This window comes from Magnolia sinica, chromosome 15, assembly GCF_029962835.1.
Source record: "Magnolia sinica isolate HGM2019 chromosome 15, MsV1, whole genome shotgun sequence".
Classification (NCBI taxonomy): Eukaryota; Viridiplantae; Streptophyta; class Magnoliopsida; order Magnoliales; family Magnoliaceae; genus Magnolia; species Magnolia sinica.
This window is the reverse complement of record NC_080587.1, coordinates 5,961,125-6,105,303: the sequence shown is the minus strand read 5'-3', so window position 1 is coordinate 6,105,303 and position 144,179 is coordinate 5,961,125. Positions and strand designations below refer to the sequence as shown.

At 39.2% G+C, this 144,179-nt stretch overlaps 6 protein-coding genes and 1 long non-coding RNA gene across 7 annotated transcripts; 6 read left to right on the top strand and 1 right to left on the bottom strand.

The window, feature by feature from the left end:
• Positions 1-7,659: 7,659 nt before the first annotated feature.
• LOC131227121 (putative disease resistance protein RGA4) lies at positions 7,660-14,907 on the top strand. The gene is made up of 2 exons (XM_058222838.1): positions 7,660-8,028; positions 13,237-14,907. Exons 1-2 carry the CDS (start codon positions 8,026-8,028, stop codon positions 14,440-14,442), a joined length of 1,209 nt encoding a protein of 402 aa, XP_058078821.1. The 5' UTR covers positions 7,660-8,025; the 3' UTR covers positions 14,443-14,907.
• A 16,347-nt stretch (positions 14,908-31,254) lies between these two features.
• On the top strand, positions 31,255-31,712 carry LOC131228117 (putative disease resistance protein RGA4). Its single transcript, XM_058223948.1, has 2 exons — positions 31,255-31,557; positions 31,617-31,712. Exons 1-2 carry the CDS (start codon positions 31,255-31,257, stop codon positions 31,710-31,712), a joined length of 399 nt encoding a protein of 132 aa, XP_058079931.1.
• Positions 31,713-31,815: 103 nt separating this feature from the next.
• Positions 31,816-32,548, top strand: LOC131227962 (putative disease resistance protein RGA3). Its single transcript, XM_058223775.1, has one exon. The coding sequence runs from the start codon at positions 31,846-31,848 to the stop codon at positions 32,266-32,268; it is 423 nt and encodes a 140-aa protein (XP_058079758.1). The 5' UTR covers positions 31,816-31,845; the 3' UTR covers positions 32,269-32,548.
• Positions 32,549-32,600: 52 nt separating this feature from the next.
• LOC131228116 (putative disease resistance protein RGA1) lies at positions 32,601-33,995 on the top strand. Its single transcript, XM_058223947.1, has 3 exons — positions 32,601-32,829; positions 32,920-33,015; positions 33,139-33,995. The coding sequence occupies exons 1-3, from the start codon at positions 32,601-32,603 to the stop codon at positions 33,993-33,995; spliced, it is 1,182 nt and encodes a 393-aa protein (XP_058079930.1).
• A 50,549-nt stretch (positions 33,996-84,544) lies between these two features.
• LOC131228114 (disease resistance protein RGA2-like) lies at positions 84,545-88,636 on the top strand. The gene has a single exon (XM_058223946.1). It carries the CDS (start codon positions 84,863-84,865, stop codon positions 88,634-88,636), a length of 3,774 nt encoding a protein of 1,257 aa, XP_058079929.1. The 5' UTR covers positions 84,545-84,862.
• Positions 88,637-96,811: 8,175 nt separating this feature from the next.
• Positions 96,812-135,686, bottom strand: LOC131227687 (uncharacterized). The gene is made up of 3 exons (XR_009162443.1): positions 135,610-135,686; positions 97,300-97,336; positions 96,812-97,135 (listed from the first exon to the last, which is right to left on the bottom strand). It is a non-coding gene; the product is annotated as an uncharacterized LOC131227687 (long non-coding RNA).
• Positions 115,949-118,305, top strand: LOC131227685 (putative disease resistance protein RGA4). Its single transcript, XM_058223477.1, has 2 exons — positions 115,949-116,271; positions 116,684-118,305. The coding sequence occupies exons 1-2, from the start codon at positions 116,245-116,247 to the stop codon at positions 117,098-117,100; spliced, it is 444 nt and encodes a 147-aa protein (XP_058079460.1). The 5' UTR covers positions 115,949-116,244; the 3' UTR covers positions 117,101-118,305.
• Positions 135,687-144,179: the final 8,493 nt, after the last annotated feature.

Below are 144,179 nucleotides of genomic sequence, written 5' to 3'. Positions count from 1 at the left end.
TTTTGATGACAAGGACCGTTGATTAGATGGTCAAATGGTGGATAGACCATAAAAACATAATTTCTCGAATTGGAAGGCTAATATTTTACGATCGTTGGCCATTTCTCATTGGTTGTGGATCGTTGTAATAGTCTCGACACTGCTCAAAGGGCAAATGATTGTCTTGTCAAGGAGAGTTTTGATGGGCCTGTAGGATGTCAGCTCAATGGTTAGGATCGTCAAACCATGGACCATGGCCCTGCTATAGGAACTAAGAACCGGGTGACTCGAATCCACTCTATCCTTCGTTCAAGGCTCTTGTAGTACCTTATGTGACATGGGACAGGTGCATGGTAAATGGGTGAAAGCACGGTCGATCCGGCTTCTCCGTAGGCATTGGATATAAATGGGCGTAACATTCTAAGGCCTAATTTGAGTCATACATGCAGTACAAAGAAGAGATCCAATCTACCCCTACCACTGTGGAATTGTTACAAGATGTCTTAAATTTGTATATGAAATAGGCATTCGATTGATCGATGATTGAACCCAGGGGTTAACAATCCAAGTACAAGGCTACAATGTAGTAATAACTCAATAACACCGATATCAAATTTATAGGTAATGAAAAATACAATTTTAAACTAATCTAAATATAACGATTTATTTAGATTTTTAATCTAGCGATTAAGAAAAAAATGTTTTAAAACAATAAAATAAAAGACTAAGGATCCATCGTAGCAATCACATATCAAATTTACTGATTCAATATATAATTTAATTGGAATTGAAGTTATATCCTATCAAATTAACACCTGTTAAACCAATCATGAACACTGATGGGAATATAATTTCAGTTGAATGATTTTCTCATGAAGTACTTGGACATCAATCACAGGGAATTAAGAATATTCAATATACCCAGAGGCGACATAAGATTAATTAATTATATAGATTGATTACTTTTCTAATTAAGTATTGTAATTACACTTCCAAACATCCAATATGCTCGAAGTCAACAATAGATAAAAGATGAAACAACACAAAAGCTTTAAAGTAAAATACAAATTTATTTTAATATACTATCATTATCAAACCCATTATTATTGAATCAAATAAATTAAATTACAAGTTTTATCCATTGCCTTAACTAAGATATTAACCTAACATGGCTAACGTCTTAGAATAAAATCAAAAGATTAACTAAAAAGATAAACTAGAATCGAGGGAAATAAGAAGAATGACAGCTTCGTGCAAGCTCCGCTACCTTTAGGTCTTTCTCTCAAGCCTTAATTTGTACTTAGGAAAGTTTAGAATCACCCATTTATATAAGAAAAATCCGCATCAACTTGAAACTGACTTCGAATTTACACACTTTTGTTACACATTGGTCGCACTGATTGTAGTCTTTTATTGCATCGAACATTACTTCGATTGTATCGAATTAGTCTTTCGGTTGCAGTCAAATTTATTCAATGTTCATTGGAAGTCTTTGTCTCTTTTAGGTCGCACTGAACCTCCCTTCAGTGGCTTCGAATATGACTTTGGTCGTACCTAGGTGTTGAGCCAAATTATCTCTAAAAATCACAGTTTCGTACTATACTGTTTTGTGCACATTTGGTCAGACCGAACTAACCTCAAGTGGGACTGAATAGTCTGTTATTTTTGTTATTGCACTTTGTGATTTAGTTAATCTTTTCTCTCTCACTTTGTTCTTGATTTCTTTAGAACTTTGGTATGTGAATTCTTCATTAATAACTTCCAAATATATAATTTTTATAAATTTTTAATCTCTAAATTTATCATTTTGAGCATGTATTCATCTTTAGATTCAAAATCATCTCACATGACGAAAACATATATAATTATATCCAATTAATACTTAACTATAAGGAAAGTTAATATAATTGAGATAATAAATATGTAATATTTAAACGTTATTACACTCCCTAATTAGCATTTTGATAATACCAATTAAAATATGCAAAAAATATTTTGAAACCAAATGAATAAATTTCTTATAAACTCAAATAATTCTTGAAATTTAGTTATGTAACTCTCTATTTCCTTGAAATTTATATATAACAAATGGCTGAGGTAGGAGTCTAACTTTGGTGGGCCGTGACCAAAGTTAAGGTTTTGAGAATTTAGGGGATCCCACAAAATCAGGATCAATGATTAAGCCTTAATCCCAATTCTGGCAGGCTCTATATCCTCCATGTCACATTTGTACAGGTGAAGCGGCATTTTCCTGGCTTAGTCATAGCCATAGATCATTTTATGATTATTTGCTTTCTCGGAAACTTCATGTAAATGTAATTAAGGGGTTAAAACACTGCTTTCTTGTGAGAAATGTGACATGGAGATATGGGGCCCACTGAATTGCCATCAGGGCATGATCTGTTTGTGCTAGAATGATCCCCTACCAAACAGGCCATTTGTTTCATTTATATATCTGTGTTTAAAAACTTCTGAAGATTTATGCCATGCACCTATCTGAAATGTTGTTACTTTCAAGGTTCCTGCTCTTACTCCACGTGCACGTTTTGGTCCAGTCCTTTAATCTAATGGATGAAACCAATCAGCAAAAACTGTGCAGCAGTTGCGGAAACATGATGTCGGAAACTTTATGAGTAAGAGGAGCGGTGCCATCCAGCTAGCATGACATTTTCATCTCTAATTGCAGTAGGCCCCACATGGTTGATGACTATCTGGATTGCTTTTTAAATTGTTGCAAATAGGCCATTGTTTATGTAACTGAACAAGGAGATTTTTGGAGTATTTGGATCATTCATCCTTTCATGTGAAGATCAGCTGATCAAGTCAACAACACACCATTACTGACCGTGCTCAAAAGAAAATCACCAGCAACTTCCCCTAGGAAAAAGATGCACATTATAATAATTTTGTAAATTTCACCAAGTCGCTACTTCAGAAAATCACCAGCGGCTTCCCTAAGTAAAAATAATAATAAAATAATGAATAAAGAAAAACATATCAAGCAATTAGGATCCAATTAGGATCTCTATATAGTGGCCCATTAGACCAACAATCCAATCACTGTAGATGTGCCACGTATAAGACAATTACTCATTCCTGCTGAAAAGAGGCTGCAGATCAAATAATAGGGATTTTTTACTTTTTATTTTTTTAATATCACCGAGGATTTTGGGCCGTGACCTCCGCCCTGAGATGAAGCATGCGTGTGTACCTCGAATTGTGTCCCCTTACCAAAACCAAGGCACGAAAACCAAACCAGGTGGCCCCTATCAAGTGATTTCGAAGAGCTTCACGGAAAGCAGATGGGCTAGTATACCTCACACCAGCTGTATAGCTGTTGTATTGATGACAGTAAATTCTGTGGGTCTGATAATGAGGTATGTGTTATATGTAAACCGTCCAACCATTTTACGAGCTCGTCTTAAGGCTTGAGACGAAAAATAAGACATATATAACTATCAAGTGGACCACACTGCAAAAACCAGTGGGGGATTGAACGTCTACCATTGAAACCCTTTTTGGGGTCACAAAAGTTTTGGATCAATATGAAAATTTTTTCCCCTCTTCGTTCAGGTATTTCTGACCTTATGAATAGATTGGATGTAAAATAAACGTTATGGTGGGCCTTAAAAAAAATTTAACGGTGAATATCAATATCTCCGCTGATATTTATGGTGTGGTCCAAATGATCTTTCGATATGATTCACTTTTTTCAAAATGATCTAAAATGATCTTTAAAAATAGATAAACAGTGTGGATATAATAAATACATCACTTCGGAGCCCATGTAACTTTGATCTCCTTTGAACTGTTGGTACAACTCGGAGCTCGAGGAGCGCCGGTGCTTGTCTTTGCACGACACATAACTACAGCAGCTATATAGTTGGTGTTAGGTACACCAGCCAATCCACTTCAAACTTCATGCAGATTAGATACTGTCAAGGTCAGTAGCCAAATCACTATGAAGTGACGTCACCAAGCTGTGTACCCAACATGATGCATGTATTGTATTCGTGCCATCTAACCATTTGTAGAGATCTTTTTATGGCATTGGAAAAAGAATATATAGATTTAAAGTTCAAGTGGACCCAATCACATCCACAAGTGAAACGTTTATAGGGCCCACCATGGTGTATTTTGAGATCCAATCCATTCATAAGTTAAAATAGAGATAGATGAAGTGAAAACAAAAATATTAGCTTTAACGGAAGCCCCTTAAGAAGTTTTGAGCTCCCACAGTTTTCCATAGTGGGTCCACTTGAACTTTAGATCTATCTCATTCTTTTTCTCATGCCATAAAAAGATCTCTACAAATGGTTAGACGGTATAGATACAACACATGCATCATAGTGGGATCCACAGAGCTTGGTGACTTCACTAGCGATTTGGCTACTGATCTCGACAGGATTGTCCTTATTTAAAAAACAGACGCTTGAGTAGCGAGACTCTTTGCTACTAAAGTGATGTCACCAAGTTCTATGGGACTCACCATGATATATGTGTTGTATCCACACTGTCCATCCATTTAGAGAGATTATTTTAGTACCTGAAACAAAGAGTGAGTCAGATCCAAATCTGTAGTATACCCCACCACAAAAAATAGTAAACAGCGGGAAGAGTAACTCCCACCTGTGAAACCTTCCTAAGGTCCATTATAATGTTTATCTGAGATCCAACGTGTTCATAAGTAAAGACAGACATGAAAGAAGGGAAAAAACAAACTTCAGCTTGATTGAAAACTTTTGTGGGCCTTAGAAAATTTTAATGGTAGGTGTCACTCTCTCCACTGTTTTTTGTGGTGGAATCCACTCAAGCTTTGGATTTGACTTATTCTTAGCTTATGCCCTAAATTGATATCTCCAAATGAATGGACGGTGAGGATACAACAAATACATTAAGGTGGGTCCTACAGAACTTGGTAACATCACTTCATTAGCGAGTCTGGCTGCTCAACTTGTCGTGTGATATAGCAATCCCATGGATCTTAAACCAATCCATTAACACCACCATCAATACCTTAAAATCCATCTCATCCCTACGGGATCCGTCTTGCCAAACAGGCTCTAAAAGAATCATGCATTATTACGGAAGGAATCGGATTGGCTGGTGTACCACACACCAGCTATATACCGTGTCGTGGGAAGACGAGATATCTGAGTTGTATGAACGGTTTAAAGGAGATTAGAGTTACATGGCCCCACAGTGATGTACTTATTATATCTACACCGTTAATCTATTTTTAGATATCATTTTAGAGCATTATCTAAAAAATAAATCATATCCAAAGATCATCTAGACCACACTACAAATAGCAGCAGAGATGATGATTTTAAATTTCATATTGATCCAAAACTTTTGTGACCCAAAAAGGGTTTCAATGGTAGACATTCAAACCCCCACTTCTTTTTGTAGTGTGGTCCACTTGATAGTTAGATCTGCCTTATTTTTCATCTCAAGCCTTAAGATGAGCTTGCCAAATGGACGGACAATTTGGATATAACACATACATTATGATAAAACACACAGAAATTGCTGATCATCAACTCGGTCTGATAATCGACCCAATCTCGATACAGATCTATCAGCGGGGTGCCCCAAACTCCAGTCGCACCACCCCACTTCGAACGGGTTTACAACACGTATGATGAACCGAGCCACGGACTTGACTCCCTGCTCGCTGAGCGAAGAGGAACTCTGAGGAAGACGTGGAGGGAAGAAACAACCCCTGCTTCACTCCGTTATTTGAATCCGTCGCCTGGTCGACTTAGAGACGTTTTGGAGCTAACGGACTGACTCAACAAGTTGACTCAGGTGAGCTACTAAACCCATTGACTCAACTTCCCTACCCTCTCGTCTTATCTCACCCCCACTAAAACTATCCCTGTACCAGATTTCCGACTCAGCTGTATTTGAAAATGAGTCCTGAATCAGCCTCCTATGAGTGACTCAGTAGAGCACCAAGTCACAACCCTTGGACTCAACCTGAACCGATCAGAACCTGACCTTCGTTGTTCCGTTAAGTAGGAAAAGGGTCGCGGATTAGCTGCTGACCAGTTGAGTAGCGAGACTCACTATTGAAGTGACATCAACAAGTTATGTGGGTCTCACCATGATGTATGTTTTATATCCAAACTGTCCATCCATTTGGAGAGACTATTTTAAGGCATGAGTCAAAGAATGAGTTAGATCCAAAGCTTGAGTGAATTCCGCCACAGAAAACAGTGGAGAGAGTGATGCCCACCATTAAAAACTTATAAAGGCCACAAAAGTTTTAGATCAAGTTGATATTTGTGTTTTCCCTTATCTAAGGTGCATGTTAACCTATGAACAAGTTGGATCTCAAATAAACATGACGGTGGACCCAGGGAAGGTTTCATCGGTGGGTGGGTGCCACTCTCTCCACTGTTTTATGTGGTGGGGTTCACTAAAGCTTGGGATTTGCCTCATTCTCTGGTTCATGCCACTATAGTTTCAGCAGCGAGTCCTGTAGCTAATCCGTGTGAGAACGGGTTGTTTACTCCCCACTACCAGCCGTTGGCCGGTGATCGGTGCTATGTGAGCCTCACCATGATGTACATATTTTATCCATTCCTCTCATTCATTTTTACAGATCATTTTAGGAGTTTATTCCGAAATGAGAGAAATATAAATCTCAGGTGAACCAAACCACAGGAAAACAGTAGTGGTTGGATATCAACCATTAAAATCCTCCTAAAGTCCACTGTACTGTTTATTTGACATCCAATCTATTGATTAGGTCATATAGACCCAGATGAAGGAAGAAAACAAAGATCAGCTTGATCCAAAACTTTTATGGCCCCCAATAAGTTTTTAATGGTTGACATTTATTCAATACTGTTTCATACAATGTCGTCCACTTGAGATTGGGACATACCTCATTTTTGGTCTCATACCATAAAATGATCTAGAAAAATAGATGGACATCATGGATGAATCACATACATTATAATGAGGCCCACATAGCATCGACCACCAGCCATTGGCTGGTAACAGGGGAGTAGCCAATCCGTTTCCAATCCGTGTCCAGGAAAAAGGAAATCGGATTGTATAACGAGTTACTTAGTACGCTATTAAACTCAATTGGGCGCGATATAAATTTATATGGTTTATCGACACTTTTCATCCATTTTTCCATCTAATTTTAGGAGTAAAGCCAAAACTTGAAGCTTATGCAAATCTCAGGTGGACGATACCATAGGGATGAGGCGTGGAAATAATGATTTCCACTATTGAAACCTTTCTAGGTCTAATAGTGATGTTTATTTTTCATTCAAACTGTTCATACCATCAAACAAACATAGATGAAGGGAGAAACGAATATAATCTTGATCCAAAACTTCCGTAGCCCTCAAGAAATTTTCAACGGCATAAATTTAATTCACACTGTTTCCTGTAGTGTGGTCCATTTTAGCCTTTATATATGCTTCGGTTTTGAGCTAAAGCCTAAAATTATCTTGTAAAATGGAGAGACCAACTGGATAAAATATAAAAATCACGGTAGACCCCACAGAGTTTACTCAGTACGCAATCCGCTTCGCACTGGCAGCTTCTCTATGCTTTCCATGTGCTTTCTCTGTCAAGGAAGGTGGTCCACCGTATTGCTGTCTTCCATTAAAGAAAAAGCATTAGCAGCTGCTTCTTGATGCTTTCCAGTTTCCATGTGCTTTCTTTGTCCTTACCTGACTCCTTCCCGCGTCAGGGAAAATGGCATATAAGTCACTTTTTCATCATTTTTCATCTCATTCATATTATCACTATTTTCACTTCTTGGGTATTTCCATCTGTGTGGAGAGAAGAGTATAAGAGTGAGAAGTCCTCCACTTTCATCTTCTTCTCCATCATCACAGATTTGGTGTGGTCCACCTGTTTGGCTGGCTTGCGTTGTCTTCCATTCCTACCAGAAGATTTGACTGTATTCTCTCTGCTCCCTCCACCTGCAATAGATCGGGAAGGGACCTCTTGGTTTAGAGGATCGACATCAGATTCTTCATCTTAGAAATCTATCCACATAATCGTGATCACGCAATGGTAAGATGTTAATTAACTATCCATGTCTAGATCATTATTAGAAACCCACCAAGAAAATGCGATGCCCTAAAAATTATGCCAATCCAATCATCAATTTATGTTGGGGCCTACTTAATGATTAGATTAACCTAATCATTTTGGTGTCTGATTTTTATGGTGGAGCATGCTTTCAGATGGTTTAGATGCCATACATGCACTGTGATGGTCCAATTCTTGTCTAGTGTCCTTGTACCTGATAGAGGACATTAGGGTCATTTGGTACATATTATTCTAATCCCTCTAATGAAGAGCAACAGGTCAGAAAATTATTGTGATTATTCACTTACTCTCTATTCAATCTTAAATTATTTCAATTGATACCGATTGTACATCCGAACATGGCCTATGCTAATATAAGTACTGATCTTGATGGGTACCTCTATGCTATGGCTTGGTTCTTTTAAAAGAGCTTTGCCATGCCACATATACATATAAGATAGTTCAGATGATCAAGACTACCCACCAGCTTGCCCTAAAAAAATAGTGATGGGAGAATCCTAAATACCTGATATTCTCTGTTGAATGTGCACATAAGGGCAATTTTTATTATTAACTGTTCATTTGAAGGCTGTTACTTGGAAGGATAGGATCATCCAATCGATGTGATAGGGTTCATGAGATTGATGGATCGGATGATCCACCTACGACCACGAGCCACACAGGGCTAGTCGGGCTAGTCAAACAATAGATACTCCAGCACAAGGGGAGGCTCCGAGTAGAAAATGAGCTAACAAGCCTCTTAAAATTTATTTCAAGGGTGACCAATCTTGTCTTTGGAAATAGGATTTCTTTGAATCAAACATGGAGGTCCTTCATTGCTTCCAAGGTCATCAGCTGCTGGGCATTTATAGATTTCAAGATACGGAGCCCACCCGAATTGCTCCTGATTGTGTCCCTACCCAAATAGACCATTTGTTCCATTTATAGATGTGTAGGATTTATGCAATTGATGCATCTATTCGAAATGTTATAACTTGAAAGGTCCCTGTTCTGGCACTCGACATGCATGTAGTGATCATGTTCATCTATCTGGTGGACCGCACCAACAAAAAAAAAAAAACGTGCAGCAGTCATCACAGTGATGTTGGAAATTTTAGGAGTCAGATATGTGGTGCCATCTAGCTAGCAAGATATTTTCATCTCCCAACTACTTAGGAGCCCTTATGGTTGATGGTTGTTTGGATCACTTTTTAAATTGTTGCAAGTTTTTGTGGACCATTATTTATGTATCTGATAATTTGACATTTCTAACCCTTTGATCGATTGTCAAAGGGTTCTACATTAGAAAAAAATAATAATAATATGACTCACTTATGTTAAAGAGAGGCTGAAGATTGGATTGGAAAGGAAGAGCACGTACACTTTTCTATGGGAAAAGATGATGGAAACTTTTAAATCGCCGACCTACTCTAGGAAATATGGATTGTAAGATGTTGGGTCATGAATAAAGACGTGAGCTAGAAGGGAGAACACTAGCACTCTTTCATGGGAAAAGATGACTGAGCTCTTCCATCTAAAACCTACCCTTGGACCCTCCTCGAGGGGGTTTTATGGTATAGGCTAGGGGATTGTATCGTAGCTTGAGGTGTTGGGATCGTTGATTTGGATGTGTGGGATGAATACAAAGACGTAAGATGGATGACTAGGATGGATGGGTTGGAGGGCTAGGATGGATGGTTTGGTTGGATGGATGGCTAGTATGGCTAGGATGTTTAGGATAGATGCGTTGGATTGGCTAGATGCCTAGGATGAATGATTGGGTTGGATGGATGGAATGGATGGTTGAGTTGGATGGATGGGGTGGATTAGATGGATGGTTAGGATGGCTAGGATGGATGATTAGGCTAATTTAGAAAGGGTTAATTCCATCTACCTTGTCTCAGTTATATGAGGATTTTGGATACCTCTATATTTTTAATTTTTTGTGGATACTTTCCCTGTTTCATAGATACATTGCAGATTCTCCAAGACAAGAATCTACCTTCTATTAGCACCATTTACCTTTGAGAAAATGATAATTTTACCCCTGTATTATGGGCAACTAGTTGTACATGAGTGTGGGACCACCAGCTCATCCCGCCATGGAAATGCAATGCCCCAAAAATCATGCCAAGTCAACCATCAAGTGAGGTTCGAGTACCCATTGTGGTGTGTGGATGTAAGGGTGTGTGCGTAACCAAAAAAAAAAGAAAAGAAAAGAAGAGAAGTTGGCCAGCAATCAGCATGCGAATTTGGAGGCTTATGTTGTGACCCCTTTAATGAAGAGATTAGCCTGAATTTTTAGGTGCCTGAATTTTATGGTGGAACGTGCTCCTGGATGGCTTAGATGCCAAACATGCCTCGTGATGGTCCGATTTTTATCTAGTGTTCCGATTTTTATCTAGTGTCATTGTACCCAATGGAGGGCATCAGGGTCATTTGGTACATATTCCTATAATTCCTCCAAATGGATCACATCTTGGAAAATGACTATGATCATTCATGTATTCTTTATTCAATCTTAAGTTGTTTCAATTGATATCAATTCTACATCTAAACACAATTTTAAGACCTATTTTTAAATTTATTGTTTGGCAAAAAAAAAATTCAATAAAATTTCTTGATAGTCATTGGCATGTGCCAGATTAGCACATGTGGCACATGGGGAATGGTTGATGATGGATAAGAAACTTGTGGCATACGTAGCGTATGTGAGTGCTTGAAGTTGAACGGTGGCATACATGGCACGTGTGAAGTTCTTGAAGCTGTACGGTAGTAGATATGGCGCAAAACACGCATTGGCACATTTGACACAGGTGGGTACTCAAGCTAGATGGCAGAACTTGTGCATTTTGGCATATGAGGCACATTTGGAGCAATTGAAAATGGACGATGACTCATGTGGCACATTGGTTCATGTGAGTGCTTTACATGTGTGACACTAGAGAAGATGAATGGTGGTACATATGGCACATTAGCACATGTGGGGCACAAGAGAAGATGGATGGTAGCACATGGGGTACATTAGCACACGTGGGACACTTTGTGCATGTAGGGTGCAAGAGAAGATGGAATGGTGGTACATGTGGTACATTAGGATATGTGTGACGCTTTGTGCATGTGGGGCATAAGAGAAGATGGAATAGTGGCACATGTGGCATGGTGGCATGTGTAGGGCACAATGAAAGATGGACGATGGCTCATTTGTCATTTCGGTACATGCGAAGCCAAAACAAGGTTCCTTTCCTACAGTTTTTTCTGAAGTAAGATTTCTCGGGAAATATTATTTCCTTTCCCATACTTTTCTGGTGAGTTTCTTTATTGCTTGGGATAACCTTTGTTGACTTGACTTGTGACCTTCACATGAAAGGACGAATGGTAAAAATATCCCGTCTCCCATCCTGTCTAGGTATATAAACAATGGTCTGCAGAAACTAGCAATAATTTAAAGTGATTCAGACAGCCATCAACCATGTGGAGCCCACTACAATTGAGAGATGAAAAAATATATTGCTAGTTATATGACACCACACCTCTTTACTCTTAGAATTTCCAACATCGAGTGACGATTGCTGCACATTTTTTTTGCTATTCGGTGCAGTCCATCGAATGAACGGACTAGATCACCAATGCATGTTGAGTACCAGAACAAGGACGTTGCACATTACAACATTTTGTATTGATAAATGACATAAATGGAACAAATAGTTTGTTTGGGCCAAATAAACAGGTAATGATAAAAACAAGCCTGAAGTCCACATTCAACAAAGAATATCGGGTAGCTAGGATTCTCTCGTCAGCATGTTTTTCAGGGCAAGCAGATGGGTGGTCTTGATCATCTGACCCTGCAACCATGTGGGCTCCATCCATGAATGGAGTGAGCAATAGGTGACACCCCATTAATTACTGTGAAGATAGCCTCTACTTCAGTTTACATCTCCATTTCCCTCTTCTGATGGATGGATTAGATTTCATGCCTATGTGCCAAGCTGACACATGGGGTGGTGCATAAATGAGATGTCTTATTCGTGCATGTGGCATAGCAAAGCTCTTGAAAAAAATGGTCATAGTGTAGAGGTACCCATCAAGATCAATACATGTTAAGTGCTAAACAAAACTGAAAGTTAGTTTCATGGAAAAACAATGCTTTCTTTCCTTTCCATCAATCCAAAAGGCCCTCAAGAACAAAAAGTATGTGGAACCAGATCTCGTAAGGTCATCGAGTCAGGTCAGTACTTAGAAAATCCCCAGCAGCTTGTTCAAATAAAAAATTGCACATATCAGACAATTAGGACCATCTACATAGTGGTCCACCAAACCAACAGTCCTAATCGAAGTAGATGTGCCACATGTAAGCTCAAGACAGCCAATCAATTATGTCAACTCACAGTGAAAAATCTAAGATAGATGGAACATATGCATGCAATAATAGAGCGGGATAAGATAAATGGAAGATGATATTGGCAATAATGGAGGAGGATAATCTTGTATGTGAACTTGAGATCTGTCTCTTTCGCTTAGCAGTCGTTTAGATGCCTATATATGATTTAAGTGGTAAATGATTTACGCCGAGGGAAGCGAATTTTGTGGTGAATAGCTTAGCTAAATGGGGGAGCGAATCCCAAAATCTCTGGATTCTTCAAGAGATGAGAGATTTGCCCTGTCTTATCAGGGGCACCTCTTACTGGAGCTGGGTTCCCTTCGTTTGGGCTGACTCCTATAATTAGCATATGATAGGAGTGGCCTTTTAGCCTTTTCTGTTGTCAGAGGGTCCCTCCCAAATTTTGGTATGTTTATATATATTAATAAAATACTTTTCAAATTAAAAAAATGATTTACAGCCTGTCCTATATGACTGTAAGCTGTGAATGATTTACAGGTAAATGATTGTCTATGTTTGGATAGCCTGTGAATTGTTCAAGTTCTGTAATGGAGAGGCAATCTTTCCATTTATAGTGCTGTAAATGAAGAGCCTGTAAATGAAATCACAGCTTATTTACTGTAAATCAAATGGGCTGAAAGCTGTAAATGATTTATAGCCTTTAAATCATTTACAGGCATCTTTCAGCATCCAAACACAAACTGTAAACTGTTTTCGTGTAAATCATTTACAGTTAGCCTCATTAACAGGCATCCAAATGACATCTTACTTTGAACATCTCTAAATTTTTCTTGTGATTTCCCTGCTAGGAACAAGGAATGGCAGTAGTTGTATCCACCCTTCTTCAAATGGTTATTGAAAAACTAGCCTCCCCAATCCTAGAACGTTGTGGATTGTTGTGGGATATTGATGAGGAGATGGAAAATCTAAGGAGTAAGTTATCAACGATACAAGCTGTGCTTGAAGATGTGGAGGAGCAGCAAGTAAAGGACAAGGCGCTGCAGATTTGGCTGGGAAAGCTTAAAGACTTGGCTTCTGATGCAGATAACATATTGAATGAATTCCCGACGGAAGCAAAACGCAGAAAGGTAGAGATTTCAGGGCGCATTATGAAGGTATGCAACTTCTTTTCGCCTTCCAAAATAAATTTGGGGAATAAGATAAAGGAAATCGGACAGAGATTTGATGCGATTGATGGGGAGAGGTCCAAATTCCCTTTTAGAGAGGAAGGACGGGCATTAGAGATTAGAGGACAAGAACAAACTGACTCGTTTGTAATCGAATCGGAAGTTTATGGAAGGGAGGAAGATAAGAAAAAGGTAATGGAATTACTGATCAGTGAGGATAGCCGAGAGGATGTTACAGTCATCCCCATAGTCGGTTCGAGGGGTCTTGGGAAGACCACACTTGCTCAATTGGCTTACAATGACGAGATGGTAGCAAAGCATTTCGAGCTAAGATTGTGGGTTTGTGTATCGGATGATTTTAATGTGCGGAGGCTAACAAATACAATTTTAGAATCTATTACCAATAGTAATTGGGATCTTGCAAATTTGGATTTACTACAATGTCACCTCCGAAAAAAGCTGAGTGGGAAGAAGTTTTTAATTGTGTTGGATAATGTACGGAATGAAAATCCAGAGAAGTGGGGTCAGTTGAAACAATTTCTCAGAGGAGGTGATAGGGGTAGTAAGATCATAGTAACTACCTGTAGTGAAAAAGTTGCTTCAATCATGGGCACTGTCCCTTCACACCATTTGCTGAGATTATCAGAAGACGATTGTTGGTCTCTGTTCAAGCAGCGAGCGTTTGGGCGAGGACGACAAGAACATCCAAACCTTGTAAATCTTGGAAAAGAAATTGTAAAGAAGTGCAAGGGTGTCCCTTTGGCGGCAAAGATGCTTGGAAGCATGATGCAATTTAAAGCAGAGGAAAGAGAGTGGTTGCTTGTCAAAGAAAGTGAAATTTGGAATAAACTGTTGGAGGGTGATTGTACAAACATTATGCGGATATGACAATCCTAGCTGCCTGATTTTCTTTGTTGAATGTGAACTATTGGCTGATTTTTGTCACCACCTTTTTGCTTGAAGACTGTCACTTGGAAGAATGGGATTATCTAATTGATGTGATATTTATACAGTTGCATGTCAACCATAAGATCGAGCATGGATGTTTTTCATGGCTTGCAAGTTCATCAGCTGCTAGGCTTCCCAAATAGGTTTCAGGAAGCAATGGTCACTTGCTTTTTGTAGCTGTATCCTTCTGTTGAGTTAGAAATGTATAAATAATGTCTACTAGAAGGAGAGGTTGTATTTATTTAAGAAAGCATGTAAAATGGATATGTAGTCTAACTGTTATGCTTGTTACAAGTACTGATATGGAAAAGCATGTAAAATGGATATGTAGTCTAACTGTTATGCTTGTTACAAACACTGATATGGATTTTATGTACTATATTTATGTTAAGGAATTAATCAGCCATTGTATTGATCTCTCTGTTTAACCTTTTCTTCATACTTGTACTTTGAAATTTGCTGATGCCAAACATTTCTAACAAGAATGAAAAGTTTGGCAGTCCAATGCCAGATTATAGGTTTAAAGAATTTAGGGGATCCTACATTAAGCCTAATTCCCAATTTTGGTGGGCCCCGTGCCCTCCATGTCAGATTTATACCATCCCAAATCAAGATCTCTAACACAAGTGTTTTTAACCAGTGTTCCAAGTCAGCGGTATCATCCCTATCATAGGCCTAAAAATTCAAAAAAATAAAAATAAAATTTTTTTAGTATTTTTGGGGATATGGTTGGGGACTAAATTAACCATTTCTCTTTAATTTTCATGAATCCAATCCCTCATTTTTTGAGAAAATCAGGAATGAGTAAAACATGTGAAAATACTGCAAAATTCAGAAGAAAAAAAATTCTAAAAAAACTAGAAACCATATTTTTTAAATAAAATTTCAAGGATCTGAATGAGTGGATTTCGGTCGTAACTCTTCAATTTTTAGGAATCAAATCCCTCATTAGCCTATCAGATTAGAAATTTGATGGTAACCAAACTAGCCCTAAGAGTCTTCAGTAATGTCCAACTGATCCAATCTATTAGAATTGAACCATTATACATACTAGATCCAATGAAAAGTTTTAGCCATTTGATATTTCAATATTTAATACAGGAAAACAGGTATCTGAACCATCAGACATAGGAGCTAATATATTTGGAAATTCTATTATTCTAACTGGATATGAACCCATCATGGGTAGTCAAAATTTGATTTTGGACATCCTGTTGACTGCCTCTTTTATTTTTTGGGGCATCTAAAGACACTATAAACCGAGAAGTTCACAATGAGTGGAAATATGAACTGGAATTGGTGCGCCATGCACCTTTTGTTGAAGGCACATGGCTTGCAAAATGTAATGTTTGTTACTCCAAAGTTCATACATCTTTTCCTTAGAAAGTATTCTGCACTAGGACTTCTTTGTCTGCAAATCTTTATAAGCTAAAATTGTAGGAGTTTAAATTTTCTTCTTTTCTTTCAAAAAAAAAAAAAACAAAACGCTCTAGGCATCATATCACATCTTGGTGGCCTCTCTTTGATCTTGTGCATGATGTTGGCATGCTATATTGGTGCAAAGAGGGATGTGATGAGGTCGATCACCGTCTTCCTTGGGGAATAACTACTCCGAATCCATGAAGCTCTCTGGACTCCTCATGGTGCTTCCTCTAATCCACAAGGGATAAAACCTAGGACAAAATTTTAGACTTAAGATTCCAACTCAAACACCCTAAAAATGTAACTTACTATAAATAGTAAACTTGCTATTTATAGACCGCTTCTATTCCTACTAGACTTCATGGTTTTTGACAAAAAATAATAAGTATCCAATTTGACCTAACCGTGTTATTCTCTCAACTTTTCTAAGCCATTTTCATGTTGGGCATGACTTCTACAACTCAACGGATCAAAAGTTATACTCCAATTAAAACTTACTATTTATAGTAAAAACGAAATAAATAGGACGTTTGATTATCAATCGGATAGAATCTCACAAATCTGGCACGGACAACCCAGCATGGCAGGGTTGGTTGGCTTAAGGAGTTTCTCCTACCCCAAAACCATATGTAATATGTCGAAAAACTCATCCCGGATTGCGAGGTATGACTGATTTAATGTTCTGACAGTCCAAATCATTTCTGCCTCCAATTGGGCCTTCTCTGTTCCATATTTGCCATGAAAGTGTCTGCGACCTGCTCTACATCATATACTAACAATAATTTGATCTTTGATGAAATAAATTTTTATTAGAATTTTAATTTAAGGTGTGTCACATGTATGGAAAAATCTGGCAGTTGCAAAAAAACATGATCAATGATTTACATACATTGTATGCGTGCGGCCCACCTAATGGTGCGGCACACATACATGCTAGATGTTGGATATGAACCATCTGATCAACTTCGATCCTTTTGTGCTGTAGATTCTCATAAGATCAACGGCAATAATGTAAAGAATACATCCATACAAGTGCAGTTGAAGAGGCGGCTGGGGCCATCAATCTGTATCTCGAAGAGCTGATGCTAATTCCAGTAGCAGCAAAGGCCATATTCAGAACAAATGCAGGAGATCTGATGTATGTAAACAACAAAGGCCTTGTTTGGTAGACTCATAAAAATGAGTTTATCTCATTTTAGCTAACAATAATTGTCACGGCCTGAATTTTGGGTATGAGCACATCTTAGACCTGAGATCTGCGTCGTAACTTGTACACTAAGTATACTAAATTCATCCATTATATTTACACAGAGGTATAAGTCGAAGTCTGAGATTGTTAATGTGAAATCTAGATTTCATACAAACACAAGCTCATTATACACAACCCAAACCAACAAGCATTCAATTTCATCTAACTAGGTTCCAGCTAAGGACCCACTCATTTGGGTATTATTTATAGGTCTAAATTACCTTAAATAAATATAGCCATATCTAATATTTAGAAAAATAAAATCAACACCAACATGCAACACGTATCAATCAAACTGGTTATAACAAATGAGATAAAAACTAGATCATTAGGAACAGTCCAAGGTGGTCAATTTCTTCTCTGACAAGTAAGGCCACGTCTCACATGGATCGCTCTTTGGCTTGTCAGCACCTTCCAGTTCTTGGGTCAACTGATTAGCCACCATTACATCAATACGGTTTTTCCATCAATAAAATGTAAATTGGCCAGGCCTAGTGAGAAAACTCAATATGGTTTATACATATCATAATTAAAATAGCATGGAAAACAAAGACTGCACAATGGTATGAACGCATTAGATGGGATGATCGGGTTAGATAATTGTCAACATAGGTAGGCTTTAACCTTTCAGTAGGCATGGGCATGGCCCGCACATAGTAACGATTTTACCAAGATCAACATTCTTCTAGGGAGGTCCATCGGGATTGACTATGCATATACTGTGAAATGGAGGATGATTATACTTCCCCATTCTTTAATGGTTCAGAATATCATTTGTTTTCCAGTGTATATACAAATGATAATCAATGTACAAAATATAATAAGTAAAGCATCTATATAAATGGGCATGAATTAACGAATTAGCATGTGAACATATATCGTTAGATTAACTTTAACTAAATTAATCATTTAACAATATATCCAACAAACTAGACAAATAAAAATCAGTGTACTTTAATTTTAATGGAAAGAAACAAGTTGGAATCACTCACTTGTATTTGGTGAAAATGATCCCATAAAATACCCATATTGGATCAAATTAAAACTCCCTAATAATCATGTAAATGAAATTATTTGCTGAACATCTTAAATAACATGGTGGGCCCACCTTTTATTGATCAATTTTCTATAGTGAGGTCCACAAGAAGGATCACATGCTGTCAAATCGCAATCCTCCAAAACCAACCCTAAACATAGGGTTTAGAAATATCACTGCTAATGTGAGACCCACTTTATCACATCAAATGTATGTTGAATTATATGTATTCTAAGTTTATTAATCCAAATATTAAGGTTAAGAATTAAACAGATCAGTCCAGCGGTCTGTTGATCGGATCAACAACATTGTCGATAAGATCGACTTCAATCGGTGGCTTGTCAATCAAATCGACAACTTATCGATTGAATAGATAAAATTCATCCTTTGTCTCTATACGGTTTTCGACTCTGTGGATCGAATCAACTCAAATCAAAATTCAAATCAAAAGAAGTCATATTCAATCTGTTTTTGACAATCTGAATAAAAAAAATGAATTTTTTTCTTTATTATTGATTTGGGGTCCACTTAAGTCTATTGGATAGATCTAAACCAATCATTGGCCCTCTCGTGACTAATAAAGAGGTAGAGGTCCATCGATTTGTTGATCTAAACCACCCATAGTCCATATTATTTAAAGCTGCATAATCTTGATAACAAACATCATTCGATTGGTGTGGCCTATCAAACAGTCAGATCAATCTGATTGTTTAGGATCTCAGTATAATTTACTCCTAGAAATCAAATAGACCATTTGGATTTAATAGGATTCCATATGTCTGGTGACCTAGCACAACATTCAGTATATGATTCATCATCTAAGAGTTCCTCTTATCAGTGTGAGGCATTTAATTCTCAGATCACAAGGAATCGAAATGATGAACACATGAAATCAGAAAAATCAATGATTAATGTTGAAACAAATAAAGTTGAAACACTTGAAGAAACTAAGTCATAGACAGAGGTACAGGAAAAGGTGATGCCACTGCCTGTTAGGAGAAATCCACCAAGGGATCATAATTTACCATTGAGATACAATGTAATGTCTTGTAAAATTTTCTTACTTGACCTTAGCTTTTACATGAGGATTACTGTCAAAGGACAGTACAAAACCTATTAATTGTGCTGCTTAGCTAAAAAATGTGAGATTTAGGACGATTAGGAATAAATCGCGGATTCCATAGTTTAGGAATATGATGCACCGTGAACTTAGGTAATCCAAACCTTGATCATCATGTATGGGAAATCTCACTACTTAGTTTATACCAGAAATGCCCTGATTAACCAAATAAGCTTTATAGTGGACCATTAAACTTGAAATTAAGGAAAGACGTTCACCTTACTGGGCTTGACATCCCTCGTAGGACATTGAGCTAGGACTGTGTGTCGAGACGCTCTACTTGGAGCTGAAAGGTAGCACAAGCGTTGTGTAAAGTTGGGCTGAAATTAGTAGGAACTTAAGTTAATTATCCACCTTCGGTTTTTGCCGAAGTTGTGGTTATCGAACTATTAGATTGTGACTAAATTAGGGGCACTAACCCAAAATAATATCCTACAACTATCCATAAAGTCGTGGTCCCGATCGACGATCAGTGATCATTGAATTAACTTTTGATTATAACCGTTAATTGAGGCAATTGATGCCTTGCGTAGATCACCACTTGAGTTGAGACAATTATCCTATGACTTAGATCGAGCTGTATACTCCCAAGTGGGCTCCTAAAGCTAAAACCAACCCCTTAAAGGGTTATATAACCAATAACCTAGCCGATAAGGCCAAATGTGCCGTATTTGGCACTATAAATACTTCATTGTTGGGCTCTCATCCATTCCATCCGATTTTAAGTACATCGATTATTATTTGTCTGAGAGAGAGAGAGAGAGAGAGAGAGAGAGAGAGAGAGAGAGAGAGAAATTTATGGGTTTTCTTGGTGCTTGCCCTTGCCTTTTTTGTTCGATCAAACCTTAGCTTCCGCTTATTTCACCGCATCCTTCCCTCACTTGCAATCGAAGGTAAGAAATGCTTCTTACCTTTTGATTAAGTCCTTTAGTGTAAGATTATTTGAATTCTCACGTGAGTTCTCTAATTTATTTTGGGAACCGATGTTTCCCAAAACCCTAACTCTCGGTGTGCGGAGATTGAGAAATCTTTTTCTAAGATACAGACCATTCCTTCTAGGTTTTCTTTTATCAACCCTTGAGTGTCTCAGTTAATTATTTTATATTATAACTAAGACTTTGAATGCTATCATTGATCAAATTTCTTCTCTCAATTACATTAGTTTTCATACATTCAAGTGATAAATTAACTTACTAACATATGTTTCCTACATGCAAGGTACTTTGAAAGTCAAAGATGAAATCATGCTTAGTAAGGGTGAATTACAGCTAAAAGAATGATAAAATGAAGAATTGAATATTTGGAGGATAATATTGAAGAATTTAAATGCCAAAGATATAAGAAAACTAAGTACCAAAGATGAGGAAAAGACTAAACAATCACACTGTTCAATAACAGAAATAACAAATTATTCGGTCCCACCTAAGGTTGGTTCGATCTGACTGAAAGTGCCAAAAATAGTCCAACAAAAAATAATGATTTCCAGACTTAATTTGGCTTGATTGTCAGGTGTGTCCGAAGTGATGTTTCGTGCCCTCGAATGAGACTTCGATGGGACCTAGAGAAGACAGATTTCAGACATATTTTGAGAAAATTCGGCTGCAGTCAAGTGCCCCTTCGATTGGACTCGGTGCGACATAGGTGGGACCAAAGGCTATTGTCGATGCCACCGAAGCACAACAAAAGTGCAGAATTTTAAAGTCGGTCCAAAGTTGGTGTAGATTTTTCCTATTTAAGGAGGTGTTTTATGCTGTCGTAGATATGAATTAGGGCTTGAGGGAGAGACCTAGAGGCGGTGGAGCTTCTTCATAATAATCCTTCTACCTCGATCCTTCGGTTCTACTTTATTTTTCTTACTTTCCTTTTTATTTTTATTTAAGATGTTACTCATGCTTGGCTAATCTCTTAAGTAAGGCTAAGGGATGAACTTTTTAATGGATATTTGATATTTATTTTTTTTCAATGAAAGTTTAAGTTATTTATGTTGAATTGTGGTTGTAAGTTATTGAATTCTTATATTGGGGAAGGAATCAATCTATAAAGTTGATTGATCTATTGTCGCCTCTGAGTACATTAGATACTTTTGATTCCGTGTGATTGATTACCTAAATCTTCATGAGAGATTAACCCTATCATGATTCTAATCTATGTTAGATGTAGTGGTTGATCCTATTATTTTATCTTATGAATATAACGGATTGAAATCAAGTTCTCGTTGAGTTATCACCTCGAGAAGGTGAATTAAATTCAAGTTTCATTGATTGGGGATTCTTAGATCTTTAGTCTTTTTTTATTAATTGTTTTAGAACATTTCTACTCCACTGGATTAAAAACCCAGACAAATTATTAGCTTTAGATTAGTTCTTAGTGTATTCTCACCAATCTCCCTATGGATTGACCTCAGTATCACTGAGTTATTACTACATCGTAGCCCTGAACTTGGGTTGTCAACCCTTGGGTTCGATCAATCATTGCTAGATTTACTTCGATATTGCAAATTTTGTTGTTATTTGCTTTTAGTAGTCAACATCCTTGATGAAATATTTGAGTGAATGAGATAAGTTTATGGTTTGTACATAACATTGACAAGTTACTTAATGATTATGTTGATTACTTAATGATTATGTTGTATAAATTACTAAATATCGCCTTATGATTAGAATTGTTATTGCTGTGAAGTCGATTTTGTAAAACGTGTAAGTTATGGGTAACCCGTATTGAGGCTTGTTCGATCAACCAGCGTTGAATAGAAACAACCAACAATAGTTGGACTGCAGGATTTTTAATGTTAGATAACACTTGATTAAATCTAGAATATCATTGTTCCTACTAAATGAGTTTATTCATAACCATTACTATGTTAAGATCCTACAAAGACTCATGAGTCGAGCATGGTGATATGGGACACCGTGTTTGAGCTGTTGGCGAGCCTCCTCATAGTAACCAGTGAACGGTAATAGAGACTACAAACTTACCATATCATATTAGGAAAGGGTGACGAGCCCTTTTCATATTGATTTAGAGTTGACTAACAAGCCCTTAACTTATTGTGATAGTTTTTGGGTGATGATCCCTAAAAAGAATTAAGGGACACAGGTGAGGAGCTTCTATGGCGCAACGAGCCTTGTGATCCAGTTAGGCTCGTGATATAATGGTGATACTCTAGCTTCACCAGTATGCTGTTTGAATATACTCTAATAAATTTTTGACTAATCATGCATATCATGACAATTGTTGGTAATCTTGGTAACGAGTCAAGTTACCTTAGGATAGACATTTTGTGAATATTAAAGTTGTAATGAGGGAGTATTGGCATTAATGTGAAAGGCGTTGGAGTTGCTTTGATGATGGAAGCATATGATAAACATGTTAGCTGTCGAAGCTTTAGTCTTTTGTTGCTCTTTTTACAACTGAAGGGAATATATGGCAGTGATTGAAACATTCAAGGGAGTTGTTTGATTGAAATGAATGATGAATGAGTTTGGGCTTCATCAAGAAGCCATGCTTGTGCATTATGATATTGAAAGCGTGATCAATTGGCGAATAACTCGGTATACTATTCCCAAACTATAAATATTGATATTCGTCATCATTTTATCCGGAAGATGTTAGATGAAGGCTGTGTTACTTTTGAGAAGATTTACACTAGTGAGAATCTGCGGGACATGCTTATAAAAGTGGTTCCTATAGAGAAGTTTAAGTTTTTTTCAACTTCTCTGTACATGGCAAAGAAGGAATGAAGACAGAGTGTGCACGAAAAGCAACGATAATAATGCTGCTATGAGATAATGATAATAACTTGGAGTAGCGGAGTTAAAGGATTAAAGCCACGATGAAAATTGTTGATAAAGTGCCTTTAATCCGGTGCAGTGTTGTTCGGTTGATCAAGGAATTCTTGGGTCGACCGAAGTATGGTGTGATGTTCTCGGTCGACCGAGGTTTATTTCGGTTAACCGATAGTCTCTATTGATATTTTGGTCGACCGAATGCCAAGTTGGATCGACCGATGGAACGTGTAAGTGCGTGCAAGTTCTGCATAAGTGCGGGTCTTATTTCTAATTTCATACGGAAGTCTGTATAAGCCTTTGTAATATGGCATTAGAGTTAATGTAAAAGAAGAAACGAGTGTTTAATGCGGAGAGAGGGTTTTGAAGGGGGATATAGGGTTTTGAATATGTAAGTTGTTCCATCTCTTGTAACTTTTTAATTAAGTAGATTGTTTTTCACTTGGTGCCATAGTTTTTTTCCGAAATTTTTTTTCTATATAAAATTCATTTGTTCTCTGTGATTGATTGAATTTTTAATTCTTTCCCTATTACATTATTTGATTTTGTCTGAGGTTGCTTTCACGCTAGATAAATTCTATTAGGGCTTGTTGCATCTCCAGCATAACTTGCTCTTGAAAATTAAATCTAAATTAATTGAAAGCATTTTTCACATCTCATCTTCGTGGTGTGGATTTTTACTTGTGTTCATTCCTTCGACACTTTCATCCATTTGAAATGAGGTCAGATCCACTAAAAACCCAAGATAATTTCAACCTTCAAAACATTTTGTGGGGCCACTATGATGTTTTATTGACAATCAATCTGTATATCATGTGTCGCCCCCAGGTACTCCTTGTCTGCCAAAATTCATTCAAATCCAAAACCCAAGTGGGCCACACCAGGGAACAGTTAGCAAGGATCCTTCCAAGAGTTTTCTTGTAAAAAAAAAAAAAAGTTATAAAGTGCTAGGGGACTCTTGAGTAGTTTTTGGGTCCAAGGTTTCTACTCTACCAGCACAGGACCTCAAACCCCTTTACAGCTAGTAAAGGTTAAGCTTAACGTACAATGCAAGCTGTGGGACCTATCTTGTTATGTGCACTCCAATCCTTCCATCATGTGCAACTCATCATTTTATCCTGGAAGCTCAAAAATCAGGTTGATGCTCTGCTCAATGAGCCCCACAATGTAAAATCATGCCAAGGATCATTAAAATCTTGTGATGTAGACCACCAGAGTGTTGAAATGGCCTAGTTTGAGGCTATTCATTCATCCCAGTGGGATGCAACACCCACACACTCATACCACAATGGGTGCTCGAACCCGTAACCTCGTATTAAAACTCTTGGGAGTCTACCAATGAGGCATGAGTAAGGACCCTAGTGGGACACATCTTATGAATGAATAGGATGACATATAAAAAGCATAGTAGGCCCTACCCACAATTTGGAATGATTTCATTGATGGGTATTTCCATCCCCACTCTTTCTTGTGGTGTGGCCCGCGTGAGTTTTGGATCAACCTGGTTATCTGAAACCAAGAAAAATATAAGGAGTTGCACATGATAGATAGATTGGATGACATGTACACATCGTAGTAGCATGACATGGCATTGTAAGTTAAAGCTTGCCAACAAAGCTTTTTAGTGGATCGGGTGTCCTTTTCCACTAACTTATATTTTACCTACTGATGTCACTCAAGGCATACACTAAGAAATTATGCATTTGCCATACATTTACACATGTAGAAGTTATATCCACTTACACACACAAACATAGTTATATCCACTTACAGGTGTGACATAGAGTGGGTCACAGACACTTTCATGGCAACTTACACACACAAACATAGTTATACCCACTTACAGGCAGTGTTCAAGTTGTCGGCGATATTATCGAAATATCGCCGATAATATCGGTATCGCTAGTCTTGCGATACCGAAACCCCCTTATTTCGTTTCTCTTTGGATTATCGGCGAAATATCGCAGATATCGGTGAAAAATCGGAGATATCGGCGAAAATCCTTGATTATCGCCGATAATATCAAGATTTTCGCACTGTAGCTACCAACCACGATCCCTATCACGGGAAAACTGTGGCCAACAACCCATAAATCCGTGAGAAAACCCCTCTTTGAAAAAATCGAAAAAAAAATCAGAAATAAGAAAACCCCTCTTTCGGAAAAAATATCGGAATCGAGAAGATTGCCTACTTGTTGATCGGATCGGAAGTTGGAGCTCGGAAGAACGCATCGATCAACAGCACCCGGAGCCATTCCGTTCGGATTTTCAGGTTTGAAAATCCCCTTTCTGCATCAACCCTCTTTCAAATATCTCATTTCTTCGGCGGAGACGAAATTTTGGGGTTTTTTTTTTCTTTTCGTAAAGAAGAACCCGTAATAGATATCGGGTTTTTTTTTTTTCTTTTCTTTTCTTACCAGCGTAATGAGGCATGCGCACCTATGCACATGCGCACCTTTGTACACGTGTCAGTGGAGTGTAATCCGGACAGTCCATGTGATGCGGAATCACATGAAACCTTGTAGGGGCAAATTTCATACCGATATAAAACTCTGGTAGGCTATAGAAAAGAGAAATGCAAATCAATAGATGAAACATTTTTCTTCTTTCATGGCCCACCAAAGTTTTGGATCAAAGTAAAAGTTGGGCCGTATAGGTTTCATGGGGTTCTGCATCACGTGGACCGTTCAGATTTTATACTACCATCATGTATGATGGCCCACCAAAAAGTTCGCACCAGTTACGTACGAACGCAGTGAGCATATATCAACGCATTACGCGGAAAATAATCCGCGCGTGTATAAAGGCAGCCCGGCCACCGCATGTAAGGCCCACCATGATTTATTTGTTTTATCCACTCCGCCCATATACGTTAAAAGATAATTTCAGGCCTTTATATAAAAAATTTTGAGGCATATCCAATGTTCAAATGGACCACACCATAAGAAATAGTTGAATTGAATGTCTACCGTTGAAAAATATTTGGAGGGCCACGTAAGTTTTGGATCAAACTAATATTCGTGTTTTCCCTTCTTTCATGTCATTTTTAACTTTTGAACGGGTTGGATTTCAAATAACGTTATGGCCAGCCTTAGGATAGTTTCAATTGTAGGAATCACTCTTGAACTGTTTTCTGTGGTGGGGTCCAGTGCAGATTTTTATCTACCTCATCCTTTCGCTCATGGCTTAAAATGATATCTTAAAATGGATGGACGGTGTGGATACAACACATACATCGTAGTGGGGCCTACAGAACATGGTGACGTCACCTCAGTAGCCGACCGCTACTCAACCTGTCAGTATCTAAGCCGCGTCCGTGCGGATTGGTAACGGATTGGCTATTCCCCTGCCACCAGCCATTGCACTGTGGGTCCCACCATGATGTATATGTTTCATCCATGCTGTTCATCTATTTTTATAGATAATTTTACGGTATGAGACCAAAAATGAGGTATATCCCAATCTTAAGTGGACCACATTACAGGAAACAGTGTTGAATGAACATTGACCATTTAAAACTTTTTGGGGCCCATTAAACTTTTTGGGGCCATCCAATGAACATCTCGCCTCTTTTTTTACTATAAACATGTCTTTGATAGTATATCAGATCCATGAAAATGGTGGGACACACCGTGATGATCAAGATGAACCGATTTTTGGGTGGGCCACAACTTCAAAATCAATGGGCAGCCCATGGAATACTTAGTGTACATGTGTGCCAGCCAAAAGAGTGGATTGATCTGATTTTCATTCCAGTTGATCATCATGGTGTGGTCCACCTTTGGCACGTAATCGATTTTGTACAATTGTGACACTTTTGCTAGAAAGAAATCATTGTATCAGAAAATAACATCCAGGCAGGCCCTGATTTAGTTGAATGGGGATAATTTCTTTAAATTTCTACTCAACTTCTATTTTTGGGCAAAAAATAGAAAGCTCCAAAAATGATATTTTGCTGATTGGGTCAGCGCATGCTTTTTAGCCCCCATTAAATGAAAACTTTTAATTTAATGAATTCTTTTTGTAAAGTTTTTATTCCTAAATATGTAAATATATGTGTTTAGGCATGTCCTGAAGTTTCATTGAAAAATTTCACCATTTTCTCCATGTTTCCCCCTTTTTTCCTGCATTTCCAGTTATCGGCGATAACGATATTATATCTTTATCTTCGGCCAGCGAAACTTGTAGCGACACCGACAACTCGAACACTGCTTACAGGTGTGATGTAGAGCAGGTTGCAGACACTTTCATGACAAAGATGGACCGGAGAAGGCCTGATCAGATGCGAAAATGATCTAGACTGTTGGAACCTTAAAATAGTCGTATCTCATGAATTGAGATGAGTTTTTTGACATATTATGTATGATTTTGGGTAGGAAAAGCTACTTAAGCCAATAAACCTCCTATGTTGGGTTGTCCATGTTGGATTTACGAGATTCCATCATATCGACAGTCAAAAGTTTCATTTATTTTCATTTTTAATTCAATCCCATATAATACCACCTAATACATTGAACCAAACAGGCCCTAAGAAAGGAAAATGCCCAAAGTTGGATTAGATGCATTTTAGCAATAACTAGTCTCAAATTGTGATTATGTCCGTTTTAAGTTGGATTGGAAACAAACATAATAATCAAGATAATAAGGGAAACAACTGCAAATCAACCATTGGAAATTGATTGTGATCATTCACTAACTCTTTGTTCGATCTTAAATTATTTCAATTGATATCATTGTACATCCAAACACAATATTATCTAATGCTCGTATAAGTTTCGATCTTGGTGGGTAGAGCTATACACGAGTCGAACCAAGTTGAGCTTGGCCCTACTCAGCTCGACTCGCTTAACATTCAACCCCAACTTGAACTTGGCTCAGCTCGGTCCTTGAGCCTGATTGTCCAACTCAGCTCGGTTTGGTCAGCATCTCGGGCTGACCGGGCTGAGTTTGAGCTAGGTTCGAGTTCAATCTGTTAAGTCGAGTTTATGATTATAAAAATTTAAATTTGTGATGAAGAAAATGCTTAAATTTGAGGATATTTTTGTCTCCAAGAATACACTGTATATATGTCTAGTAAAATAGAAATCCTCAAATGAGTAATTGATTATATTCCTATTTTCACCACACTACTTTATAAAATTATAGGATGTAATATTTACCTAGACGGCTATACTTGTCTAATTGTCTAAATCAGTAACCCATTCAAGATTATATAGATTGTAATGACTTTATTTTCAAATTTAAATATCACGCCAAAATTTCAACAACATCTCTCTTTTTCTCTTCAAGTATATTCATTGGGTACAATCCACTGCAGTTTTAAATCTACCTTAATTTTATGCTCTTGCCCTAACATGATTTGAAAAATATTGGATGGAGGAGATAAAATTCTCACAAACATTACTGTGGACCCACCGAACTTCCCCTCGCGTAAAGACTGCTTAGATTTGAGATAGCTTGGCTGTGACCCCAACACCAGCCAACCAGCTGGTGCCAAAGCTTTATGAGCTCCACCATGATAATGTGTTTTATACACTCATTTTAGGGTATTATTAGAAAAATGAGGCAGATCCATAATTCTAGCAGACCACACCACAGTAAATAAGAAATGGTGGGGATTAAGCACCTACAGTTGAAAACTTCTCTAGGGCCATGGAGGTTTTTCTAATTTTTTATTTTTATTTTTTCTTTTTCACACACGCTCTCACACCGCCGCACACATCCACACACTCACACCATAGTGGTTTTTCACCGCAATGGGTACTCGAACTAATGACTCCATGTTGAAACTCTTGTGAGTCTAATAATGAGGCATGAGTAAGGACTCACCTTTTTAAACTGCAATGGGTATTCGAACCCATTACCCCACGTTGAAACTCTTGTGATCCTTATCACGGGAAGAGTCGCCACCCAACTTGGTACAGTGCCACCTAACTTGGTATAGTGCCATTGGTAGTCAATTACCTTTGGCGGCAACTCCCTATGTGGGGACGTTAAGTGAGGCTCATTGTGATGTTAATGAGAAATCTACTCTTTCTATTCATGTTTTCAAATCATGTTAGAAATTGAACTAAAAATAAGACAGATACAAAACTCAAGTGAGCCACCTGAGAGCATACAAATAGGGATTGAACATTCACTGTTGAAATATTTGTAAGGCCAAAGAAGTTTTAGATTAGGCTAGTATTTTTGTGATTTTAGTTCATCTCAATATATATGACCTTCTAAATGGTAAAAATGTCATATAAACATTACTGTGAAAGTTTAAATGATAATCTTATTTCCCTACCCACTTTTACTGGAAGTGGAATCCTTTTATTTTTGAACCCATGTTCTAATTGATCTAAAAAACCAATGGATAGGTGGATATCTCACAAACATCACAGTGAGCCCTATTGAGTTTCCATCTAAATTACTTTTTAAATTGTTGCATGTTTCTGTGGACCATTATTTATATACCTAATAATAGAACGTTTTTAGGTGTTCGCAGTTTTGTATTAGAAGGAATCCAATTGCCGTTTATATTGAAGAGAGGTTGCAATTGGGATTGTTTGATAATTGAGACGTTTGCTTGACACGCCACATGAGATGAAGCATACATGTCCATGATGGTACCTCGAATTATGTTCCTTCTACAAATCCAGGGGTACAAAAGCCAAATTAGATGGTCCCCACAGTTGCAATCACGATCACTATACTTGTATTTGGTGGAGATGCGCGTGAACACCATTTAAGGTAGGGGTGCACATCGAACCGGTAAAACCATGGAATTGGACTGGAACCGACCAAACCGTACAGTTTGATCTAGTTCTAGAGTGCACCGGTTCCGGTTCCAAAAATCAAAGAACCGTTTAGTTCGGTTCGGTTCTCAGTTTGGGGGTATGTAGAACCGAACCATGGACCAGTCCGTAGAACCGAACTGTGGAACCGAACCTATAAATTTTTTTTTTAAAAAAACCCTAATACCCTTCACCTATTCACACCAACCCTGCTGCGGCTACCCCTAATCCCCCTCCATTCTCTCTCACTCCCTGGTTCTCTCTCTCTCTCGTTGGTTCTCTCTCTTGCTTGTTCTCTCTCACTCTCTTGTTGGTTCTCTATCTCTCCCTCTAGTTCTCTCTCGCTGGTCCTCTCTTTCGCAGGTTCTCTCTCCCGGAATTGTGGAACTGATACAGAACCGAACCGGTTTTAACGATCCGGTTTCGGTTCGATTCTAGGGTGCTAACGGTCTGGTTTCGGTTCCGATTATCCTAGAACAGTTAATAACGGTTCGGTTCCGGTTTCACCCCAGAACCGGACCGAACCGACCCGTGTGCACCCCTAATTTCAGGTATTCCTGTGGAAGAGGTTCCTTTCCTATTGAAATTTGAGTAGTCAAAAAAAGGGTCACACATTGTCTACAAAGGAAGCGGATTGGATTGGCTGGGCTGGTGTGTAAACGTGTCGTGTGAAGACAACACTGAGGCTCTCAGGCTCCAAGCTGCACGAACTGTTCAAAGGAGATTAATTTATTATATCTACACCATTCATCCATTTGGAAGATCATTTTAAAATACAATCCCAAAAATTAGTCATATCGAAAGCTCAAGCGGACCATACCACAAATAGTATTATTTGTAACGTCCACCATAACATTTATTTTCCATCCAATCCGTTCATAAGGTCATATGGGCTTGGATGAAGAAGAAAAATAAATATCACATTGATCCAAACTTCTGTGACCCCATAAGGCTTTCAATGGTAGACGTTCAATCCTCTACTGCTTTTTTCATCATGGTCCACTTGATCTTTAGATCAGTCTTAGTTTTTGGCTCCACCATTGGAACGATCTCACCAAATGGACAGACGATTTGGATATAACAAATACATTGTGGTGGGACCCACAAAACTTGGTGACGTAAACACACTAGCCAGTTGGGTGATGTGTGGCACACCAGCCAATCCGCTTCCGTCAATAAAATCTCATCTCATGAAAGCAACAACTTATCTTTTTGACTCCTTATTTCCCACCTGAAGCAACATAGCATCTTTTTCCCCACTTGAAGGAACATAGCATATACAGTTTCATTGTTTTCCATTCGACATTACACTTCTTTTTTTTTTCTTTTACTTGTTGGGCATTTCCACGATACCAGGAAAAGATGGCAGAAGCAATTCTCTCAGTTTTTGTTAAAACAATGTTGGGGAACTTGAATTCTTTACTTCTCCAAGAGCTTGAATCAGCATGGGGTGTCAAGAAAGAGTTGGGGAAGCTCGAGAGCACGTTGTCAACGATCCATGCCGTGTTTCGAGACGCAGAGGAGCAGCAATTGAAGAACGAGGCGCTGAAGAATTGGCTAAAGAGGTTTAAGGACGCGGCCTATGTTGGAGATGACTTAATAGATGAGTTCGCAATAGAAGCTTTTCGGCGAAATGCAAGGATTTGGTCTGCTGCTATGAATCGGGTATGCAATTTCTTATCTTTTCCTAACTCACTTGTATTTCATCTGAGGATGGGGAGTAGGATAGGGGAGACTGGGGAGAGATTAGATGCCATTGCAGCAGAGAGGTCAAAGTTCCATTTGAGAGAGGGAGTTGTAGATCGGCCGGTGAAGATTGAAGAGAGACTGCGAACCGCCTCTTTTGTGATTGAGTCAGAAGTTTATGGCAGAGATGAAGATAAGGAGAAAATCATACAGTTGTTGATTCATGTTAGTACTCAAGAAGATGTCTCAATTATTCCCATAGTCGGTATGGGGGGTGTTGGGAAGACCACACTTGTTCAATTCGCTTACAATGACGAGAAGGTAGTGAAGCATTTTGAACTAAGAATGTGGGTTTGTGTGTCGGATGAATTCGATGTGAGAAGGGTAACAAAAGCAATCATAGAGTCAGCAACAGATAGCAAATGTGATCTCCTAGACATGGATTTACTGCAATGTCGCCTTCAAGAAAAGCTGAGTGGGAAGAAATTTTTACTTGTGTTGGATGATGTGTGGGATGAAAATCCTGAGAACCGGGATCAATTGAAACGATTTCTCACAGGGGGTGCGAGGGGTAGTAAAATCATAGTCACCACCCGTATTGAAGAAGTTGCTTCAATCATGGGCACTCTCCCTTCACACCATTTGCCAAGATTATCAGAGGATGATTGTTGGTCTTTGTTCAAGCAATGAGCATTTGGGCAAGGACGACAAGAACATCCAAACTTGGTAATGGTTGGAAAGGAAATTGTGAAGAAGTGTGGGGGCATCTGCGAAGGCGCTTGGAAGCTTGATGCGCTTTAAAACAGAGGAAAGAGAATGGTTGTTTGTCAAAGAAAGTGAAATTTGGAACCTACCGGAAGAAGCGAATCACATTTTACCTGCTCTAAGGTTGAGTTATTATCATCTGCCATCACATTTGAAGCAATGCTTTGCATATTGCTCCATATTTCCAAAAGATTATGAAATTGAGAAGGAGAAACTAATCCTACCATGGATGGCAGAAGGTTTCATTCAATCATCACATGGAAGTAAACAAATGGAAGACACTGTTGGAGAGTATTTCAATAATCTTATTATGGCGGTCCTTCTTTCAGGATGCCAAGAAAGATGGCGATGGGAATATAGTATGGTGCAAGATGCATGACCTTGTGCATGATCTTGCATGCTCTGTTGCAGGGAATGAATGCTCGATTATGCAGGTCAACAATGTATTGAGTAACCCTAACATATCTTGCCATTTGTTCTTGGAGTGTGGGTATAGTAGAAGGGTCCTAACAGTCCCAAAGGCCTCAAGGAAAGCAAAACATTTGCGAACATTGCTTCTATAGACTTGGTGTGCAGTGAGCATCCCTCGTAATCTTTTGGTACATTTTATGTGCTTATGCGTGTTGGATTTAAGCTATGCAAATGTCAATATCGGGTTGTTGGTTTCAATTGGCAAGTTGAAACATTTAAGATACCTTTACCTCTTTCATACTCAAATACAAGCCCTTCCTAAATCTATCAGCACCCTTCACCATTTGCAAACCTTGAGACTCTTGGAGTGTTATGATCTTGCAGATTTACCCAAGCACATGAGCAAAATGATTAGCCTATATCTTGAAATCAATAGATATGATGGATTGATCCATATGCCAGCTAATATTGGGGAATTAAAGTTCCTTAAGACCTTGCCAATATTTATTGTTGGTAAGGATATTGGATGTGCTATAAGAGACCTGCAAGGCCTAAACCTTCGAGGAAAATTGACCATTCGAAACCTTGAGAACGTGGTGTGTGCAGCAGATGCCCAAGAAGCAAACTTGAAGGAGAAGCGAAACCTTCGTATGTTACACTTTTCATGGGGTCAGGATATTGATCTTAACTTGGAAGGAAATGTCGAGCAAATGCTTGAAGGTCTCCGACCACATCTGAATCTCAAAAGGTTGGTGGTCAAAGAATATGTGGGTGTCAGATTTCCGCTTTGGATGAGTTCTTCATTGCTTCCGAATTTGGTTAAAATCTCGCTGATCAATTGCAGAAGATGTGAACAGCTACTCCCACTCGGCCAGTTACCATTCCTTAAGGTTCTTATGGTACAAGGAATGGATGCTATAAAATGCATTGACAACCATTTCTATGGCAATGCTATCACACAAGGATTCCCGTCATTGGAAAAACTCACCTTCCGAGATATGCCTAATTTGGGGGAGTGGTCAGGATTCAACAGAAGAGAAATACTTCCTCGCTTTGATCAATTAACTGTCTGTAGATGCCCAAAGTTGACGATGCTTCCATGGCTTCAATCTTTAATAGAATTGAGATTGATAGATAGTAACAAGATGTTGTTCGGTTCAGTGGAAAACCTAACCTCGCTTTCCTCCCTTTGGATTGAAGGTTTTGAGGAGCTAAGGTCGCTGCCGGACGGGTTATTCTGAAACCATACCCGTCTCTTGACCCTAAGTATTAGCAAATGCCCAAAGCTTGAGTCTGTATCTAGGGAGGTTGGAAACCTTGCTGCTCTAGAGTCTCTGTATATTTATGACTGCAATAAGGTGGTATCATTACCAGAGGAGTTACAAAACCTCGCTTCTCTCCGTTTGCTGTGGATTGGTGAGAGCTATGGTCTAATGTCCTTGAGACTACAAGGCTTGATTTCTCTTCAACGTCTTGCCATTTTTAATTGTCAAAGATTAACAAGTTTGATCGGGGGGCCGCAACAACTCACTGCCTTTCAATCCTTGTCGATTAGTACATGTCTGGACCTGGCTTCTTTACCAGAGGGTTTGCAACACTTTGCGTCCCTTCAAAGACTTTTCATCTGGAACTGCCATAAGTTGACATCTTTGCGAGAAGGGCTACGACATGCTACAACACTGCAAGAGCTAGAAATAGCTAATTGCCCAAGTCTAACGGCTCTGCCGGTGTGGATAGGAAACCTGTCCTCACTTCAATATTTAGGGATTATCAGTTGTCATAAATTGGTGTGTTTGCCATCCGAGTTGCAACTCCTGAAGAATCTCGAACGTCTAACAATCGAAAGTTGTCCCCATTTAGAGAAGTGATGTGAGGAGTACGGCAAGGATTGGCACAGGATAGCACACATCCCTGATATTCATATTGGAGTCAAATCTCCAAGAAGAGGTGACAGCCTCTAGCATCTCCCAGAGTTGAAGATGGGATGCATCAACCATCTCCTTCTAGCCTCTTAGACCCATTGTAAGTAGGAATTCGCTCTCAACCCTATCGTTGCTTTATAATTTAGGTATTTTTACTGCCAAGCTTCCTAGTATTATGATTTTACCAATCATTGCCTTAACTATTAGTACTGGGAAGTGTTTTTTGTGGGCTAAAATGGTCCAAGTACTTCGTCATCTTCTTTTGAAGAAAAGAGTGGTGAAGTCAAGTGTTTGTGGGGCCCACATGGTTTGCTTATCACTTCCAACCTGTCCAAGGGTTGCATCCCACCATGTTTATTGCACAACCAAAGACCGGGACAATCCAAACATCCAGTTGGCCTTGCCATGAAGAACAATGCATGCCACCCCCAAAACTTCCAAATTCATGTGTGGCCCACTTGATGATTGTATGGGCATAATTTCTTGTCTATAGATCGTCATGGTGGGATCCACCTATTTTACGTGTTGGATGTCGTGCACACACCTAGTGGACTACGATGCTTGAGTTCACTACTTTTTAGGGAAAAGAAAGAGGGCACTTTAGTCATTTCAGCTTAGTAAATGGCAATCTTGTGTACTTCCCTTAAGTCAAGGCATTGTCCAGTAAAATCAGAACTCTTAAGGAACTCTATAATAAAAATGGCTAACTTATCCTTTATAAACTTAATATCATTTGGATGTTGTATTTCAGGAGTGTGACGTAGATACACACAGGTATCAAACATTATGGACAATTCAAGAGTTCGTGATAATCTAAAGCTAACGATACCTTGAATGCTTGCATGGTTGAAGTTACACTGCTGACAATCCATTCAAATCTAAGGTAATTGACTTCAAGATTATTCATTTAAAATATTATTAGAGTGACATTAAGTCACTAATGCCTAGGCATGATTTTATTTTATTTTATTTATTTATTTATTATTTTTTTAAACTGTGGAAAATTGCAGAGGTCCTATTATTTTGGTTATATTATTTGATCTGACTATCATGTACGCTAATCATGGTTTTGCAGTTAGAAGTTGTATTTTAGGGCCTGTTTTTGGATTGGTAGAATCTAATAAGTAGATTTAGAAATGGAAAATGTCACATCCGAGGAAAAGATGGATAAGAAAATTCGTGGAAAATAATCCTAAAAAGGTTGTTTGTTTTAGTTTCCATGATTTCAAGAGAAAATTGGAATGGTCAGTGGTTAAAAGGTGATATTTATCTCTCAAAAGGTGTGGACATGTGGATTATCAAGGTTTTTGAAGGAAAAGGAAAACACCCTCTTTTGAGAAAAATTGTGGGAAGGAAATTAGTTTCCCACATGGTACTTTTTTTTTTTCACACGCACACAAACCACCACACACTCACGCCGTAATGGGATTTCACCACCTATGGGTACTTGAACCCTTGACCAGGTGTTGAAACTCCTAAGAGTCTACCACCGGAGCAAGAGCAAGGACCCATTTCCCACATGGTACTTTATTGTTGCAACCAGCGAGAAATGTCATATCAGCAGAAAACGTTCTTTTCCACAATTACTTTTGGATTTCACCACTCCAAACAGGGAGGTAGATCTTCCTTTTGTGGACATTGCCTTCGGGTAGTTGGATTGGCCAAAATTTCATGCTCTACAATCATGCATTGAAGTAATTTATTGTCCAATATCACATTGACCACAATCATACATACCAAAGTGAAGTAAATTCCAAAGAACCATGAGTCCAATTTATGCAAACTGAAAACTGGTATGTGCCATACAAATTCTCTGTTGAGAATTGTCAAATACCTCCTTTGGTAGATGCATTGCATGGTTCTTGGATTGCTTCTTATGGTTAACTGATTTTTTTGCAAGAAAAACATTTAAACATCATCATTTCACTGAGGAATGCAAGTGGGACTTCTGTAAATGAGATGGAGAAGGGACTTAGAAGGACACGTGCCAATGTGGTACACTTGTGGGAGACTTGAGCAAGGTGGGTGGTGGTTGAACCAAAAATCAGGCCAATCTACTTATGGGCGAAAGCGTATGTTGAATGTGAACCAATGGTTTTTTTTTTCTTTTTTGTTGCAAACTTCGCATTTTTGTGTTATAAATATGGCACAACAGATGTGTGGACCACATTGAGTTTTGCAAGTTCATGGAATGTTGTCTTTACATAATTTGAGGTTTGCTAACAGGGCTATCTCCTCTTTTGCCCTGATGATTCAGATTGTCCATCCAGAAGTTCCCACTGGAGATGGTCCATAAGTAGAAAGTCTTACTTATATAAAAGCAACTTGAAACAATGGTCCATCTATTATGCAAACTTGAAAATGTCAAATTGGTAAGATTTCTCTCATGGGGGCCATATGTTATGGGACTTCTAGATGTATGCTTTGGATCATTCCATCGTGGGGTGCACGGGCAAGCTGATTGGGCAAGCCTTGCAAGCAATTCACATTTAGTACTAAACTGTCACTAGATTAACAATCAATTTCTCTACTCTTTTACTTTATTTTTTAATTCAAATTTTGCCGATATATTTCTGAGACATGTTCAAATTCTTGCTGCATTCTCTCATAAGAAACTTTGATTTTGATTGTCACATCCGATTGAACAATGCAGGGAGGATGATTCAGAATTGATCACCGACAGGCAACTTGTTGTACTGTAGGCAATTTGTATAAGACAAGGAGAGGAAGAGAAGTGCCATCATCACAAAATAGAGAAGAGTGGAGAAAGGATGGGTAAAGCTTAACAAAGACGGATCTTCCAGAGGGAACCCAGGGGAGGGTGGTGGAGGAATATGCTGGACTGCATCATTGACCCCCAATTGCGCAGCTCTTGGCATTTGTGGTAAATCCTGGACAACATTGGCAGCAAACTCTCTACACTAAATCATAGAATAACTCATATATACATGGAAAGTAATGCAGATGATTTGGCTCATTTGGGAAGCAGGTCCACTGTCGACAGAATATACTTGAGGAGAGTGGACCTCTTGAGAGACCTAAATGGCATATTGAGGATGGAAAAAGTGGGGCTCGGAAACATTTGCTGGAATTAGATGCCTACATTCCCATCCTTGGTTGTGTTTCAGTCATCGTCAAATCTGTCCAAGTAGCTGCCAGATTCACTCTCGGCTATTGAGGCTCCTTTGTCTTGATCTGATTTGCAGCAAAGCTTTCAGGTTGCTGCTGCTTTTATGGTATCTGCGGAATGCTGATTGCAGGGGGGATGCTGCTGCTGCTCAAAGCAGCAATTGATGGCTCTGCCTTATTGTAATGTATGTGCTTTTTTTTTTTTTTTTGGTGGGGGGTAAACTCAATGTGTATGTGTGTAAAATTGTTGCAGAAACTCTAGGTGTGTGTTGTAAGTTTGTGTGTGTGTGTGTAAATCAATGCAGAAGCATTAGGTGTGGAACCGAATTGTGTACTATGGCTTCAACGCTGGCCTTTCCCCTTAAAAAAATCTATTTGGTCTGCTTATTGAGAAGGACAGGAAAAAAGCAGCGTTGCTGGCCTGGGGTCACATTTCCTGGCTGGTTTTGAGGTGATTTGCATTTTCTATGTAAGTGGCTGCCCTCCCTAGTGTTGCTGTTGCAGATGTTGGGTTGTTCTTTTGTTAAAAAAGAAAAGGGAGAGTTCAGATGGTGCAGGTACAGTTGAGGTTCCCTTGCAGGCAGTCTGGTTGCAAATTTATTGCAGCTGGGTTGCATCTTGGTCGAAGGGTTGATTGCAGTAGAATCTGGTTGCAGATTATTGCAGCTGAGTGATTTTGCAGGTCTCACAAATTGGAAGATGCAAGGTGCAGCTTCAATGATGCCTTCTCCAGGCTGCTGCTGAGGTCTGCCATAGTAGAATAGCTAGCTGCATTTGGAGTGTCCATACACGGGCCTGCAACAAAGTCCAGCTCGATCAATGCTTGCATGAATGGAAAGAATCAGGTTTCAATGTGACAGGTTCTGTTGGCAATTTGGCGGCGCATGCGGCACATCAAAAGCTGATGGTGGAAGCTCATCTTCATAAACATTGTTGTGGCCTTGCCATTGGTCTGATGCTATGTTTATATGGATGATTGGTTGGTGTTGGGAGCCGTGGTTTGCATGTCTTGGGTGACGCTTTGATGCTGTTAAAGAGTCCTTTTGAGAGCCGCAGCGGGCTGCTTGCATGTAACAACTCAAGTTATTGATCTGCAAGAATGTTGCCGTCAAAGCCTATCAAATCTGTAGGTTGGGTTCTCTAGATGTTAGCGTTCCATCTTTACTTATTCTTTGCTGAATTCTTGGTCTGGCAGCTTAGATTGCTCCATCTTAGCTAGCAAGAAAATTCTTTGTCCATAGCCCTGATCAATTGTCTGGTACATGTTGCGGGTAGATTGCTATTGTTCATTTCGTGATGATGCTGTGGAGTTGTTGGCTGATGGCGGTCTATCTCTGGTGGTAGCTGAGTGGCTGGATGCAAATGCCATGCTTGGTGCAAGGTGTTGCTGTTTGGGCAGGTCTTCGCTGGCTGGATGGGCAGATGGATGCTCTGTTTTATCATGATGGTTGATAATTCTGATTGTTGCATTAAGGTGTCTGTGCATTATGGCTGGATGGTGGCTGTTTGTACTCTCTGCTGCTTCCATGGTCAGGTCTTATTAGAAATTCCAGTGTGTATTTGCACGTACATTGTTTAGGAATGTTTTCAAAATTTTAAAATTTTGAAATTTGAAATTTGATTTTTTCCATGATCGTTGAAATTTGAAATTCTTGTTTGCTAGCCAGCTCTCACCCAAAGATCTAATTGCACTGTGATATTTTTTCTCCTTCTGTGTTTTTCAGGACCTGTTCTCGAGGAAGTTGCTTTGTGTAGGTGAAGTATAAGATGGACTTTACCATGACTGTCCACCCCTAGTCACTGCCCCATCAACCATGCTCACAACCCAATTTCTAAGCCCTGATCTTTGGCATATGCGTCTGAGTCACTCATCTACATCTCATTTATCTCAGATACTGTCTACCTTAAGTACTACCTTTTTCTTTTTCTTCTTGTGTTATAGGTTATAGGGCTAAACCAACTCGTCGTCTTTTTCCATTAAGTTGCAACCGCAGTGCACTTCCTTTTGATTTGATTCATGTTGACACTTGGGGTGGGTACCCCACACCATCACATACAGGTTCACATTATTTTCTCACAACTGTAAATGACTATTCGCATTGCACTTGAGTTCACTTTATGCATTTTAAGTCTGAAACATGCTTCTCCAAAATTTTTGTGCTATGGTTTTTGGAAATTCCAGCATGTATCTACATGGGGGATGTGAAAAATATCAGATTTTTGGAGAACAAATGGGTGGGAGATATTAAATTGAGTAACATGTTCCCAAGTTTTGTGGGGATAGCGAGGAAGGTTTAAAAGTGGCTTCTTGCTTTTCCACGAGGGGATAGGATGTAGTGTGGGCTGCCCCGTTTAGAAGGAATCTTGACAATGAAGAATTTGAAGATTTAGTTTGTCTTCTTGAGATGCTAGACAAGAAGTCTCCGCTAATAGCAAGTATGGACTTGTTTAGATGGTTAAAAGATAAATCAGGCAATTTCTTGGTGAAGTGTTTCTATTGATTGCTAAGTGGTGGGGGCAAAGATGACAGGTTTTGTCCGACTAAGTTTGTATGGGGATATGGTGTTCCATGGAAGGCGGCAGCTTTTGCTTGGCTAGTGGGGAGAAACAAGGTGCTAACTGTGGACAACCTCTACAAAAGGAATTTCCTTCTTCTGGATGTTTTTCTGCTTTGCTTCCAAAATGCAGAATCTGTGGATCATCTTTTCATCCACTGCTCTTTTGCAAGAGAATTACGAAATGACTTCTTTCGGCTTTTTGGAGTGGTGTAGGTTGAGCATGCTGGCGGGGTTATAGGGTCTATGGCGAGAGAGGAATGATCGATGTTTCAGAAACTGAAAAGGGAAAGTCATAGATGTGTTTCAGTAGGGCTAAATGTCAGGTTATGGAATGGGCTTGCACTGAATCTCTTTAGTCAATTCCCAGCTTCATGGCAATAGCTGTAAATTTGTTGTTTGTATGTATCTTTTGCTGCAGCCTTTTATTAATGATATTGTCAATGTATCTGCATGTATATTGTTCAGGAATGTTTTCAAAATTCAAAATTTTGAAAATTTGAAAACATTCCTAAAAAATGTACATGCAGATACATGCTGGAATTTCTAACAGGTCTCAGTCATTTCAGTTCTTCAGCATCTGGCCTATGCTCAGGTCTCTTGATTCAGTTTAATGGCAGCTCCCAAACTAGATATTTGTTACCTTCAGTGGCTGTGCTTCTGATGTAAATTCAATTTGTCGAGGGCTGTGGTTGCGGCAGCTGCACTTCATTTGCAGGGCTTATATGAGGCGGGTGAGGTGCTCCTCATAGTGGTGAGATAGGAGAGGATATGTATTGACCGAGATCTGTCACCTGGCTTGACATGAGGTCTGAATGATAGGTGTTTCTGTTGGTGTTGCTGCCTGAATGGTAGGTGTGGCCCGAATGGCAGATGATATTGATGCAGGTTTCTGAGGTTGCTACTGTGTATCTTCTGCTGTCTTGCTGCAGGTTGGCAAGGTTTTTGAGGTTCCTGCTGTGGTTTTTTTACTCCCAGCTCGTTTTGGCAGTTGTGATTTTCTGCTGCCTTGCTTCCATTGTGTTATGTGCCAGATGTGGAAGTGAATGTTGTGGCTCTGTTCAGTAGTTGTATTTAACATTTGTGGCTCTGCTTGTTTTTTTTTTTTTTGGCACTGTTTAGCAGTATCATACGATAGGTGAGGCCCGTTTCTTTTTGTTGCACCCACCCAAATGATTGTACAACTATTTGCTATATCAATAAAGTTACAGGTGGTGTGCTCCCCCCAACTAAAAACAAAATGTTGTACCATGACATATTTTCTGGCAACATGCTGCTTGTGTAGGAAATCAGTACTATGGAAACTATAGCCCCCCCTCTTCTCAAAAATCAGGCTGATCATATTGCTAGGTGGACCACACCCATATGTTGAGTCAGACTGTTATCTGTCCATTGATTCCAATGGCATGGCCCACTTGATGGGTGGAACGACATTATTTTATGCCGGGTGATCTTCATGGCAAGGCCTACTGTTTTCATAACACTGATATCATACACGGGGTTATGTACTATGTTGGTAAGAAAAATACAAAACCTAAGTTGTGGTTGCTTGCCAGTAGGTGATCAGTTCTCAGGATGATTTCTTAATACTGAAAGAAATAGTTTTGGTAATACCAGCCCATCTGGGTTTAGAGGCATGCTTAAGGGTGGAAGAGATGACATCAAATTCACTTTTTTTCAGGCTGGTGGGAGAGGGATACTCAAACAGAATGAAGTTGTTGGCTATTAGAATTGGTGTGGAGATTTTGTGAACTGTTGGCTGATGGAGTCTATAATGCCATCACTTGGGCGTCTAGGAAGTGCATTCCCACCTCGGAGCTGAGCTCTACTTTGAATAAATTAAGGTTGGGTTCTTGCTTCTTGGAAATCTCATGTGTAGATTCCCAGTACTTTAATTGTATTGCTGATTCTCTTGCTAAGGAAAACATTGGGGTTTGCTGATTTCATATGGGATGTCTAGCATCCATATGTAAGATAATGGATGTGATTTAAGACAACTACAAGGCCTAAACCTTCAAGGAGAACTGACCATTCGAAACCTCAAGAATGTGATGTGTGCAGCAGATGCCCAGGAAGCAAACTTGAAGGAGATGCCAAACCTTCATATGCTATGCTTTTCATGGGGTAAGGATATTGAGCTTAAGTTGGAAGAAACCTTCGAGCAAACTTTTGGAGGTGTGAGACCACATCCAAATCTCAAAGGATTGACGGTGGAAGAGTATGTGGGTGTTAGATTCCCACACCAGATGAGTTCTTTGTTGCTTCCAAATCTTGTGGAAATCTCACTGATCAATTGCAGAAGATGTGAAAGCTCCCTGCGCTCAGCCAATTACCATTCCTTGAGATTCTTGCAGTCTATTGAACACTTAATGGCAGCATTTTAAATAGTGATAGTGTATAACACAACATTCGCCCCTCTAAAGCATGAGACATAAGCTACATGCTACTTTTAAAATTTTAATTAAGGTTGTGCTTAGTTGCACCAATTTTATGATATTATGCACCAAATTTGGCTAATTAATAATGAATTTTAACAAAATTTCATGATGTTTGGTGCAACCAAATTCAACCTAAAGAAATAGAAAAAAAAAGGAGAAGAAGATTAAGTATAAAGGTAAAGAAAGAGTAATGAAGTTGATTTAATGTTATTACTTAATTATTTTATTATAAGTATTGAAAAAATTAACTAGTTTTTATTGAAAAAAAATAATATAAGAAATTATTGAAACATTAATTGATATTAATGTAGTAGTGAAAAATAACTTGTACTGTGAGCCATGTAGCCTGTAGCATATTGAAATTATCATATAGTATAGGGTACATGCGACTATAAGCTATTTTCATTAAAGACAACATTAAGGCTAAGCTATGCTATACAGCGTAGCTATTTAAAACATTGCTGTGTGGAAGATTATTGAGAATTAATCAGCTACCAGCAATAGTACAAGTACATTGGTGTGTTGCAGATTATTGAGAATTAATCAGCTACCAGCAATAGTACAAGTACATTGGTGTGTTGCAGATTATTGAGAATTAATCAGCTATATGCCACTTGTGTAGGAAATTAGCACAATGAAAAGCTATAGGCTCCCTTCTGAAAAATTACGCTGATCAAATCACTAGTTGGGACACACCTGTAAGTTGAGTCAAATTGTTTCGTCCATTGATTCCAATGATGTGGCTCACATGGTGACGTACTATGTTGGCGGAATACAACACCATAAGTTGTGGTACCCTGCCATTGGTGATTGATTCTCAGAATGATTTTTTTTGTTTGTTTGTTTGTTTGTTGGTTAGATGATGGTTTCTTAATACTAACACAAGTTCTTTTTGTAACCCTTGGCCTTTGGGGATTAGAGGCATGCTTTAGGTTGGAAGTGGTTAGTGAGGGAGGAATCCTCAAAAAGAGTGGAATTCTTGGGTATAGAGCCGGTGTGAAGATTTTTGTGAACTGGTAGCGTACAGAGACTTTATAATGCAATCACTTGGGCCTTTGGAAACTACATTCCTACTTTGAAGCTGAGCTCTATTTTGAATGAGTTAAGGTTGTGATCTTGCTTCTTGGAAATTTCCTGTGTATATTCGCAGTACTTGGTCTAATTGTATTTTTGACTCTCTTGCAAAGGGTCCATAGATCTTCTTTTTGTATTTGGGATTCTTATCCATTGCCTTAATGAATTTTGTTTCTTTCTTGCTTTTCTAGTGTTTAATAAGATTTCATTGCTCACATAAAATTTAAAAAGAAGAAGAAGAAGAAGAAGAAGAAGAAGAAGAAGAAGAAGAAGGAAATAACTATGTAGGAAATAAATTAGATTGATTCATTGGAAATGTATTTTTTTAAAATGATAATGTTTTTGGCTTTTGTGATAAAAAAATCTATTATGTAGTGTGATATATACAGCCATTTCACTCTTAAACTGATTAGGAGAAAAGGTGGGATTGCATGTGAGAATGTTTAATAATCAAAACACGCTTATAGTGTTGATTTTGATAAAATGAGGTTTGATAACCCGCGCATGTTTACAATTGAGCTTGTGCACATGCCTTTGCATATGCAACTATAGCACATGTACAAGATTGAGCTTTTCATGAGATGGGCCAAATTTCCTTGAAAATGTCACATATGGGGGAGGGAAATGATAGATAAGGAAACTCTTGGAAAAGAGTTCTGAAATGGTTGTTTCTTTTAGTTTCCACGATTTTCATGGAAATATGAAATGGCCGATGGTCAAAAAGTGATATTTGTCCCTCAAAATGTGTGATAAATGTGGATTATAAAGGTTTTAGAAGGAAAAAAAAAACACTCTTTCTTTTAGAAAATTTGTGAAAAGGAAAATAATTTCCCACACGTTACGGTAGGAAACATCACATCAGCAAAAAACTCTTTCTTGTCCACGGTTGCCTTTTGGATTCCACTAATGCAAACAGATAGGCAGATCATCCTTCTATGGACATTAGCTTGTTCGAGTATTTGGATCAGTCACAATTCCATGCTCAATAATCACACATTGAAAGATGTTAATATCCAATAATACACATATATAAGGAACTCTAAGTCCCATTTATGCAAATTGAAAATCGAACATATGCCATAGAAATTCTCTGTCACTGCATTGTCAACCCTAGATGCATTGTATAGTTCCTGAATTGCCTTCTGTGGTTAACAATTTTATTTTTTCCTTTTGGCAAACAGAACATTTAAACACCATCGTTTCATTGAGGAATGCAAGTGGGACTTATTCAAATGAGATAGAGAAGGGGCCTAGCAGCTCACGTGCCAACGTGGTGCACTTGTGAGAGACTGGGTAAGGCAGCTAGTGATTTTTGAACCAAAAATCAGGCCAATCTACTTATCAGGTGGGATTGGCCAGCATACGTTGAATGTGAACCAATAGTTATTTTCTTTGCAAACTTTTCATTTTTCTATTAATAGTGTAGTGCAACCGGTATGTTGACCTAACGTGATGAGGTCGATCATTGTATTCCTCGGGGGATAACCACTCCGAATCCACGAAGCTATCTAGACTCCTCACAGAGATTCCTCGAATCCACGAGGGATGAAAATAGAAATAATTTCTAATAAATTCGAAAAACCGATCGATGATAAAAAAAAAAAGAAAAAGAAATTACAATCCTTTAAATAATGAGCTCAAACATAGGACTTCCTGAAAATGTGACTTACGGTCACCATTCCTACTAGATTTCATGGTTTTTGACCAAAAATAGTAAGTGTCCAATTTGGCCTGACCACTTTATTCTCCTAAATTTTCTAAGCCCTTTTCATGTTGGGCATGACCATCGCTTTGATGGCCTTCTTTGGTCCATCTTTTCCATGCAAGTGTCCGCAACCCACTCTACATCAGGACCACAGTGAGTTTTGGAAGTGCATATTTGCAGTGCATGCCATGTTTATATAATTGAGGCTTGCTAACCAGGTTCTCTCCCCTTCTACCCCACTGGAAGTTTTATCTAGAAGTTCGCACTGAAGATGGTCGACAAAGAAAATCTTACTCATCTGAAAGCGACTTAAAAAAATGGTTCATATGTTATAGGACCTTGAGGATTTCATATAAGTGAGATTTCTCTCATATGTGCCATATGTTATGGGAATTCCCCGCTGTATGGTTTGGATCATCATGTCATGGAGTGAACAAGCAAGTTGATTGAGTGATCCTTGCTAGCATATCTCATTTAGAACTAAATTGTCATTAGATTAATAATCTTCCCTATCATTTTTTTTCTATTTTGAACTCGAATTTTTTGATGATATCTTTCTTAGACATGTTCTTATGCTTGTCGCATTCTCTTCTAAGGTTTTGATCATCACATACCATTGAACATTGCGCGACAGATGATTGAGAATTGATCACTACCAGCAATGGTACCACAACTTGTTGTTCCTTAACATATTTCATGCCAACATGCCACTTGTGTAGGAAATCAGTACTATGAAAAACTATAAGCCCTTCTCAAAAATCAGGCGATCAAATCATTAAGTGGGCCACATCTGTATGTTGAGTTGGATCGTCATTTATCCATTGATTTCAACAATGTGGCCAACCTGGTGGTGCATATACTATATTGCCAGGACACAACACCATTAATTGTGGTACCTTGCTCTAGGTGATTGGTTATCGAGATGATTTCTTAATTGTTATATGATGATTTTTTAATACTGACAGAAGTTGTTAGAGGCATACTTGAGGATGGAAGCAGTTAGTGGGGGAGGGGATCCTCAAAGGGAGCAGAATTCTTAGCTATTAGAACCGGTGTGGAGATATTTGTGACAGACAGCGACTATAATGCAATCGCTTTGGCCTCTAAGAAGGGAAAGTGTGTGTAAATCCACAGAAATCGATATATATATATATATATTTATTTATTTTGAAAATTTTTAGGGGATTTGGTTTGGAAGCAAATTTCGGCCACTTTCCAATTTTTTTGAATCAAATTCCTCATTTTGGGAAAATTTTTGAGAAGGGAAAAATGTGCAAAAATATTGTGAAAATAAGAAGAAATTAAAAAATAAATTTTTTTTTTTTGGGGGGGGAATATGGTTGGGGACTGAATTCCAACCATTCCTTTTTAATTTTCGTGAATCCCAATCTCTCATTTTTTTAATGGAGAAAATAGAGAACAAGAAAAACGTGTAAATGCTGCCAAAAAAAAAAAAAAAAGATAAAAAAAAAAAAAAAGAAAAGAAAAGGAAAAAGAAACAAAAAAAAGAAACCTTATTTATAAAAAATATTTTTTAGGATCTGATTGAGGAGTGGATTTCAGTCGCTCCTCTTCAATGTTTAGGAATCAATTCCATCATTAGCCTATCAAAACAGAAATTTGAAGGTAACCAAACTAGCCCTAAGAGTCCGTAGTAATGTGCAATAGATCACATCTATTAGAATTGAACCATTATATATACTAGATCCAATGAAAAGTCTTACCCGTTTGATATTTTGATATTCGGGACAGGGAAACAGGTATCCGAACCATCAGACATGGCTCTCCTACTTGGGAGATAATCTTATTTGGAAACTCTATCATTCAAATTGGATATGAACCCATCAAACTCTATTATTCGGAGCTCTCGTGTCATTTTCATTAGAAATTATTCTCCACTAGGACAACTTCATATGCAAGTCTTTATAAGCTAAAGTTGTAGAACTTTAAGATTTTTTTCAATCTAGGGCATCATATCACTTCTTGGTGGGCTATCTTTCATCTTGTGCATGATGTTGGCATGCAATATTAACAATTACTTTGAACTTTGATGAAATAAAATTCTTTTAGCATTTCAATTAAAAGGTGTGTCACATGTACAGGAAAAGTTGTCAGTTGCAAAAAAGATGACCAACGATTTACATTTATTGTATGTGTGTGACCCACCTTATGAGAACATCTTAGTCATTGGGCTAAAAACATTCATGGTGATGACTGCCTGGGGAGAGCCTGCATAACTTTTGCCACCATTACATTAGGATAACGAGTGTGTGGGACATCTGAGTGGTGAATAAGCTCGAAAACAGGAGATGACGACTAGATGTACCAATCATTCCATTCCACTCATCAGGCGGGGCAAACGTACGAACCATAGGTAAGCTTCCTTACACCACACCACGCATCGTCATATTGACAGCAGGGTGCCATTTTAGGCACCACTCAGATGTCCCACACACTTCTCTACTTGCAAATACCTGATCAACTTTGAACTTTATGTGCCATAGATGCTCATAGGATCAATGGAAACAATGTAAAGAATATGGACATAAAAGTGCAGTGGAAGTGGTGCCAGGGCCCATCAATCTGTATCTCGAAGAGCTGATGCTAATCACAGTAGCAGCAAATGCCAGATTCAGAACAAATGCAAGAGAGCCTATGTAAGTCTTTGTTTGGTAGACGCCTAAAAATGAGTTGATTTCATTGTAGTAAATAGTAATTATGTATTAGAGATCTTCATCTCTAATATATAATCATTAACAATGAATGTTTGTTTTAGTAGAGGAAGAAGCAGAGATTGCATTTATTTCAGAATGCATATTAAGCAGCTACCTTAGTCTGTAGTAGCATTAACTGTTATGCTTCTCACAAATAATCAAATGGGTTGATTTATGTGCTATACTTTTGCTCTAAATTTGCCGATGTCAAACAGCTGGGGCAGGAATACCAACTTTGGTGGGCCATCACCAAAATAGCAGGTTTTGAGAATTTAGGGGATCCAACAAAATCAGTATTGCAGATTAAGCTTTAATCCTAATTTTGACTGGCTACATGCCCTTCGCATCAGATTTGTACATGTGGAGCGGCATTTTCCTGGCTTAATTACAACATAGATCATTTTATTTTTTATTTTTTATTTCCTGAAATTTCATATAATTGTGATTAAGGTATTAAAACACTGCTTTCTTGTGAGGAATCTGACTTGGAGATATGGATTCCACCTGAATTGCCATCAGGGCATGATCCTGACTGTTGCTTGGATGGGCCCCTTCCCAAACAGACCATTTGATCCATTTATACAAATGTTAAAAACGTTAGTATTTATGCCATACATCTATACAAAATGTTGTAACGTTCTGGTAATGTGATGATCCAATACGTCATTCTGGTGGGCCACACCAATCAGGGAAAATGTACAGTGGTCGTCGCATGCTGTTAGAAATTTCAGGAGTCAGAAGCGTGATACCATCCAGCTACAAATATATTTTCATTTCACAACTTTGATGGGCCCTGCAGGGTTGGTGGCTGTCTGTGTCACTATTTAAATTATCGCAAGTGGATATTTGTTTATGTACCAGGACAAGAACAGAGTTTTCAGGGTATTTCAATCGTCCATCCGTTCATGGAAAGGTCAGCAAGTCACATTAAAAAAGGCCCCCTTTCCAGCCATACTAAAACAAAATCACCAGCAACTTCCACTGAGAAAAAGACGCCCATAGAATAAGATTTTGTAAAGGTAATCAAGTCAGGCCGGTACTATAGAAATTCACCAGCAGCTTCCTTAAGAAAAAAATTGCACATATCAAGCAATTAGGACCTTTACAGTGGTCCACTAGATCAACAATCCTAATCACCGTATATGTGCCACATGTAAGAAATTTACTGTTTATGATGAAGAGAGATGCCAGGTCAGATTATTAGGATTATTTGGTTTATTGAGGCTTTTGGGCTGTGGCCCATTTCTTGGTAGGGGACATGAGATGAAGCATACATGTCTATGGTGGTACCTCTAATTGGGTCTCATCACAAAATCCATGGCACAAAAACCTAATCAAATGGGTCCCATCAAGTGACCAGTTGCAATCACCATCACCAAAAATGTGTATGGTGGAGTTTGATGAACACAATTTCAGGTGTCCTCGAGGGAGATCTTCCTTTGAAATATGAGCAATTAAAAGTCAATCAACATCATGCATTATTAAAGAAGGTGGCCCACCAAATTGATGTTATAAAATCACTATCATTGGCTGCTTCTTGATGCTTTCTATGTGCTTTCTTTATTTTTCTATTTTGACTCTTTTTTCTCCCACTTGTGGAAAATATATAGCATAGGCCACAGTTTCATCATTCTATGTTCCACGTTGTCAACATTTTCAGTTCTTTTTTCTCCCACTTCTAATCTTCTTATTCCCTTTTTTTCTTCTAGATCATCACAAGTGTGGTGTGGTACACCGGTGTGGACGGCTTGCATTATCATCTGCCCATATTAGAAGATTTTATTGGGGGACCGCAGAAGCACAAGGAGATGAATCAAGTAGGGTAATCCAATTGCATCAAGAAAGCACAATGCAAACACTGTGAATTTTAACGTGGTAAAAATCCTTTGGGGAAAAAACCACTGTACAAAGCAACAGATATTACTATATATGAAAGCAGAAAATTACAAAAGTAAAGAGATTACCTAATTCGAACAATCTCAAATCAACTCAAGCTACACCCTCGAAACCCTAGAACGAATTAGAAAGCCTTGGAATTTTTTTCTCCCAATCCCAATTACAGCCAAATATATAGCCTTTGGAAGAATGACAATTAGAATAGAAAACAAATCCTGCCTTGTTTTTGAATGATTTAAGACTTTAAAAATAACAATTTCCACTATGTCTTCATCTTCTCTCATTTCTACTTTATATCATAGCTCCACCATTGCTTCTTGTGCACATTCCATTATCTTTTTACACCTTCACCAAGCCAGATAAGTCGCACAAAATTTGAACTTCTTTGTAAGAACCACTTTGGTGAGCATGTCCGCCAGATTCACGCTGGTGTAAATCTTCTCTAAAGTCATGTCTGCTTCTCTCCAAGAACCTGTTAGATAAAATGATGACAAATATTAATGTGTTTAGTATGAGAATGATAAATAGAGTTCTTAGCTAAATCGTTAGCGCTGTCGCTGTCACAATTCACCGGCACAGCCTCCTGTTAAAGCCCCAACTAATTTATCATCCCTCTTAACTAGATACCTTCTTTGAATGCCTCTGTCACTGCCATATACTTAGCTTTAGTCATGGAAAGAGTCACCACGAACTGAAGCTTTGACATCCAGCTGATTGCTCTACCCGATAATACAAATGTGTAACCTGAAGTCGACTTTCTAGAATCTACATTGCCTGCATAATCTGAATCCACATACTTAATTAACTTGGTCCATGTCTTCTTAAAAGTTAAGACATAGTCTTTTGTACTTCAAATGTATCGAAGTAGTCATTTCACCACTTCTCAATGTTACTTGTTGGGATTTGACATGTATCTATTCACAACACTGATTGCCTGTAAAATATCCGGTTTAGTATAATCCATGACATATATCAAGACATATCCTGCTTTTCCTTATCTGTTTTGGGACATTATTTTGAGGAAAGCTTGAAGTGGGCCGCGTGAGGAATGCTGATCGACTTTGTCTTGTCCATCCCATATTATATCAATACTTTCTTAATGTATTTTGCCTGAGATAACCAAACGTTACTCCTCTTTTCTGTCTCTTTGGATATCTATGCGAGAACCCTCTTTGCAGCCTCCAAATCTTTCATCTCGAATGTCCCTAAATGCTGACTCTTCAATACATCAATATCAGACATGTTATGACTGATGATTAACATATCATCAACATACAATACTAGGATGATAAACTTATCATCACTTAGTGCGTAACCCTGGCATGAATATCTTTGTGAAGTCGATTCATTCTCTTTGGGCGTAACTTTTTGCTACTAGCCTCGCTTTATACCATCATGTTTCCTTTTGAATAACCATTTGCATCCGATCGATTTTTGGCCCATTGGAAGCTCCACCAGCTCCCATGTGTTGTTTTTGTACAAAGAATCCATTTCATCATCTATTGCCGCATTCTACTTTTCTGCATCAGGCTCATCAAGAGCCTTCTAAATAGTAGACGGGTCCTCCTCATCTGTAATAAGGGTATATGCGATATTAGAGTTATCCCTGTATCTTGCCGGTAACCTGCGATCTCACGCCGGATTTCTTCTCACAGGTGGCTGCTCTACTTGGTCTCATATATTTGTCTATGCATCTGTCTTTGCCTGAGTATCACCTGTGTCAATCTGGATGTGTACGACCAACCTCTCTAGTTCCTTTTGCTCCTCCTGATCACTCTTGCAGAATAGAGAGCTTTCATTGAACCTAACGTCATGTCTAGTAATGATTTTCCGAGTAACGTTGTCTATAACTTGTAAAATTTCACATCAACAGAACCATAGCCAATAAAAATGTATTTTTTGGCTCTATGATCTAGCTTATCTCTATCAACTGATGGTACGTGAGAGTAAGCCTCATAACCAAATATGCGTAAATATGAGTAGTCAACCCTATGACAACTCCATACTTCCTCTAGAATCTTACATTCAATAGCCGTAGAAGGAGACCGATTCACCAAATAGTAGACCATGTCAACTGACTCAGTTTACAGGTCCTTGCCCAACCCAACATTACTAATCATGCATCGGGCTCTCTCCAAAAGAGTTCGATTCATCTGCTCAGCCACACCGTTTTGCTCGGATGTGTGGTGCACTGTGTTGTGCCTAATGATCCCTTTATCTTTACAAAATTGATTAAACTCACTTGAAGTAAATTCACCGCCATTATCTGTCTTTAATTCCTTTACCTTTCGCCCTGATTGCTTTTCCATCATGGCCTTCCATTGTTTGAAATTGGTAAAAACCTCGGATTTATGTTTCATGAAATAAATCCAAACTTTTCAAGAGTGGGAGTAGTCGTCAATGAATGTGACAAACCATGAATACCCTCTAGCAGAAACCATGAGTGATGGCCCCTATACATCAAAATGCACATAGTCAAGCACACCCTTACATACATGTTTTCTAGATTTAAAGGATAACTTGAATTATTTACCATACATACAATGCCCACATATATTTAAATCAAGACTTTTAAAACTAGGAATTAAACAACGATCGGAAAGTATCTTCATGCGCCGCTCACCTATGTGGCCCAAACATACATGCCACATACGTGCAGACGTGAAATCCGCTGATATGCTGTCAATTAGCCTGTAAAGATTTTTGTGCCTCTGTGCTGTCATGACTACAAGCGCCCCTTTTAAAACTGTAAGGACCCCATTAAAACCAGTGAACTTACACCATATTGCTTTGAGTGCGCCGAGAGAAATCAAATTCTTCTTCATGTCAAGAGCGTGCCTCACCTCAGTCAAGGTACTCTCTATTCCATCAAACATATTGATACAGACAGTACCAATAGCGACAACGTTACAGGCATTGTCATTGCCCATAAATATCTGTCTACCATTACACTCATTGTAACTGGCGAACCAACTCTGATGAGGAGTCATATGATATGAAGCCCTTATGTCAAGAATCCACTTGTCTCTATGATTATCGTATAAGTGTCCGATTATAGACACTGACAACACATCACCTCCGCTTATCTTTTCATCAGACATGACAGTATTGGCCTCTTTGAAAGAAGACTCTGTATTCTCTTTCTTTCTTTTATGATCTGTACTATCCTTCTTCATGTGCCCCGACATCCCACAATTCTAACACTTTAACTTTCTATTGCCCTTTCCCTTGGATTTGGATATTGATCTAGAGGATCCTGTGTCCTGCTCAGAATTTTAACCTCTCGTAAACAAAGCATCGGTAGATGCACCCATGCTACCGTTCTTATTTCTCATTGCCTTTCCTTAAAGGGCTGAGATGACGATATCAACACTAAGGGTCGTGTTACCGGTGCACAAGGTGTCTTTAAAAGACTCATACGAAGTAGGGGGAGAATTCAACAAGATACATGCCTGATCTTCTTCATCGATCGTTACCTCCAGATCAAACAATGTACAGATCATCTTCTTAAAATTGCTAATGTGGGCTTCAACATTTTCTCCCTCTATAATCTTGAAGTTGAACCGCTGCAGCTTCAAGTGTAGGAAATTTTCAAGGGACTTCTTAGCATAAATGTCCTCTATCTTCGCCCACAATCTTGCTATGGTTTTCTTCCTTAAGACGTTATAAAGAACCTCATCCATTAAACACAATTGGACTAAGGATTTCGCTTTCTTATCCAATTTATTCCATTCATCATCATCCATAGATTCGGGTCACTTCTCAAGGACCTCATGCAATCCTTGCTGAATCAACAGGCTAGTCATCTTGACCTGTAACAATTCAAAATTATTTTTCCCGAAGTATTTCTCAACATCAAACATAGGATTGGCAGCCATTAATACTCACTTTCAGATTCAAGCTTGCACGATACCACGTGTTGGGGGACCGCAGAAGCACACAGAGATGAATCAAGTAGGATAATCCAATTGCATCAAGCAAGCACAATGCAAACACTCTAAATTTTAACGTGGTAAAAACCCTTTGGGGAAAAAACTACAGCACAAAGCAACAGATATCACTATGAAAGTAAAAAATTATAAAAGTAGAGAGATTACTTGATTCGAACAACCTCGAACCAACCCAAGCTACACCCTTGAAACCCTAGAACGAATTAGAAAGCCTTGGAAATTTTTTTTCTCCCAATCCCACTTACACCAAAATATATAATCTTTCGAAGAATCACAATCAAAATAGGAAATAAACCCCGCCAAGTTTCTGAATGATTTAAGACTTCAAAAACAATAGATTTGATGGTGCTATCTGAACTTTGTCGGGGAGATACCTCTTAATTTAGAGGATCGACATCAGACTATTCATTGCAGAAATTTGTCTCCACGATTGTGATCACAACCAGGTAAGATCTTAAACATCCATGTTAAATCATTGTTAGAAATCAATTCTTATCTCACATGGAGTGCTCCTAGGAATTGGATCATTAAAAATATTGGGTTTTAGTTGCGTTATATCCAAAGAATCCAACACCAACTCACCCAACCAAGAAAATAAGATACTCCAAAAATCATGCCAATCTAACCAAAGTGGACCACCATGAGAATTTGGAGGCTTATGTTGTGGCCCACATAATGATTAGTTTAGATGTCATACATGAACCACAATTAATGGTCTGATTATTATCTAGCCTTCTTCTACATGATACATGGCATTAGGGTTGTTTAGTACATATTTCTCTAATTTATCTAATGGAGTGCAACATATCTGAAAATAATTGTGACCATTCACTTACTCCTTATTTGGTCTTAAATTATTTTCAGTTGATATCAATTGTACATCCAAACACGGTCTTAGCTAATGCCGACCATCTACCTATTAAAGGCCTCAGCCTGAACTCGTGAGTGTTTTGCCTGAACTTGCGATAATTCTGCGATGTGCTGAATCCTCCTTTGCATATCAACCATCTCGATTGGCATAATTTCAAGAGGTTCAAATCGAGATGTTAATGATCTATCTGGATTTAGCAGAACAGACACTGGACTAGATAGTGGATCTCCTTGCTCAACCACTTGTTAGACTTGCACCTCCTCCTCGTAAGTAGAATGCTTGTTAGGCACAACAACAAGTTGTAACTTTCAAGGTCCTGTTCTGGTACTCAATATGTATGTGGTGATCCAATCTGTCCATCTGGTGGGCCATACCGATCAGGGAAAAATGTACAGTAGTTGTCACACAATGTTAGAAATTTCAGTAGGCTAACAATATATTTTCATTTCCCAACTTTGGTGGGCCCTGCAGGGTTGGTGGCTGTCTGCGTCACTATATATTTAAATTATTGCAAGTGGATATTTGTTTATGTACCAGGATAGGAACGGAGTTTTCAGGGGTATTTTAACCGTTCATCCGTTCATGCAACGGTCATCAATTCACATAAAAAAAAAAAAAAAAAACGCGCCCTTTCCACCCATACTTAAACAAAATCACCGGCAGCTTCTTCTGAGAAAAAGATGGCCATAGAATAAGATTTTGTAAAGGTAATCAAGTCAGGTCGGTACTACAGAAATTCACAAGCAGCTTCCTTAAGCAAAAAAAAAAATTGCACATCATACAATTAAGACCTCTACATAGTGGCCCATTAGGCCTCTCCTAGCTGCTGTGGCCCGGCAAGGTTGATGATTGTCTGGATTACTTTAAGGGGATTTTACAAAATACTACCTACTTAAATATAGAATTTGCATTGCCATACTTTTTCAGAAAGATTTTTAATAAGCTACTCCACTAAGTCACTATCATCATTGGAATTTAGATTTTGTTAGAGGAAAATAGGCGAGCAAAGGGGTGCAGGCTTAGGTGGTCCCCACTATAATGTTTATGTGAAATCCATCCCTGATACCTGGTATATCAGCCCAAGTTAGGCCTAAGGTGCAAACATCATCTCCATGAGAATCTGATTCAGGTGGACCACACTAAAACAGCTTACAGTGTAACACTTACCCTCCTAACTGTTTTCCTTGTTGTCGCTCATATAAATCACAGATAGGACAGATGTTTGACACCATACCTAAATTTGGTTTGGCATCTAATAGTTGAAGTGGATTTTATATAAAATCATAGCGGGCCTTGAAAAAATTTAAGAGGGAATGTCTCTCTTCAAAATATTTCCTTTAGTTTTTAGCCTTGGTACCAGTGTGTGAATACGCATCTAATGATCGGAGTGGATTAACACACCATATTATGGTGGGTCCATATAAAAATGAAGCATTTCCATCATTCATAGATTCTACTATATTAAAAAGAAAAATTTACTAGGCACACCCTAATGTATATGTGTGATCAACTCCAACCATTTGATGTAGAGGGGAAAAAAAAATCAAGCTAACATATCAATCAGAAGGTCCACACCAAAGGAAACAATTGGAAGAGACGTTCACCCTTTATTTTTACAGGTCCCACCATGATGATTATACAAAATTCACTTCAACTATTAGATGCGACACCAAAATTAGGAATGGGCCCAAAACTCAAGCTTATATGTGATTCATGGTATATATTTTCATTCATCCTTCCATGTAATGGATAGCAATCCGTCTTCTCTAAGATAGATAGAACATATATACGCATCAATAGACGCAGGATAATCTTGTATTTAATCTTACTTATATATGATCCCAACACGCAGGATAATGTTGTATCTGATCTTACTTGTATGTGATCCTTGGGATTTTCCTTCGTTTTCTAATGCCCTGTTTCCAAGGACCACAGCCAGTAATCGGACGTTTCTAACCATCTGATCGGTTGCCTGCAGTTCTGCATTACAAAAAAGAAGACAATTTCCGTTTATGTTGAAGAGAGGCTGCAGATCAGATTGTTGGGATTGATTGATCATTGAGGATTTTGGGCCGTGTCCCATCCACATGAGAGGAAGCGTACATGTTATAGTAGAGATTGGATGAACATAATTTGAAATGTCCTTAATGTCAGACAACATCTTGCTTTATCAAGAAAGGTGGCCCACCATGAAAGCATTAGCATTGGCAGCTACTTGGTAATTTTCATTTGCTTTCTTTATCATTCTCTCCACTCCACCCAAAGGCCACAGTTTCATCATTTTTCCATTCCAAATTATCACCATTTTCAGTCCTTACACATTACCACCTGTGTGGAGAGAAAAAAGTAGAAGAGAGAATTCCTTCATTTTCATCTTCTTCTTTTTTCCATCTTCTTCTTCTCCATTATCACAAGTGTGTTATAGTCCACTTGTGTGAACTGCTTGCATGACCCTCTTCTTCTACTAGAGTATTTGACAGTGCTCTCTCGGCTCCCTACACTTGAAATAACTTGAAGAGATCTTGATTCAGAGAATTGGTAGTTGACTCTTCATTTTTGAAATTTGTTCACGCAATTGTTATCGTATCAAGGTAAGATCTTAACCATCTATATTTAGATCAGTGTTAGAAATCTAACCTTATCATACATGGGATATTCTTAGAAATTTAATTCTTAAAAAATTTAAGTTTTCATTACGTTTATACTGAAAGGATCCAACACCAGTTCACCCCATTAAGAAGGTGAGATGTCCTGAAAATCATGCCAATCCAACCATCAAGTAGGCCGCCATACGGATTTGGAGGCTTATATTGTGGCCCACTTAATGTTAGATTAGCCTGATATTTTAGGTGTCCAATTTTTATGGTGGAGCATCCTCCTATACTGTTTAAATGCCATACATGCACTATGAATGTCTGATTCTTGTCTAGTTTCCTTGTACCTGATAGAGGGCATTAGGGTTATTTGGTACATATTCTTCAAATCTCTTCAAATGGAGAGCAACATATGGAAAAATGACTGTCAATCATTCACTTGCTCTTTATTCAATCTTATATTATTTCAATTGATGTCAATTGTACATTCAAATGTGATCTTAGCTAATATAAGTATTGATCATGATGGTTACTTGTATGACTTTGGTTCTTTTAAAAGAGCTTTGTTATGCCATATGCAACTATAAGACCATCCATGTACATACCATCCCATCTGCCAGCATCCAGATAGGCAATATATCTAATCCATCCATCAAAAGAGGAAAAAGGAGATGGAAATTGATGTCGAGGCTATCTTGGTGGCAATTGATGGCCAACCACCTGTTGTTTAATCCATTCATGGACAAAGCCCACTTGGTTGCATGGTCAGATGATCAGGACTACCAGTTAGTGATGTAGAGAGGTTCACAGACATTTTCATGGCAAAGATGGACCAGAGAAGGCCCGATCAGAGGTGGAAATGATCTGAACTGTTAGAACCTTAAAATAGTTGTATGTTGCAAACTGAGTTGAGTTTTTGGACATGCTATATATGATTTTGGGTAGCAGAACCTACTTAAGCCAACCAACCCGGCTATGTGGGGTTGCTCATGCTAGATTTGCGAGATTCGATCAGATCAATGTTCAAAAGTCTTATTTATTTTTATTTTTACTATAAATAGTAAGTTTTAGTTCGAGTATAACTTTTGATCTTGAGTGGAAGAAGGCATGCCCGACTTGAAAATGGCTTTAAAAAGTTAAGAAAATAACATGGTTGTGCCAAATTGGACACTTAACTATTTTTAGCCGAAAACCATGAAATGTAGTGGGAATAAATGTGGTCTGTAAATAGTAAGTTTACAATTTCAAGAAAGTCACGTTTTTAGGGTGTTTGAGTTGGAGTATAAGTCTAAAACTCCAACTTAAGTTTGAGTTCCTTATTTAAAGAGTTTTAATTTTTTTAAATCACCAATTAAGTTATTTTAAAATTATTAGAAATTATTTCTACTTTATCCCTTTTGGATTCGAGGAAGCTCTGTGAGGAGTCCAAAGAGCTTCGTGGATTCGGAGTAGATATCCCCTGAGGAAGAGGGTGATCCACCTCATCATGTCCCTCCTGTGTCAGTTAGCTGGCCCCAAAAACACACTGACAGGAGAATCCAAACTACCTGATGTCGTCTGTTGAATGTGGACTTGAGTCCAATTTTTATCATTATGCATTCGTTTGAAGTCTGTTAATTGGATAGATGGGATCATCAAACCTAGTCATATTTATCCAGTTGCCCAAGATAGATGTATCAGATGATACACCGTGGAGCCATGTGGTCTTCTTAAAACCAGGGATTTTTTTCCCTAATTCACCACTGCCCTTTGTGGCAGTACCAAAAACCTCTTATGACCTGTTTGGGAGCGTGGATTTGGAATCCTGTCGTTGTGTTTGGCACCCTGGATTGAGAATCCGATGTAATCCAAAAGTAGCTATGCATGGTATCTTTACAGGATTTTGAATTTAATTACTAAATCAATTTTAATATCTCTAATTAGTATACATATAAAATATTTGACACAATAGTTGTAATAAGCCTGTTGAAATATTTACTTTGCCTGAAAATGATGAAATTTCAAGTCTCGAATGGGCTACAAGCACAAGATCACATCTGAGTGACTAACCAATGATTTTTAATTATTGATTTACATGGACAATATTTGGACGACTTATATCATCTTATTAAAGTAATTACAGTGATGCAATTGATAATCTAATTGTTTTGGGATATCATCAGTGGGCCATATACCCAATAGATAGCCGCCTAGTAACAAGCATATTACACATGCAACTCTTGGAAGGATTCTATATGTAATCCTTGCTTCCACCTTGCACTTCAAACCCCCTCTTTGAGGGGATTTAAAATTCCTTGGATTTGAAACCCCTTAAATCCCCTCAAATCTCCCTAATCCATGGTGCCAAACGACCCCTTTGATTATTTGCATAATACCATCGACTGTCATGCGGATCAGATTAGTTGAGCCCCATGGCCACGACTCACCCAAGAAGTCACGGTTTTGGTAGATCTCTGACTATGGGTTCCACTATGATGTATTTACCTTACATCCACACCGTCCATCTATTGTGAGAGCTCATTTTATATCATGATCCAAAAATGAAGCGGACCTAAATATTAGCTGGACAATATCACAGAAAACAGTTGTGAGTGAATCCCTATGGGGACCACTAAATGTTTATTTGTCATCCAACCTGTTGATAAGGTCACAAAGACCTGGATGAAGAGACCAAACAAATATCAGCTTGATCCAAAAATTTTATGGCCCACAAGAAGATATTAATGGTTAATTACTACTATTTCATGTGTTATGGTGTAACACCCCGGATTTTAGGGGCCGAGTAGATACTCGACTCCTGATATCTCGGGTGCCACTTATGCCTTGTGGAAGCAGGGTTTTATAATTCATTTTACCTGACATTGAGCAATTCCTGTAATTAAAATAGACTATGCAATGATCACTTAATCCATCTCGTCAGGCTCTTTAGTTCCTGCATCCAAGATGAGGTCTGGTTGGTGTTTTAAAACACCATCTCAGAGTGGGAGTGATCAACTTAGTAGTTCCATTAACATTAAGTTACACAAGCTATCAAATCCACATGCACAATTAATGAAAAGCAAAGTAAGTATACAGTTCCTACACACTTTTGTTAATGTACATGCATGGTATTATGATATGATGCATACCCTCGCTAAACAATACTCCCTCAAGCGACTTTATCTTACGATCGCAAATGACAAACACTCCCTTAATGCGACCTCAACTGCCAAGTTGCCAACCTAACTAATGCAATGCGTGAATATTCATGTTAGCCGAGTATTTAATTAAGTTCGTTCATCCAGCAAGATTGAAAAAGTTGAAACACCTCTATTTAATTAATGGTTTTATCAAGATCACTTGGCCCTGGACGGACATAGCGGCTCTGAGCCTGCGATTCTTGATCTAAATTTAGGTATTATCCATTTATCTTACAAATCAATAATTCTAAAGGTAAGGCATGATACCTAAATGTTTGAGGATTAACTCGGTATATGTCATCACCCAAACACCAAGTATGATCACTCAGTTTTGAGATACGGACTTGTCACATAACCAAATCACCATAAGGGAAAAGGGCTTGTCACCCAATTCCATTCATGTTCGGGTCGTTCGAACAGTACTCTTGTATGGAACCATTGGCCGAATAATTTAATGGGGGCTGTTTGAACAGGGACCTATCACCTCCTATGCTCGCTGGTCACTACGAGGAGGCTCATCACCCCAACATAGGCCTACAACACGGACACAGTGTCTCATTCCACTATATCCGGCTCTGGAGACTTGGTTGCTTACTGGTCACTACGGGGAGGCTCGTCACCTTAGCATAGGCCGACAGCTCGGACACGGTGTCTCATTCCACCATGCCCGTCGTATGAGTCTTAGGGATCATATAATTAACGGTTGATAGTGGCCTCTCAAAGGTATGGGGTGCTTTGGATTTAGACAGGCGTGACCATACATGGTGAACATAGATGGTTGGCCAACTAGTAGACTAATTCGACTGACTCAAGTGAAGTACGACACAACTTGCACTGGGTGTAAGCATCCCGTGTAGTCTAACTACTGGATCGACTGCCCTTGCGAAACTTTTTGGTTTTGCTGGCCAACCCAATTAACTAAATAGCCACAGTAAATCAATAATACTAATAAATCAACTATGCATCTATAGGAATAAATACAAACAACAAATCAGAAAATTCTACTCTATTATGCATTTTATCGAACATGTAGGACATGTTACAACTAACATAGAAATTTATGTGAGATAAGGCATATTGAGTACATAGGAATGTGAGTAATATGAAGCGTGAACAACAATTTTTTTACAATTTCAACTTATTCTAGCATCCAATTGAACTTTTGAGCTACATTATACACGGTTAACAATTTATGTGAGGCGAAGGGCCATACGAACATACACTGGTTAACATGCAATCATCCATTCACTACGCAATCATTAATCATAATATGAGGTTCGATAATTGGCAACCTAAGGGTAATGGTCTGTACTTAGAATGGTTTGACGGCTTGCAAAGTCGCTCTTAAGGTGTCGCTCCCGCGAATTGGAGTGTTGGAGCCCTATGCCAATAAGATTTGCATGTTATGATACATGCAAGGGACTTAATGCACTACAAATTGAAAGGGGGTTGGAAGGATACCTTCCGGCTGCTAGCGGGGTGCTCTCGCGGTAGTGGGGTTGCAAGCTCTGGCATGGGATTGTGGTAGGGGAAAAAATTCCTCAACTTCCAGCCTCCTTGAGCTTCTTCCTCAGCCTCCACTCCCTTTCTACACTCTCCTCTCTCTCCTCACTTGCAGGAAATTTGTACAAAAGTGCGGGAGAGAGGTTTAAGGGCTTATATAGCCTGAAAATTGGTCTATTTGGCCTTGGGGAGACTAGTTCTAATATATATACGCCTAGTGGGTGTATTTCTAGTCCCTGGGGCTGTCCCAGTGCCCCCCTGGCCCATCTGTGTCATGGAGTAGGTGCCTCATGGTCAAATGAAGGGTTGTTCCAAGTTTGGTGGCAAACGGATGAGTTAATTGATTGCAGATGCCTAATTTGCGATCAACGGTCACCGATGTTCGATCAAGGCCTCAGTTATACAGATATGAGAAGGGAGATATCCCTGACACATGGTCCAAATTTGATTGCAATTCAACGGTTGGAAAGTCATAATTTTATCGTTTTAGTGGCGAGACCAACTCACTTAAATTTCAGGTTTCAAGTCCTGGAGAGTCGTGCCTTTCAAGCTCTACCTTCACGATCCAAGTTGTGCGGTTCAGGACATCATTTGGGCCCACCATCCGTAATAGATGTCAAGCCTAGTGAGATGAACATTATTCCATAATTTTGAAACTAGTGGCCCACTAACGAGCGGTCAAGAGCTTGTTCGGATAATCGGGACATTTTTTGAATGAATTGGGTAGAGAGATTTCTTGGGCGCAGTTGTTAGGGTCTGAATTAACTTAGTTCCTAATGTGGCCTATTTGAAATTAGCGAAAATGGTTATTTGGTTATGATCACTCTAGATCATTGGTTCTTAGGCTAAACGAGTGACTGGGTTTATTTAGTCCATTAGTTAAGATCCAGGCCATAACTGGCACGACTTTAGGTAGATCTTTAATTTAGTTATAGTTGTCTTAATTAGTCAGTGATGAGTCGGTTAGATTTGGGCCCTAAATGAACAATTCACGATGTTAGACTTGAAGTTTAAGTGATTAGGCGGATTAGTTGGCTTCATACGATTGGTCAATTGAATTTGTGCGGTTCTTTACTGGTATTTCCTATGTATAGGCTCACCTCGAGTGTCAAGGGTCAGTAAGTGACGACGTGGGCTATATATATATAATTTAAGGATTTTTGACAATCCAAAATAGCAAAATTCAGGATGTTACATATGGTATACATGAGATCTAAATTTGCTGCATTTTTTAGTCCATGATGTAAAATCAGTTTTCAAAACAGATGTATAGTGTGGATATAAGACAAATACATCATGGTGGGCCCAGTGGTTAGGGATCCCACCCAGATTGGTGGATTTGGGATAACCGGAGCGCGTACCCCACCCAAAGTGTGGCACTTACAGTGGGCCCACCTTGATGTATGTATTTTATATCCACGCCATTCACATAATTTTTTAGATCATTTCAGGGCATGAGCCTAAAATGAAGATCCAAATCTCAAGTAAACAGTGCTATAAGAAGCATAAGAAATAGTGTTATTGAACACCCGTCCATTAGAAACTTCCTAGGTCCCATAAAATATCGCCTGTAAAAAAAAAGTTGATGCTGTGGATATAGAATACATGCATCAAGGTGGTCCCCACCATAAGGGCCTCACTGTCTTGGGTGATGCCAGTGCGGCAGCTATCGGATACCAATGTTTTCACCGTTATGTCAAGCAACCCGGTGTGGATTAGGTGTTACCCTTACTGTGGGGCCCACCCTGATGATGTGTTGTATATCCACATCGTTCATCTGTTTCTCCAGCTCATTTTAGGACATGGTCCAAAAAATTAAATAAATCCAAGTCTACGGTGGACCACACCACTGGAATAGTGGTGATTGAATGCCTCTTCATTAAAATTTTCAAAGGAGACATGGTAAGGTTTTCTTAATGTTTAATTTCCATCCATTGATAATGTCAAGAATACCTAGAAGAATGAAAACATAAAGATCAACCAGATACAACTGAATATAGAGTTACAATCAAATTAGGATATAAAATACATACTTTCATAAAATTGCGCAGAACCCTCGAGTAAACATTCAATCTGATCAAGATTGATTGCTAACACTTCCATCAATTGGTGCCACATGTTCAATCAATCTAACATGCCAAAAAAGGTCCAGAGAGTAATCATGTATATTTTCGACTATGCTTGATTGATTAAACATTCAATCTGTTCAAGATTGATTGCTATCACTTCCATCAATTGGTGCCACATGTTCAATCAATCTAACATACCAAAAAAGGTCCAGAGAGTAATCATGTATATTTCGACTATGCTTGATTGATCGAGCACTGATGTTCGTGCAACCAGATACTTAAATGGGAAATTTGGAATTTGCTCAATCAATCAAGCTTGCGATTGATTGATCAAAATCACCTGTTTTAGTACAGATTAAATGCACCAATTTTCAACTCTATATTCAAACCTACCTAGGCCTACCATGATATTTTTAAGAGATCATTGTCAGCTTTATGACTATTTTAAGCCCCCCATGGGGAGTCATTCAATACCATCATTTCAGGCTGTTTGACCTACTTGAGTTTTGCATCTGCCTCACAATTCAGCTCATTTTCTAAAATGTGCTAACAAAATGGTAGGTGGGGTAGATTCTCAAAAACATTAAATGTGCTCACGAAATGTTTCAACTGTGGGCTGGATATGACTCATATTTCCCTAAAATAATCTAATGAAAATGGTGGATATGGTATATTTGTTATTTTTTTTTTTTTTAAAAAAAAAACATCATACTGGGCCACAAGAGTTTTTGGAGCTCCTCTACCCTTATGGTATATTTGTAAATAAAAAAAAACATCATAGTGGACCACACGAGTCTCCTCTACCCTAAAATTATGGTATATTTGTAAAAAACATCAGTGGACCACATGAGTTTTTGGAGCTCCTCTACCCTAACGTTGTGGTCTACTTGAGTTTTGGATTTTCATCACATTTGGCCTACCAACTAAAATGAACTAGAAAAATTGGTGGACGTGATGAATTTCTGAAAAACATATGAGCCACACAACTTTTAATGGTGCACCTGGCATTGTTTCAACAACGGCCATTCAATACCACTGTTTCAAGCCATTGGACCAACTTGAGCATCTGATCTACCTCGTATTTGGGCCCATCTGCGAAAATGAGCTGAGGAAAATGGTGGACATGGTAGATTTCTCAAAAGCATCATGGTGGGCTGCAAATGTTTCAACAGGAGGTATTGTTAGTTTGATAGTGGGAGTTTAATACAATTCTTTCAAGTCGGCTTGAGTGTTAGATCTGCCCATATTTGAGCCCAACACTAAAATTGAACTGACAAAAACATCACTGTGGGCCCCATGCATGAATTTTTGGAGCTCCTCTATTTTAACGGTAGGCGTTCAATAACACTGTTTCAAGCCATGTAACCCACTTGAGCTTTGGATTTTCATCATATTTGGGCCCACAAACTGAAAAATAAGCTGAAAAAATTGGTGGATGGGATGGATTTTTCAAATATATCATGATAGGCCATCCAAGTTTTGATGGTGTGTGGGTGCTAGTTCCATAGTGTTGTTCAATACCAATGTTGCAAGTCTTGTAGCACACTTGAGTGTTAGATGTGCCTCATATTTGGGCCCACCTCCTAAAATGAGTTGACAAATATACTGGATGGGGTGATTTCTCAAAAACATAAAGGTAGGCGACACGACTTTTTCAATGAAAATTGATGTGTTTTAACCGTTAGAGTTCAATACCCGCTATTTGAGTAATGTGGCCCATTGGAGTTTTAGATCTACCTCAGTTTTTGGTCATTCACTAAACCATCTTGTGAAAATTACGAACAGAGTGGATTTTGAAAAAAATATATTACGATGGGTCCTAAAATTGTTTCAACGGAGTGGGCTGGCGTTCTTTCAATTGTGGGCATGCATTCAATAGCCACAGTTTCTTATGGTTTAGTCCACTTGATTTTTGCATCTAACTCATCTTTAGGCTCATGCCCTAAATTGATTTAAGGATGCTGGTGGTCAGGGTGGATAATTTCTCCCAAACATCACGGTGGGGCCTGACTGTGGCAATGGTGGGCGGGCATTGATTCATCCATAGACATGCAACACCCACTGTTTCCTGCCATCTGACCCACTTATCTCTCTCATTTTGGCTCCCCCTTAAAATTATATGGAAAAACTGGTGAACTGCATGGATCCTAACGATTGATTGAAACTGCCTAAATCATCATGGTTTAAGCCTTGAAGCATCTAAATTTTGGAACAGTAAGGCCATATTCCCGAAACAAATTGATAGAACAATCATAGCTTCTTGTTATGAAACATTGCTTCTACATAATGACTTTAGGATATTTTTCATTTCAATAATTCCATAAATGTTAATCAATCATTTCCTTAAAATCTTCCATCTGATACCATGAGCAACACCTATACAAAAGGGTCTAGATAGTAATTAACAACAACACGTGCTCTCTCTGTATGGTGGATCAGATGAGTAAGCTCATCCAATGCTCCGTCCAAGATGGGGCCCACATATGTTGAATCGTGACCAAGGATGGACGGAGTCGATTTCACAGTGCAATGGGCCCAGTGGTGACATTTCCTACATTCAAGAGATAAATAAGATGGCTAAGATGAATGATTGGGTTAGGATGGATGGGATGGTTGTGTTGGATTGGATGGATAGGTAGGATGGATGGGATGGTTGGCTAGGATGGATTGTTGGATTGATTTTAAAAAAGATCAATTACATCTATATCTGCTATGGTGTATGATAATTTGAGATACCTCCTAATTTATTTTTAATTTTTGTGGATGTCTCCTGCATTTGATAGATTTATTGTAGATTCCCTGAGACAAGAATCTTCCTTTTATTAACACCATTTATCTTTGGGAAAATAGCCATTTTATCCCTTTATCATGGGCAACTGGTTGTACATGAGTGTGGGACCGTTGGTGTGGGCTTATGCGTTGCCACCTGTCCAACTGGTTCACCCTACAATGAAAATGAAATGCCCAGAAAATCAAGTGATGTAGAGTAGGTGGCAGACACTTTCATGGCAAAGACCACAGAAGGCGAGGCGGGGATCAGGTGTAAATGATCCAGATTGTCAAGACCTTAAAGCAGTCGTGTCTGGCAAATCACGTACGATGAGATAGGACTATTATTTATGATTTTAGAGTAGGATAATCTACTATATATGATTTTAGAGTAGGAGAATGAGAATCTACTATATATGATTTTAGAGTAGGAGAATGAGAATCTACTGCGTATGATTTTAGAGTAGGAGAATCTACTATAACCAACCAATACCGCTATGCTGGGTTGCCCATGCCAGATTTGCGAGTTCCATCAGATCTACGGTCAAAAGTTCCGTTTAATTTTGTTTTTACTGTAAATAGTAAGTTTTAGTTAGAGTATAACTTTTGATCCTTTTGAGTTGTAGAAGACATGCCCAACATGAAAATGGCTTAGAAAAATTAGAAGAATAACATTGTTAAGCTAAATTGGACACTTACTATTTTTGGCCAAAAACCCTAAAGTTTAGTAAGAATAGAGGTTGTCTATAAATAGTAAGTTTAACTTACTATTTATAGTAAATCACATTTTTAGGGTGTTTGAGTTGGAATATAAGTCTAAAATTCCATCCTAGGTTTGAGTTTCTTATTTAAAGAGTTGTAGTTTTATTTTTTTTATCTTCAATCAAGTTATTTCAAATTTATTAAAAATTATTTTTACTTTTATCCCTCATGGATTTAAGGAAGCTCTGTGAGGAGTCCAGAGAGCTCTGTGGAGGAATATGGTGATCGACCTCATCACATTCTTCCCTACGTCAAGTGGTATTAGAGTGACGACTTCTCTCGAGACGATGGTAACTAATGACGGAATGGACTAAAATCTTATAGATGATGATCCATGGATTCGTTATCTATTAGAAAGAATGAAAGTTTTCTATAGGGAGAATCAGTTATACATTCAAGAGTTGCAAGCAACCCTTGACCATATTACGGATGTACTAATTCAGTCCCGAGCCCAAATCGATGCTTAGCCACTCATGATTGCTATACAGCCACTCATGATTGCTATACAGCACAACCCTGATTTTCATGGAGCCCTTCTGGAGGTACATCGTATAGGGCTATCCTAGATGAGTTGAGCTCTTGCGATAAGGACATCGGTGGCGTCGTTGCCTTATGATCGGTTCATCAAGACAATCGACTAGATCGTGCTGAAAGAAACTATCGAGGTAAGGCTGAACTTTCTAATTTTAATGGTTTATTAGGCATAGAAAACTTCCTCAATCGGTTAGCCAAAGTAGAGTGGTATTTTGATTATATGGACGTGCATGAAGAAAAGAAAGTGAAGTTGGTTGCGTTCAAATTGAAATTCGGTGCTTCTACATGGTGGGAGCAATTACAACTCTCACGTGCTCGGTAGGGGAATCAGACCGTCACAGATTACATCGAAGAATTCCAGCGGTTGACAATATGGAATGATTTGTCGCTGACCGAATCACAGAAGTAGCACAGTTCATAGGCAGTTTACGACCTACAATTCGGGACCGAGTTCAGATGCACCCTGTTGGGATCGTGGATGAAGCGGTTCATTTGGCAGGTAGGGCGAAAACACAGCTTGGAAGAGTCCATACTTGTCCTTATCTTTCAACTCAGCCCCCCATAACGGGTCTCATGCAGGATTTAGCATTGTCCAAAGGAAAGGAACCCATAAGAGACGTCATCAACCTCCTACAACAACAAACCATGACAGGGGAGTGGTCCATCTAGGCTTCAACGTGTAACGCCAACGACAATGGGTCCAAGCAGGATTCTAAATCCTTACGTTCAATTAAGACTGAAATCCTTATGGCCAATCAAGACTGAACAATTGTTACCGTTGTGGCCAATATGGTCACTTATTAAATGCCTACCATTAATACCCCACAGCCCATTTGGCCATTAACGAAGGGGGTACTGAAGGCGAGGCAGCGGAAGGACCTGGATTTGATGAGGATGAATAAGCTGCTGAAGACAGAGTTAGTGATGAAGAATGGTTGGCTAAGGATCATGGTGAATCCTTGGTCATGAGGCGATTATTGTACACTCCAAGGAATGAGGTGCACCCGCAACAGTGCAATATATTTCGAACGAGGTGTATTGTTAATGGCAAGATCTGTGATGTAATCATAAACAGTGGCAGTAATGAGAACATCATTTCGAAGGTGATGGTGGATAAGTTGCGACTACTTACGATAAAGCGTCATTCCCCTTACTCGATTGCTTGGATAAAAAAGGTGAATGAGACCAAGATAATAGAACAATGCATTGTCTTGTTTTTAAGTAGCAAGAATTATAAAGATCAAGTACTTTGTGACATGGTCGACATAGAAGCATGTCATATGTTACTCGGTCGACCATGACAACCGAATCGTGATACAACCCACTGAGGATGAGACAATATTTACATCTTCGTCAAGGATGATTGAAAGATGATCCTTGCCCTTATGGCTCCAGAAAATCATCCCAAAGCTTCTAAAGTGGAGGGGAGCTCCCTCTTGACCATTTGAAATTTTTTAGAGAAATCTTAGCAAACCGACAATGTGTACACCGTGGTGGTAAAGGGCGAGGAATAGAAGCCCATGGACATTCTTCCAAGTTTAAGGTTGTTGCTGAACGAATTCAAAGATATCTGGCCCGAAGAGTAACTCGATGGACTACCCCCACCCCCATGCGAGACATCTAACATGACATACACATTATTCATGAGGTTAGCTTGCCCAACCGCCCTCACTATCGAATGGGTTCGAAAGAGTGTGAGATACTTCAGGGGCAAGTGGATGAATTGATTTGTAAGGCTCTTTTGAGAGAGATCATGAGCTCATGTGTCGTGCCATCTTTATTAATGTCGAAGAAAGATGAGAGTTAGCACATGTGTGTCGAAAATCGAGCAATTAACAAGATTGCCATTAAATATTGATTCCCAATTTCGCGATTAGATGACATGCTTGATATGCTAGAAAGTGCTAAAGCGTTCTCTAAACTAGATCTAAGGAACAGATACTATCATATTCGTATCCGGCACAATGATGAGTAGAAAACTGCATTCAAGACCAATGAAGGATTATATAAGTGGTTGGTCATACCCTTTGGTCTATCGAACGCACCAATCACTTTTATGTATTTGATGAATCAAGTGTTGAAGTCATTCATTTGCCAGTTTGTAGTAGTATATTTTGATGATATTCGTATATATATTTAAGGTGAGACTAAGCACATAGAACATCTTAGGTAGGTGCTATAGGTCCTGGTAATTAATAAGTTATACCTTAATTTGAAGAAGTGCAGTTTTTTAATAGATGACTTATTAGTCTTAGGATTTGTTGTGACATCTACGGGCATCCGTATAGATGATGAAAATATGTGAGCCATCAGGGAATAGTCAATTCCAATGAGCATTCATGAAGTTAGGAGTTTCCATAGGTTAACAATATTCTATCATCGATTCGTGTAAAATTTTAGCACTATAGTCGCATCCATTACAGATTACTTGAAAAAAAAAGGCCTGTTTTAGTGGACCGATGAGATTGATAAGAGTTCTGCTAAAATTAAGCATTGATTGTTTACAACACTGGTCTTGATTCTTTCTAGTTTCGACAAGCCGTTTGAGGTTAAGTGTGATGCCTCATATATCAGAATTAGTGGAGTCTTATCACAGGAAGGCATGTTAATAGCCTTTTACACAAGAAGCTTAGCGAAGCCTGAAAGAAATGGTAAACATATGAGCTTGAACTATACGCAGTGGTTCAAGCGCTGCGACATTGGCAACATTATTTGATTCAGAGAGAGTTTGTTCTCTACACTGATTATCAAGCCTTGAACTTTATTAATAGTCAGGTAAATGTGAACTGTGTGCATGTTAGATGAGTCACATATTTGTAAGAATTCACGTTCGTTTTGAAGCACAAGTCATGGCAACAGAAACAGGTCATTGATGCACTTAGTCGCCATGCATCACTACTTGTTACGATGAGCAATGAGGTGGTTGGCTTCAACTGTCTTGAGGAGTTGTATGCCAAGGATGTGGACTTCAATAATGCCTGGATGAGGTGACAAGAAGTTCATCTCAGTTAATGTAAAACAGTTTTCTCTTTAAAGGGAATCAACTGTACATCCCTCAAAGTTTTCTAAAGGAACAGATTATTTAAGAGCTACATGGAGGTGGCCTTAGTGGTCACCTTAGGCGAGACAAGACGCGAGCTCTTGTTGAGGAATGGTATTACTAGCTGCAATTGGTACGTGACGTGCATAAAGCAATGCAGCGTTGTCATTTTTGTCCAACCTCTAAGGGGTGGTCTCAGAATACGGGCCTATACAACCCATTACCTGTGCCTGATGGCCTTTGTGAGGACTTATCTATGGACTTCGTGCTTGGTATTTCACAAACACTACGTGGCATGGATTCGGTATTCGTAGTGGTAGATCATTTCTCAAAGATGACATACTTTATCCCATGTTAAAAGACCCTCGATGCAACACATGTGGTGAATCAATTCTTCAGAGAGGTTGTGCAGCTACACGGGGTTCCCAAGACCATTGCTTCTGACTATGATATGAAGTTCATTAGAACTTCTTACGGACTTTGTGGAATCATTTTAGTATGCGACTTCAGTTCAGTAGTGCCTACCACTCGCAAACCGATGGGCAGATTGAAGTTGTGAATCACACATTTAGAAACCCCCTCCAATGTATTTCAGGCGACAAACTAAAGCAGTGGAATTTGACTTTATCTTAAGCGAAGTTTGTATTCAACAATATGGTGAATCACTCAATAAGGAAGTCCTCGTTCCAGACTATTTATGGTCAAGTGCCCCGTCACACACTTGACTTAGTCCCTTTGCCTAAGCTCCTGAGCATGAGCATTGTAGTAAAACATATGGCAAACCGAATCATTGGCATTCATGCAGATGTTCAAGCTAAGTTGCAAGATTTGAATGATAAGTACAAGGAGCAAGCCAACAAGCATCGACGTCAAAAGGTATTCGAGTGGACAAACATGTTACGGTGTATCTACGTAAGGAGAGATTTACAACTGAAAACTACAACAAGTTGAAGAACAAGAAGGTTAAAGAATAAGAAGATTGGACTGGTACCGATCCTCTGAAAGATCGATGACAATGCTTATGTTATTGATCTTTCAGATGACATGGGATCTCGCGTACTTTCAATGTTGAGGACCTAATGGAGTATCATGAACTGAAGTTGGATGAGAACTCAAGGTCTAGTTCTTTTGAAGTGGAGGGGACTGATGTAGAGTGGGTTGCTAACACTTTCATGGTAAAGATGGACTAGAGAAGGCCCAATCGGAGGTGGAAATGATACGGACCGGCAAGACCTTAAAACAATCGTATCTCACAAATTGGGATGAGTTTTTTGACATATTATGTATGATTTTGGGTTGGAGAACCTACTTAAGCCAACTAACCCTACTATGCCGGCTCGTCCATGACAGATTTGTGAGATTCCATCATATCGACAATCAAAAGTCTGGTTTAATTTCATTTTTACTCTAAATGGTAAGTTTTAGTTGAGTGTAACTTTTGATCCTTTGAATTGTAGAAGTCATGCCCAACACGAAAAAGGGCTTTTAAAAATTAGGAAAATAACATGGTTAGGCCAAATTGGACACCTATTATTTTTGGCCAAAAAACGTGAAGTCCAATAGGAATAGAGGTCGTCTATAAATAGTAAGTTTACTATTTATAGTAAGCGACATTTTTATGGTGTTGAGTTAAAGTCTAAGTCTAAAACTCCATCCTAAGTTTGGGTTCCTTAGATAAAGAGTTTCACTTTTTTTTATCAATCTAAGTTATTTTGAATTTATTAAAAAGTATTGTTGATGCAGTTTTTCAGTAGACCTTTCTTAGACCCTCGAACACCTACACAAAAGACAAAATAAGGAAGACCCTGGCTAATGTAGGGGACCCTCCAATGTCAAAGTCAGGAATCTGGGTCTTTGTAGAAGATGATCTTAAGGAAAAGAGTCACCAGTCGTATATAAGTTTTGAGATGTGTATTGTGTGTATTGCATACCATTCACTGTTTAGGGCTTCCACTATTTATAATAGGGAGAAGATCACCATTAGAGGATCTTTCCATTTGAAAGTCCTGATATGCAGGAGATCTTCCCAAGATCATAGGCGTCCGAGATTTCTGGGATTCCGATCTTATTTTTCAAGATCTCAGGAGGGGTCTTTAGGCCGTTCACTCCGGATAGATCAAACACTAGTTGGAAACTGATAGATCCGTCCAGTTTTGAGTTTAGATCTTGTGGTAGAGGCAGACGATGCCTTGGAGACATGTAATGCCAAGCTATTAATAGGTCAGTATCATCCTGATGGTAACGCTAATCAAGTAAGCTTGTGATGTCCTTGTGATCGTCGATTCCAATGGCTATGGAGTCTGTCAGAGATCATGCCGACCTATCTAATGGTTGGCTTATAGTCATGCCGACCTCTGGTCATACTGACCTATATTAAGGTCGGCCCGTCCTTGCCAGTAGTTACCTCTCCAGTAGCTTAGCCCATTGGTCTGTGCTGGTTGTTGATTCGACCTCTTTTTTATGAGCCACTCTATTTTTCCCTTAACAGTACGCCGCCACTTTTGAGTCGGTTATATGCTCGAAAAGTAGGTCGGATTGTTTCGCCATAAATGCCGAGTATGGCGGCCAATAAGGGAGTCAAGGTGTGTCAGTAATCATGTACGGTGTAATCGAGGTGGCGTGTCATGGCTCAAGGCCATGTGGCCTGTCAAGTTGTCATTTCAGTGCTAGACCAACAAGAGAACGATGCGTGGCCATTTCTCAATATTAGGGTCGAGCAACGTATCAGGTCATGTCACGTGTTGAGATGGGGTAGTCGAGGGGACATCGTACGAGGTCTGCATTAATGGATGCATTTAGCACTGCCACATAGCTCTCCTATATAAGGAGAACCCTAACCCTTAGTCGAGTTCATTTGTGTTTTCCCCTTTCTTCGTTCTCCAATTTCTGTTCGACATTTCCAGAGGTGATTTACAGCGACTTAGTTTGGTGAAGTGAATGGCAGTAGGGCAGCGTTCTTCTTATGTCGGTGAGCTTTTCTCTTCATCTCGCCCCCTCCCCTTCCTCTTTTCTTCTCTTCTGCCAATTTCTGGCACTTATAAGGCTAACCGCCATGTCCGATTCATTGAGCTCATGGGAGGGGGTCTCTTGCGGTGACAGTGGATCGAGTAGCCTTCGAACGATGTTGAACCCACCGTCACTGTTGGTGATGATGAGCAACATCGATTTTTTAGCGTTGCAATCATCAAGAGTATTGGAGAAGTCCCCGGCAGAGCTGGCGATTAGGGCAAAGCGCAGTCTGTTCAACGAGGGGGATGCAAATGGGTCCTCTGGTATTAAAGAGATGAAGCATCCCATAAGGTCATCCCTCAAGGAGGCCGACCTTGTTCAGATTAGGACAGGATATCATATTCCGGAGTCGATGATCCTCAGGGTTCCTTCACTGGATGAGCTTCCTACTCATCCTCCAGAGGGAGCAGTTATCATTTTCCAAGTCGCCCTTCAGTGCGGCCTGAGGCTCCCTTTGCAGAGCATAGTAAGAAGGTTTCTCTCCTGTCTATATTTGGCACCAAGGCAACCAATCCCCAACGCATGGAGGACACTGATCGGCTGCTCCATCCTTTGGTTCGAGCTTGAGCAGCCCGAACTTACCATCGATGAATTCTTCCACATGTATCAGTTGAAGCCTAACCGTTTTCATGAAGGTTGGTACTATCTCTCTGCTTGGAGGAGGACTGCAGGAAGTGTTATCATAGACGTCCCGACCTTTAACAAGAATTGGAGGGACAAATGGCTCTGGGCCTCTGGTGATTGGGAAGTAGCGGGTTTGACCTTTCACCGTAGTATGGTCCTTACCGCATTTTCTGTTCTAGGTTGGCTTTCTTTGGACTTTTTTTTTTGTCATTTAACAATTAGTCGGCCTCAAGTGTTCTTAACTATTTGTGTATGTCTTTTCTCCTATTGCAGTCATCCCCAAGTACCCCCCTGGACTGGACGCTAGATCTCTTACTCGAATTCAGGGAGTAAGATCGTTAGGAGAGAAAGAGAGGTCTTGGAGAATACTTCTTCAACCAGAGCTTCTGCTTACGTCGGGTCTCGACACCGCCCTCATCGGTAAGAGCTTTGGCAAACCTATAGGACTTAGAGGAATACTGTCGAATTTTGTAACTAGATCTCCTTCTGTTCTGACATAGAAATGACTGAGGCTCATCCTTTGCTAAAGCCTCTCTCCAAACGTAAGACACCTTCTCTCAAGGAGACTGTGGCAATGAAAAAGAAGAAGAAGACAAAGACAACCTCCAAGAGTAAGGGGAAGGTCGGTACTTCATCTCCCACTATCGTGGAGGTTAAGGATGAGGAGGCGGCTACAAAGCCCACCCCTGTTGCTGTTGAAGCGACAGTTGAGAGGACCGCTTGCGAGGAGCCTCCCCCTGCAGAGATCCAGGGAGCCATTGAGCCTTCAGTTAAGGCTCGGCCAGCAGGGTCTGGTGAGACTAGTGGGCCTTCCGAGGCTTGGGAGGAAGGAGAACGTCTCTCCAGGAGCGTTCGTGGAGCCATAGAAGAGCTCCTGCCTTGGGTCGACTGGAACGTACCCAAGAAGGAATTCTTCCATACGCTGAACTCCTCCCCAAACGCGATCCTTGCGTCTGTGATGAAGAGTTTCCTTAGGGTAAGTGAATGTTCTGAGTAGCTGTTGTTTTCCTTTTTGTCTGTTCAGTTTTAACATCCTTTCTTGTTCCTTTGGCAATTCACCCCTTGGATGTTGAAGGTGCACCGCAACATCGTGTAGTTGCGGAAGCAGGCATTGGAGAGCAAGTAGAGGTTTCTGCAGAAGGGAACTGAAGCCGAACAGTCTCGGGCTGCGGCTATTGCGGCCGATTAGGCCCACTTTACTGTCAAAGCTCATGCTTCAGCCCTAGAGGCCGAACTGGAGGCGACGAAGAAGCTTCTTGCCGAGGCTTCTGATAGGTCGGCTCGATGGGAGGCCGATAATGGGGAGTTAAAGGCAAAGCCCAAGGAAATCGAGGCAAAGCTCAAGGGAGCTGAGGCAGAGATTTTGGTGGCTCAAGCGTCTATCTCTTTGGCTTGAGTAGCCGTCATCAAAGAGTACAAATCTTTTGAAGAATATTTGGAAGATAGAGATACCTTGTTCCAGATGGCCTTCTCGAAGTGCATCAAAGAGATTAAGGAGGCCTTTCCAGACTTAGACCTCTCTGGTTTCGAGGAGGCTAGCTCTGACTCTGAAACCTCCACCGAAGACGCACCTTCCGAGTAGCCCCCCGAGGCTTGACGACCAGCTCTCCATGTATTTTTGTGAATTTTTATGTAATTCGCTCCTAGGAGCTTTTATTAATATAATTCATTTTTTGGCATAATGATTTTGTGTGAATTTCTCTAAGTAGATAGATCAAATCAAGTAGATAGACCGGATCTAACAGATAGATCCGATCCAATAGATATATCAGATTAAGCAGATAGGTTGGACTATGGGAAGAGGGTCGTTCAATCGACCATCTTGGTTGTAGAAATCATCGAAGGGTTGCTCTTTCTTTTAGAGTTTGAGTAGCCAATTAGGTTTCTTCTCCCCTTAGGGAGAAACGTTTGTAGTGTGGGATCCAACCTCCCATAGGGTGTTGGTGCATTGGTAAGGGCCATTCTTCCTGGTTAAATTGGGAAGCCCTTAGTAAATTGCTTCCTCGAACACTCCTTTGAAAATATGGGAGTAGGAAACAGGCTATAAAATTTTCATTTATATTAACTTGAACATGGCTAGTACATAGTAAACTATGAATTGGTCCCTCAAGGATGGTAGATCTTGAGATGCTCGACATTCCAAGGATGAGGCAGGAGCTGACTATCCAGATCTTTCAGACAGTATGATCTAGGTTGGCTCGTACTCATCACTATGTAGGGTCTTTCCCAGTTCGGGCCCAAGTTTCCTGAGCTAAGTTCCTTAGTGTTTTTGAAGGTTCTCTGAAGGACCAAGTCCCCAACCCGGAACCTCCTAACATTTACCCTGGCGTTGTAGAAACGTGTTACTTGTTGTTGACAGATTGCAGTCTGAATATAAGCTTGCTCTCTTCTTTCCTTGAGAAGATCGAGTTCCAGAGCCATTAGGTCGGAGTTTTTCTGTTTGTTAAAGGACTTAGTCTGAGCTGTTGGTAGTCTGATTTCTACTAGGGTGACGGCTTCAGCCACATAAGCTAAGGAAAAGGGAGTTTCCACATTAGTTGTCTAGGTTGTAGTTCGGTATACCCAAAGGACATTAAGGAGTTCCTTGGCCCATGCTCCCTTGGCCTTTTCAACCTTGGTCCAGAGATGGTGTTTGATAATCTTGTTGACCGCTTTGACTTGCCCATTGGCCTGCGGATGTCGTGGCGAGGAATAAACATCCCGGATCCCAAGGTTCTCGCACATTCCTCGGAACTACTTGTTGTCGAACTGCTTTCCATTATCAGAGACGATCGTAAGAGAAATACCAAACCTGCATATGATGTTCTTCCAAACAAAGTCTGTTATCTTTTGTTTAGTGATTTTTGCCAAAGGCTCAGTTTCAGCCTACTTTGTGAAGTAGTCGACTATGACCATTGCAAACTTAGTTTGGCCTTTGTTAATCGAGAGAGGGCTGATAATGTCGATGTCCCACTGGGCGAATGGCCATGTCCCAACCATAGGAGTCAGTTCTTTAGGAGGTTGCCGACGTATATTTGCGAAGCACTGGCATTTATCTCATTTTTGGGTATACTATGAGCATCGGCCTGGATGGGCGTCCAATAATATCCCTACCGAATGACCTTAAGGGATAAGGCTCAGCCTCCAAAGTGATTTCCGCAAATACCCTTATGAGTTTCCGGCCCTTAGAATGTACTCCGCTTCATCTGGTCGAAGGCATCTGAGATAAGGGAGATAGAACCCCTTCTCGTAAAGGATGTCATTGACCATGGTGTAACGAGTTGCCCTGGTTCGGAGCTTGCGCACTTCCGTTCGATCTTCAGGTATCCTATCTTCTTGAAGAAATAGATGATTGGATACATCCAAGTTGGTTCCGAGCTTACTGGAAGAGCTATGGCAAGGTCGGTTTCATCAATGCTTGGTTTGGTAAGGAATTCGATCGGAACTGATCTTGAAATATCATCTTCGTCTGCAGTGGCCAACTTTGCTAACATGTCGGCTTTAGAATTTTCTACTCGAGGGATCGGAGAGACATTGCACTTCTGAAATTTACTAATCAATTTTTAGGCTTTTCGTAGATACGCTTTCATACGTTCCTTCTTGGTTTGGTATTCCTCAGTTATTTGATTGACGACCAATTGTAATCGCTGAAAACTTTAAGGTGTTGGGTTCCCATGATGGCTGTCAACCTAAGTCCAACGAGTAGGGATTCGTATTCCACTACATTGTTGGAGGCTTAGAATCCTTAAGGCATATTGCATGCATATACGATCAAGAGTCTCTAGGACTATCCCGACCCCACTGGCTTTAGAGTTGGATGAAACATCCACATATAGCGTCCATTTGGGGAGGTCGGGATTAGTTTGATGACTGAGTGTTCGTTCAAGCGGAATCCTCAGATCTAGCTTGGGTTGAATGTTTAGGTTGGCCCGAATGGTTGAATTGGGATTTTGATCGAATGCTGGAGTAAGTTCGATGATAAAGTCGGCTACTGCTTGACCCTTAATAGTTGTCCGGGGTCGATATTTGATGTCAAATTCACTTAGTTTGATTGCCCACTTGGTCAGCCTTCCCGAAGCTTCAGGCTTTTGGAGCACTTGGTGGAGAGGTTGATTGGGTAAGACGATGATGGTGTGAGCCTGGAAGTACGGCCATAATCGTCGAGAGGAAATGACCAACGCCAGCGCTAACTTTTCTAGATCTTGGTATCTAGTTTAAGATGAGACCAAGGCCTTACTCACGTAGTATACTGGGAGATGCTTCCCCTCATGCTCCCTAATTAAGGCCAAGCTGATTGCTGCATCTGACACAGCCAAATACAACAACAATGATTCTCCTTGTTCGAGTTTGGAGAGTAATGGTGGCGACCCTAGGTATTGTTTGAGCTTTTGACAAGTTGTCTCGCATTCTTCTGTTCAGTCTACGACTTGCTTCCCTTTCAGCTGTTTGAAGAAGGGGAGGCACTTGTCTGTAGCTCGAGACACGAAGTGATTGAGCGTAGCGATTCTTTCAGTAAGGCGTTGGATATCTTTCGTCGTCCTTGGCGAATCCATGCTGAGTAGAGTTTTGATCTTTTCAGGGTTGACCTCATTTCCTTGTTGGCTGACCAAGAACTCGAAGAATTTGCCCTAGCTAACCCTGAAGGCGCATTTGTTCATATTCAACTTCATTTGATATTCACGGAGAACGAGGAACGACATTTCTTTGAGATCAGATGTGTGATTTGTGGCTTTGATGCTCTTAACGAGCATATCGTCCACGTAGACTTCCATTGTTCGCCCAATCTAGTGGGCGAGCATCTTGTTGATAAGTCGTTGATAAGTGACTCTAGCATTTTTCAATCCAAATGGCATAGCCCGATAACAATAAAGGCCTTTGTCAATGACAAAGGTTATTTTTAACTTATAATATGGATGCATTACAATTTGATTATAACCGGAATAAGCGTCCATAAAACTAAGTAGTTCGTGCCCTATAGTGCTATCAACCAGCTGATCAATTCGTGAAAGAGGAAAACTATCTTTGGGACAGGCCTTGTTCGGGTCAGTGTCGTCAACACAGACCTGTCATTTCCCATTGGACTTTTTAACCAATACGATGTTGGTTATCCAGTCTGGATAGTAAGCTTCTTCAATGAATCCAGCCTTAAGGAGCTTGTTGACTTTCTCTCCGATCACTGCATATTACTTGGGACCGAGCGCACGGTGCTTCTGCCAAATTGGTCGGTGATCAGGGTCGATGTTCAGCTGATATACAATGACTTTTGGATCGATGCCGGGCATGTCTTCATGAGACCATGCGAAGACATCTGCATATCGTCGAAGGAGGTTTATGATATTGTCTCGCAGCGGGGATGTCAGGGACAACCCAATCTGGACCGTTCTAGAGGGATCGGAGTTGTCGAGTGGAATGGGAACGAGGTCCTCCATGGGACAACCTCTTTCTATAGAATCTTCTCGAGGGTCCAAAGACGCAATGGTCATCGTCTGGTGCGAAGCCCTTAATGTCATCGTGTAGCACTACCAAGCTTCATGTTGATCTCCCCTGACCAACCCAACACCCTGCTGGGTTGGGAATTTCATTGCTAGGTGGTAGGTCGAGACCACGGCTCGCAGGGCATTAAGAGAAGGTCGGCCGAGAATCACATTGTAGACAGATAGACAGTCTACTACCAAGAAGTCGATCATCGTAGTTACCTAATTCTGTCCGTCTCCAACAGTCAGCAAGAGCTGTATTGACCCTTTGGGTATGACTCTACCACCTGAGAAACCAAGCAGAGGAGTTTTGATGGGTCGAAGTCTAGACCGACCAACTCCCATCTTGTTGAACGCCTATGCGAAGAGGTTGTCATCCGATGATCCAATGTCCATGAGGATTCAGAATACCTTGCGGTTGACTATGGTCAGTGTAACCACAAGTGTGTTGTCGTGCGGATGGTGGATTCCTCGGGCGTCTTCTTCGGTGAAGGACAGGTTGCACATATCTACCTTTTGCTCTTTCGAAGGTTTACTAATAGTAAAGACTTCTTGTTCCAAGTCGGAGTGACCAATGCTCCTTGTGTGGGCTCTCCAAGCTTGGTTTGAGTCTTCTCCACTACCATGACCTCTTAAGATGGTGCGGATCTCTCCAGGAGGTTCATTGTCTATGGGTCGTTCATCTTTTGAAGCAGCCCGATCTCCTCAATGATTGACGTACTCCCCAAGGTGTCCACTGCAAATGAGCACTTCGATATCTTGCTTGAGGTCGAAGCAGTCGCTCGTTGAATGACCGTGATCCCGATGAAAGAGACAACATTTTCTTTTGCTCCTCTTGTTGGGATCGGACTTCAACTTGCTCAGCCACTTGAGAATACGTTTTTCCTGAATCTCCATCAAGACTTGTTTAGGCATCTTGTTAAGAGGAGTGTATGTTTCGAACTTGTTGTCAGGCCATTTGCTCGGACGCTGATTGTCACATGATCGTTCGTCCTTCCTTTTCTTGCTTATATTGGCCGAACTAGGCTCTACCCTTGTTTGTCGTTCTATGGCTGGGATGCCTTTATTCAAGACAACATGTCAGGCTGCTCGGTGGCAGTGTAAGGTCAAGCACAACTAGGGAGACTCGGGTTTTCTTCTTCCCTCTAACTATTTCGGTATCTCTGGTAAAGTGGGAAACGACTTTGATGTCTTTTTCACAGACGGTACCAAATTGTTGATACAGTTTCCTGGTAGACCCTTCTTAGACCCTTGAACACCTACACAAAAGACAAAACAAGGAACACCCTAGCTAATGCAGGAGACCCTCCGATGCCAAAGTAAGGAATCTGGGTCTTTTTAGAAGATGATCTTAAGAAAAAGAGTCACCAGTCATATATAGGTTTTGAGATGTGTATTGTGTGTATTGCGTACCTTTCACCGTTTAGGGCTTCAACTATTTATAATAGGGGGAAGATCACCGTCGGAGGATCTTTCCGTTTGAAAGTCCTAATATGTATGAGATCTTCTCGAGATTGTAGGTGTCTGAGATTTATGGGATCCCAATCTTATCTTCCGAGATCTCAGGAGGGATCTTTGGGCCGTTTGCTTAGGATAAGATCCGTCCGGTTTTGAGGTTAGATCGAGTGGTAGAAGCAGACAATGCCTTGGAGATAGGTAATGTCGAGCTATCAATAGGCCGGTATCATCCTGATGGTAACGCTTATCAAGCAAGCTTGTGATGTCCTTGCGATCGTTAATTCCAATGGCTACGGAGTTTGTCAGATGTCATGCCGACCTGTGGTCGTGCTGACGTATCTAATGGTTGGCTTATAGTTGTGCCAACCTATGGTCATACCAACCTATATTAAGGTCAGCCCTTCCTTGCCAATAGATTAGCCCATTGGTCCACGCTGGTTGTTGATTCGATCTCTTTCTATGAGTCGCTCTATTTTTCCCTTAACAAATATTTCTGTTCTCATCCCTCGTGTGTTCATGGAAGCTCTTCAAGAAGTGCAGAGAGTTCCATATATTTGGAGTAGATATCCCCTGAGGTAAATCGGTGTTGACCTCATCAAATCCCTCCCGCCCATCATGCCAATCCAACCATCGAGTGGGCCATCATGAGAATTTGGAGGCTTGTGTTGTGGCTCACTCAATGATTAGATTATCCTAATCTTTTAGGTATCCAATTTTTATGGCCGAATCCTGGACGGTTTAGGTGCCGTACAAGCAATTTCATGTTGTCAGTCAGATCCAGTGTCGTTGAACACGATAAAAAGGCATTAGGGTCATTTGGTACACATTCCTCTCGTATGTGAAAATGATGTTTTCTTTCCTTCCCACGACGCGGATTGCGTCCTACCCTCGCCCGGACGGTAATCCGTCCGGGCAGGGCTCTGTGGAGCCCATCAGGATGTAGGTGTTTTATCCATGCTGTTCAAAACTTTTTTAAGATAATTTTAATATCCGAACCAAAAACTGAGGCAGGTCCAAAGCTTAAGTGGACCACACCAAAGTAACCTACACTAATAATGACACCCACCGTTGAAACCTTTTTAAGGGCCAACGTGATGGTTTTTTTTTACCATAAAACCTATTCATGAGGTCATTTAGTCGTGGATGAAGTGAAAACACAAATATCAGCTTCATCCGAAACTTCTCCAGCTCCCAAGAAGTTTTTAATGGTGGAAGTTCAATCCCAACTTTGTGATCAACTTAAGCTTTGGACCTGCCTTATTTTTTGTTTTATATATTAAAATTATCTTAAAAAAGTTTTGAACAGCGTGGATAAAACACTTACATCACGGTGGGCTCCACAGAGCCCTGCCCAGACGGATAACCGTCCGGGCGGGGGTAGGACGCAATCTGAGTCCTCTTTCCCAGGAGAGACTTGGTTTAGATACTGAACCCGATAGCAGCGAGTTGGCTACTGAAGTTACGTCACCGTATCTTTTAGGCCTCACTATGATGTATTTGTTGTATCCACACCATCCATCTATTTGGAGACATCATTTTAGTGCGATCCAAAGAGTAAGGCAGATCCAAGGTTCAAGTGGACCCACCATAGAAAATAGTGGGACAATGACTCCCACCATTGAAACATTCTTATGCCCCACCATGATGCCTATTTGAGATCCAATCTGTTTATGAGTTAACACAAACATGGAATGAGGGAAAACACAGATATCAGCTTGATCAAAAACTTCTGTGGCCCAAAGTTTTTAATGGTAGATGTTCAATCCCCACTGTTTATTATGGTGGGGTCCAGTTGAGCTTTGGATCTGCCTGATTCCTTGGATCATGCTCTAAAATGATTTCTCCAAATCTATGGACGGTGTGGATACAACATATACTTCATGGTGGCCTCACAGAACGTGGTGACGTCCTTCGATAGCCAGACTCGCTACCGTCAAGTTCGGTAGCTAATCCGCGTCCATACTAAACGGATTCGGATTGGGTAGGACCCTTCCACGTACCGGTGGGTGCTGAAAAAGCTATGTGGACCCCACAATGATGTTTTTGTTTTATCCATGCCGTCCATTCATTTTCCCATCACATTTTAAGGCATAAGCCTAAAAATGAGGTAGATCCAAATCTTTAATGGACCACACCGCAGGAAACAGTAGAGATCGACTGCCTACCATTAAATAGTTCATAGGGCCCACTGTAATGTTTATTTCCCATCTATTTAATTAGGTGACACAGACCTGAATTAAGGGAAAACACAAATATCAGCTTGATCCAAAACTTTTGTGGCCCAAGAAGTAGTTTTAATGATGGGCGTTCAATCAACAATGTTTCCTGCGGCTTGGTCCATCTGATATTTGGATCTGCCTCACTTTGAGGTAATGCCTAGAAATTTTGAGCTAGCAAAATGGATGAACGGCATGGATGAAACAAATGCGAGTCCAATCCAAACAAGCCCTTAAAAATAAATAAGATGTAGAGTGAGATTTTGAGCGAGATTTTGTCAAGGTCATCAAGTCAAGTCATTACTTTAGAAAATCACCAAGAGCTTCCTTGATTTTAAAAATGCAAACATCGAGCAATTAGGACCATCTGCATAGTAGGCGACCAGACCAACAATCCTAATCAACGTACATTTGCCTCATGGAGAGTGTCAATTATATCAATTCACATCTTGGGCTCTCACTGGCTTATTATATTGCGAAGAATCTAAGATGGATAGAACGTATACAGGCAATAAGAGAGGAGGATAAGATAGATGGAATACAAATAGGCAATAATAGAGGAGGATTATCTTGTACATGATCTTGAGATCCTTCTCTTTCCCTAAAAAAAAAATTTCTTGTGATTTCCCTGTTAGGACCAAGGAATGGCAGAAGCAGTTGTATCAGGCGTTGTTCAAGTGATTATCGAAAAACTAGCCTCCCCAATCCTAAAACAGTGTCAACTGTTGTGGGGTGTTCACGAGGAGATGGGAAATCTAAGAAGCAAGTTATCAACTATACAAGCTGTGCTTGAAGATGCAGAGGAGAAGCAGGTAAATAGCAAGGCGCTGCAGGATTGGCTGGGAAAGCTGAAATGTGTGGTTTATGATGCGGAAGATATATTGGATGACTTCACAACAGAAGTGGAAGCAGAACCAAAAGTGGAAGCTAAACGCAAAAAAGTGGAGATTGGGGATTGCATTACGAAGGTACGCACCTTCTTTTCAGCATCCAACCCACTGGTGTCCCGTTCAAATATGGCAGATAAGATAAAGGAGATAGGGCGGAGATTAGATGGGATTGCTGAAGAGAGGTCTAAATTCCATTTGAAAGAGATAGAACGGGTGTTCGAGATTCGAGGCCGAGAACCAACTGACTCGTTTGTAATCGAGTCAGATGTTTATGGAAGGGAGGAAGATAAAAAAAAGATAATGGAATTACTGATTAGTGAGGATAACAGAGAGGACGTTACAGTCATCCCCATAGTTGGTATGGGGGGCCTTGGGAAGACCACACTCGCTCAATTAGCTTTCAATGACGAGAGGGCAGCGAAGCATTTCGAGCCAAGAATGTGGGTTTGTGTGTCAGATGATTTCAGTGTGAGCAGGGTAACAAAAGATCTCGTAGAGTCAGCAACCAATAGCAAATGTGATCTCCCAAACATGGATCAACTGCAGCGTCGCCTCAGAGAACTGCTGAGTGGGAAGAAGTTTTTACTTGTGTTGGATGATGTGTGGGATGAAAATCCTATGAACTGGGATCGATTGAAACAATTTCTCAGAGGAACTAGCGGTAGTAAAATCATTGTAACTACCCGTAGTGAAAAAGTTGCTTTAATCATGGGCACTATCCCTTCACACCATTTGGCAGTATTATCAGAAGCTGATTGTTGGTCTCTGTTCAAGCAACGAGCGTTTGTGCATGGACGACAAGAACATGCAAACCTCGTAATGCATGGAAAGGAAATTGTAAAGAAGTGTGGTGGTGTCCCATTGGCTGCAAAGACGCTCGGAAGCTTGATGCGGCTTAAAACAGATGAAAGAGAGTGGTTGCTTGTCAGACACAGTGAAATTTGGAATCTTCCTGACGATGAAAATCACATTTTACCAGCTCTAAAGTTGAGTTATTATCATCTTCCATCACATTTGAAGCAATGCTTTGCCTACTGCTCAATATTTCCAAAAGATTATGAAATTGAAAAGAAGAAACTGATCCAACTTTGGATAGCCGAAGGTTTCCTTCAATCATCATCAGATGGAATTAAACAAATGGAAGACATTGGTGGAGAGTATTTTAATAATCTGTTGTGGCGGTCCTTCTTTCAAGATCTTCGGAAAGATAATGATGGGAATATAGAATGGTGCAAGATGCATGACCTCGTGCATGATCTTGCAAGCTCTGTTGCAGGGAATGAATGTTCGATTCTGAAGGACAAGAATGCAATGAGTATCTCTAAAATGAGCCGGGCTCGTCGTTTGTCCTTGGAGTTTGATTTTAGTAATTTCCTCCTAACAGTCCAAAATGACTTGAGGACAGCAAACCATTTGCGAACACTGCTGCTCGGAAGATGGAATGTCAACATGCCTGGAAGAGGGAAGAATGTCAGCGTTCCTTGTGAACTTTTGGTACATTTTATGTGCTTGCGTGTGTTAGATTTAAGCAATACACATGTCGCTATGGAGTCGTTGGTTTCAATTGGTGAGTTGAAACACTTGAGATATCTCGACCTGTCTTATAATGTAATGCAAGCCCTTCCCGAATCTATCAGCACTCTTCACTACTTGCAAACCTTGAGACTCTTGGACTGTGATTATCTTGCAGAGTTACCCATGGACATGAGAAAAATGACTAGCCTAAGACATCTTGAAATCGATCGATTTGGTAAATTGACCCATATGCCAGCTAATATGGGAGAACTGAAGTTCCTTCAGACGTTGCCAATATTCATCATTGGCAAGGATAGTGGATGTGGTATAAGAGAGCTGCAGGGCTTAAACCTTGGAGGAAACTTGATTATTCGAAACCTTGAGAATGTGACGTGTCCAGCAGATGCCCAGGTTGCCAACTTGAAGGAGAAGCCAAACCTTCATACGTTACACTTTTCATGGGGTCAGAATATTGATCTTCAGTTGGAAGGAATTGTTGAGCAAACACTTGAAGGTCTCCAACCGCATCCAAATCTCAAAAGGTTGAAGGTGGAAGGGTATGTGGGCGTCAGATTTCCGCATTGGATGAGTAATTCGTTGCTTTGGAATCTGATTGAAATCTCACTGAATCATTGCAGAAGATGCGAACAGCTCCCATCACTTGGCCACTTACCATTCCTGGAGGTTCTTGCGATACAAGGAATGGATGCTGTGAAATCTATTGGCAACCATTTCTATGGCGACAATGATGTCACAGAGGCATTCCCATCACTGAAACAACTCACCTTCCAATATATGCCTAATTTAGAGGAGTGGTCAGGATTCAATGGAAGAGAAGTATTCCCCCGTCTCAAACAATTACTTTTCGACAGATGCCCGAAGCTCGAGTCTATAACAGGAGAGCTTGGAAACCTTGCTGCTCTCGAGTCTCTGAATATTTGTAATTGTGATGAGCTGGTATCTATACCAGGGGAGCTTGGAAACCTTGCTGCTCTAGAGTTTCTGAAAATTTCTGGGTGCGATAAGCTGGTATCTTTGCCAGAGGAGTTACAGAACCTCACCTCTCTCCGTCGGCTGCAGATTAATGACTGCAATGGTCTAACATCCTTGAGACTACAAGGCTTGAACTCTCTTCTAGTTCTTATCATTCAGCATTGCAAAAGCCTAACGAGTTTGATAAGGGGGCTGCAACACCCCACTGCCTTAAAATACTTGAGGATTAATGAATGTCCAGAGCTGGCTTCTTTACTAGAGGGTATGCAACACCTCACGTCTCTTCAAGCATTAAGCATCAGCGGATTTGAGAAGTTAACATCTTTGCCGGAATGGTTACAGCATGCCATAACACTGAAACAGCTCTACATCAGTAATTGGGAAAGTCTAACGGCTCTGCCAGAGTGGATAGGAAACCTGTCATTGCTTCAAGAATTGAAGATCGACAATTGCGAAAAACTGGAGTGTTTGCCATCGGCGATAGGAAACCTGTCCTCGCTTCTATATTTGCAGATTGGAGATTGTTATAAACTGGAGTGTTTGCCATCCGGGCTGCAACTCCTAACAAACCTCCAACGTCTAAAAATCATGAGTTTGCCAAGTCTAACGGCTCTGCCAGAAAGGATAGGAAACCTGTCCTCGCTTAAAGTTTTGTTGATTAAGGATTGTGATAAATTGGAGTGTTTGCCATCCGGGTTGCAACTCCTAACAAACCTCCGGAATCTAAAAATCTGGAGATTGCCAAGTCTAACGGCTCTGCCGGAGGGGATTGGAAACCTGTCATTGCTTCGACAATTGACAATCGGCAATTGTGATAAATTGGAGTGTTTGCCATCCGAGCTGCAACTCCTAAAAAATCTCCGAGAGCTAACTATATATGGATGTCCCCAATTAGAGAAGCGATGCAAGAAGGAGAAAGGCGAGGATTGGCACTACATAGCACACATCCCAAATATCCACATTGAATCCGAATCCGAATCCGAGTCCGAGTCTGAGTCCGAATCCGAATCCGAATCATAGAGAGGAAGCGAAGGGTGCAGGCGTGTGTTGGGGCTTGAAGAGGAGATAGCATCAACGCTCTCCTTCTTACCTATTCCTCCCTCTGTAACTGTAAGTATCCCACCTCTTACTCAACCCTATCTTTGCTCTAACGCTCTCCTTCCTACATCATCCTCTCACATTGGAAGTGATTGCGTCCGACCATATCTGTGTGGGGCCCACCATCATATATATCTGTTTATCCACACCATCCATCCCTTTTTTAAGATGATGCTAACGTAAAGGGGCCAAACAGATGCATCACGGTAGCCCCCACACAGATCTAGTGGGACACAATCCACTTCCCCTCCCATCATAGCTACTTCATTTTTTAAAAATAAAAAATTGGTCATGTCCAGCAATTTTGGGGCCCACGTGGTATGCATATCTCATCCAAATGCTTGCTGGTAATAACTCAAGACGAATACTACCTCAAATGCTTGCATGGTTGAAGTTACACTGCAGATGATCAATTCAAATCTAAGGTAATTTACTTTAAGATTGTTCCTTTTTAGAGTGAAATTATGTTAATTACTAATGCCCAGGTCTGATAGTAACAAATTTGTGGAAAATCATGCAGGTTATATTATTTGATCTGAACATAATCATAGTTTTATGGGTATCATTTGTATTTTAAGGCTTGTTTAGATTGGTGAAATCCAAAAGGCAAATTTAGAAAGAAAAGAGTTCTAAAAAAGTTGTTCCTTTTAGTTTTTATAACTTTCAAGGAAATGTAGAATGATAAATGATCAAAAAGTGATATTTCTCTCAAAAAGTATAGAAATGTGGATTATTAAGGTTTTTGGTGGAAAAGGAAAATTGTAAAAAGAAAAATAGTTTTTCTCATGTTTCTTTATTATACCAATCAGTGAAAAATGTCATGTTAGCAGAATTTTTATTTTTATTTTTTGGACCGTAGCTTTTGGATTCCACCAATATAAACATTGATGGACCAACCAAATTGTATGCTCAACAATCAAACATTGAAGGATGTTATTATCTAAAAATACACTTAACAGATAAAATATGGGTCCTGTTTATGCAAATTGATTAATTGAACTTGCCATACTTAGTTGTACCAATTTTATGATATTTTATACCAAATAGCTAATTAATAATTAAGTGTAAAGGTAAAGAAAGAGCAACGAAGCTGATTTAATATTTTTACTTAAATTATTTTACTAAAAGTATTGAAATATTAACTAGTTTGTATTGAAAATAAAATAATATAAGAAATCATTGAAACATTAATTGATTTTAATGTAGCAGTGAAAAATAACTTCTAGTGTGTAGCATATTGAAATTATCATATAGCGTAGGGTACACATGACTTACGCTATTTCCATGACGTACACAACCTTATAATTAAGGTGTGCTATATAGTGTAAGTTACACACTCCATAGCGTAGTCATTTAAAACACTAGTGCATGGCAAATGATTGAGAATTGATCACCTACGAGCAATAGTACCACAACTTGTTGTATCGAGACATCTTTATTACCAACATGCCACTTGTGTAGGAAATCAGCACCCTGAAAAGCCAAAGGCCCCTTTCTCAAAAATAGGCTGATCAAATCACTAGGTGGGACACACCTGTATGTCGAGTCAACCATTGATTCCAATGATGTGGCCCACAGGTTGATGTAATATGTTAGCGGAATACAACACTATAAGTTGTGGTTCCTTGCCTGTTGGTGATTGATTCTTGGAATGATTTCTTAAATTGTTATATGATGGTTACTTAATCTGACACAAGTTCTTCTCATAACTTTTGGCCTTTGGGGATTAGAGGCATGCTTAAGGATGGAAGTGGTTAGTGAGAGAGTAATCCTCAAAGAGAGCGGAATTCTTGGGTATCCGAGCTGGTGTGAAGATTTTCGTGAACTGGCAGCAGATAGAGACTTTATAATGCAATCACTTGGGCCTTTGGAAACTACATTCCTGCTTCAAAGCCAAGCTCTGTTTTGAATGAGTTAAGGTTATGATCTTGCTTCTTGGAAATCTCATGTGTAGATTTGCAGTACTTGTTTAATTGTATTGTTGACTCTCTTGCAAAGGGGTCCAAGGATATTCTCTTTATATTTGGGATTCTTATTCAGTGCCTTAATGAATTTTGTTTCTTTCTAGCCTTTCTAGTGATTAATAAGATTTCATTACCCTCATAAAAAATAAAATTAAAATTAAAATTTTTTTAAAAATGAAATAACTATGAGGGAAATGAATTACTTTGATTCATTGGAATTGTACTTTTTAAAATGATAATGTTTTTGGCTTTTGTGATTAAAAAAATCTATTATGTAGTGTGATATATACAACCATTTCATTCTTAAACTGATTAGGAGAAAATGTGGGATTGCATGTGAGAATGTTAAATAATCAAAACACACTTATAGTTTTGATTTTTGTAAAATAAGGTTTCATAACCGGCACATGTTTACAATTGTGCTTGTGTACATGCCTTTGCACATGCAACTATAGCACACATACGAGATCGAGGTTTTCATGAGATGGGCCAAGTTTCCATGAAAATGTCACATGTTGAGGGAGGAAAATGATAGATAAGGAAAGTCATGGAAAAGAATTCTGAAATGGTTGTTTCTTTTAGTTTCCATGAAGTTCATGGAAATATGGAATGGTTGATGGTTAAAAAGTGATATTTGTCCCTCAAAATGTGTGAAAAATGTAGATTATCAAGGTTTTAGAAGGGGAAAAAAAAACTGTCTTTTTGAAAATTTGTGGAAAGAAAAATAGTTTCCCACACAATACTTTATTGTTCCAACCAGTAGGAAACATCACATCAGCAAAAAACTCTTCTTGCCCACGGTTGCCTTTTTGGATTCCACCAATGCAAACAGATAGGCAGATCATCCTTTTATGGACATTAGCTTGTTCAATTATTTTGATCAGTCACAATTCCATGCTCAATAATCAGACATTGAAAGATGTTAGTCTCCAATAATACACTTATACAAGGAACTCTGAGTCCCGTTTATGTAAATTGAAAATCGAAACATATGCCATACAAATTCTCTGTCAGTGCATTGTAAACTTTCTGCTTTTCTGGTAGACGCATTGTATAGTTCCTGAATTGCTTTCTGTGGTTAACTTTTATTTTTTTTTTTCTTTTGGCAAACAGAACATTTAAAGGCCATCATTTCATTGAGGAATGCAAGTGGGACTCGTGCAAATGAGATAGAAAAGGGGCCTAGCAGCGCACGTGCCAACATGGTGCACTTGTGGGGGACTGGGTTAGGCAGCTAGTGATTTTTGAACCAAAAATCAGGCCAATCTGCTTATCAGGTGGGTGACAAGCATACATTGAATGTGAACCAATAGTTATTTTCTTTGCAAACTTTCCATTTTTCTATTAATAGTGTGGTGCAACCGATACATGGACCACAGTGAGTTTTGGAAGTTCATACTTGCAGTGGATGTCATGTTTACATAATTGAGGTTTGCTAATGGGGTTCTCTCTTCTTCCGCCCCACTAGAAGTTCACACCAAAGATGGTCGACAAAGAAAATCTTACTCATCTGAAAGCAACTTGAAACAATAGTTCATATGTTATAGGCCCTTGAAGATGTCATATCAGTGAGATTTCTCTCATGTGGGCCATATGTTATGGGAACTTCCAGATGTATGGTTTGGATCATCATATCATGGAGTGAACAGGCAAGTTGATTGAGTGATCTTTGCTAGCATTTTTCATTAGAAGTAAATTGTCATTAGATTAATAATCAACTTTCCTATTATTTTTTTCTATTTTGAACTCCATGTTTTGATGATATGTTCCTTAGATATGTTCTTATGCTAAGAAACTTTGGTTTTGATCATCACATCCTATTGAACATTGTACAGCAGATGATTGACAATTGATCACAACTAATTGTTCCTTAACATATTTTCTGCAAACATGCCACTTGTGTAGGAAATCATTACTATGAAAAACTATAGGCCCCCCTTCTCATAAATCAGGTTGATCAAATCATTAAGTGAGCCACACCAGTATTTTGAGTTGGATTGTCATATGCCCATTGATTTCAACAATGTGGCCCACCTGGTGGTGTATATATATACTATGTTGGCAAGACACAACACCATTAGTTGTGGTACCATGCTCTTGGTGATCGATAAGGTTATCGGAATGATTTCTTAAATTACTTTATAATGGATTTTTAATACTGACATAAGTTCTTTTTATAACCCTTGGCCTTTCAGGATAGGAGGCATACTTAAGGATGGAAGTAGTTAGTGGGGGAGTGGATCCTCAAAGAGAGTAGAATTCTTGGCTATTAGAACTGGTGTGGAGATTTTCACGGTGGACGAGGTCTTTATAATGTAATCGCTTTGGCCTTTGAGAAGTGTATTCCTGTTTCAAAGTTGAGTGCTATTTTAAATAAGTAAAGGTTGAAATCTTGTATCTTGGAAATCTCACGTGTAGATGTTGATAGATGTCTTAAAATCTGTAAATTCAATAGTTTGTTGATGACATCGAAGTAGGTTTGATGCTATCGAAGTCCCATCAAAGGTCCCACTGAACATATGCGTAGATTTATGCAGAGTTTCGTATATGCGGGAATCTACAATATTTGTTTCTGATTTTGATTGTGATTCTCTTAGAGGTTATATATAGGAGTGAAATCGGAATCTAAGGGTATTCTAAAGCTTTTTAATTCATTCCTAGGATTTCAAAGAACTTGTAAGGGAGATTCGAGACTTGTTCGAATTGGGTATTCTCTCTATCTCTTGTAATTTGTGCTTTTATAGTGATTATTTTCACTTTGTGCCGTGGTTTTTTTTCGAAAGGATTTTTCACGTTAAATTCGGAGTCTTTGTGATTGGGCTTCTTTGTGCATTTGGAATACTCTACTTGATTCATCTTTGAGTGCTTCTGCGGTCCCCCAACAGTAGATTCCAGTAGTTGGTTATAACTGGAATTTTGACTCTCTTGTAAAGGGTACCATAGATCTTCTCTTTGTAATTGGGATTCTAATCAATTTCCTTGAATACTTTGGTTTCTTTCTTGCCTCTAGTGTTTAATAAGATTTCATTACCCACGTAGATATGTGGCAAACAATTTATTTTTGATGCATTGGAAATGTACTTTAGATATCAAAATGATTATATTGTCAGTTTTAGTGATATATATATATATATATATATATATATATATATATATATATATATAGAGAGAGAGAGAGAGAGAGAGAGAGAGAGAGAGAGAGAGAGAGGGGCATGCTCACCTAAGCACTTATGCACGTGCGCACCTTTGTACACGTGTCATGGGTGTTGAATCCGAACGGTCCATAAGATGTGGAATCCCATGAAACCAAAGGGGGTGAATTTTCACCCTGATCTAAGATTCTGGTGGGCCATAGCAAAGAGAAATTCAAATCAAGGGAAGAAACTGTTTGCATTTTCATAGCCCACCAAAGTTTTGGTTCAAAGTAAAAATTGGTACCAGAGGGTTTCATGAGGTTCTGCTTCATGTAGACCGTTCAGATTTTCAAGACTCATCAGATATGATGAGTTCTCAAAAAAGTTGGTAGGTAGTCGGTGCCAACTGATTCGTAGGTGAGCGTTCCGCTATATATATATGTGTGTGTGTGTGTGTGATGGATATATGGCTACTTTCATGTCTTAAATTGATTAGGAAAAAAGGTGAGATTGCAGGCCAGAATATTAAAAACTAAAGTTCTAAATAATCAAAAAACACTGCTGATTTTGGTAAAATGAGGTTTGATAACGCACGCGTGTTTACAACTCTGCTTGTATTCATGCCATTACACATGCAAATATGGCACATGTGTACAAGATCAAGCTTTCCATGAGATGGGCCACATTTTTTATATCAGCTAACGCAAGCAATACAAAACAATGGACGTTTAGGGGAAAATATCATTTAGACCTACTCTTTCACATACTCAGGCCCACCTAAGTGAAAACCCTGCTCTTTCACCCAGATGATTTAAGAAATGTGACCAATCTAATCAAAAGCGGAATTTATGTGGCAACCCACTTGCTAACATGGCAAATGTATTAGAGATCCAATCTATCAATCAGTTGGGTCCCACTCTACAGATGGCCCTGCCTAGACATCAGCCCAATCTATTCATCTAAACAAAATGATGGCATATAAGAAGTTTGATTTTAGTTTATTTTATTTAGGTTTTTAAAGTTCGTGAATCGTAACACCACTAATTAGTGAACAGGCCCAAAGGGCATCTAAATGGTGGGACCCATCTGAATATAGTTTGGACACTTCGGCACATGAGTGGCATGTGAATGGGTTTCCTTGTGCAGGAGTGCGGCCAATGGGATTTGTATATCCATACATACAGACCTTCCAATGCTTGAATTATTTTGAACCGCTGACCATCTCCTTTAAAAAAGGTTGCAACGGTCAGATTCACCACAACTTTTAATATTGTTATCTAATCGGCTGCATACATTGCATACAATGACAACAGCCTGGATTATCCAAATCACTGATTATATTAGGACCTTGTAATTCACCATGTTTAAGTTTTATAATCACGAGTTGGATGGTTAGGAACCATCGATCTATGTTGCCTTTCAGGCCATGATCCATCCGTAATGGGCCGTACGACCTGGCTGGGTTGGATTGAATTATAAGAGTGTCACATGGAATGGATGAGACAACATAGCCTAGGAAAAGGTGGGGAAATTATCACCTAGTTTTCTTAGAATTAAAACAGAAAACCAGTATTTTTATCCATAAAAACCCTGTTTTATTTTCTTTTCCTTTTTTAAACAGGAAAGAAATTGTCTGCTATCACAAAAACAGAAAGAAACGGTACCTAAAGGTGATGATAGCAGTGTAAATGAGAGAATTCTAGGCATATTCAAGTGAATAATGAGAAAATACCACCATACATCCAAGTTCAGCCTTAAATAAATACCCTGATAAAACCAGGGGGTGTTAAATCATGTTCCGTTTTAACAAAGAATCACCACCCACAAATCCAAGACATCAGGTGATGTATATATGAAACATAATTTTCACATGTGATATTAAAAAAATTAAATTAAATTAAAAAAAAGCCTCACCACTATCAGCTTTGATCAAGAACATGAGAATATGTGTGTGTAAACTCCCAAAATTTAAAAAAAAAAATAAAAAAATAAAAAAAGCCTCGACACTATCAGCTTTGGTCAAGAACATGAGAACGTGTGTGCCTGCGTGCGTGTATGAGAGACTCAATTCGATTCAACTTGAAAAAACTTGCCTAGACTAATAATTGTTTTGAAACCAGAACAGCACCTCAACCCTATTTTTGTGGGTGGTTCAGTTAACTGGCCACGCCTGCTCTAGGCCAGTTTTGGCATGGAAATCTACTTCATTCAAAATCATTTAAGGCAGAGAGAACTAACAGTTAATCTGCTGTTAGCCTAGTGGTTAAGAGCAATTGATTTCCAAGAAAGTTGTGGTTTTGAGCTTTGACAGATGTAGTTACTTATATTTATTTATTTAAAAAATTATCAAATAGCATACAGGGTTTTAAGGTGACCCAGACCATTTTAGTGTCAGGTCTTCGTCCAAATGGTCTGATGGACTCTGACACCAGTCCAATCAGGGTTTTAAAACATTTACAATATTAAAATTTACCAAGTCTTCATATTGGGGGAGAAAAAAAAAAAAAAAAGCAGCCCATCTACGGGTCAATACACGTGCCAACACCTGGGCGAGATCCCCGACATCTATCAAGTGGGTCTAATCATGTAGATGCCCTGGTCCGAAAATCAGGCTGGTCTACTGATAAGATGCACGTCATAGTCTATGAAACAAATGGACAGCTGAATAATCTTGGCCCATGTGGGTGGCATGATAAGCAAACCTCATTGCACAGAAATCTCAGGTTTCAGTGAATAAGTGGGGTCTATGGTTCGGTAATCCAGCCCATTGGCAAATTTGACCCCACAATGTGGGAAGCATGCCCCAAAAACTCGTAGGTCAGATGATCCTAGCAATCAATTCTGGGGCTTTTTGTTCAGTTGGATGTGAGCCTATGCAGTTTTTTTGTTTTTTTTCTCCATCATCATCTACTAACAGGCCACAAGTCAAAAGGTTAGGAATTGATGTTGTCCTGTTGAGGAGTTTTTGAGGTATGATCCATTCACGATGGGACCCACAAACAGATTATCTGGATCACTGAACCAAACTGTGCATATCCTCTGCTCAAGGTTCATATATTGCCTCTTCCCATATTTGATTACCTACAATTAGAGGTAGCCATCAGCAAAATCTCCTTCAATTTATGAAGACAATGATGTGGATAAAATTACTGATGATGAATTTACCTGGGCATTCTGTCTGTTGGGCCCTGCTGCATGCCCTGATGGCGCCGAAGGCAAATTGAGTTCAGCATCCAAATCTGGTTACTTATCAGTTTGACGATACACCGGCACGCCCTCAGATTCTGTCTCCGTTCCCATGTCCGCTTCCAAAGCATCAAGCTCTTTGTGATGTTAAAAGAAGAGAACCAGAAACAAAAGAAAGAAAAATCAATCTTGCAGAATTCATAGGATTTGGTCACAAACACCAGGAATGAAAAAGAAAATTCCACACAATACAAGCCAACTGAAGAGAGTAATATCCCTAAATGAATGTATCTCATATTACCACACAAAAGTTCATCCTCGTCAATGTCATTGGGTAACTGTAGCTACTTCCAAGAGATTCTTGGATTTCGTTGCTCACATCCACCCAGTAGAGTTTCCAAAAATCATGAAACAATGCACATGTGATACGAAAGGGCTCTTTCTTTCCTATACAACAAAAAAGAGCCCAAGTAAACCTTTTTTGTTTGCGTGTGTGAAATACTTCTATGAGTAGAAATTCCAAAATCACAAATTATTTCTGCTCTTGAAATTACCTTGAGCCACAAGCAGCATAAGAGCTACGTAACTTGTACACCGATGTGTCATCCATGTCCGACAAATACAAGGTGCCAGAGACAGTCCTTTTAAACGTCATACCGACAAAGGCTGTACAAATATTTTAAATAATAAAACAAATTATCACATTGTAATAGTATTTTGCAAGATTTACAATATACTATTACTTTTTAATAGTATAGTGTAATTATTTGTGCAATTAGCAAATAGATCTTTAAAAGTAGCCAAGTCCATGAACATCATTCACATAAATACAAACATGCATGTCCTGAGAACAGAGGAAGGGGGAATCATACATCTGTGTCCTGAATCTTCACAGTTTTCATCATTCCTTTCAACTCATTAGCAGATTTCAAAGCTGACATCTAAAAAGCAAAAGCAGCAGTTAGTTCAGTACAGAGTCCCAGTGAAAATCTTATTAAGATATGGGCATTTCACCGAGAGTAGTAAGCCTAAATCTCTCAGCATTTAAAGATGTTTGGAAGGAATGTAGCAGCATTTTCACAATCAGAATTTTTGTCAGTTTTAGAATACATGTCAAGATTCCCTCCTACCATTTACAGGTGGTGGGAGATACTCTCGGTGAATGCTTGGAACACAATTATATCACCAAATTTTACCAGGAGAAGCTTTAAAACATACCGTCTGTTGAGCATCTTTAATTCCCTCAGATGCAAATGCAACCCGATCAAGGTTAAATGTCTGGTTATAGAGCATATCACGCTGTCCTTCGTACCTGACCAAAAGGCGCATGATTGTTATAGGAAAGACAATAGAACATTTCAGCTAATGAGCATGTATAGAGAAACATGATGGTATTCAGGACTGTAGTAGCATTGTTTGGCTTGCAACAGATATGGCAGGAACATGAAGCTTGCAGAAGCAGCGCACTTATACTTCATGGTTCCCAAGATTTTCCAATACAGTTCTCATGGACTGGTACAGAATGCCCTTTCTTCAATCTAATCTGATATTATTTTTTTTCTTTGAAAAACATTACCAATTAGTCACACAAAAAATTTAAAAAAATAAAATAAAATAAAAAATTGTAATCTCATTTCTATGACCCCTAAATGCTTCTAACATATTAAAATTGCAACTAGACCTCTTTCTTGCTCCCTTCTTCATGTGTCTTTCTAAAATTCAAGGATAAATGTCGTTGATAGAGTACTTCACGGAAGTTCCATTATGTGTTCAGCCCCACTATTCACAGCAAATGTGCATCATCATTGGGACCATTGGCCCGAAAGTCATGGTGATTGAATGATCCTGACCATTTGATCATTTGCAAGTTTGAAACATTAAATTTGGATTGCTGCTCATTCTTAGCTCATATTTTTGTCAATATCCATTTGCAGCCCACTAAGCAGGTATGACTCATCCACAAGTGAACAACTAGGACGATGGCTGTTCTTAAAATACACATGCTGCAAGCAGGCTACATGTGCCAGAATGGAAAATGCATCTGAGATCCAACCAGTCCAACCAGCAAGTCGCACTACCTGTGCCTCAGCCAAAACAAACCCAAACATACACTACATATTTTTTCCATTTTGAATTCGAATTTTTTTATGTTATGTTTCTTAGACATGTTCTTATGCTTGTCACATTCTCTAGTAAGGTTTTGATCATCACATCCTATTGATCAACATTGCACAACAGATGATTGAGAATTGATCACCTACCAGCAATGGTACCACAACTTATTGTTCCTTATCATATTTCCTGCAAACATGCCACTTATGTAGGAAATCAGTACTAAAAAAAGTTACAGGCCCCTTCTCAAAAATCAGGCAGATCAAATCATTAAGTGGGCCACACCTGTATGTTGAGTTGGATCATAATTTGCCCGTTGATTTGCCGACATGGTGGTGCATTGGCCGGACACAACACCATTAATTGTGGTACCTTGCTCTAGGTGATCGGTTATCGGTATGATTTCTAAAATTGTTAAATAATGATTTTTTAATACTGACAGAAGTTCTTTTGTAACCCTTGGCCTTTTAGGATTAGAGGCATGCTCAAGGATGGAAGCAGTTAGTGCGGGAGGGGATCCTCAAAGGGAGCAGAATTCTTGGCTATTAGAACCGGTATGGAGATATTTGTGACAGACAGAGACTCTAATGCAATCGCTTTGGGCTCTAAGAAGGGAAAGTGTGTGCATATACCCAACACATTATTTTCCATTCCACATTTATCACCAATTTCAATTGTTGGGCATTTCCACAATACCAAGAAAAGATGGCAGAAAATAGGTTTTTCGATGTCTCGATGGTTCATCAGTTGCTAGGCTTCGTAAATAGGTTTCAGGAAGCAACATTCACTTTACTAGATGTTTGTATATCTATCCTTGTATTGAATTAGAAAGCCAATGTATAAATGAATGATTGAGGAAAGGAAGAAGGTTGTATATATTTTAAAAAGCATGTAAAACAGATCTGTAGTCCAACTATTATGCTTGTTACAAGTAATCAAATGAGTTTTATGTGTTATATTTATGATTAAGGATTTCATCTGCCATTAAATTTACTGTTTGGTTATGGATCTCTCTGTTTAACCTTTTGTTCAAACTTGTACCTTGAAGTTTGCCAATGCCAACCAGCTACAAAAAGGATAACAAGTTTGTCAGGGCAATGCCAGATTACAGTTTTCAAGAATTTAGGTGATCCCAGGTTAAGCCTCAATACCAATTTTGGAGGGCTTCATGTTCACATTAGATTTATGCATGTCAGGTGGCATTTTCCTGGATTAATCAGAATCATTGGTCATTTTAGTTAGTTTTTTTTTTTTTTTTCTGAAACTTCGCATAGTTGTGATTATGGTGGGAAAGTACAACTTTCTCAAGGAGAATCTGACGTCGAGGGTATGGGGCCTACCAGAATTGCCATCCAGGCATAGTCCCGATTTTGCAGGATCACCTACCCAAACAGACCGTTTATTCCATTTACAAGAGCATATTTTGTAGAACCTGGGGCCTTGTTTGGCAGACACCTAAAAATTAGTTCATCTCATTTTAGTTAATAGTAATTATGCATAAGAGATCTTGTTCTCTAATACATAATACTTCATGTTAACAGTAATTATGTATTAGAGATCTTGATCTCTAATACATAGCTACTGTTAACTAAAATGAGATAACTCATTTTTAGGTGTCAAACAAAAATGATTATGATTTATAACATGCATCTTTATGAAGGGTAGTAACTTACAAGCCCTCTATTCTTGTACATGAAATGCATGCCATCCATCTGGTGTGCGCACCAATCAGCAAAAGTGTGTAGCAGTTGTCAAGCAATGTCAAAATTTCCTGGTATCAGACACGTAGCACCATCCAGCTAGCAAGACATTTTCATTTCCCAACTGCAGTGGCCCTGGAGGGTTGACAATCATTTGGATCACTTCAAATTGTTGCAAGTTTCTGTAGACCGATCTTTATCCACCTGAATAGGAAGGAGCTTTTCAGGGTATTTTCATTATTTCACGTAAATTTCAGTAGTCAAATCAACAATGTGCCCTCCCACAACCTACAACTAACAAAGAAGACCATATCACTCATATATACATACATTGGTGATATAAACATTGGCCCTGGCTCCGAGTTTGATCTTGTCGCAAGTAGGGGTGTACATCGACTCGGCTCGGCCACTAGCTGACCTCAGCTTGAACTCGGCTCGGCTCGGTCCTTGAGCCTAACTGGCCAGCTCGGCTCGATTCAGTCAGCAGCTTGGGCCAGCTCAGGCCGATTTCGCCATTGAGGCATTTCCACAAACACCTGGACTGCACCTTCAAAATCCCTCTGTATGTGAAACAAAAGCAATGGTTTTACAGGCATTTTATCAAACACCTTCTAAGCAACATAAAAACCAAGAAAAAAAGGGTATTTGTTTCATGTACATACTTTCCTTGTCACCAGCTACACTCCGTTGAGTCATTTGATCAAACACTTGGTGAGTAACATCAATGGCAAAGTAACCGAGTCACCGAACTGGTTCGATTCGAGCTGGATTCGATCCGAGTCGAATCGAGCTAGGGCCTGCTCGAACTCATTTTCGAGCTCAAAAAACGGCTCAACTCGGCTCGAACTCAGCTTCGAACTGAGTCGAATCGAGCTTTTTCGAGTCGAGCAAGCTAACTGAGCTAGCTCGGTTCATGTACACCCCTAGTCGCAAGTGAGTAGACCAAATGAGCTGGGCAAATTATTGGGTTTGGCATGCTCTCTCTAGACCAGATAAATCCCAACTTTCAGATATTATTAGTGGCGAAAGGTTAACAATCTCCGGTAATTTATTCCTGAACATAGAGAAGTCTCACCATTCAATCAGTAGAGAAACAAAAGATGTTGTCACTCGTAAGAAAATAAATGAACTATTCCTTTTCTTTTCTTTTTCAGAAATGTGGGAGCTCACCACCTGTAACTCTGTTGAAAAGAAAATTTACATGCATTCGGGTGGGCACCACGAAAAGATCCGGGCCTCACCTATCATATATTCCTATTTACGGCACAAACAAAGAAAAAATATAGATCAAAAGGGAAAAGAGCCTCTACAACAACTAGAAGCTGAGATAAACACAGGACTCTACAATCATATCCTAGCTTCATAAATAAATAAATAAAAGGAAGCTGGACAGCGAAACATCCACAGCTTCCAACCAGCAGCCGCCTTAGACACAACAGCCCGCTGTGAGATGGACAGACCCAACTGCACTCTTTGGCAAACAACATAGCAACCAGGACACCTCGAAGCAGAGACAACTACCACTCTGTCAACATCCAGAGAGCAAGCCCCAAAATGCAAACAGGTTGCATTGCCCTGATCAACAGACATCCAGGCCTCTCACTCCAACTGAAGAAAACTCTGATCCACAGCCAACCCCGAAACATCACTAATGCAAGGCCATTTTCACACCGGGCTCGAATAGGGTGGCCCATGGGATGCAGGGGCACACTCAGGGTGGGCGGCCCATGTGAGACGGGTGGCTCGTGTGAGGTGGAACCCATGTGAAGTGGGGCTCACGAGGGGGGTTTTGGCCGAGGTCCTAACCCATGGGATGTGGGGCTTGGGCTATGAGATAAAGGGAATAATTTGCCATGTTCTATCAGTTTAAGCTTTTAGAGCAAGTAGTTAATTGTCCTGCATCAATCACTCCCTCCAGTCAGGAAACCCATAACGGCATTCAAAAACTGCACCCTCCAGTGCACAATATACATCCCCCCACCAAAACATCCACTAGACATCGGGACAAAACACACTATAAACCCATCATCAGCTATATAACTTTCATTTATCCCAGCATCCAATCACCACCATATCCTGCCCTGCAACCCCTCATACACAGCAAGGAGCAGATGACATACTTGGGGGAATTAAAGCAGTGATGATTCTATCAATCGAGGATGATGGCCCATGTAGGGTCATACAGATACAAGGCAACGAGACGCCAATTCCTGGATCTACCAGCCATGAGAACATACAAACAGCATTGGGCATATAGAAACCTCTGAACAGCTTAAGGCCTAGATTTTGAATGCCAACTTCATCAATAAACCAGCTATCACCTTTGTCCAGGATGCAATGACCCACCTCCTTCAGTCATTTACGAACCTTTACTAAAACCTCCTTTGCTGAAATCTTTTTTCCTTCAAACTTTCAGGCATTCCTCACAAGCCATAATTCCCATACAATAAAACAAGGAGCCATGCCTCCCAAAAGCTTGAATTTCGACAAGGCCTTAGCTCGACCAATGGATGATTCGATGATGAACTGATTAGTAAGGCTCAACATCCATGTCAAAGATACGACTAAATGAGCCCAAACCTACGCCGCCAGCTTTCCGTGGAAAAATAGGTGATCTAGGTGCTCTATCTCACCACTAGCCCGAGCATTAACAGACCCCAGACTGAACTGAATGGAGGTCTGTGATGCAGGACAATTAGCCACTTGCTCTAAAAGCTCGAACTGATAGAGAGTCTTCACATGGGCCACCCACCCCGAGTGTGTCCCCACATCCCTCGGGCTACCCCACTCAAGCCCAGTGTGAAAATGCACCTCCCGCTCTGATACCAATTTGATGAAGGACAGTTAGCTACTTGCTCTAAAAGCTTGAATTGATAGAGTGACGAATCAATCCCTTTATCTCATAGCTCAGGCCTCAAATCGCATGGGTTAGGACCTCAGCTAAACCTCCTCATGGGCCCCACTTCACATGGGTTCCGCTTCACACGGGCCACCTACCCCGAGTGTGTACCCGCATCCCACAAGCTACCCTACTTGAGCCCGGTATGAAAATGCCACTGCATTAGTCTGCCCCACCCCATCCTGTTGAACCTCAGGTCCTTGATCTCTGCCTTCCTTGAATGAAGCATTCTCCTGCTGACCAGACAGATCACGCTAGGCTGCTTCTGAATATGCTAGGTCCCTTATCTGTCTACTGCTGGCCTGAGCGTCCCCTATCAGCTGCCCAATGGTTCTTTCTGGCTTTCAACTGAAGCATGAAACTCCCCCTGACCTCAATTCCTGCTGGTTGACTGAGCTGGGAAGAAAGAGTAGATGACTGCCCCAAGTTACCTGACCCCTGATGAGCCAGATTGGGCTGACAACACTGGAATTGAATCTCCTCTTTGAAGATCCTGGAGTAACGCGAATGAGAGACCGACTAGAAAGAATCAGGCCACAGACCAGGCTCCCCAATGGCCTAAAGCCCTCCCCAGTCCTGACACAAGCCATACCTATTGCTGGTAGCAGGATTTGCAACTCCTTAAGAAAACTCCAGCCTCAGAGCTTTTCCTGTTGCAGAAGCAACGACCATTCCTTTCAGCCCAAATAGACCAAAGCACCGCAAGCATGGCCATGCACCATTTCCTCCTCCCAAGGGTTCCTCTGTCTTCAGCGTGCCAAGCGAGAAAGAGATCTTTGATAGAATGAGTCATAACCCAGGTGACCGATGCAAGAGAGAAAACCTTATTCCAAATGCCCGACGAAAAAGGGCAATGGAAGCATAACTTCAACCATTTAACCCAGTGTCTTTTCTTTCTGCTCTTTGTTTCACCCCAGAAGAAGTAAGAGAAAATGGTCTTCATCATCTTGAAGGTACATATCAGAATATTGAAATCTGCCAAGAAATGAACAATGGACTAATTTAACAAATTCAGCTGTTACATGTATGAATGAATTTTAACTAGAGATCCCATGTATGCACAATGGACTAATTCAACAAATTCAGCTGTTACATGTATGAACGTCAATTGTTGGATGTTCTGTTGATGTCGAGTGGACAACCAAAATCAACAATCTAAGTTGACTCCTGAATAGCTGGGAGAAGCTTCTGATGATGAAGATGATGGATTGGATAGTAGTCAAGAGTGTACCTTATTAGATTTATCCATATACAAAGCTATATTCTTGTACATTTAGGGGTTGTTTGGATGGTAGTAATGAGGCAAGTTGTAAATGATTTAGTGTTTGGATGCCCTAAAATGATTTACCATCTGAAGCAACTTGTTAATGATTTAGCATTTGAATGTCCTCAAATGCTTGTAAATCATTTACTAGTTATAAATGATTTACCACCTTTTTCTCCTTTTCATTTGCTAGCAAGAAGTTGTAATTTCATTTGCTAGTAGATGATTTACTAGCAAGAAGACTCCAATGTTTTTTTTTTTAATTTTTTATTAATAAATGTTTTAGGCCCTAATAAAAGGAGATACACACCCCTCTCTTTATTGTATCTAAGGACTCCAACGGTTCTCTCTCTGTTTGGCCTTATAAAAGAGCATTTGAATTTGTGGGTCCACTTTTATAGCTCATGTACCGCTTGGTTTTATGTGAAGATCAATTCTAAGCTTTAGTGAGATGGACTTCACACAATGTTCCACTTTAAAATCCACTCTCATATGTCATTTTAATGGTTTTTTAATGAATTCCTTCTCTAAACTATCTCAGGTGTGAATACACAATTATAAGATATAAACCATTTACAGGCTATCCAAACAATATAAATGATTTACTAGTAAAGCATTTACAACTCGAAGCCAAACAGACAGGCTGTAAAATCATTTACAGCGCATGTAAACCATTTACCACCATCCAAACGAGCCCTTAGGATTAAGGGTCTAGGTTTGGGTCCAATCTTTTGACCTATTTGGAAACTAGATTGGGTTCAGGTCTACCATTTTGGACCCAATTAAGAGTTAGGTTGGGGCTGGTCTAGTTAATTTACTAGTAATCTTTAGTATATTAAGAACACAATTTATAGTAAAAGAATATGGTTTGCTATGCCAATATGCATGTGAAAGAGCCTATTTACACACTTTGCCAAAGCAGCACACATGTGTACGATCTAATCCATCCATCAGGCGTGCCTAACCATGTACATGGCCTTACCAAGTCCAGGCCCTCAAAAACCCGACCTGAACCCGAACACACCTGACCAGCCAAGATTGTTGGACCCAGGTTATATAGTACCTGCTCAAACCCGACCTGAACACATATGAGAATCTTTTATCCATAGTTTAGGGTGGACCATTTGAAGAAGCCCTTTGAAGATGTTCACTCAGTTCTTTCAGATAATGAACCTACCAAGTAAAGTATGCAGAATGGTTCTTGAAGGACAAACGTAAAAGGAGATATCAATCCTTGGTTTGGCTATTGCTACCTCTGTTTTACTTAAGAATCCAAATCAAGGATTTGCAATCCCTGATATTTTCATTCTGTCAGTTGTGTTAGGCGACCGGCTTTTCAATAAATGAAATCCAGAAATTGTGTTTGGATGCTGGGGAATGAAATGTGGAGAGGAGATGTTGCCTCCCTCCTTAAAGAATCAATTTAAAAAATTTAAAAATAATAATAATAATTTTTATATAAAAAAAAAAAGATAGAAAGAAAAGAAAAGAAAAAGAAAAAGATTTTGCAAGCTAGCCTTCGGAGAGGAATTGAAAAGTGAACTTCACCTCAGATTTTGGATTTGAAATACCTCAAACTTCCAGGGTGGCAAACACTATTTTGGGCGGGATTTGAATTCCATTCCAAAAGCCCGAACATCCAAGCTCCCAAACGAGCATCAGTTTTGGGTGACTTTTCCATTAGCCTATCGATTTTGCGGTGAACGGTTCCGATTATCTCCACCGTGCTAGCGTGAGGCCGCACGCTCATAAACATCTGATCCGTCTTCCTCTCATCTTATCTCTTATAACCCAATCCTCATTTTGCTTAAGAAATGATAGGATAGACCATGAAAACATAATTTCTCGAATTGGAAGGCTAATATTTTACGATCGTTGGCCATTTCTCATTGGTTGTGGATCGTTGTAATAGTCTCGACATTGCTCAAAGGGCAAAGGGTTTTCTTGTCCGAGAGAGTTTTGGTGGGCCTGTAGGAAGCGTCTGTCAGCTTAAAGGTTAGGATCGTGGAAGCATAGACCATGGCCCTGCTATAGGAACTCAGAGCCGGGTCACCCGAATCCACCCTACCCTTGGTTCAAGGATCTTGTAGTACCTTACGTGACATGGGTGGTTTGGATATTATCTAAACAGGTGTGTGGCAAATGGGTGAAAGCATGGTGGATCTGGCTTTTCCATAGGCATCGGATAAAAATGAGCATAACATTCCACAGCCTAATTTGAGCCATGCACGCAGCACAAAGAAGAGATCTAATTTACCCCGCTATCATCAAGGAGTTATTATGAGATGTCTTCAATCTATTCATGAAATATGGGTTCGATTGATCGATGATTGAACTCAGGAGTTGACAACCCAAGTGAGGACTGCAATTTAGTAATAATTCAATGAGACCGAGATTGAATCTATAGGTATTGAAAAACACGATTTTTAAACTAATCTAAATATAACGATTTGTTTAGATTTTTAATCCATCAATTAAAATAATGTTTTAAAACAATAAAAATGAAAGACTAAAAATGCATCGTAGCAATCACATATCAAATTTATTGATTCAATATATAATTTTATTGAAATCGAAGTCATATTCTATTCAGTCAGGAAATAATATTTGTTATACTAATCATGAACACTAATAAGAGTATAATTTCAGTTGAATGATTTTTTCATGAAGCACTTGGACATCAATCGCAGGGAATCAAGAGTATTCAATATATCCAAAAGCGACACTAGATTAATTAATTATACAATTTGATTAATTAAGTATCCAAAAGCGGCACTAGATTAATTAATTATACAAATTGATTACTTTTCTAATCAAGTAATGTAATTGCACTTCCAATATGTCCGAAGTCGACAATGGAATAAAGATGAAACAACACAAAAGTTTTAAGTAAAATCTAAATCTATTTATATTTATTATCATTATTAAACCTATTATTATTGAATCAAATAAATTAAATACTGAAATTAAATTACAAACTCTATCCCTTGCCTTAGCTAAGATATTAGCCTAACATGATTAACATTTTAGAAGAAAATCAAAAGATAAACTAGAATCGAGGGAAAGAAGAAGAATGACGGCTTCGTGGAAGATCCGCCACCCATAAGTCTTTCTCCGAAGCCTTAATTTGTACTTAGGAAAGTTTAGAATCACCCATTTATATAAAAAAAATCTGCACCAACTTGAAATCGACCTCGAATTTACACACTTTTGTTACGCATTGGTTGCATTGATTGTAGTATTTTATTGTATCGAACAGTACTTCGTTCGCACCGAATTAGTCTTTCAGTTGCAATCGAATTTATTCAATTTTCATTTTAAATCTTTGCCTCTATTAGGTTGCACTGAACCTCCATTCGATGGCATTGAATATGACTTTGGTCGTACCTAGGTGTTGAGTTAAATTATCTCTGAAAATCACAGTTTCTTACTAGACTATCTATGCACATTCGGTCAAACCGAACTACCCTCAAGTGAGACTGAATAGTCTATTATTTTTGTTATTACATTTTGTAATTTAGCCAATCTTTTATCTCTCATTTGTTCTTAATTTCTTTACATATTTGGCATGTGAATTCTTCATTAATAATTTTCAAATATATAATTTTTTATTATTTTTTTATCTCTGAATTTATTATTTTAAGCACTTATTCATCTTTAAATCCAAAATCATTTCACATGACGAAAACAAATATAATTATATTCAATTAATACTTAATTGTAAGGAAAGTTAATCTAATTGAGAGAATAAATATGTAATATTTAAATATTATCATACTCTCTAGTTAATATTTTGGTAATCTCAAGTTAAATATTTAAAAAAATACTTCGAAACCAAATGAATAAATTTCCTATAAACTCAAATAATTCTTGAAATTTTGATTACGTAACTCTTTGTTTCCTTGAAATTTGTTGATAACAAACAGCTGGAGCAGGAGTACTAACTTTGGTGGGCCGTGACCAAAGTTACAGGTTTTGAGAATTTAGGAGATCCCACAAAATCAGGATCAATGATTAAGCCTTAATCCCAATTTCAGTGGGCTTTCATTTATGTGTTTAAAAACTTTTGAAGATTCATGCCATGCACCTATCTGAAATGTTATTACTGTCGAGGTCCTGTTCTATTAGTCCATACACACGTTTTGATCCAGTCCATTAATTTAGTAGATGAAACCAATCAGCAAAAAATGTGCTGTAGTTGCCAGACACATGATGTCAGAAACTTTAGGAGTAAGAGGAGTGGGCCATTGTTCATGTAACTGAAGAAGGAAATTTTTGGGGTATTTAGATCATTCATCCTTTTATGTGAAGATCAGCAGATCAAGTCAACAACACACTCTTATGAGCGGTACTTGAAAAGAAAATCACCAGCAACTTCCTCTGAGGAAAAGATTCACATACAAAAATTTTGTAGATTTCACCAGGTCACTACTTGAGAAAATCACCGGCAGCTTCCCTAAAGTAAAAAATAAAATAAAATAAATAAATCAAGCAATTAGGATCTCTACATAGTACCCACTAGGCCAATAATCCACTCGTTGCAAATGTGCCACATGTAAGACATTTAACCATCTATGTTGAAAAGAGCCTCCAGATCAGATTGGGCGCAGATTAGCTACTGACAGGTTGAGTAGCGAGACCGGCCACTGAAGTGACGTCACCAAGTTTCGGGGCCCGCCATGACGTATGTTTTGCATCAACACTTTTCATCCATTTGAGAGATCATTTTATGGCAACATCCAAAGAATGAGTTAAATCCAAAGCTCCAGTGGACCCCAACTCAGACAACAGTGGGGACTGTGACGCCCACTATTAAAAACTTTTAAAGGCTACAAAAGTTTTAGATCAAGCTGATATTTGTGTTTTCCCTTATTTGATGCCTCTTTTAACTTTTAAACAGTTTAGATTTCAAATAAATATTATGGTAGGCCTTGTGATAATTTCAACGGTGGGAATCACTCTCCCCACTGCTTTCTATGGTGGGGTCGACTACAGCTTTCAATCTGCTTCATTCTTTGGCTCATGCCCTAAAATGATATTTTAAAATGGATGAATGGTGTAGATACAACAAGTATATTATAGTCGGGCTCACAAGACTTGGTGACGTCACTTTGATTTCTTACTCAACCTGTCGGTTTCTAATCCGCGTCCGAACCTCACATAGGGATTTTTTATTTTTTATTTTTTATAATATCACGGGCTTTTGTGCCGTGACCTCCTCCCAAGGAGGGCGGGTGAGATGAAGCATGCGTGTGGTACCTCGAATTGCGTCCCATTACCATACCCAGAGACAAGAAAACCAAACCAGGTGCCCCATCAGGTATATTTTGAAGAGCTTCCTTTTTTGTTTAAATTACAGTATATTTTGAAGAGCTTCCTTTTTTGTTTAAATTATCACTGTAGATTAGAATGTACAACGCTTTTTTTCTTTTTCGTCACATGAGAACTTATCTTACTGAAGATAATTTTTAAGGTACAGAAGTTGATTTTTTAACAAAATTATTCTTACATGTTGGGTAAAGCAGCCGAAAAAATTCATCCATATAAATAAATGTCTGCTTTAGTACGTTAAGTTTTTTTTTTTAATTTTTCAAGTCAAATGAAAACATGTGAGTAATCCGTTACCCTTTCCTTCTTTAAATATGAGCAGTTAAAAAAGGAGAAATTAAAAATAGGCAGGTTGAGTAGCGAGACTCCCCAGTGAAGTGACGTCATCCAATTATATGAGACCCACCATGATGTGTGTTGTATCCACACCGTCCATCCATTTGGAGAGGTCATTTAAGGGTATGAGACAAAAAATGAATCAGAGCCAAATCTGTCGTGGACCCACCGCAGAGAACAGTAAACAGTGGGATGAATGACTCCCACCGTCCAAATCTTCCTAAGGTCCATTATAATGTTTATCTGAGATCCAACGTGTTCATAAGTTAAGACAGACATGAAATATGGGAAAAAAACGAACTTCTGCTTGGTCGAAAACTTTTGTGGGCCTTAGAAATTTTTAATGGTGGCGTCACTCTCTCCACTGTTTTCTGTGGTGGGGTTCACTCGAGCTTTGGATCTGACTCATTCTTTACCTCATACCCTAAATTGATATCTCCAAATGAATGGACGGTGTGGATACAACACATACATCATGGTGGGTCCCACAGAACTTGGTGACGTCACTTCAGTAGCGAGTCTCGCTACTCAACCTGTCAGTAGCTAATCCGCGTTCGTTAAAAAGATCAAGCATCTTCATGGTAGGTGGGCCACCGTATTTATATCTTCCATGAAGGAAAAACTTCCTGATGCCTTCCATGTGGTTTCTTTATCAAGGAAGGTGGTCCACCGTATTGATGTTTTGTATGAAAGAAAAAGCTCCGGCAGCTTCTTTACACTTTCCATGTGATTTCTTTTTAATCTTCTCAAGACTCCTTTTTTACCATTTTATTGAAAATGGCATATAAGTCACTTTTTTCATCATTTTCCATTCCATCAATATTATCTCCATTTTCACTTCTTGGGTATTTCCACCTGTATGGAGAGAAGAGTATAAGAGTGAGAAGTCCTCCATTTTCTTCTTCTTCTCCATCATCACAAATGTGGTGTGATCCACCTGTGTGGATGGCTTGCGTCGTCTTCCATTCCTACCAGAAGATTTGACTGTATTCTCTCGGCTCCCTCCACTTGCTATAGATCGGGAAGGGACCTCTTGGTTTAGAGGATCGACATCAGATTCTTCATCTTAGAAATCTATCCACACAATCGTTGATCACGCAAAGGTAAGATCTTAACCATCCATTTATTAGAAACCCACCAAGAAAATGAGATGCCCTAAAATTATGCCAATCCAATCATCAACTTATGTTGGGGCCTACTTAATGATTAGATTAACCTAATCATTTTGGTGTCTGATTTTTATGGTGGAGCATCCTTTCAGATGGTTTAGATGCCATACATGCACTGTGATGGTCCAATTCTTGTCTAGTGTCCTTGTACCTGATAGAGGACATCAGGGTCATTTGGTACATATTCTTCTAATCCCTCTAATGAAGAGCAACAGATCAGAAAATTATTGTGATTATTCACTTACTCTTTATTCAATCTTAAATTATTTCAATTGATATCGATTGTACATCCAAACATGGGCTATGCTAATATAAGTACTGATCTTGATGGGTACCTCTATGCCATGACTTGGTTCCTTTAAAAGAGCTTTGCCATGCCACATACACATATAAGATAGTTCAGATGATCAAGACTACCCATCAGCTTGCCTTAAAAAAAAATAGTGATGGGAGAATCCTAAATACCTGATATTCTCTGTTGAATGTGCACATAAGGGCAATTTTTATTATTAAATGTTCATTTGAAGGCTGTTACTTGGACGGATAGGATCATCAAATCGATGTGATAGGGTTCATGAGATTGATGGATTAGATGATCCACCCACTAGCCACATAGGGCTAGTCAAACAATAGATACTCCAGCACACGGGCAGGTTCCAAGTAGAAAATGGGCCAATATGCCTCTTAAAATCTATTTAAGGGTGACAAATCTCATCTTCAGAAATAGGATTTCTTTGAATCAAACATGGAGGTCCTTCATTGCTTCCAAGGTCATCAGCTGCTGGCCATTTATAGATTTCAAGATATGGAGCCCACCTGAATTACTCCTGATTGTGTCCCTACCCAAACAGACCATTTGTTCCATTTATAGATGTGTAGGATTTATGTTATCGACACATCTATCCGAAATGTTACAACTTGAAAGGTTCCTGTTCTGGCACTCGATATGCATGTAGTGATCTTGTTCATCTATCTGGTGGACTGCACCAATCAGAAAAAAAAATGCAGCAGTCATTACAGTGATGTTGGAAATTCCAGGAGTCAGATGTGTGGTGCCATCTAGCTAGCAAGATATTTTTATTTCACAACTACATAGGAGCTCCCATGGTTGATGGTTGTTTAAATCACTTTTTAAATTGTAGCAAGTTTTTGTGGACCATTATTTATGTATATGATAATTTGACATTTCTAACCATTGAATCGATTGTTAAAGAGTTCTGCATTAGTAAAAAATAATACGATGACCCACTTATGTTAAAGAGAGGCTGGAGATTGGATTGGAAAGGAAGAGCACATACATTTTTCTATGGGAAAAGATGATGGAAGCTTTGAAATCTCTGACCTACTCTAGGAAATATGGATAGTAAGATGTTAGGTCATGTATAGAGATGTGAGCTCAGAAGGGAGAACACTAGCACTCTTTCATGGGAAAAGACAACTGAGCTCTTCAATCTGAATCCTACTCTAGGACCCTCCTCAAGGGGGTTTTATTGGATAGGCTAGGGGATTGTATTGTAGCTTGAGGTGTTAGGATCGTTGATTTGGATGTGTGGGATGAATAAGAAGTCTAAGATGGATGACTAGGATGGCTAGGATGGATGGCTTGCTTGGATGGATGGCTAGCATGGCTAGGATGGATGGTTTGGTTGGATGGCTAGGATGGTTAGGATGGATGGGTTTGATTGGCTAGATGCCTAGGATGGCTAGGATGGATGATTGGGTTGGATGGATAGCAAGGATGGATGAAATGGATGGTTGAGTTGGATGGATGGGATGGATGTCTAGGATGGCTAGGATGGATGGTTAGGCTAATTTAAAAAGGGTTAATTGCATCTACCTTCTCTCAGTTATATGACGATTTTGGATACCTCTCCTCTATTTTTAACTTTTGTGGATGCCTCTCCCGTTTCATAAATATATTGCAGATTCCCCAAGATAAGAATCCACCTTCTATGGGCACCATTTATCTTTGAGAAAATGATCATTTTACCCCTGTATCATGGGCAACTAGTTGTACATGAGTGTGGGCCACCAGCTCATCCCACCGTGAAAATTCGATGCCCCAAAAATCATGCCAATCAAACCAATAGGGTCATTTGGTACATATTCCTATAATCCCTCCAAATGGATCACAACATCTTGGACAATGACTATGATCATTTACATATTCTTTATTCAATCTTAAATTGTTTCAGTTGATATCAATTGTACATCCAAACACAATTTTAAGATCTGTTTTTAAATTTGTTGTTTGGCAAAACATTAAAAAAAATCGAATAAAATTTCTAGGTAGTCATTGGCATGTGCTGAATTAGCACATGTGGCACATGGGGAATGATTGATGATGGATAAGCAACATGTGGCACACATAGCTTATGTGAGTGCTTGAAATTGAATAGTGGCATACATGGCACATGTGAGGTTCTTGAAGCTATATAGTGGTAGATGTGGCACAAGACACGCATTGGCACATTTGACACATGTGGGTACTCAAGCTAGATGGCAGAAGTTGTGCATATTGGCACATGAGGCACATTTGGAGCAATTGAAAATGGACGATGACACATGTGGCACATTCGCTCATGTGGGTGCTTTGCATGTGTGGCACTAGAGAAGATGAATGGCGGTACATGTGGCACATTAGCACATGTGAGGCACAAGAAAAGATGGATGGTAGCACATGGGGTATATTAGCACACATGGGACACTTTGTATATATAGGGTGCAAGAGAAGATGGAATGGTGATACATATGGCACATTAGCATATGTGGGACGCTTTGCACATGTGGGGCATAAGAGAAGATGGAATGGTAGTAAGTGTGTCATAATGGCATGTGTAGGGCACAATGAAAGATGGACGATGGGTGATTTGGCAGGCACATGCAAAGCCAAAACAAAGAAACCATGTTTCCTTTCCTATTGTTTTTTTCTAAAGTAAGGTTTCTCGGGAAATATCATTTCCTTTCTGATACTTTTCTGGTGAGTTTCTTTACTGCCTGGGATAGCACCTTCGTTAACTTGACTTGTGACCTTTACTTGAAAGGATGAATGGTGAAAATATCCCGTCTCCCTTCCTATTCAGGTACATAAATAATGGCTAATAGAAACTAACAACAATTTAAAGTGATCCTGACAGCCATCAACTATGTGGAACCCACCACAACTGAGAGACGAAAAAATATCTTGCTAGTTGGATGACACCACACCCCTTGATTTCTAGAATTTCCAACCTCACGTGATGGCTGCTAAACATTTTTTTTCTCCACTCGGTGCAGTCCATCAAATGAATGGATTGAATCACCAATGCATGTTGAGTACCAGAACAAGGACCTTGTACATAATAACATTTCATATTGATAAATGACATAAATGGAACAAATGGTCTGTTTGGGCCAAATAAATTGGTAATGATAAAAACAAGCCTAAAGTCCACATTCAACAGAGAATATCTGGTAGCTAGGACTCTCCTATCAACATGTTTTTCAGGGCAAGCAGATAGGTGGTCTTGATCATTTGACCATGCAACCACGTGGGCCCCATTCATGAATGGAGTGAGCAATAGGTGACAGCCCATTAATTACTGTGAAGATAGCCTCTACTTCAGTTTACATCTCCATTTCCCTCTTCTGATGGATGGATTAGATTTCATGCCTATGTGCCAAGCTGACACATGGGGTGGTGCATACATGAGATGTCTTATGTGTGCATGTAGCATAGCAAAGCTCTTAAAAAAATGGTCATGGTGTAGAGGTACCCATCAAGATCAATGCATGTAAGTGCTAAACAAACAACTGAAAGTTAGTTTCATGGAAAAACAATGTTTTCTTTCCTTTCCATCAATCCAAAAGGCCCTCAAGAACAAAAAGTATGTGGAACCAGATCTTGTAAGGTCATCAAGTCAGGTCAGTACTTAGAAAATCCCCAGCAGCTTCTTCAAATAAAAAAATTGCACATATCAGACCATTAGGACCATCTACATAGTGGTGGACCAAACCAACAGACCTAATCGAAGTAGATGTGCCACGTGTAAGCACAAGAGTCAAGACAGCCAATTATGTCAACTCACAGTGAAAAATCTAAGATAGATGAAACATATACATGCAATAATCGAGGGGGATAAGATAAATGGAAGATAATATTGCAATAATGGAGGAGGATAATCTTGTATGTGAACTTGAGACCTGTCTCTTTACCTTAGCAGTCGTTTAGATGCCTATATATGATTTAAGTGGTAAATGATTTACGCTGAGGGAAGCGAATTTTGTGGCGGATAGCTTAGCTAAATGGGGGAGCGAATCCCAAAATCTCCTGATTCTTCAAGAGGTGAGAGATTTGCCCCATCTTATTAGGGGCACCTCTTACTGGAGCTGGGTTCCCTTCGTTTAGGCTGACTTCTATAATTAGCATATGATAGGAGTGGCCTTTTAGCCTTTTCTGATGTCTGAGGGTCCCTCCCAAAATTTGGTATGTTTATATATATTAATAAAATACTTTTCAAATAAAAAAAAAATGATTTACAGCCTGTCCTATATGACTGTAAGCTGTGAATGATTTACAGGTAAATGATTGTCTATGTTTGGATAGCCTGTGAATTGTTTAAGTTCTGTAAATGGAGAGGCAATCTTTCCATTTATAGCCGTTACGCTGTAAATGAAGAGCCTGTAAATGAAATCACAGCTTTATTACTGTAAATCAAATGGGCTGAAAGCTGTAAATGATTTACAGCCTTTAAATCATTTACAGGCAATTTTCAGCATCCGAACACAAACTGTGAACTGTTTTCCTGTAAATCATTTACAGTTAGCCTCATTTACAGGCATCCAAATGACATCTTACTTTGAACATCTCTAAATTTTTCTTGTGATTTCCCTGTTAGGAACAAGGAATGGCAGTAGTTGTATCCACCCTTCTTCAAATGGTTATCGAAAAACTAGCCTCCCCAATCCTAGAACGGTGTGGATTGTTGTGGGATATTGATGAGGAGATGGAAAATCTAAGGAGTAAGTTATCGACGATACAAGCTGTGCTTGAAGATGTGGAGGAGCAGCAAGTAAAGGACAAGGCACTGCAGATTTGGCTGGGAAAGCTTAAAGACTTGGCTTCTGATGCAGATAACATATTGAATGAATTCCCAACAGAAGCAAAACGCAGAAAGGTAGAGATTTCAGGGCGCATTACGAAGGTATGCAACTTCTTTTCGCCTTCCAAAATAAATTTGGGGAATAAGATAAAGGAAATCGGACAGAGATTAGATGAGATTGCTGGGGAGAGGTCCAAATTCCATTTGAGATAGGAAGGACGGGCATTGGAGATAAGAGGACAAGAGCAAACTGACTCATTTGTAACCGAATCGGAAGTTTATGGAAGGGAGGAAGATAAGAAAAAGGCAATGGAATTACTGATCAGCGAGGATAGCCGAGAGGATGTTACAGTCATCCCCATAGTCCGTTTGAAGGGTCTTGGGAAGACCACACTTGCTCAATTGGCTTACAATGACAAGACGGTAGCAAAGTATTTCGAGCTAAGAATTTGGGTCTGTGTATCGGATGATTTTAATGCGCAGAGGCTAACAAAAGAAATTTTAGTCTCTATTACCAATAGTAATTGGGATCTTGAAATTTTGGATTTACTACAATGTCACCTTCGAAAAAAGCTGAGTGGGAAGAAGTTTTTACTTGTGTTGGATGATGTATCGAATGAAAATCTCGAGAAGTGGGGTCAATTGAAACAATTTCTCAGAGGTGGTGATAGGGGTAGTAAGATCATAGTAACTACCTGTGGTGAAAAAGTTGCTTCAGTCATGGGCACCCTCCCTTCACACCATTTGCCAAGATTATTAGAAGATGATTGTTGGTCTGTGTTCAAGCAACAAGCATTTGGGCAAGGACGACAAGAACATCCAAACCTTGTAATTCTTGGAAAGGAAATTGTAAAGAAGTGAGAGGGTGTCCCTTTGGCGGCAAAGATGCTTGGAATCATGATGCACTTTAAAGCAGAGGAAAGAGAGTGGTTGCTTGTCAAAGAAAGTGAAATTTGGAATAAACTGTTGGAGGGTGATTGTACAAACATTATGCATATATGAGAATCCAAGCTGCCTGATTTTCTCTGTTGAATGTGGACTATTGGCTGATTTTTGTCACCCCCCTTTTGCTTGAAGACTGTTACTTGGAAGAATGGGATTATCTAATTGATGTGACATTTATACAGTTGCATGTCAACCATAGGATAGAGCATGGATGTTTTTCATGGCTTGCAAGTTCATCAGCTGCTAGGCTTCCCAAATAGGTTTCAGGAAGCAACGGTCACTTGCTTTTTGTAGTTGTATCCTTCTGTTGAGTTAGAAATGTATAAATGAATGTCTACTAGAAGGAGAGGTTGTATTTATTTAAGAAAGCATGTAAAATGGATATTTAGTCTAATTGTTATGCTTGTTACAAGTACTGATATGGATTTTATGTACTATATTTATGTTAAGGAATTAATCAGCCATTGTATTGATCTCTCTGTTTAACCTTTTCTTCATACTTGTACTTTGAAATTTGCTGATGCCAAACATTTCTGACAAGAATAAAAAGTTTGGCAGTCCAATGCCAGATTATAGGTTTCAAGAATTTAGGGGATCCTAGATTAAGCCTCATTCCTAATTTTGGTGAGCCCCATGCCCTCCATGTCAGATTTATACCATCCCAAATCAAGATCTCTAACACTAGTGTTTTTAACCAGTGTTCCAAATCTGCGGTATCAAGATTTCACTACTGTATCCTTGGCAATAATATTGCTAAAATATTACTACAAGCACTTTGTAATTTCTCCTATATGTCGCATGTATCGATGATATTATTGGCAATACAGGTCAACACAAGGGAGAGTGCCAAGAAAAAAAAAAAACCTAAAACTAAAACTAAATCTAGAAATAGAAGTAGAAAATTTATTTATATTGAAACTTTCTAGGGGATCTGGTCGGGAAATGGATTTCAACCACTTTCTAATTTTTCTGAATTAAATTCCTCAATTTGGGGGGAAAATGTACGTAAATATTGTGAAAATATTGTGAAAATCAGAAAAATTCTATATATATATATATATATATATATATATATATATATATATATATATATATATATATATATATATAGTATTTTTGGGGATATGTTGGGGACTAAATTTCAACCATTTCTCTTTAATTTTCATGAATCCAAATCCTCATTTTTTGAGAAAATCAGGAATGAAGAAAACATGTGAAAATACTGCAAAATTCAGTAAAAATTCGAAAAAATTAGAAACCATATTTTTTAAGTAAAATTATGAGGATCTAAATGAGTGGATTTTGGTCGTTCCTCTTCAATTTTTAGGAATCAAATCCCTCTTTAGACTATTAAAAGAGAAATTTGAAGGTAACCAAACTAGTGCTAAGAATCCGTAGTAATGTCCAACTGATCCCATCTATTAGAATTGAACCATTATACATACTAGATCCAATGAAAAGTTTTAGCCATTTGATATTTCAATATTCAGTACAGGAAAACAGGTATCAGAACCATCAGACATAGGAGCTGATATATTTGGAAATTCTATTATTCGAATTGGATATGAACCCATCATGGGTAGTCAAAATTTGATTTTGCACATCTTGTTGACTGCATCTTTTATTTTTTGGGGCATCTAAAGACTATAAACCGAGAAGTTCACAATGAGTGAAATATGAACTGGAATTGGTGCACCTTTGGTTGGAGAAGGTACATGGCTTCCAAAATGTGATGTTTGTTACTCCAAAGCTCATACATCTTTCTTTAGAAAGTATTCTGCACTAGGACTTCTTCGTCTGCAAATCTTTATAAGCTAAAATTGTAGGACTTTAAAGGTTTTTTAATTTTATTTTAACTCTAGGCATCATATCACATCTTGGTGGCCTATCTTTGATCTTGTGCATGATGTCGGCATGCTATATTGGTGCAGAGAGGGAGGTGATCAACCTGATCACCATCTTCCTCAAGGAATAACTACAAATTCACAGAGCTCTCTGGACTCGTCAAACAACTTCCTCGAATCTACAAGGGATAAAAGTAGGAATTATTCTTGATAAATTCGAAATAATTTGATTGATGATAAAAAAACAGAATTACAACCCTTTAAATAATGATCTCAAACCTAGGAATAGAGGTTTATAAATAGTAAGTCACAGTTTTTGAAGTGTTTCAATGGGATTTTGAGTCAAAAACTCGTCCTAGGTTTGACTTCCTTATTTAAAGAGTTGAAATTTCATTTTTAAAAATCATCAATCAAGTTATTTCAAATTTATTAGAAATTATTTGTACTTTTATCCCTTGTAGATTCAAGGAAGCTCAGTGAGGGAGAGCTCAGAGGATTCAGAGTAGATATCCCCTGAGAAAGATGGTGATTGACCTCATCACATCCCTCCCTAGATCAAGGTAACTGTAGGATTGGATAGACCTTAAAGATGAACTGTCTGGTTGGACGTATCTTAAAGATCAACTGTTTGATTGGACCGATCTTGAAGATGTGTAGTCCATTAGACGTTACTCAAAGATGACCGATGTGAGTGGACTGATCTCAAAGTTGAATGGTTTAATTGTCCTGACCTTTAAGATCAACAGTTTGATTGGGCCAATTTTGAAGATGAACAATCTCATTGGACAGATCTTAAAGACCCTTGCACACGTGTGTGGCACATGGTGTATATACATTCATATAGCCGTTTGAATTGTCCTGAATGGAGCATTACTAAAATGTAAAACAGATCAAACAATGATAACCATCCATTTCTTGAATTATTTTGGACCGTGACCATCTCTTTTTAAAAGGGGTTGCTATGGTATTGTGGTGTATATATAAATGAGAGAGGTGCTTTTCAATTGGGAAATGCATACCTGCAAACAATACACTTCATATGGTCCAGAATTCAAATCTCAAGCGACCATCTTGCTGAATGCAGCAAACGCAATTTTCAGGTGACTGATTAGTCTTGGGAAATAATCCATCAATTTCAACTATTGTTTGGCACCTTTGATATGAATGTTTAACTGGGAATCCAAAATCCAAGATTTTAAGTTACCCAGATTTTTATTATATTAGCTGTGTTTGGCACCCTGAACTATGGAAAGAGCAAAAGAGCCATTTGAAATATGACCGTTACAATTGGAGATTAACAGATTTTGCAAACCAACTTGTATTGAAAAGTGACCTTTCCGAGGAATCCACCACATTCCAACCGTCCAAACACAAGATTTTAGCCTGGATCTGGATTCCAAATACAAAGGGCCCAAAATGTAAGCTGCCAAACAACCTGTTCTTGGGCGCGGATTAGCTACTGACAGGTTGAGTAGGGAGAGTCGCTACTAAAGTGACATCACCTAGTTTCGTGGGGCCTACCATGATGTATGTTTTGTATCCATGCCTTCCATCCATTTGGAAAGATCATTTTAGGGCAATATTCAAAGAATGAGTTAAATCCAAAGCTCAGATGGACCCTGGGGACAGTGACGCTGACCATTAAAAACTTCTAGAGGCCACAAAAGTTTTATCTCTGGCTTATATTTGTGTTTTCCCTTCTTTCATGTCTTTTTTAACTTTTGAACAGGTTGGATTTCAAATAAACATCATGGTGGGCCTTAGGATACTTTCAATGGTGGGAATCACTCTCCCCACTGTTTTCTGTGGTGGGGTCCACTACATATTTTTTCTCCCTCATTCTTTGGCTCATCCCCTAAAGTGATATCTCAAAATGGATGGACGGTGTGGATATAGCACATACATTATAGTGGGGCCCACAGAACTTGGTGAAGTCACTTCAGTAGCGGACTCGCTACTTAACCAGTCAGTATCTAATCCTGTTCTTAACCTGAGCATGGCGATTCGAGAGGCGGATTGGCTGGTATACCATGCACCACCGATCTGGCTGCTCTGGGTAGGTGTCGTGCGAAGACGAGCGCCGCCGCTGGAACGGTTCAAAGGAAATCAAAGTTATATGGCCCCTAAATGATGTATTTATTACATCCACACGGTTCATCCATTTTGAGATATAATTTTAGAGCATTATATTAAAAATAATTCATATCAAAAGCTTAAGTGGACTACACTATAAATAGCAGTGGGAGTAATAATTCTCACCATTAGAACATTCGTAGGGCCCACTATAATGTTTATTTTCTATCCAATCTGTTTACAAGGTCACACGGACTGGATGAAGAGGAAAAACGAATATCATATTGATTGAAAACTTCTGTGACCCCAAAAGTGTTTCACTGGTAGACGTTGAATCTCCCACTGCTTTTTGCAGTGTAGTCCACTTGATCTTTGATATATCAGATAAAGCATTATGACGAGCTCTCCAAATGGACGGATGGTTTGGATATAACACATACCTTATGATGGGATTCACAGAACTCGGTGCTGCCAACACACCAGCTATTGCTAAAGCTTTTGCAGTAAGTTCCTGCGCTTGGAAACCTAGGTGGGGTCCACCATGATGTTTGTGAGAAATCCACTCTGTTCGATCATTCGTATCAGATTGCCTAGTGAGTAACTCACTAGGCTTAGTGTACTGAGTAAATTCTGTGGGGTCTACTGTGGTTTATGTATTTTATCCACTCCGTCCATCAAATTTACCGGATAATTTTAGGGCCTAATGTTCAAACGGACCACACCATAGGAAACAGTTGAATTGAATGTTTACTGTTGAAAATTTCTTGGGGGTTACAAAAGTTTTGGATCAAGCTTATATTTTTGTTTTCCCTTCATCCATGTCTGTATGATCTTATGAACAGGTTGGATTAGAAATAAACATCACTGAGGGGCCTAAAAAGGTTTCAATTGTGGAAATCATTATCCCCACTGTTTACTGTGGAATGATCCACTTGATATTTGGATATACTTAAATTTTGGGCTCACCCTCTTAAATTAGATGGAAAAACAGATGGACGGTGTGGATAGACCACATACATACAGGGTGGGCCCAACTGAGTTTACTCATTACAATAAGAGCCTACTAAGTAACTCATTACGCAATCCGATTACCAAGGAAACGGATTGGCTACTTCCCTACCACAGCGAATGGCTGGTGGTCGGTGTTTGGTGGGCCCCACCATGATGTATGCGTTTCATCCATCTTGTTCATCTATTTTTATATATCATTTTATAGTATGAGATGAAAAATTAGATATATCCCAATCTCAACTGGACCACATTACAGGAAACAGTGTCAAATGAACGTCGACCATTAAAATTGTTTTGGGGCCATAAAAGTTTTGGATCAAGCTGATTTTTGCTTTTTACCTTCATCTGGGTCTATATGACCTAATTAACAGATTGGATGTAAAATAAACAGTACAGTGCAGCCTAGGAAGATTTTAATGGTGGATATCATTGTTTTCCTGTGGTGTGGTCAACTTTATCCCTATCATTTTTGGTATCAAGCTTAAAATGATACGTAAAAATGGATGAATAATGGATGCAAAACACATACATCATGGTGGGCCCTTGGACGCTGATGCCTTGCCCAGGAAGTTCGGAAGTTCCTCCGCTGGGAACCCAGGTGGGGTCTAATGTGATGTTTGTGAAAAATCGTCCTCGTCCATCCGTTTTGTGAGTTCATTTCAAGACATGTTGTCAAAAATTAATCGTATCCAAAGCTCAAGTGAGCTGAAAACGTGATAAATGTCCACAGTTGAAATATTCGGTGGGGCCATGGAAGTTTTTATTCATGCTAATGTTTTTTTTTTTTTTTTCCATTTCATCCCAATAGGAACTACGTTATTAACAGTATGGATGGCATCTAAACATCACTGTTGAACCTAGGAAGGTTTCAACGGTAGGAATTTCTCTAACCACATTTTCCTTTAGTATGACTCACTTGAGATTTGGATACGGTTCATTTTCGGATCTATAATTCAACTGGGCCACACAACAAGAAAATGTGAGTAGATAAATGCCTACTGTTGAAACCTTCTTAAGGTCTACCATTATTCTTAGGTGCCATCCATACTGTTCACAGGGTCATTCTTACTAGAATGAACTAAAAATACAAAAATATTAGCTTAATCCAAAACTTCTGTAACCTCAGTAATGTTCACCAGCAGACATCCATTCCTCACTATTTCCTGTCGTGAACCCACATTATTTATATGTGCCAACCCACTTGCCAACATGGCAAATGTGTTTGAGATCTAACCTATCCATCATTTGGGTCCCACCATAAAGATGGCCCTGCCTACACATCAGCCCAATCTATTCATCGAACAGGCATTCTGTTAGAAACAAAATGATGGCGTATGAGAAGTTTGATTTTATTTTATTTTTTTCTTTTTAACATTAATGTTTCTAAAGTTCATGAATCCTAACTCTACTAGTTGGTGAACAGGCCCAACGTTTGGATAAAAGGGCATCTACATGGTGGGACCCATCTGAATATAGTTTGGATGCCACACGTGTGATGAGCCGGTCTGCCACTCGGCTTGGGGCGCGGACTGTTGTGGGTTGGGGTGGTAGCATAAGCCCGGATGCTCACCACCCGTGGAGACGCCATTGTCCCGACCGAGGTGGGAAGTGGCGTCTGGCTCGCAGCACTGGTGCTGCCGGTACCGGCACGTGAGCTGCCACTTCTGCACATGAGTGGCATGTGAATGGGCTTCCTTGCGCATGAGTGTGGCCCATGGGATTTGCATATCCATACGTACAGACCGTCCAATTGTCACCGTTGGAGCATTACTCAAAAATTAAACAGATCAAACAATGATAGCTATCCAATGCATGAATTATTTTGGACCACTGACCATCTCCTTTATAAAGGATTGCAAAGGTCAGATTCACCACAACTTTTAATTTTGTTATCCAATCAGCTGTATACATTGCATACAATGACAACAACAGCCTGGATTATCCAAAGCACTGATTATATTAGGACAATGTAATTCACCATGTTTAAGTATTATAATCACGAGTTGGATGGTTAGGAACCTTCGATCTGTGTTGGCTTTCAGGCCATGATCCATCCCTATGATCCATCCCTAATGGGCTGTATGACCTGGCTGGGTTGGATTGAATAGCAAGAGTGCCCCATGGATTGGATGAGACACCATAGCCTAGTAGAAGGTGGGGAAATTATCACTTATTTTTCTTAGATTTAAAACAGAAAACCAGTATTTTTATCCATTAGAACACTGTTTTATTTTCTTTTCCTTTTTTAAACAGGAAAGAAAGTGTTTGCTATCACAAAAACAAAGAAAGAAACGGTTCCTAAAAGTGATGATAGCAGTGTAAATGAGAGAATTGTAGGCATATTCAAGTGAATAGTGAGAAAATACCAGCATACATCTAAGTTCAGCCTTAAATAAATACAGTGATAAAACCAGAGGGTGTTAAAGCATGCTCCGTTTTAACAAAGAATCACCACCCACAGTTCCAAGACAACAGGTGATGTCTATATGAAACATAATCTTCACATGTGATATTTTGATCCATTCTTTAACCACGTATCGATACTCGAGGAACAGCTGGCAAACCTAGTTCATCTTCTGCCTGTAACAGCACAGAAAATTTCAGTAAAAATAACTCCATTATAAAAAAAGCCTCAACACTATCAGCTTTGATCAAGAACATGAGAATGTGTGTGTGTAAACTCCAAAAAAAAAAGAAAAAAAAGAAAAAGAAGAAGCCTCGACACTATCAGCTTTGGTCAAGAACATGAGAACGTTGCGTGTATGAGAGACTCAATTTGGTCAAGGCTCAGTTGCTTAATCAATTCGATTCAACTTGAAAAAACTTGCGGAGACTAATAATTATTTTGAAACCAGGACAGCACCTCGACCCTATTTTAGTGGGTGGTTCGGTCAACTGGCCACGCCTGCTCTGGGCTGGTTTTGGCATGGAAATCTACTTCATTCAAAGTCATCAAAGGCAGAGAGAACTAACAGCCAATCTGCTGTTAGCCTAGTGGTTAAGAGCCATTGATTTCCAAGAAAGTTGTGGTTTTGAGCTTTGACAGATGTAGTTACTTATATTTATTTATTTAAAAAATTATGGAATAGCATACAGGGTTTTAAGGTGACCAAGAACATTTTAGTGTCCGGTTTTCAACCATATGGTCTGACGGACTCTGACACCAGTCCAATCTGGGTTTTAAAGCATTTACAATACTAAATTTTTCCAAGTCTTTATATTGGGGGAGAAAAAAAACAAGCCAGCCCATCTACAGGTCAATACACATGCCAACATCACCCATGGGCGAGATCCTAGGACAGCTGAATAATCTTGGCCAAGAACATTATGGTCTTCATTATGAGTGGAGCAACAGTCTGGGCCATGGGATCACTCTGGCTTGGATTTCTCACATGTGTTCCAGGTGGGCATATGTTGGTGGCATGTAGATGAATTGCTGTAATACACGTGGATTAGCAAACCTTGTTGCACAGAAATCTCAGGTTTCAATGAATAAGTGGGGCCTATGGTTCAGTAATCCAGACCATTGGCAAATTTGACCCCATGACGAGGGAAGCATGCCCAAAAAACAGGTAGGTCAGATGATCCTAGCAACCAATTCTGGGGGCTTTTTGTTCAGTTGGATGTGAGCCTTGTTGGAAAGCGCGGAAGGTGAGCCCTGAAGATCTGACGGTCTACACGATGTTTGGAACCTTTACAAAGCAAAAGAACGGTGCTCCAACGGCCCGCCTATCTACTACTGGAACAGATGGAACTATTCACACCTCTGATCCTACGGTATATAGTGGTCCCGGATTGCGATCTATGGATCAGATCGTCCCAAGGACAAGCTAAGATGGACAGACTCTCGTGCACAATGTTTCTCTCTCCGTATACTCTCAGTATTTTGTATATCTCATTATGCGAGAGAGAGCGCATGCCTTTTTATAGGAAAGGTAGGGAGTTTGGATGAGACCATATCATCCGGTCTTATCCCTATCTCCTATCATAAATCAAATTCAATTTTGAATTTGAAATATAACAGAAAAGGAGAAAGGCCGGAAGATGCCTAAATATGTGGGACCCACCCACTAGTGATTGCTCACCAGTAGGCCACACCGGCCTACATCCAACATCTCCCACTCAATCACATTGTAGGATAGGCACATAAATTTGTCCATTTAACTCGCCTAATAACAATCAAAGATCAAACATCACGATCAAAAGAATCAAAGGTGTGGGACCAGCTGGATCACCATAATCTTCTCACAGGTGCTTAAGTACTAAGTGACCACCTGACTAGTACTCAATAACCCAAGCTTTGCAATGCTTGTCCTAGTTCGCATGACCACATCGGATGTAGTTAACTCCCAAGCTGGAGTACTCGGCCAACATACGCACTTATCCAACTTATCGAGTTATTATGAAAACTTGATTTTTCACAAACTTCGAATAAAACCAATTCAAAGCAATACCTATATATATATATATATATATATATACATATATATATATATATATATATATATATATATATATATATATATGTATATATATACACACATATATATATATGCTTTTTAAGAAAAATACTGTTTGCAAAAGTCTAATAAAAAACAACTCGATACTGCCGGCGGATAAGTCTTCAAGTGCGTATTTATAGTTGTAGAAACTTGGTATAGCTGTCACGGGATCTTCCCCACGTAGATGTGTAATTTGGAATTAATCAAGCTGCTTTCCTAGCGTAACTGAGTCTGGCCAATCAAGGACCTTTCGTCATAGTACACTAAAGTAGCAACACTCAATCTCATCCTCATATACACAAGAGGAGGGTAGCTAAGGACACAAAGAGTCACCTACGGGACTGGTTACTCGCACGTTGCAATGATTAGATCGAATCAAAGTAATCTGTAGGTAATAGGTCCCAGCACGTGGCTACAATCCACGTCGTAAAGTAGACAATACTAAGTGAATGTCGGGTCTACAATACGCAGGTCATTCTACATAAGGTACGACTCATCTTATAACATCATAACCTGACTTTAATTTCAGGCCATAACATTGATCGCATGTAACGGAATGGTGCGATTATGTTATTCGACTTTATCAGTCTCATCTTCAATCTTTATAAGATTGTAGGCGGATACGACTCACTCATATCATCATCCTTTATTATTCACAATAAAGGGAAGTTCATACCTCAATGTATAAACATAGCCCTAAATGTACCTCTCTTGTACATTCAAGGTTGGTCAACCCATGCGAGTGGGTGACCGGCCTGCCGACAAAAAATAGAAATCCTACATGATTTTAAGGTCAATGCTGATGATCTTCATACCTAGTTATATTAGTGTTCAATACTAAATAAAAAGGAATATAATATTCATTAATGAAAAATCAAAGGTACTACAAAACAAGTACATCAGTCAAGCTTTCTTCAATCCCATCTGCTTCACGTGAACCTGAAATAGATCTCTAGCTATAGGTTTCGTCATGGGATCAACCATCATTTCATTAGTAGGAATGTAGCTGAGGGCGACCTTCTTATCTCTCACTTGATCACGGACGTAATGATACTTGATCTCTATGTGCTTAGATTTCTGGTGGTGTTTAGGGTCCTTTGCCAAGTCAATGGCAGAAGTATTGTCTATCTTCAGCGATATAGGCTGACGAATACTCGGTACAACACCCAGACTCAATAGAAATCTGCGAACCCATACACACTCCTGAACTGCAGCACAACATGCAATGTACTCGGCCTCCATAGATGAAAGAGCTGTGGATGTCTGTTTCTTACTCGACCATGAGATAGCTCCTCCTCCGAGTAAAAATACATATCCTGAAGTAGACTTTCCCTCGTCGGTGTCATTACCCCAAGAAGCATCTGAATATCATTTGAGCTCGAGGCTTGTTCCTTCATAACACAACATTAGGTCTTTTGTTCCTCTGAGATAGCGGAATATACGTTTGACGGCTTGCCAATGAGACTGTCCCGGGTTACTCTGATAACGGCTGACTATGCCAACTGCATAGCTAATATCCGGTCTGGTGCAAAGCATAGCATACATTAAGCTCCCTACTGCACTTGCATAAGGTACTGAGGACATAGCCAATTTCTCGGCTTCAGTCTGGGGACACGATTTTCTGTCTAGCTTGGTAGCTTTATCCATAGGGGTTTCAACAGCTTTTGAATTTTTCATCCTGAACCGCTCTAAGATCTTTTGTATATAGGTTGCTTGAGACAAGCCTAAAAATTTCTTAGGGCGATCCCTGATGATTTTTACCCCAAGAATAAAGTTGGCTTCATCGAGGTCTTTCATCTCAAAGTTTAAGAATAGCCAATCTTTAGTCAATATTAATAATTGCATGTCATTACCAGCTAACAGGATATCGTCTACATATAGAGATAGTATCAGAAAAGATCTTCCAGACCATTTTATGTATACACAATGATCTTCTTCACTCATCGTGAATCCAAAAGTGGTGATGGCCAAGTGGAACCTCATGTACTACTGTCTTGAAGATTGCTTCAGCCCATAGATAGATTTTAACAACTTGCAGACTTTCTTTGGATGCTTTTTGTCCATATAACCCATGGGTTGTTGCATGTATATCTCTTCATCCAAGTCACCATTTAAGAATGCAGTCTTTACATCCATTTGATATAACTCTAAGTTTAAACTTACGACAATGGACAAGATCATGCGCATTGAGGAGAACTTTGCAACAGGTGAAAAGGTCTCCTCGTAATCAATGCCTTCTTGCTGTGTAAAACCTTTAGCAACTAATCGTGCTTTATACTTGTCCACTGTACCATCTGCCTTTCTTTTGATCTTAAGTACCCATTTATTACCTATCGCTTTGCGATTGGAAGGCAGATCAACAAGTTCCCAGACTTTATTCTTCTCCATGGAGGCGATCTCTTCGTCCATAGCATTTACCCAATCGGCCGAGTTAGAAGATAATAATGCATCCTGATATGAATCAGGTTCATCATCATTAACTGCAACGCAAGAAAATGTTTGCCCCTCAATATCGAAGTATTTTCGGGAAATCAATCCTCTTTCGCTTCGACGTAACTCAAGAGCCTGCTGAGATGTCCTCCCACTGTCCTGGTGAACTATAGGAGCATCTTCATCTTAAGGAGCAGAATTTTCACTCTTCTGAGATACATCGGGTATTTCAAAAAGTTCTATTGGAACCTTTTGCTTCATTCGGCTTAGGTATCTATCTTCAACGAAGGTCACGTCTCGGGATTCTATCTCAATTCATCGTCCATGGTCCTCATAAACTAGAACGTATCCTTTTGAATGCATAGGGTACCTAATGAACACGCATTCAATGGTTTTACTATCAAGTTTACCTCTATGTTGAGTAGGTAGCAAAACATATGCCAATGATCCCCAAGGGTGTAGGTGGGCTAAAGAAGGAGGCCTCCTAGACCACATCTCATATGGAGTCCTAGGAATGGATTTGGATGGGACTCTATTAAGGACGTAGACGGCTGTTCCCCAGAATATGGTAGAGAGATTGGCTTGTGCCATCATCGATCTAACCATGTCCAATAGTATCCTATTCCTTCTCTCTGCAACACCGTTTTGTTGTGGAGTGTAAGCCATTGTGTACTGCCGAACAATTCCAACGTTTTCACAATATAATTTAAACGTTTCAGATGTATACTCGCCACCTCTATCAGATCGAAGGGTTTTAATCTTTTTCTCAAACTGATTTTCCACCTCAGCTTTATATTTAAGAAAACAATCAAAAGCCTCAAATTTGTGTGAGATGAGATGCACATATCCATAGCGCGAGTAATCGTCAATGAAAGTGACAAAGTATTGACATCTGTTTCTGGCATGTACATTAAATGGTCCACAGATATCTGAATGGATTATCTCTAGTGTGCCCTTAGACCTAGCCGTTTTGGGAAATGGTTTCTTCGATGTCTTTCCGGACACACAATGTTCACAAAATGGCAAATCAACTTTGGATAAGGAGTCTAACAGACCAGAATGTACTAGTCTTGTCATACGATCCTTTCCGATGTGACCTAACCTCACGTGCCATTTTTGAGATTCAGATACTACATTTTTATTCGACATAGTAGATAAAGCTAGATGGACATTATCACAATCTACGTCTAGAATAAATAAATCTGAAATTAAATTTTTTCATGCAAAGATGAGGTTATTCTGTCTCAAAGAAACTCTAGTCCCAGAAAATCGAATATCAAAATCATCAAATAATAACCTAGAAACAGAAATTAAATTCCGACGCATCCCCGGTGCAAAAAGAGTATCACGAAGGATTATTGTTTGCCCTATGCGCATACGGAGATGGAGAACGTCAATCCCTAGTACGTCTTCAACAGCGTTATTGCCCATCTACAGCTTGTAACTTCCTTTGGCTACAGGCTGGAATTCCTTGAGTCCTCGACGACTTTGTGTCACGTGCTTTGTTGTGCCTGAATCCAAAATCCACTCGTTAGATATAGAATCAACGGAAAGGATTTCAGAACAAACGCCTACATACAAAGTATCTTGTAATTGAGAAATTACAGTCTTTTTGTGGGCACACTGCCGAGCATAATGGCCGAAATTTCCACAGATAAAGAAAATTATTTTTGTCTTTTTCTGCTTCTTCTTTCCATTCCCCTTCTTGAGATTTAGAGCAGGTGTTGTGGTCTTCTGTTCTTGATTATTCTTCTTCGCCTTCTTGCGAGCTTTGAACCGTTTATTATTAGCTTTTCGCTTATTGGTCTCTGCTACAAAGGCATTAGCCGAACCTGGCTGAATTGCATTCATATCAACCTCACGTACCAAGTGGCCACAAAAGTCTCTGAACGTAGTGATTGAATCAGTATGGTTCAGAATTCTTTTGATTTGGGCTCAAGATTCAGGCAAGGAACGGTGTATGGCTATAATCTTCTGATTTTCAGTCAATTTGTACCCAACATTCCTAAGGGCACCTATCATTTTCTCCATCTTATGAATATGATCTTTGATGGGACAGCCGACAGGCATCCTGTACTCCTGGAATTCTAATTCTATTGTCCTAACTCTCGCATCTAACTTCTGCGCATAGGCATCTGTCAGTGCTTCCCAGATTCCCTTAGTGGTTTCATGCACTTCATACGTAGGTATGAGTTCTTTGTGCATAGTGCTAAGAAGGACATTACGGGCTGAACAATTTTGTTTTCGCCACTTATTTTAGCGAGTCATCGCAACCCTATATTCTTGTAAATTCCCATTTTCAGCCAGGATGGGTTCCTCTTGAACTACAACGAGTGTGTGAGATATGTCGTCCTCGTCCAGAAGGCATCGCATTGCTCGGGACCAGTCTTCATAGTTGTTACCGTCGAAATGTTGTCCTTTTAGTTGTTCAGCGATTAACGCTTTGGTGGCCATCTCTACATTGCATGAGTATCACTACTTAGCTATGATCTAAGGTATTGACACTAATCATCAGCATTTCTATGTGTTATATAAAATTTCAAAGTATAAAAGCAGTTAACACATCTTAATGAGATCTGAAAGTCCACATACCCGAATGGGCGGTGTAGAACAATCAAGTTCTCTAATTAAGATGAGATTTAATGTTTTTATAAGAATAAATTTATATAACGTGCAACCTTCCATTACATGGTTGTATGCATCATTTGGTGTATGAGAATAAACTCCCACTCAGATTATGCACAACCTTTATTTGTGTATAGGGAGTACCTAAGTACTAAGTTTTTCTATATTTTTCAATGAAAAATAAGGGAGCTTAGATCTAAACACATCAAGCCGAATACTTTCATGCATATTAACATCATCATCAGAAAGGAAAAATTAAGTGCTTAGATATAAAGAGAATACAATCTTCACCTGTGATCATGACTATTAATGATGGATCCGATCATTACCGATAATGATCATTGTTGATGATGGATCCTTTCATCAACATTGATCATCATGGTTGATGATCGTTTCGTTCACTAATGAGCAATAGATCATCAGTGAAGAAGATATTATAAAGGAAACTATATTTTTGATATGAGTCCATCATCCTTCAATAAATCTACTCATGAAGAATTAAAAAAAAAAATTTGCTACGGATTGGCTGATATGTGTATACGTGCTAACATGTGTACAAAAAGCCATGTGTACATAAGCCAACACGTGTACAACACGTGTAAATCAGTTAACATGTGTACAACACGTGTACACATGTGTATAGCAGATTCTATTAGACATCTACACATGTGTATAGCAGATTACAACATGTGTATACATGTATACAATAGCTAATGCAGATTACAACACATTTACAGTAGCTAACACATGTATGATAGCCAACACGTGTACACATGGACAGCAGCTAATGCACGTACAGCAACTAACACATGTACAGTGGCTAACACATGTATGGTAGCCAACACGTGTACACATGTACAACAGCTAATGCACGTATAGCAGCTAACACATGTACAGTGGCTGACACATGTATGGTAGCCAACACGTGTACACATGTACAGCAGCTCATGCATGGACAGCAGCTAACACAGTGGCTAACACATGTATGGTACCAACACGTGTACACATGTACAGCATGTATAACATGTGTACAACATGTATAGCACGTGTGAACTTGTATGTGTATAACACGTGTTAACTTGTACAGCACGTGTTAACTTGTATGTGTACAACGGTGCTCATGTACAGCACGTGTTAACGGTCACGTGTACAACGGTGCTCATGTACAGCACGTGTTAACTTGTATGTGTACAACACGTGTACAACATGTACAACAACTAATGCACGTACAGAAGCTTACACATGTATGGTAGCCAACACGTGTACAACATGTGTACAACAGCTAATGTATAGTGGCTAAATAACACGTGTACAACATTAGCTAATCTGGGAAGATACGTGTACAACATTAGCTAATCTGGGAAGACACGTGCAACATTAGCTAATCTGGGAAGATACGTGTACAACATTAGCTAATATAGGAAGACACGTGTACAACATTAGCTAATCTGGCATCTCATGAGTTTTATAAATAACACGTGTACAACACGTGTACAACATTAGCTAATGCACATAAGCTATTGCAGATTAGCTTTTTTTTTTTTTTTTTTTAATAACTCATCACATCTCATGAGTCTTATAAATTTGAACGGTCCACATGAAGCAGAACCTCATGAATTCCCCTGGTACCAATTTTTACTTTGAACCAAAACTTTGGTGGGCCATTACAAATTCAAACATTTTCTTCCCTCAATTTGAATTTCTTTTTGCTATGGCCACTAGAATCTTAGATCAGTGTGAAAATTCACCTCCTGAGGTTTCATGGGATTCTGCATCTTATTGACCATTCGGATTCGACACCAATGACACGTGAGTTAAGGTGCGTAGGTGAGCATGTCTTTAAGTGGTGTAGTTCAACACAACAACTATTAGTAGATGTATTTCTATTAAACAACTATTGGTAGATATGATGTACACGCATGGGGTACAATATGTGGACCATTCCATAAACTAATTACATGTTGTACATTAAGATGTATGGAATCATAAAGATCTACATGATCATCTTCGTCCATCATAATCGGGCTTACATGCACATGGCATATGTGTATACAAAAAATTAATCCACCATACACATGCTGATTTGATACCATTCTTAAAACATAGATTCCAATCCAAAAAAAAAAAAGGATGGGTTACTTACCTTTTTAGATGAATATTATCGGAGATCCGCCGTTAAATAGCTCTGATACCACTGTTGGAAAGCGCAGAAGGTGAGCCCTGAAGATCTGACGGTCTACACGATGTTTGGAACCTTTAGAAAGCAGAAGAACGGTGCTCCAACGGCCCGCCTATCTACTACTGGAACAGATGGAACTATTCACACCTCTGATCCTACGGTATATAGTGGTCCCGGATTGCGATCTATGGATCAGATCGTCCCAAGGACAAGCTAAGATGGACAGACTCTCGTACACAATGTTTCTCTCTCCGTATACTCTCAGTATTTTGTATATCTCATTATGCGAGAGAGAGCGCATGCCTTTTTATAGGAAAGGTAGGGAGTTTGGATGAGACCATATCATCCGGTCTTATCCCTATATTCTATCATAAATCAAATTCAATTTTGAATTTGAAATATAATAGAAAAGGAGAAAGGCCGGAAGATGCCTAAATATGTGGGACCCACCCACTAGTGATTGCTCACCAGTGGGCCCCACCGGCCTACGTCCAACAGGCCTATGCAGTTTTTTTTTTTTCTTTCCATCATCACCTACTAACAGGCCACGAGTCAAAAGGTTAGGAATTGATGTTGTCCTGTTGAGGAGATTTTTAAGGTATGATCCATTCACGATGGGACCCACAAACAGATTATCTGGATCACTGAACCATACTGTGCATATCCTCTGCTCAAGGTTCATATATTGCCTCTTCCCATATTTGATTACCTCTAACTAGAGGTAGCCATCAGCAAAATCTCCTTCAATTTATGAAGACAATGATGTAAATAAAATTACTGATGATGATTTTACCTGGGCATTCTGTCTGTCGGTTCCTGCTGCATGCCCTGATGGTGCCGAAGGCAAATTGAGTTCAGCATCCAAATCTGATTCCTTATCAGTTTGAAGATACGCCAGCATGCTCTCAGATTCTGTCTCCGTTCCCATGTCCGCTTCCAAAGCATCAAGCTCTTTGTGAGGTTAAAACAAGGGAACCGGAAACAAATAAAGAAAAATTAACATTGCAGATTTCTTAGGATTTTGTCACAAACACCAGTAATGAAAAAGAAAATTCCACACAATACAAGCCAACTGAAGAGAGTATTATCCTAAATGAATGCGTCTCATAATACACTGTAGCTTCTTCCAAGAGATTCTTGGATTTCGTTGCACACATCCATCAGATCCATCATCTCATCTTGCATGTTCTACATCATCAAATCCATCGAAGTGAGTCTTTTTAGGATGTAATGATTACGACGCTGTATACCCACTTTTCTAAAGGTTAGACCAAAAAGAAAAAGGACTAGATCAGTTTAGGATCTTAACCACCAAAGAGAATCTAAAGTTGCATTTGTCTCAGGCCAGGAGAAAAATAATTCATGATTATTGGGATGCTCATGTGATTAGAAAGGGCTCTTTCTTTCCAATACAACAAAAAAAAGCCCAAGTGAATCTTGTTTTGTGTGAGTGAAATACTTCTATGAGTGGAAATTCCAAAATCACAAATTATTTTCTGCTCCTGAAATGACCTTGAGCCACAAGCAGCATAAGAGCTATGTAACTTGTACACCGGTGTGTGATCCATGTCTGACGAATACAAGGTGCCAGAGACTCCTTTTAAAAATCATAACGACAAAGGCTATACAGATATTTTAAATAATAAAACAAATTATCACATTTCAATAGTATATTGTAAGATTTACAATATACCATTACTTTTTATTAGTATAGTGTAATTATTCATGCAATTAGCAAATAGATCTTTAAAATTAGCCGTGTCCAAGAACGTCATTCACACAAATACAAACATGCATGTCCTGAGAACAGAGGAAGGGAGAGTCATATATCTATGTCCTGAATCTTCATAGTTTTCATCATTCCTTACAACTTATTAGCAGATTTCAAAGCTGACATCTAAAAAGCAAAAGCAGCAGTTAGTTCATTACAGAGTCCCAGTGAAAATCTTATTAAGATATGGACATTTCACCGAGAGTAGTAAGCCTAAATCTCTCAGGAATTGAAGATGGTTGGAAGGAATCTAGCTGCATTTTCACAATCTGAATTTTCGTTAGTTCTAGAATAGTGTCAAGATTCCCTCCTACCATTTACAGGTGGTAGGAGATACTTTAAAACATACCGTCTGTTTTGTTTATTTTTTTAAAGGCCGACTCCATCCTTTTTCTTTTTCTTTCTTTTTTTACCACACATACATTGAAATTCATTTAAGGGGGCGACCAGGAATCTTAAACTAATGCCGTTTTGTGCACTCTAGACATCCATTGTAGTGTGTAGGGTCCATTTGTAGTGTGTAGCGTATGTTTGGGTTCGTTGAATTTTCATTGCAACGAACCCAAACATACGCTACATATGTTTTCCATTTTGAATTCGATTTTTTTTAATGATATGTTTCTTAGACATGTTCTTATGCTTGTCGCATTCTCTTGTAAGGTTTTGATCATCACATCCTATTGATCAACATTGCGCAACAGATGATTGAGAATTGATCACCTACCAGCAATGGTACCACGTACAACTTAATGTTCCTCAACATATTTCCTGCCAACATGCCACTTATGTAGGAAATCAGTACTATAAAAAACCATAGGCCCCTTCTCAAAAATCAGGCTGATCAAATCATTACGTGGGCCACCCCTGTATGTTGAGTCGGATCATCATTTGTCCATTGATTTCAACAATGTGGCCGACGCGGTGGTGCATTGGCAGGACACAACACCATTAATTGTGGTACCTTGCTCTAGGTGATTGGTTATCGGTATGATTTCTTAAATTGTTATATCATGATTGTCTAATACTGACAGTTCGTTTTGTAACCCTTGGCCTTTTAGGAATAGAGGCATGCTCAAGGATGGAAGCAGTTAGTGGGAGAGGGGATCCTCAAAGGGAACAGAATTCTTGGCTATTAGAACCCATTGGAGATATTTGTGACTGACAGGGACTATAATGCAATCGCTTATATATATATATATATATATATATATATATATATATATATATATATATATAGAGAGAGAGAGAGAGAGAGAGAGAGAGAGAGAGAGAGAGAGTCATGCTCCCTTGCGCACCTACGCACGTGCGCACCTTTGCACACGTGTCATGGGTGTCTAATCTGAACGGTCCATGTGATGTGGAATTCCATAAAACCCCATGTGACAAATTTTCACCCTGATCTAAAATTTTGTTGGCCATAGCAAAGAGAAATGCAAATCAAGAGAAGAAAATGTTTTCATTTTTCATGGGCCATCAAAGTTTTAGATCAAAGTAAAACTTGGGCCTGGGGGGTTTCACGAGGTGCTGCTTCACATGAACGGTTCAGATTTTGGATCCACATCACATAGGATGGGTTCTCAAAAAAGTTCGTACGTACGAACTGGTTCGCAGGTGAGCGTTTCCGTATGTATATATATGTGTGTGTGTGTGTGTGTGTGTGTGTGTGTGTGGAAAATGGTACTATGAGGTTGAGCTGTGTTGGCCCCACCATAATGTGTGTGGAACATCAACACCGTGCATTTGATGGGTCCTCTTTAGGTTATGGGATATCCAAAAAATCTACAATCTAAAACTATGTGAAGACATGCCTAAAATGTATAAAATCACTTGATGGGGCACACCTTAGTTTTGGATGATGCTGAAAATTGGTCTGATCCCTCATCCAGGTGGGACACACACAATGGATGGGCTGGATTTTTGAACTATATCTTGATGAGCCCGATAAATAATTATGAATGTTTTAATGGGAGGGTAACCCCTCTCAAGCGTTGTATGTGGCATGGCCCACCCAAGTCATGAATTGACTTGATTTTTAAGCCTGTGTCCCACCATGGAATGGTGCATCTGACTGATGGGGTGGATGTTCGACAAAAATCATAGTGGGCCCACACAGCTCAACCTAATAGACCATTTCCATATATATATATATATATATATATATATATATATAGAGAGAGAGAGAGAGAGAGAGAGAGAGAGAGAGAGAGAGAGAGAGAGACACACTAGATTCAATGAAAAGTCTTAGCCATTTGATATTTTGATATTCGCACGGGACAGGGAAACAGGTGTCTGAACCATCGGACATAGCTCTCCTACTTAAGAGCTAATCTTATATGGAAACTCTATCATTCAAATTGGATATGAACTCATCAAACTCTATCATTCGGAGCTCGTGTCATTTTCATTAGAAATTATTCTGCACTAGGACAACTTCGTCTGCACGTATTTATAAGCTAAAATTGTAGAACTTTAAGAATTTTTCAATCTAGGGCATCATATCACATCTTGGTGGGCTATCTTTGAACTTGTGCATGATGTTGGCATGAAATATTAACAATTAGCTTGATGTTTGATGAAATAAAATTCTTTTAGCATTTCAATTAAAAAGTGTGTCACATGTACCAAAAAAATTGTCACTTGCAAAAAAAGATGACCAACGATTTATATTTATTGTATGTGTGTGGCCCACCTTATGAGAACATCTTAGTCATTGAGCCAAACATTCACGGTGATTACTGCATGAGCAGAGCCTGCATAAATTTTGCCACCATGACATGTCTTCCTAACAACTGTGTGGGACATCTGAGTAGGCTCGCCAAAACGGGAGAAGATGACCAGATGTACCAATCATGCCATTCCACTCATCAGGCCGGGCACATGGGCACAAGATGTAGATCGGATTGTGGACCACTACAAGAAAACTGGCCTTTACCAGCGGTTTTAACCGCTGGTAAAAGCCTAGAAAACCGCTGGTAAAGGCTTTACTGGCGGTTATGCAAAATGCCGGTAAAGATAGCGTCGGTAAAGGATTTACCCGCTGTCAGGGACCTTTACCAGCGGTTGTGCTGGACGCCCCTAAATCAATACTAAGTGGTAAGACAAGCATTGTCCCATTGACTAACTTATAACATGAAAAAAGGGAATTTTTCTGTCATGCTTTCTCCTTGATACTCTTTTAGAAGCACAATAGGTATGTTGACTGAAAATTATTGAGAACTCAAGCAACCTTTAAATTAAGCTGGTTTCTCACGTTACAAAGAATGTACCTCCTTACAATTGAGTGGATGGCTCCAATATCAAATTCCTCAACTCGATCAGCCCTAATAGCACGAAGCTCCTCATTCCTTAAGACTTCTTAGTAAGCATAAACTTCTTGATCCTCTCATGTAGAAGGTAAAGGCAGTTGATCTAGCTGTGTCTAAATCCCTAGCTTACATCCTTCTCTCCTTGTGCTTTCAGGTGTTCCATGACAAAGGCCTTCTGCATAGCATTATGCATGACCTTCTTTTTTGTGTTTGATGTTCCTGTTTTCTGGCCCATATTGTCATGCTACTGGATTGTTCTTTTCATCCTAACAATGAAGCATCAAATTCTACACATGATCAAATACAAATATGTTCCATTCAGCATTGGAAAGCGGGTGAATCTCTCATAGCCTTATTATAGTGTTTTCATGACCACCGTCGCCACTGCCACTACTACTGGCACCATTGTAATGATACTATAGGAAAACTTTTGATATTCTGGTAGAGTATGATGGTTGATATACAGGATCTAATAAATTGTAAATGCAGCATAGATTTATAACTCAAATTGAACCAAAGGTTAGACTAATTTGGTCAATTAACTATACTCATGGTGGAAATTTATTAGAAAATAGCAATGGTTCAAATTCAGGGCACTCCAATCATCTCCAATTTCCCATGGGAAAAAAGAAAAACAAATGCCCTTAATATCACAAATATCCAAACTAAGACCTCTTAAAACCCAATCGCAAGTAGGAATATTATATTTAAAAAATAGAAATAAAAAAAATGCAGTTAAAGAGACAATGTTCCTGTCTGCCAAATCCCCACACCATATATACATATTTATTAACCCACGTCCAAACATGCAATCTAGAGGTTTTGGATTTGAAATATAAGAGATTGAATGGCTCACTATCCCTCCAATGTAAAAGCACATAGATCTTACTGATAGATGTAGAGTTGAAAGTCTTTTCCGCAGTTTACAAGAGCGATTCACCTAATCTCTACATATCACTCGAACAGCTTCAAGAAAGAAGAGAAAAAGAAAAAAAAAATCAAAACCTTAATGCTTGAAAAGAATATCTGAGAGAGATAGATAGTGAGAGTGAGAGGAGAGGGAGAGGGAAAGGGAGAGCACGAAAAGAATATCTGAGAGAGATAGATAGTGAGAGTGAGAGGAGAGAGAGAGGGAAAGGGAGAGCACGCGAGAGGGAGAGGGAGAGGAAGAGAGAGGGAGGGAGAGGGAGAGGGAGAGCGCACGAGAAGGAGAAGGAGAATGAGAGCACGCGGGAGGGAGATGGAGGGATAGTGAGAGGGAGTGGAGAGGTAGAGGGAGAGGGAGAGGCAGAGAGAGAGAGTCGGCACAGGAAAGGAAATGAGATTAGGGCTTTTGTTTTTTTATTTTACAGGGACCCTTTGCCTGCGGCCGTTAAAACTGGCTGCCGGCAAAGGGTAACCCCATCCGTCGGGTAAGCCCTGTTTTGTTGTAGTGACATTTTCATGGCCAAGATTGACTAGAAAAGGCCCGATCAAAAGCGGAAGTGATCAAGATTATTAGAACCTTAAAACGGTCGTATCTCGCAAAGTGGAATAAGTTTTTCGACATATCATATATGATTTTGGGGTAGGAGAAGCTACTTTAGCCAACCAAACCTGCTATGCCGGGTTACCCATGTTGGATTTGCAAGATTCCATCAGAGCGACGGTCAAAAGTCCATTTTATTTTCATTTTTGCTGTAAATAGTAAGTTTTAATTCTGTCATAACTTTTGATCCTTTAAATTTTAGGAGTCATGTCCGATATGAAAAGGGCTTAGAAAATTTTAGGAGAATAAAGTGGTTAGTCCAAATTGGACACTTACTATTTTTGGCCGAAAACCATGAAGTCTAGTAGGAATCATGACCATGTAAGTTTACTATTTATAGTAAGTCACGTTTTGCAAAAAAAAAAAGTCACGTGTTTTAGGAAGTTTGAGTTGGAGTTTTGAGTATGAAATTCCGTCCTCAATTTGAGTTCACTATTTAATGGATTGTAATTTTGTTTTTTTTTCATCAATCAATTTATTTCGAATTATTAAAAATTATTTCTATCTTCATCCCTCTTGGATTCAAAGAATCTCTGTGAGGAGTCCAGAGAAGCTCATGGATTTGTAGTAGTTATCCCTAAGGAAGACAGTGATTGACCTCATCACATCCTTATCTGCGTCATTGATCAACTTTGAACTTTATGTGCCATAGACGCCCATAGGATCAATGGCAACAATGTAAAGAATACATTCATAAAAGTGCAATGGAAGAGGTGCCGAGGCCCATCAATCTGTATTGCGAAGAGCTGATGCTAATCCCAGTAGCAGAAAATGCCAGATTCAGAACAAATGCAAGAGAGCCTATATAACTCTTTGTTTGGTAGACACCAAAAAAATGAGTTGATCTCATTTTAGTAAATAGTAATTATGTGTTAGAGATCTTCATCTGTGGTATATAATCATGAACAATGAATGTTTGTTTGAGTAGAGGAAGAAGCTGAGATTGTATTTATTTCAGAATGCATATTAAGAAGCTACCTAAGTCTGTAGTAGCATTAACTGTTATGCTTCTCACAAGAAATCAAATGGGTTGATTTATGTGCTATAATTTTACTCGAAATTTGCCGATGTCAAACAGCTGGGGTAGTAATACCAGCTTTGGTGGGCCATCACCAAAATAGCAGGTTTTGATAACTCAGGGGATCCCACAAAATCAGTATTGAAGATTAATGGCCTGTTTGGGAGCATGGATTTGGAATCCCCATGATTTGAAATCCTCCCAGTGTGTTTGGCACTTGGAGTGTGAATCAACTTTAATCCAAAAGTACTCATGCATGGTATATTTACAGGGGTTTGAATTTAATTACTAAATCAACCTTAATATATCTAATTAGTGAGATATGTAATTTTTAACACAATGGTTGTGATAAGACCGCTGAAATATATGCTTTGCCCGAAAATGATGAAATTCCAAGTCTCGGATGGGCCACAAGCACAAGATCATGTCTGACTGACTAACCAAAGATTTTTAATCGTTGATTTACATGAACAATGTTTGGACAGTACTGGACAATATTTGGACAGTGCTGATTTACATGGACAATGTTTGGATGGTTCTGATCATCGTTAGTGGGCAATGTGTCCAATAGAATGATAGTGTATAGTGACATACATGTTACACCCGCAATTATTGAAATGATTTTAGGTGTAATCCAAGCTCTCAATGGATTTCAAACCCCCTCAAAGAGGGGATTTGAAACCCCCTGAATTTGAAACCCCCTCAAATCCCCTTGAATCCACTGTGCCAAATGACCCTAAGCCTTAATCCTAATTTTGACGGGCTCCATGCCCTTCATATCAGATTTGTACATGTGAATCAGCATTTTCCTGGCTTAATTACAACATATATCATTTTATTTTTATTTTTTTATTTCCTGAAATTTTATATAATTGTGATTAAGGGATTAAAACAATGCTTTCTTGTGAGGAATCTGAGTTGGAGAGATGGATCCCACCTGAATTGCCATCAGGGCATGATCCTGAATATTGGCCGAATGGTGACCTTCCCAAACAGACCATTTGGTCCATTTATACATGTGTTAAAAACTTTAGTATTTATGCCATCAATCTATCCAAAATGTTGTAACCTGCAAGGTCCATGCTCTGGTAATGTGATGATCCAGTCCATCGTTCTGGTGGGCCACACCAATCAAGAAAAATGTACAGTGGTTGTCACATGCTGTCAGAAATTTCAAGAGTCAAGAGGTGTGGTGCCATCTAGTTGACAAGATATTTTCATTTCTCAACTTGGGCGGCTTTTCATTTCTCAACTTGGGCGGCCTTGCAGGGTTGGTGGTTGTCTGCATCAGTTTTTAAATTATTGCAAGTGGACCATTGTATTTGTACCTGGCCAGGAAGGGAGTTTTCCTGGGTATTTCAATTGTTCATCCTTTAATGTAAAGGTCAGCAAGTCTAGTAAAAAACACACCTTTTGGACCTTACTAAAACAAAATCACCGGAAGCTTCTTCCAAGTAAAAGATGCAGCACTTCAAAAATTTACCAGCACCTTCCATGAGTAAAAATTGCACAAATCAGGCAATTAGGACATCTAGATAGTGGCCTACTAGACCAAAAATCCTAATCACCGTAGATGTGCATCAATCTTTATCTCCAAGAGCTGATGCTAATCCCAGTAGCAGCAAAGGCCATATTCAGAACAAATGCGGGAGAACCCATGTGCACCTTTGCACAAGAGTTATGGGCACCAAATCCGTATGGTTCATGTGATGCAGCACCCCATGAAACCCTCATGTCCCAACTTTCAGCCGGATCCAAAACTCTACTGGGCCATAGCAAAGAGAAGCAAATCAAGGGAGGTATTTGTTTCCTTTTGCCATGGCCCACCAGAGTTTTGTATCAGGCTGAAAGTTGGGCTGTGGGGGTTTCATGAAGTTCCGCATCATGTGGACTGTTCAGATTTTGTGCTCATATCGGACCAACAAGTGCTTGTGAGTTCACGTGAGAAACGGTGCGCAGCTGAGCATTTCAATATGTGTGTCTATATACATGTATATATGTATGTATGTATAAACAACTAAGGTCTTGTTTGGTAGATGCCTAAAAACAAGTTGATCTTAT

What these genes read in the sequence shown, in the direction of transcription:
- LOC131227685 (XM_058223477.1), top strand. Translation starts at nt 116,245, where the DNA reads ATGTCTGAGGGTCCCTCCCAAAATTTG. An exon ending in AGGGTCCCTCCCAAAATTTG is followed by an intron (nt 116,272 to 116,683) that starts GTATGTTTATAT and finishes TTTCCCTGTTAG; the next exon opens with GAACAAGGAATGGCAGTAGT.
- LOC131228116 (XM_058223947.1), top strand. Translation starts at nt 32,601, where the DNA reads ATGGAAGTAAACAAATGGAAGACACTGTTGGAGAGTATTTCAATAATC. An exon ending in TTGCCATTTGTTCTTGGAGT is followed by an intron (nt 32,830 to 32,919) that starts GTGGGTATAGTA and finishes CTTGGTGTGCAG; the next exon opens with TGAGCATCCCTCGTAATCTT. An exon ending in CGGGTTGTTGGTTTCAATTG is followed by an intron (nt 33,016 to 33,138) that starts GCAAGTTGAAAC and finishes ATGATCTTGCAG; the next exon opens with ATTTACCCAAGCACATGAGC.
- LOC131227962 (XM_058223775.1), top strand. Translation starts at nt 31,846, where the DNA reads ATGGGGGGTGTTGGGAAGACCACACTTGTTCAATTCGCTTACAATGAC.
- LOC131228114 (XM_058223946.1), top strand. Translation starts at nt 84,863, where the DNA reads ATGGCAGAAGCAGTTGTATCAGGCGTTGTTCAAGTGATTATCGAAAAA.
- LOC131228117 (XM_058223948.1), top strand. Translation starts at nt 31,255, where the DNA reads ATGGCAGAAGCAATTCTCTCAGTTTTTGTTAAAACAATGTTGGGGAAC. An exon ending in GGTCTGCTGCTATGAATCGG is followed by an intron (nt 31,558 to 31,616) that starts GTATGCAATTTC and finishes GATGGGGAGTAG; the next exon opens with GATAGGGGAGACTGGGGAGA.